The 128156-nt window shown below is 50.8% G+C and overlaps 12 protein-coding genes and 1 long non-coding RNA gene across 27 annotated transcripts in view; 4 read left to right on the top strand and 9 right to left on the bottom strand.

Annotated features, from left to right (window-relative positions):
• Nucleotides 1-7176: 7176 nt before the first annotated feature.
• Nucleotides 7177-16415, bottom strand: ATF6B (activating transcription factor 6 beta). 5 transcript variants are annotated; one of them, XM_047102390.1, is made up of 19 exons: nt 16306-16415; nt 15849-15928; nt 15637-15715; nt 15295-15386; nt 14634-14769; nt 12949-13041; nt 12189-12274; nt 11911-12046; nt 11691-11822; nt 11412-11545; nt 10555-10740; nt 10370-10461; nt 9772-9951; nt 9495-9605; nt 9231-9312; nt 8956-9026; nt 8621-8732; nt 8396-8480; nt 7177-7867 (listed from the first exon to the last, which is right to left on the bottom strand). In XM_047102390.1, exons 1-19 carry the CDS (start codon nt 16409-16411, stop codon nt 7638-7640), a joined length of 2223 nt encoding a protein of 740 aa, XP_046958346.1. In that variant the 5' UTR covers nt 16412-16415; the 3' UTR covers nt 7177-7637. The 5 variants fall into 5 exon arrangements, with proteins under 5 accessions (XP_046958346.1, XP_046958345.1, XP_046958348.1 ...); XM_047102389.1 differs by having other exon boundaries at nt 16297-16403; XM_047102392.1 differs by lacking the exon at nt 12949-13041.
• Nucleotides 16416-16922: 507 nt separating this feature from the next.
• FKBPL (FKBP prolyl isomerase like) lies at nt 16923-18503 on the bottom strand. Its single transcript, XM_047102395.1, has 2 exons — nt 18338-18503; nt 16923-18085 (listed from the first exon to the last, which is right to left on the bottom strand). The coding sequence occupies exon 2, from the start codon at nt 17994-17996 to the stop codon at nt 16947-16949; it is 1050 nt and encodes a 349-aa protein (XP_046958351.1). The 5' UTR covers nt 17997-18085; nt 18338-18503; the 3' UTR covers nt 16923-16946.
• Nucleotides 18504-32689: 14186 nt separating this feature from the next.
• PRRT1 (proline rich transmembrane protein 1) lies at nt 32690-36278 on the bottom strand. Its single transcript, XM_047103192.1, has 4 exons — nt 36159-36278; nt 34720-35258; nt 33909-34094; nt 32690-33766 (listed from the first exon to the last, which is right to left on the bottom strand). The coding sequence occupies exons 1-4, from the start codon at nt 36175-36177 to the stop codon at nt 33590-33592; spliced, it is 921 nt and encodes a 306-aa protein (XP_046959148.1). The 5' UTR covers nt 36178-36278; the 3' UTR covers nt 32690-33589.
• Nucleotides 36279-37421: 1143 nt separating this feature from the next.
• LOC124528022 (uncharacterized) lies at nt 37422-38561 on the bottom strand. The gene is made up of 2 exons (XR_006966056.1): nt 38473-38561; nt 37422-38067 (listed from the first exon to the last, which is right to left on the bottom strand). It is a non-coding gene; the product is annotated as an uncharacterized LOC124528022 (long non-coding RNA).
• PPT2 (palmitoyl-protein thioesterase 2) lies at nt 38061-45086 on the top strand. Of its 2 annotated transcripts, none has more exons than XM_047101342.1 (9): nt 38061-38481; nt 38820-39013; nt 39266-39419; nt 39874-39969; nt 40058-40165; nt 40921-41004; nt 41124-41208; nt 44031-44085; nt 44259-45086. In XM_047101342.1, exons 2-9 carry the CDS (start codon nt 38828-38830, stop codon nt 44400-44402), a joined length of 912 nt encoding a protein of 303 aa, XP_046957298.1. In that variant the 5' UTR covers nt 38061-38481; nt 38820-38827; the 3' UTR covers nt 44403-45086. The 2 variants fall into 2 exon arrangements, with proteins under 2 accessions (XP_046957298.1, XP_046957297.1); XM_047101341.1 differs by lacking the exon at nt 38061-38481 and adding an exon at nt 38588-38680.
• A 94-nt stretch (nt 45087-45180) lies between these two features.
• Nucleotides 45181-48937, top strand: EGFL8 (EGF like domain multiple 8). 4 transcript variants are annotated; one of them, XM_047101337.1, is made up of 8 exons: nt 45181-46101; nt 46595-46721; nt 46933-47055; nt 47158-47267; nt 47366-47461; nt 47569-47739; nt 47813-47892; nt 47975-48937. In XM_047101337.1, exons 2-8 carry the CDS (start codon nt 46621-46623, stop codon nt 48452-48454), a joined length of 1161 nt encoding a protein of 386 aa, XP_046957293.1. In that variant the 5' UTR covers nt 45181-46101; nt 46595-46620; the 3' UTR covers nt 48455-48937. The 4 variants fall into 4 exon arrangements, with proteins under 4 accessions (XP_046957293.1, XP_046957294.1, XP_046957296.1 ...); XM_047101338.1 differs by having other exon boundaries at nt 45181-46143; XM_047101340.1 differs by lacking the exon at nt 45181-46101 and having other exon boundaries at nt 46150-46721; nt 47975-48128; nt 48398-48937.
• Nucleotides 48710-56040, bottom strand: AGPAT1 (1-acylglycerol-3-phosphate O-acyltransferase 1). Of its 2 annotated transcripts, none has more exons than XM_047101335.1 (7): nt 55780-56039; nt 51734-51942; nt 51383-51516; nt 50914-51089; nt 50682-50777; nt 50484-50556; nt 48710-49969 (listed from the first exon to the last, which is right to left on the bottom strand). In XM_047101335.1, the coding sequence occupies exons 2-7, from the start codon at nt 51931-51933 to the stop codon at nt 49785-49787; spliced, it is 864 nt and encodes a 287-aa protein (XP_046957291.1). In that variant the 5' UTR covers nt 51934-51942; nt 55780-56039; the 3' UTR covers nt 48710-49784. The 2 variants fall into 2 exon arrangements, with proteins under 2 accessions (XP_046957291.1, XP_046957292.1); XM_047101336.1 differs by having other exon boundaries at nt 49773-49969; nt 50484-50537; nt 55780-56040.
• A 2685-nt stretch (nt 56041-58725) lies between these two features.
• On the top strand, nt 58726-61144 carry RNF5 (ring finger protein 5). The gene is made up of 6 exons (XM_047102945.1): nt 58726-58964; nt 59883-59901; nt 59997-60109; nt 60220-60274; nt 60350-60467; nt 60574-61144. Exons 1-6 carry the CDS (start codon nt 58825-58827, stop codon nt 60669-60671), a joined length of 543 nt encoding a protein of 180 aa, XP_046958901.1. The 5' UTR covers nt 58726-58824; the 3' UTR covers nt 60672-61144.
• A 179-nt stretch (nt 61145-61323) lies between these two features.
• Nucleotides 61324-65575, bottom strand: AGER (advanced glycosylation end-product specific receptor). 4 transcript variants are annotated; one of them, XM_047102941.1, is made up of 11 exons: nt 64207-64258; nt 63925-64031; nt 63601-63793; nt 63355-63419; nt 63124-63211; nt 62841-63023; nt 62598-62725; nt 62256-62397; nt 61962-61985; nt 61722-61848; nt 61324-61598 (listed from the first exon to the last, which is right to left on the bottom strand). In XM_047102941.1, exons 1-11 carry the CDS (start codon nt 64256-64258, stop codon nt 61496-61498), a joined length of 1212 nt encoding a protein of 403 aa, XP_046958897.1. In that variant the 3' UTR covers nt 61324-61495. The 4 variants fall into 4 exon arrangements, 3 of the variants coding, with proteins under 3 accessions (XP_046958897.1, XP_046958896.1, XP_046958895.1); XM_047102940.1 differs by having other exon boundaries at nt 61324-61623; nt 63925-65575; XM_047102939.1 differs by having other exon boundaries at nt 63925-65575.
• A 106-nt stretch (nt 65576-65681) lies between these two features.
• PBX2 (PBX homeobox 2) lies at nt 65682-72263 on the bottom strand. 2 transcript variants are annotated; one of them, XM_047102943.1, is made up of 9 exons: nt 72182-72263; nt 68680-68753; nt 68195-68442; nt 67907-68097; nt 67609-67744; nt 67340-67493; nt 66857-66945; nt 66664-66750; nt 65682-66537 (listed from the first exon to the last, which is right to left on the bottom strand). In XM_047102943.1, exons 2-9 carry the CDS (start codon nt 68726-68728, stop codon nt 66445-66447), a joined length of 1047 nt encoding a protein of 348 aa, XP_046958899.1. In that variant the 5' UTR covers nt 68729-68753; nt 72182-72263; the 3' UTR covers nt 65682-66444. The 2 variants fall into 2 exon arrangements, with proteins under 2 accessions (XP_046958899.1, XP_046958898.1); XM_047102942.1 differs by lacking the exon at nt 72182-72263 and adding an exon at nt 69690-69925.
• On the bottom strand, nt 70811-72587 carry GPSM3 (G protein signaling modulator 3). Of its 2 annotated transcripts, none has more exons than XM_047102947.1 (4): nt 72500-72587; nt 72182-72290; nt 71786-71985; nt 70811-71562 (listed from the first exon to the last, which is right to left on the bottom strand). In XM_047102947.1, exons 1-4 carry the CDS (start codon nt 72539-72541, stop codon nt 71425-71427), a joined length of 489 nt encoding a protein of 162 aa, XP_046958903.1. In that variant the 5' UTR covers nt 72542-72587; the 3' UTR covers nt 70811-71424. The 2 variants fall into 2 exon arrangements, with proteins under 2 accessions (XP_046958903.1, XP_046958902.1); XM_047102946.1 differs by having other exon boundaries at nt 72182-72342; nt 72500-72586.
• A 1616-nt stretch (nt 72588-74203) lies between these two features.
• On the bottom strand, nt 74204-96510 carry NOTCH4 (notch receptor 4). Its single transcript, XM_047102936.1, has 30 exons — nt 96352-96510; nt 95471-95552; nt 94988-95280; nt 93119-93466; nt 92919-93041; nt 92564-92800; nt 92294-92449; nt 91791-91985; nt 90273-90386; nt 88997-89110; nt 88788-88910; nt 87878-88037; nt 86527-86672; nt 86093-86245; nt 85760-85877; nt 85455-85542; nt 84947-85100; nt 83958-84142; nt 81754-82006; nt 81414-81526; nt 80077-80600; nt 79135-79518; nt 78854-79029; nt 78093-78315; nt 77858-77939; nt 77625-77763; nt 76801-77096; nt 76426-76573; nt 75806-75903; nt 74204-75444 (listed from the first exon to the last, which is right to left on the bottom strand). The coding sequence occupies exons 1-30, from the start codon at nt 96413-96415 to the stop codon at nt 74740-74742; spliced, it is 5994 nt and encodes a 1997-aa protein (XP_046958892.1). The 5' UTR covers nt 96416-96510; the 3' UTR covers nt 74204-74739.
• Nucleotides 96511-126641: 30131 nt separating this feature from the next.
• LOC124529036 (butyrophilin-like protein 1) overlaps nt 126642-128156 on the top strand; it is a 12764-nt gene continuing 11249 nt past the window's right edge. The window contains exon 1 of the mRNA XM_047102938.1: nt 126642-126726. Coding sequence (XP_046958894.1) covers nt 126642-126726 — 85 coding nt within the window. The remainder of the gene's footprint in view (nt 126727-128156) is intronic.

Here is a 128156-nt window from a genome sequence, read left to right as displayed (position 1 = left end):
CCTCATCATCCCCCCCTACTGCTGTGTCTGGGGCGCCTTTCTGCAGTGGGGAGGGGGGACATGGCTTCCCCCTTTTGGCATCCTCCTCACAGTTGGAGGGCTGGCAGAGATGGGGGCATCCTCCCAAGCTGTGACTCAGCTTGCCTGGTATTCATATTGTGGCCAACTTTGACACTTTGCTCATCAGGGACTGTTGGTCCCAAGAGGTGTGAAGAAGGGCCGGCTTCCATGAGGGATGTTCCAGAGTTGGGCGATTTGGGCCCCACCCCCCTGCCTCCCTCTGCCCCTCATGCCACCTGAGTGGTGAAAGTAGAAGGATTCCAGGAGTGTGAGAGGAAGGAGGGAGATGGGGGGTGGATGGTTCCAGATATTGGGTTGAAACCAGAAGGTAAGGAGGTGCCAGGGAGGGGGAATTTGGGGGGATCCAGATGCCCTTTATTCTGGGGAGCTAATGGGCCAGAGGAATGGAAAAAGTAAGAGGATTTCTGGGCCCCCAGTGGGAAAGAGTCAGGGGGCAATGAGAGACAGGAAGGCGGGTTCAGGTCCTGCACTGAGTGACCAGGACTCAGGGGGAAGGAAGTCTGAAGAACTAAGGTGCCGTGTCTCCAAGGGAGTGGAGACAGGGGAGAGAAAGAGGGGAGGGAGCGGGGATGCGGGAAGCGGGTGGGGACTGGAAGCGGACAGCCGGCAGCTGCGGTGTTTCCGACTTGCTTCCCAGTAGTTCCTCCGGGTTCCATTTCCAGTTGTTTCCAAGCCATTAAATTCTTTCCAGGCGAGATAAGGGGCCCGCCCGCCCCACCCAGGGCGTGTCACGTGTAGGGGGCAGGGGGAGGTTTAGACGGACAGAAGCAAGGAGAGCCTGGAAGGGGGACGGAAGGAAGACGGAGCTCCTGTGCCCCTGGAGGCATCTCTTAGTCAGCCCGCCCCGCTGAACCGTGAGTCATGGGTGCAGAGCTCTCAGCCAAGAACAAGTTTTAGGATCCTTTCCGCAAGCTCTGTGCCCTTCCCAGACCTGGGAATCCTGACTTTGCTTCATTTCAGAGTTTCTTAAAGGCTCAAGACCCCCAGACCTCCCTCCCAGATCCTGTAACCCACATGCTGAGAGGCTCCCTCTGGCACCTTCCCGGAGGTCTAGCCTCCGCTGCTCCAACCAGAGCACTTGGGGTCCCAACCAGAGCACTTTACTCCTGAGATCCAGCTGGCCACTGGTTCAGCCTCCAGCCCCTTGTTTCCCCTAGTGAGGGCACCTCCGAGTCCTACCTCATCGATAACCACCTTCACCCTGGTGCCACCACCTGATCCCATCCAAACCCTGCGCGCGCGCGCGCACACGCACACGCGCACACACACACACACACACACACCCTCCACAGGGAGTCTAGTCCCCAGTGCAACGTCTCTTTTCCTCTGTCCCAACAGAAAGTCTCTGCTCTGCGAGGCTCTCCTGAGAGCTCTCCCGTCACACCTTCGCCTGGGGTGTAGGGGTAGGACAGAGACCCCACCGCTCCCAGCTCTTCCCTTGTTCTCCCCAGAGCTCTGCTGCTTACCTGGGCAACAAGCGGCTGCAGTGCCTCTGCACCTGCTCTGTCCCTGACCTTGGGAGGGGAGTTCTCAAGACAGGGCAGAGCTACCGTGTCTTGGCAGCCCTGAGCTCCCTGGAGGTCCCCTTGCTTGTTCCCTGCAGCAGGGGCTCACGGAGCTGCGACCCGACCGTCGATCTCGGCAGCGACAGCAAGAAGGAGGGAGCCTGCAGTGAGCAGGGGGAGGAGAAGGGGAGGACCAGCATGAGGTCAGGGAGGGGAGCGGAGATAGGGCAGGTCCTCCCACCCCTCCAGTCCCTGCCAGGCCTTCCCAACGTCATCGAATGCCACCCCTCCTCCCCTCCCTGTCTGGGATCACCGAGTCTCACAATACCGTCTTGCCTCCTGCATCCCTGGTCCTACCTCCAACACCCTTTCCTTGTCCCATTTTTACTCTTCCTCCCCACCCTAGTTTTTGCCCAACCTGACATCCCCAATCCTTTATGCCATTTCTCCTTCCCCCCCACCATTTCCCCACCTGTTGCTCCTGCTCTCTCACTGGGTTCTCCTCTCTTCCGGCACCCTTCCTCTTGGCCAGCCCCTCTTCCTCCTCCCTCCCTGGCACCTCCTCTCCCACCTCTGCCCTGCTCCCACTTTGCTCCAGCTTGGATCCTGTCCCTCCTGCCTGTTGCCCAGCACCGGTTCTTTCTCTGCTTCCCCACCCCCCCTTCCCCACCCCAGCCACTGCCATTCTTTCCTGGGAGTGTGGGGCAGGGGCAGGGGTGAAGGAAACCCCCCTCGACCCTTTCCTGCCTGGTCCCTTTGCTTCCACCTGCACCTGTCTCTTCCTCTCCTATCTTTTCTGCTGGCCCTGTCCTTACACTGCCTCTCCCATCCGTTCTGGTCAGTCCACCTGTTCTCACCTTGGGATCACTGCCCCCTTTTCATTCGCCTACCTCAGCAAATTCCAGAGAAATGGCAGATGAGGCTTGAGTGCTTGGCTGAGCACCAAGATATATGACTTGGGAAGGAAGTTGGGGTTCAGGAGAGACAGGGAAGAGAAGCTGGAAATTTAGGAGAGAGGCTTAGGGAGCCTTAGCTCCCTTAGCTAGAGGCGGGAGGCAGATATGGGGGGGGGTAATGAATGGGAGGGTGTAGTCAGCAGAAAGCCAAAAGGAGCTGATGTTGTTTGGGTGCTACAGGGGAGCAGGAGCAGAGGTAGGAAGAGTTGGGGGCTCAGGAAAGAAAGCACTTTGACCTCAGGCAGAGACAGGAAGACTGATGCCAGAGGAGAGGGCAGCAGACACTCCCACATAAGGATGGCTCTTTCTCTGGCTCCATATCCCTTTGTGCTCCCTGCCCTTATGATGGATGGGCTGAAAAGAAGACTTTTGTCACAGAAGTATCCAGGGTGAGGCAACCCCACCAGGTTTCACAGGGATTGAGTTCTTGCTACCCCGCTACCAACCTCATCATCAGGGAGTAGCTTGGCCTAGTCACAGGTGATGGGTGAAAGGGACTTGGAGGAGCCTGTATGTGCCCATCTGCCACTTAGGTTGGGGCACAGGTGTCTGCACCCCAGACTGGATCCCCCTGGTTACAGGTGTGTGTTGTTCCTGCATCAGGGCACACTGGCACAGTGTATGGCTGCCACATGCCCAGTTAGCTCCCTGTGGCCGAGGGCAAAGGCTTGCATGGACCCTCGCGTGGGTGTCCCCGTGTGTGTCTGGGTGTGTGTGTGGCTGTTTTTTTCCTGGCTTTGATGGGGAGGATGAAGTCAGCATCTTGGACGGAACTGGGCTCAGCTTCCTTCCTCTGCCTTGGCCCAAAGCCCCCAGAGCCTGGAGTGGGTAATAGCTTCCCTCTGATTGGGAGGGCTGGGGGGAAGCACATGAAAGGGTGAGGAGGGAGAGTCTGAAACAGCATTATTTGGGGAGAACAGACTGCACAGAGGATGAATTTTCTCTCACATCCCCAGATTTTGGTAATTCCGTCTCATGGTTATAGCCATTGTTCTTCCTATGTCTTATTCTTGGTTTTACGATTTACTAAGTATGGCCACCATAAGTATACTTGTCCCACAGAGTGGCCAGGAGCCCCTGGAGATGTGAGAACTCGAAGGATGGCTGTGGGGTGTTCTGGAAGTCCACAACTAGGAACAGATGGGATACGAATCTCAGAGAACAGAATGGGATTGCAAACATTTACAAGGTTACAAGGCATTTGGAGAAGCCACTGTAGGCTTAACAGACATAATTCCAGTTTCTGAGATCATCATTGTCTAAAATTTGATTCACCCCCTGGATTCCAGCTCTTGGAGGAGCTCCCGTCTTACATGTTTGCATTTCATCAGTAAAGCACAGACATTGCATCGCGCAGGTGCCTAATGAATTCTTGTCACTGTTGAGTTATGAAAAGACTGGGTGAGAAGGATGGGGAAAGGGAGTCTGGCAGGAGCCCCAGACCTAATGGTCAGAGCTGGTTGCCTTCACTGAGGTGTTTCAGGTGACGGTAGAAAGATCGGTGCTGCTGACAACTGTCCACATGCTCTGGCTTGTGGTCTCAGAATCCTAGGTCCAGGTGTCTTCAGCTCTGGGCGCCCATCCTTGAAAGAACCTCCATGTCCCGGTCCTGACCTCAGGAGGATATGGGAGAAAAGATACAGACAGGAAGGAAAGGAAAGACCAGGAGAAGGGAGGGAAGAAAAAGAATGAGGGCAATTAAGGGCAAGGACCTGAAGGAGAAGAGAAGGAATGAAGAGAGGCCAGGGGCTGTGATCCAAGGGAGCAGTCCCAGAGAGGGGGAAGAGAGAAAAACAGTTGTACTGGGCTTCCGTTGACAAAACACTTTCCAACACAGTGCAGGCATTTGATCAATCCCTTTGTGGCTGAGGAAATGGAGGGTCACAGACGTTAGGTGACTTGTCCAAGGGACTTTGCTAGTGGCGATAAAGGTGAGCCTCAACCCAGGTTTTCTGATTCCAAAGCATGTATTCTCTCCCCTTCCCCAGGAACAGCTTTGGAAAGATGCAAGGCTTAGGGCAGAAACAAATGAAGGGGCTTCTGGAAGAACTTGTTTGAGAAGGAAGGGTAGAAGATCTGGATTTCTAGAACTTTTTTTCTGCATTCAGTTGCTATGCAGATTTGGTAAGAAACCACCAAGTTTAAGATAGGGGACTCAACATTCCACTACTGAGGGGTGGGACTGGGAGATGGTGAGGAAGGGGAGCTCAGAGAGAAGAGACAGCCTGACATGAGACGGAAGAGAACCACGAGGCTGGGGCTGAAAAGGGGGCCACAGAGCCACAGAAGGAAGGATTTGGACCCATAAAACTTCCTTTGCCTGGAGACGCGGGTGTGGGGAGAAGGGAGGGGGGAGGACATTTCTATCTCGTGACAAAAGAAAGTCACACAATTGTTTTGTTCTCTGCTCTGGGGCGGGTGGGCGCCTGTATTTACCAGAGGGACCGAGGTCGCTGTGGCAACCACACATCTGGGCCCCCGAATCCAGATGTGCTGTATCCAGAAGCCATAGCAGAACGATGAGGCAAGCATTAGGCTCTCTAGTCCTGGCCCCCACAGCTGGGAAGAGGATGGGGGATTGCAGTGGTGAAGGGGGAGGAAGGGGGAGAGGGCTGAAGCGGGGGAGAGGAGAGGAAGTCGCCCCACAGGACAAGGAATGTGGACAGAGGAACAGGAACGGGGAGGGGGTGGCATGAAAAGGGAGGAGTTGAGCACAGGGTCAGCAGCAGGAGGAGGTGAGAAGAACAAGTAAAAAGAAAGGGAAGAGAGAGTGGAACAGGAGGGAGGAAGGGCAAAACACAAAAGGGACAAGAAACAACAAGATGAACATAGACTGAAGAGTCCAAAAGAGAAGGTGAGGGCTCCCAGTGGGACAGAGGGCAAAGAGAGGTGGGAAAGGAAAGGAATTTGGTGCAAAGAGGCAGAGGCAATGGGTCAGGGAGGATAAGAGGAACAAAAGGCCGGATCCTGAGGAAGGAAAGCGGCCCAACAGAAAGACAAAGTGGGCCTGGGACAGGAGGGGCCAACAGGAGGTGCAGGAGTGACAGTGGCCATACACTGAGGTGGCCTGGGATAAGGCTGTGGCTGCAGAGCCACATGGGCCTGGAGGGCGGCAGCCAGAGACTGACCTGCCTTCACCTTCCTGCCTTGCACACCCCTGCTCCATGCCTCTCCTGATCCTTTCCACCACTCCACTCACTGGGCCAATAGTGTCGACTGCCAGTTCACATCAAGGTGCCAGCTGTCCCCTGCCACTCAGCCAGATGCGCTGCAGGCCCCACCTCAGGGCCCCAAGTCTGAGATGCCAACACTCAAGCACTTTCCTGAGCTGGGGTCAGTACAGAGAGAGATGGGACAATGAAACAGTGATGAACCCAGTTGGGATTAAGAGTGGAATAGAGGAGAAAAGGACAGTGTAAATGGAAAGAGAAAGGTGTAAGGAACAAGGGACAGGTGCACCTTCCAGGGACCAGGCACTGTGAATATCTTTTACCCTTACACCAACCCTGAGAAGTAGGTAGGAGTATTCTGCTTTACAGATGAGGAAACTAAGGCCCCAAGTGTTTAAGTTACATATCAAGGGCATCCACTAATGAAAGGTAAAGCAGGGAATCCAACTCAGGTGATCTGTCTCCCAAATCCTTGCTCTTGCACTGGGCCTGGATAAGCCTCGAGGGATGTGGGGACAGGGAAGCCGAGAAGCTAGGGCTGTGCTCCGGAGGGAGGAGAGGCCTAGTTCCTGGGAGCCCTGGTTCCAGGTTGCCATAGTTACTCAGTCTGTTTTCACCCCAAACACAGTAATGGGGAGTGGGGGAGCCTGGCTAGACACGTGAGGTTCACCCCTCCTCCTTCAGGCCTGGGCTTGTGGCCCGGGCGGCCCCTGTCCAGTCATCTGGGCGTTGAGCCCAGGCCCAGCCCACACCCTCTAGCTGACCCAGGACACTCCTGCAGGGCCAGGCCTGAGGCGCTGCTGGACAGGAGCCGCCGATGGGATCCCCCCAGCTTGAGTGAGATTTGGCCCCTCACCCTGTCCTCTTCCCCTTCCTCCTAATTAGAAGCACAGCCTTTCCTGCCAGGTCAGTTCTCATCCTTTTCTTTCACCTGGACTCACAAGTCTCAGTCTCCCCAAGTTTAGGGCTAAGAAGATGCTCTTGAACATCTCCCCTTCCCTCCAAACACTGCCCCCTTCTCCACTGTGGCCCCTCCTTTCTGGCTCACAGCCTTCTGGCCCCAGCTCTGCTGTTTGTTCAAGTTGCTCGTCCTGGAAATCAAGGGAGGGGAGGGAGAACCTGCTAGAATGCAGGAGACCCAGGGACGCTGCTTACCCCAAAGGGCGTGGGGCCCCCTGTCCTTCCTGTTTACTCAGACACATTCCAGGGATCTGTATCCTCAGGGTGTCATGCCAGGAGACATCCCACCCTCATCCCCCCCGCCCCCCGCCGCCCCCACCGCTAGACACAGACATGCCCCAGTGTTGTAGGGGCGGGGACAAGGGAATGACATGAGGTCTGGGATCCCACACCCATCCCACCCCAGAGCCAGCTATGTCTTCAGTGCTTGGTTGTCTGATATACTGTCAGTACAGAAGCCACTTTCCCCCAATTCCCCGTCCTGAGCCAGGAAGGCAGTCACCATTCCTTCAACTCCCTCCAAGTTGTTTATTTAATAATAAAAAAGAAGTTATACATATACATAAACCTGATCTCCCACCACCATCCCTCCTTTACTCCCAGTAACTAGCTCCAAAATGTAAAAATGTCCCTTGTCCCTCCCGGGGACCAAATTCCCACCTCCACCCCCTAAACAGAGAAACAAAAGAATAAAGAGTGTGCAGGAGTCCACCTATCCCAAAACTTAATCTCAAAAGAAGCAGGAATTAGGGGTTCAGAGAAATGAGAGGAGCCCTATATTCCAAAAAGGGGTGAGAAGAGAGGTAAACCCCCTCACCCCCAAATAAGGGCTTAACCCCACACCCTGTCTTTCCTTTACCAATTGCCCCAAGCCCAGGGATCAGAGAACTTAGAAAAAACCCACTTGGTCACCCCCCACCTCCCGTCCCCCACCACCAGCTCTAAGTCAGTGTGAGTTGCACAGGTCAGGGGTGATTGAGGTAGAGGGGCTGGTGGGAGGCCTGGCGTGCCTGGCCGGCTGCAGAAGCTGGCAAGGGGCCACCTGTGGCATTGCCTGGGGTCGAGGATGGCTGTTTTCGGAGCGAGGGAGGCACCGTGGAGGTCTTGATGTGAATCACCCGGGTGTCCATGACCTCACACTCGATCTGCATCATCTCCTCATAGTCTCCTGGAGCCCCCCGGCCTGACAGGGTCTCTGTGAGAAGGAGAGAGTTAAGAAAGAGGAGAAGTGCAGGCAAACAGAGAGGAAAAAAGTAGAGGTGGGCAGGGAGGGAGGGGCAATGGTGAGGAGACGGTCCATAGCAGGAGTTGAATGAGAGGGTAGGGATGGGGTTGGTGCAGGGAGAGGAAAGGGGCAGGAAAAGCAAATGACATCGATGAGTCACAGAGGACACATATGATTGAGGTCACAGAGGAAAGGACAGCAAGAGAACACAGAAAGTGAGAATCTGGCCATTCCCAGCCCACCCCCTCTGCCCATACCTCCTTGAGCACCGTCACCAAGGGATGGCCTGCACCCTCGTCTTCCTCCCATGTCTCCTGCATTCGGTTTTTCTCTCCATCCATTTCCTGCATCTTCTCATCCAGGAGTCTAGTCTCTCTCTGGAATGGCCCACTCCTCTCTCCACTTCCCCCTCAGCTCCTCATGCTGGATCTCCCTATCAGAACCTCCCCATTCCTCGATTTCAGGACCCCTCCCCAGATCTGGCAGGGAGAGAATTACCATTGGGGGCCATGGCAGGCATCACCAGGGACATCTTGGGTCGAGAGGTCTTGTTGTGGCTGATGGCAGGGAGCAGCAAGTGGTCCTGGGAAACAAAGGGGCCGGGCCAGAGGGCTGGAGGAAAAGATGTGGACAGGCTCTCCCCACCTCTACTCTATAGCCTCAGCCTGAAGACAGATTGCTGGAGAGCGCAGGGTGACAGGGATGGGGCAGGGAAGGACTCACCCTTCGGAAGGACACAACATAAAATGTGTCTTCTCGTCGGTCAATTGCATCCAGGAACTCTGGCTGCGAACGGTCTGGGTGGCGATATAGCTGCAGTTGGCCCGCAGAATCCCTAGCCAGGAGGGGAAACAGGATTTGGGAGAAACTAAGCCCCATGCCCAGTCCCCACCGGGGAAGATGGGAGAGGGTAAGAGAAAAAGACACGAGACCCCAGTGGATGAGGGAGGCATAACGCCATTGGTGGCAATGATGACAGACACAGGATAGCTCCTGGGGGTGTAGCTCTTTAGAGTGAAACCTCCCTTAGTAACAGACAAGCACCCTCATAGACTCACCTTTCTGGGGGCCCAGGGGGTTGGGTGGGAACTGCCTTAACTGGAGGCGACTTCTTCCAGAGCTGAGACTTCTGGAAGGAGAAGTATCTAAGGATTTGAAGAGGGTGAAGGGAAAAGGGAAAGAGACGGCCCCTGGAAGCTGATGCCACCTCACACCCACCCCTCCACTTCCCCCAAATGATCCCTCAAACCTCCACAATGAGATGCTCCCTCAAAATCCCCAGGACATTTAGTCTTCCAGTGGCCTTCCTTGAACCAGCCCTAGCCCCTCCTACCTGTTTCTCCTGGGCCCTCTGGGGGATCTTCCGCCGGCCTCTCTGGTGACGCTGGACCCAGCCGCTCAGCTCGTCCGCAAGCCTAGGGAAACAGAGGGGTAACACCTCTGTAAGGAGCCAGAGCTCCCATTTTCCTTGCCTGCGCACAGGAGAGGGAAGAGAGGGCAGGGAGAGCTGGTACTTCAGTACACAGGGATAGCCAGGCCACCTGTGGAGGGGGCCTCAGAGGACAGGGAAGATGCCCCAGCTGGGGATCCCCCACACCTCAGGGACTCGGTTCGGTTGAAATGCCGGCAATCAGAGGAGAGGAAGAGCTGATCCAGGTCTCTCAGCAGCAGCTCCTTGGCACTGCCCCCCGGGAAGGCTGTCAGGTTCCTGGAGTGAGGCAGGGAGGAGGCACTGATTAGAGGCTACCCCACGCCCCTCCCCAACAGAACAGGCAATGATGGCAGGAGAACTCTGGTTCCCCTAGGAAGAAAAAGTAAGTTTTGGAGAGGAGATACACTCAGCATCCCCAAAAGAGAGAGGGCCCTCTCCTTACCTGAAACTTGGCCGGCCTGGGGGGCTGGGCTGGGGCTCCTCAGGGCCCAGGGAGGAACCCTGGAGGGGTTCAACTCCATGAACCGGCTCTTGCGCTGAGAACTCCAGCAAGTGTCTCCGGGGTCGAGGCTCCTCTCCGCTCATCCGAGGAGAGATGGGAGCTGGAGGAGGGTCACTGATGCTGAGGATGAGGAAGGATCGAGTAAGGAATTCCAGCTTGGTCCAGGGGCTGGTTAAGATCATGGGCTCTGCAGAAAGCCTGCCTGGCTTCCAATCTATCCTGCAGAGCGAATCCCTTCATGTGTACAACGGGAATGAGAACCATCGCTACCTAATAAAGCCAGGAAGCACGAGGAGCTCAGCAAGCACTTAAAAGTCACTATCTTTACCATTGTTATTACCACCATCTGCTCCAGGACACACCATTTGAGAGAAATGATGGAAGGAGAAGGGACTGGCTGGATGCCCCGTGGGTGCTGAGGACAGCTGTGCTGCCTGCGTGTAAGTGGAATGAAAGGGCCTGTGCCAAGGCAGGCAGGCAGGCAGCTGTGAGGGTGGGCTCTACCCAGAAGCTTTGGGGGAGGCAGGGAAGGTCTCACCTGACAGGTCCAAAGTTGAAGGCAATGAAAAGAAGGAACACCATGATGCAGACCACCTTCCTGTTTCCAGACCCTAACTTGAGCTCGCTGTTCTAAGGTGAGAGAGAGAGATGAGAGAGGGGGTGAGTCATCCCCAAGGAGTCTGCCTGTATTCCCAGGAGCCTCCCTGGGACGGACCGTCTTACTTCAGCCAGCAGGGCCTCCAGCCGCCGCCGGAGGGCAGCATTCTCCCTGCGGAGCTGCTGGTTGTCGGCCAGCACAGCCTGCAGCCGAGCCTCCAGCCCCTGCAGATACTCCTTCTTCTTCCTCCTGGACTGGCAGGCCGACTCCCGGTTCTTGATCATTCGCTGCTGCCGCTTCAGCAGCTTTGCCTAGGGTACCGGGAGGATCAGAAAAGGAATGACAGAGGGGTGGGAGAGGGGAACTATGCCTCCCAACTTCAGGAACTGATTACCCAATGCTCACACTGGCCACTCTATCCCCTTCCTGACCTCTACCGACACAGCCAGGGACGGGTTATTCCTCTCTGCTAAAACGTTCCACAGAAGGAGCCCTTCTCTCAACCACTCCCTGCTCCTGTCCCTCACAGCTGAGAGAAGTCAGACTGTAGGAAGGACTTCCTCCATCCTGGTTCCTGGTGCAAACTCAGTTCCTTTCCTTGGTGGGTGGGGTCTTCCTTCCTCTCAATTCTTTTTAGGGCCCACACTTTAACTTTGCCATAATTAAAGAACACTTTACCTGGTTTTCCCCTAGGAAACAGCCTCCCTCTTCCAACTACTGCCACAACCATAACACAGTATGGGTCCCCTGCCTTAGATTTACTGACACCAATGCCATTTCTTCATCTTCAGTGTTAGCAAAACTAAGGATCCTAAAATTACAGAGTTGATACTCATATATAAACAGGGATCCACTCTGACCTTCAAGATCATCTATGGCTTTGCTTCCTCACTTTTCGATCCCTCCTCATTCCACAATTCTCTCTTCCATGGCAGACTTCCTCCCCATTACTAGTCTTACTCCTCTCCTCCCCAGTACTTACATCCACTTCAGGTGGGCATGAGTTCCCAGGCATAGGAGCTGGAACAATGCTCTTCCTCTCAGGCCTTGGAGCAGGGGGGGCCGGCCCCTCAGGCTGGACCCGAATAGCACCTTGGATGAGGACAACTGGTGACACTGGGGCAAGTGAGCAGGAGAAGGAGGTGAGAGCTGTTCTTGTGTCCATACCCGTACCTGAGCACCCAAGGGCTGGGAGCCTCAATGGCTGTGAGCTCCCCGAGAAAGTCAATCCAGTCCGGCTCCTTCTCTCCTATTTTAGTACCTGGGGGTGGTTGGACAAGAGGCTGCAAAAGGATGGTGGTGCTAGGAGGCACAGCTCTGGGTGGCATTGGGACAGTGGTTATCACCACAGGTTTGGGCTGCAGCGCTGGCTTCCGGGTGGGCAAGGCTTTGCCTGAAGGAAGGGAAAAGGAAGAAAGGAAGGAATGTCAGGACTAGAGGCCTCTTGCCGGGGATCCCAACATATCAGCTTGCCCCATTACCTAAGGAGCCATCGGAGGATGGGCCCATGCTGATCTGGACACCTCCAAGTGGGGGGCCTAGGACATCCCGCAGGAGACACCCTTGAGGGGATGGTGACTCTGTCTTCACTTCCAGTACCTCCTCTCCTATAAAACCCTGTGTTGGGCATTCCAAAAGATATGTGAGTCAGGAGGGATATCAAGGAGAAGGAGCTGAAGAAGAGAATGCTTTCATACCTCTGAGAGGCAGAAGGAGCTCACTGGAATGTCTGGAGAGAGTAAGAAAGGTTGAAGCTCACCTGGTTGGGGGACTCTGCTGAGAGCAGGGAAGCCTCAGAGTTGATGGAGGAAGATGGAGAGACAGGCTCTAGCTTGGTCTGGACATCTGTGAGGTGTCAGGATAATATAAAATGCTGGGTATCAGATAAACACTGAAGGAGAAGAGGATTAAGATAGGGGATGGAAGACATGGTCCTTCCCCCTTGTACCAAAAACTAAGACTATTCTGGCCCTAGGCATGCAATCCAGAAGGCAGAGAACTATGGGGTTGCTGACCTGCTGGCTCTCTTCCTACCTCTTTGCCCAGAACTTTCCTTTCTCCTTCACTGGCTCCTGAAGCTGTCTCTATGCTGACAGCAGCCAAGTCTGAATTTCTACCCTTGACTGCTCACCTGTGTCCCAATCCTGACTCCCAAGGTGCCTGCTGGTCATTCCTTTCTTGTGCCCCACCACCCACCCAAATTCAAGCTGGCCTTAAATGGGGCTCACAGCTTGTCCCTTCACACAAATTCCTTTTACTCCGTCAGGCTCCCAGGCACCAAATCACAAAGCCTCAGTCACCTCTGAGCCTTCCTGGCCTCTGTTAAATCCATCTGTGAGACTTGCTGGTCACCCCATGTGGGTGAAATAAAAGTCATCTGAGGGCCAGATTCAACCCCAAGGTCAACAGTCTGCCGCTACCTTTGGTCCATACAACTCTTTTGGGTACTTAATTATAGAACTGCCAATATTGCTATTTAAAAATTTCAACTTATGTTTATGAATAAGTAATATACTCACAAAACTCCAAAGGACCAAAAGGTAATTCAGTGAAGTGGATCTCCTTCCCTTTCTTGTCTACCAGCCACCTGGATCCCTCCTCAGAGATGATCACTATTTGATTATTAACCACGTGTTATGACACTCATGAGACTCTCCAAAAGCAAAGATTTGTTTTATGCTTCCTGTCTATCAAACTGATGGGTAAAGCACAGGCCCTCAGAAGATAACCTAAATACAAGGGGAGAATCGACTCCTTTGCAAAGTCCTCAACAGTCAAGGTTTATATCCTTATCTTGTTGGCGAATGTGATCTGTTTCTCTCTCCAAATCCATTTTCTATACTAATCTGCCCCGCCCTGAGGCTGGGGAGGAAAACAGAATGGACTGCATCACTGGGCTCCCTTGCCAAAGACAGGCAGTGCCAGGAAACCCTGAAGGCGCTTTGTAATCCACAACAGTGAATTCAGCACATTCCCTGGCCTGGGGGCTCGTGCTCTTGCAATACCTATCTGCCCTAGCATGAAACTCTGGCATCAAATCCTACACAGGAAGTCACTGCAATTCTTCCATTCTATGTCATTCTTTCTGCCTCTTTTCAGAATCCAAATATCTTTCTTGAGGAACTGTATCCAGTCCTGCCTCTCCATGATCCATTCTCTCTACTCTGTCACCAGAGTCAGCTTCCTAATCACACTGTTCTCCTGCTCGATTCTTCAGTCTCCCAACTGCCCATAGGATAAAAGCTAAGAGTCCCTTAGCACGGTTCTCACTTGGCCTGCAGCCTCTGCAACTTTCTTGCCATTTCCCACTCCCTCCTCACATCCACTCTGAGGAGATACAAGCTCCCTAGATACACACACACACACACACACACACACACACACACACACGTGTGCGCACATGCCACAGTCCCCACATTCATCTTGTGCCTAATTTCTATGTGTCCTTCAAACTCAGTTCAGGAAATGCTTCCTCCAGGAGCACATCACTGATCCAGCCCCAATAGGGTGAGCTGCCCCTCTTATGAGTTTTCATGGCACCTTGTGATGTCTATCCTGGAGTTCCCACACCTGCAGCAACTGGTATCTGTCTTTCCCCTCCCTCCACACTACAAGATTCTTGGGTCAACATGATGCTCACATCTTCTTCATCTTGCATTCCCAGCACCCCGTCCAGTATGTGGCATGGAGTAGGTGCTCTATAAATGTTTACTGTGTAAACACCTAAGAGTAAATAAACTTAGTAACACTTAGTGAAATAGTGCAAGTAATGTTAACTGTAGGATCTAGGAGTTGAGTATATGGAATTTCAACTTTTCTGTATGTTTGAAAAATTTTTATAATAAAACTTCAGGGGTGGGAAATAAAAAAATATGCCCTAAAGTACTGTCCATAAGTTTTTTAAAAATGCAAAGCAACGGGGCCGGGGCAGGGGGGACATGTGCCTGGGTGACTTAGTCAGTTAAACGTCTGACATCAGCCAGGTCATGATCTCAGGGTACCTGAGTTTGAGCCCCACATGGCATCAGGCTCTTCCGGCTCTCCTCTATCAGCACAGAGTCTGATTCAGATCCTCTGTCCCCACTTTCTCTGCCCCTCCCCTGCTTGCTTTCTCTCTCTCTCTCTCTCCTGCTGCCTTGGTAAAGCCCCTCTCCCATCTACCCTGCCTTGGTAAAGCCTGGGGGTGGTAGCAGGCTGTTATTACCTGAGGGGTCATCAGAGGTGGGACCCACATTGATCTGGACCGTTTCAAATGGGGATGTTGGATCATCTCCTAGGAGGCAGAGTGGGGGTGCCAAGGACTCTGTCTTCACAACCAGCACCTCCCCTACAGCAGGGACCTGGGTGAGAGTTGGGTGAAGTGGTGGGGGGTCAGAAAAAATAAAACAAGGAAGGTGTTGAGAGCAAGAGTAAGAACAAAAGTTTTTACTAATTTTTGACTAGCTTTTACTCATTACTAATTATTTGACATTCTGGTTTTACTGAGTATCTCCTTAAGCTGTCTCTGGCCCCTCGTTTTCTCTATATTATTCCTGGAAGGGTTGATGAAGTCTCATGATTTCGAATATTGCCTTAGAATGGACAACTGGGGCAAGAGCAATTTCAGAATTCTCAGCAGTTAACAACTCTCTTCTTCCTGGCCCCACCATGGCTGCCACATATCTCTATTTATTAAAATGACTCCATCTTCACTTACAGACAACCACAGAGGAGACATGGAAAATGAGGATATTAAAGAAATCCAAAGGCACCACCACTACTCCATGACCCATAGCACACAAAACATTTTCTCAGCACCTATGCATGAAGGGACTGGAACACCATCCCTGCCACAAACAGCAGAAGGAAGGAGATGGTTCTCTCACCTGGCTAGAGGGCTCTGTGGAAAGACGCGATGATTCAGAGCTGAGGGAGGAAGAGGAGCAGGGGGAGGACGGCTCAGACTTCACCTGAAGATCTGGAAGAAAGGGGTTGGGGAATAACCAGGAAGCAGAGCCTGAAGAGTCCAAAACGTGCCCAAAGCCTTGGAGGTGAGGATCCCCTCACCTGGGGCAAAGGGGAACGAACACATAAGGGGCTGAAGGAAAGAGGAGTGCACAGGCACTTATGAAGAGGAGGTGTGAGGATATAGGGGAGTGTGTAGTTCCTGGAAAACAGTGGAAAGAGAGGGTTTTGTAAGGATGCAGGAATCACAAGGGATATCTTACCTGGAAAGATAGGCAGGGGGTCCCAGGGTGGCTCAGGAGGGCTGACATCCATCCCCACGTCCAAGGAACTGCTGCCAAACTGAATAAAGAAGGACATTAGACGGCAAGAATGGGAAGGCAACGGCTTCATGAGCTCTGGCTTGGGGCTGAGTCCTTGTTCCGGGGCGACTCCCGACCCCCAAAGGTTAGAGACAAGGCTAGAGAAGCAGTACCGGGACATCCTGCTCTGGGCAACGGAAGAGCTGCGTCTGCTCCTCCGCGACATCATCTAAGCCAGTATACAAGGTGCTGTCTGCAAGAGATGAAGAGCATCAGGGGGTCGTCCGGTGGCCCAGCCTACAGATCTACACACAGCCCTGGGCCCATCCCTCATTGGCTCGGCTCGGCCAGACCTACCGCCCGCCCACTTGAAACGTGATACAGCCAAAGAACTTCAGCTCCTCCTTCCCCCACCCCGGAACAACTCGATGTTTCTGCAGGGAGCAGAGGTCTTTCCCAACTCCCGCATCCCCCCAAATGCACAACGAGCCCCCCTGCTCCGCCCTCTTTCGGGTGATGGATTCCGTATTTGCCCAGCCTTCCTCTATGGACCTCCGCTTCCTCCCTGCGTGCCTCAAAAGCATAGTATGCCACAGCCCTCCTCCCTCCCCCAGGCCTCACTCCGCAGACCCCAGTCCTCCGGGCTCAGCAAGTTATCGGTGAAAAAACGTGTTGGGTCCGCAATCTCGCTGAGCAGCATCAGTTCCGCCATCTTTCCCTCCCGCCCCCCAGCCATGAGACGGTCCCCAAGACCCGCCTCTCCCCATCATCAACTAATCAGTTGACTCTTAAAAAAAGGGGGCGGTGTCCCGGAAGCTCTACCAACCAGTAAGAGACCTGGGTGCTGAATACTTGAGATGGCTGGATAGGGCGGGCCAATGGGAGCACGGCAGAAGGACAGCACTCCCGCTGAACCGGGCTGTATAGTTTGCGCATGCGCCGGGCGGGACCCAACGAGAAAGCCTGGGAAATGTAGTTCCCGGGATTTAAAGGCCCGCCATCTCCCCCAATCCTAAATTCAGAAGTTTATGTATCGTCCATTTATCCTCGGATATGAATAAGCCCCCCCAAAATGTAGCACAGGTGATCATATGGCTTTTAATGGTAAAAGAGGGAGGGAGGCGCACTGAGTCCACTGTTATCTCCCCTAAGAAAGCAAAAGCTAGGAATGAATGGGATATGGCTGAAACCCTCCCTCTTGGTCCCCTCAAAATCTCACGGCATAAACCACAATTCACAGGTTCCTGTCTCTTTTAAGATTTAACTTTTAATCAGCCAAACATCTTGCGCAGACCCTGAGCCAGCCCTGCATCTTGTTTCTTCCCCTGAATGATCACCTTTCCCAGCTCTTCCTGGGCTGCCCGGTTTTTGGGGTCTACCGCCAGCACCTTCCTGAGGTCAGCAGTTGCTTTTTCAAGGTTCCCAAGGGCAGCCTGGGCAACCCCCCTTCGGTACAAGGCCTTTAAATGGCCAGGTTCCCGCTCCAGCACTCGGTCACAGCTCTGGGCTGCCAACTGAGGCTGCCCTAGCAGCAACTGACAGGCAGCCAGATTGGCATGAAGAACAGTTCGTTCTGGAGGGCCGGGTGGGGGTAAAGTCAGCAGCAGCCGAAGAGCCCGTCCATAGCATCTGGCAGCCGCTTCAGGGTTCCCAGCTCGAAATAATTCTGTGCCCCTTGCACGTTCTTCCCTGGCCAAGGCCTCCTTCTCACTGGCCTCCAGCTCCCAGGAGTCCCTGCCCTGAGTGAAGGAGGCCAGTGTGAGCCTGAAAGGAGGTCCAGAGTGTTCAGAGAGCTGAAGCTCTGCCTCCTCACCTTGACACATGGACTCCAAGCATTTCTCTATGAGTTCCCCCCAAGTCCCCTCCCTCCATGGGCCTAACCCCATAGTTAGCTCGGTCCATCCCTCTGGCAGGCCTGACCCAAAAGGAAACCCAAACGCCAGTACCCGGCAGCAGGAGCCCAGCTTGGGTTTGTCCAAGCCATGGCCACGGATTATGATCTTTTTAACAAAGCTCCCATCCGGACAGTACCAGAGATCAGAAGCTTGAAGGGGCTCTGGCATCTCACTGGTTGATCCACGAGACTTAGCAGAGTTTCCTTGAAGTCCAGCGGCCAGTTTTTCAGTTCCTTGAGAATTCTCTAGAATTTGGCTGGCTTGATTTGGGCTCACTCTCAGCTCAAGGATTTCAGTAGGAGGGTCTGGGGACTGCTGCTTGATCTGGGTAGTTGAATCAAGGTTCTCCTGGGGGTTCTTTTCCCATTGTTGTTGCGGTTGAGAGGTGTCCTTCTCTCCCACTGGATTGACTGGTGGCATCTCCATTTGGCTGCCTGGTCCCTTCCACCGTGGGTGAATCCACCGTGGGTGAACAGTTTTGGTCAGAAAGGGGTGGATCAGTTTCAGGTCAGCACCTAAAAAGAACACCAAAACAATGCTAATGGCAGAATTCTTACTTAGACGTCCTTTTTGTCCTCCCCTGTCCTGGGACCCAGGCCCCCAGTCCTCAGTCTTTTTTTTTTTCTTCCTCCAAAAATCCCTGTCGGACTAGAGCCTCCGGCCCACCCAAAACTAATCCAGAACTAATGCAGAACTATAAATTCCACAAATCCCTGCGGTTCAGGTAGCCGCCCCAACTACGGACACCCGATCGAGTCAAAAAGTACCTGGGCAGCCGAAACGCCTAGCCTGGTGGCAATATCCGGACCATTGGGATCACCTCTCCTTCCGAAGCTAAGTGCTTCCTGAGTACTGGCCTCAGAGTCTTGCTCCACGGGGAGAAGACGGCCGTGGGCCAGGGGCATCTGGAGACAATAACAGCTAACCCTGAGCCCGCGAGGCTGCGAATCTAATCAAATTCCTGTCAACCAATCCGGCGGAGGGAGAGACCTGGTTAGCCCGCCTTTTGGACGTGACATCATTCCCCCCGCCCCCCCCCCACCCCCCCCCCCCCCCCCACCCGCAACCGGGAAGCTGTAGGCCTTAGCAACCGAACCTGGCCGAATCAAACCGAGCTAGCGAGGTCCGACTGGTCAGGTCATTGAGACTAAAAGTCTGGAGAAGTCCTGAAATGGGAGACTGGGGCTCAGGAGGGAGAGCGGGGGAATGACGGAGCTAGCGGTGACTGATGGCGGTAGCAATCTTTTTAGGTGAAGACCCCAGGCCCACCCGTGCCCTATGTTCAGGGCTCCCAGCCAGAGCCATCCAACCTACTCCTTAACCCATTCAGTCCAGGGTGCTGCAAGAGAAACCCCCAGGCCTCTTTTTCCTCATTTGCCCCTATGTCCTGGGATAGGGATTCCCTGGGATCACCTGAAGCTTCTTACCTGTTCCCTCATACTCATCACTGCCTTTCAAGTCTTCTTCCTGAAGAAATCTTAGTCCTTTTCAAACTTTGATGTGCATACATATCATTTGGGGAAACTTAAATCTCAGGTTTGGATTTAGGAAGTCTGGGTTGGGCCCTACATTCTGCATTTTTCTTTTTCTTTTTTTAAATTTACATCCAAGTTAGTTAGCATATTGTACAATAATGGTTTCAGGAGTAGATTCCAGTGATTCATCCCTTATGTATAACACCCAGTGCTCATCCCAACAAGGGTCTTCTTTAATGCCCCTTACCCGTTTAGCCCATCACCTCACCCACAACTCCTCCAGCAACCCTCAGTTTGTTCTCTATATTTAAGAGTCTCTTATGTTTGGGGTGCCTGGGTGGCTCAGTCAGTTAAGCATCTGACTTTGGCTTAGGTCATGATCTCATGGTTTGTGAGTTCGAGCCCCGTGTCAGGCTCTGTGCTGACAGCCCAGAGCTTGGAACCTGCTTTGGATTCTGTGTCTCCCTCTATCTCTGTCCCTCCACTGCTTGCACTCTGTCTTGCTGTCTCTCAAAAATAAATAAAAACATTAAAAAAAATTGTTTGTTTTTAATTTTTTTTTCAACGTTTATTTATTATTTTTGGGACAGAGAGAGACAGAGCATGAACGGGGGAGGGGCAGAGAGAGAGGGAGACACAGAAACTGAAACAGGCTCCAGGCTCTGAGCCATCAGCCCAGAGCCTGACGCGGGGCTCGAACTCACGGACTGCGAGATCGTGACCTGGCTGAAGTCGGACGCTTAACCGACTGCGCCACCCAGGCGCCCCTAAAAAAATTTTTTTAAGTCTCTTATGTTTTGTCCCCCTCCCTGTTTTTATATTATTTTTGCTTCCCTTCCCTTATGTTCATCTGTTTTGTATCTTAAAGTCTTCATATGAGTGAAGTCATATATTTGTCTTTCTCTGACTAATTTCGCTTAGCATTATACCCTCAAGTTCCATCCACGTTGTTGCAAATGGCAAGATTTCATCCTTTTTGATTGCCGAGTAATACTCCATTGTATATGTATACCACATCTTCTTTATCCCTTCATCTGTCCATGGACATTTGGGCTCTTCCCATACTTTAGCTACTGTCGGTAGCGCTGCTATAAACATTGGGGTGCATGTGCCCCTTTGAAACAGCACATCTGTGTCCCTTGGATAAATACCTAGTAGTGCAATTGCTGGGTTGTAGGGTAGTTCTATTTTTAATTTTTTGAGGAACCTCCATACTGTTTTCCAGAGTGGATTCACCAGTTTGCACCAGCAGTGCAAAAAAAGATCCTCTTTCTCTGCATCCTCACCAATATCTGTTGTTGCTTGAGTTAATTTTAGCTATTCTGACTGGTGTGAGGTGGTATCTCATTGTGGTTTTGATTTGTATTTCCCTGATGATGAGTGATGTTGAACATTTTTTCACGTGTCTGTTTAGCCATTTGGATGTCTTCTTTGGAAAAGTGTCTATTCATGTCTTTTGCCCATTTATTCACTGGGTTATTTGTTTTTTGGGTGTTCAGTTTGATAAGTTCTTTATATATTTTGGATACTAACCCTTTATTTGATAAGTCATTTGCAAATATCTTCTCCCCTTCTGCTGGTTGCCTTTTAGTTTTGCTGATTGTTTCCTTCACTGTGCAGAAGATTTTTATGTTGATGAGGTCCCAATAGTTCATTTTTGCTTTTGTTTCCCTTGCCTCCAGAGACATGTCAAGTAAGAAGTTGCTGTGGCCGAGGTCAAAGAGGTTTTTGCCTGCTTTCTCCTCTAGGATTTTGATAGCTTCCTGTCTTAACGTTTAGGGCTTTCATCCATTTTGAGCTTATTTTTGTGTATGGTGTAAGAAAGTGGTCCAGGTTCATTTTTCCGCATGTTGCTGTCCAGTTTTCCCAACATCATTTGCTGAAGAGACTGTCTTTATTCCACTGGATATTCTTTCCTGCTTTGTCAAAGATTAGTTGGTCATATGTTTATTGGTCCATTTCTGGGTTTTCTATTCTGTTCCATTGATCTAAGTGTCTGTTTTTGTGCCAGTCTTGATGTTTACATACTGTCTTGATGATTACAGCTTTTTAATACATCTTGAAGCCCAGGATTGTGATGCCTTCTGCTTTGGTTTTCTTTTTCAGGATGGCTTTGGCTATTTGGGGTCTTTTCTGGTGCCATACAAATTTTAGGATTGTTTGTTCTAGTTCTGTGAAGAGTGATGATGTTATTTTGATAGGGTTTTTAATTTTTTTTAATGTTTATTTATTTTTGAGAGAGACAGAGACAGAGCATGAGCAGGGAAGGGCAACGAGAGAGGGAGACAGAATCTGAAGCAGGCTTCAGGATCTGAGCTGTCAGCACAGAGCCTGACGCAGGCCTGAACCCACGACCTGAGCCGAAGTCGGTCACTTAACCAACTGAGCCACCCAGGCACCCCTACATTCTGCATTTCCAACAAGCTCTTGAATGGTGATGCTGCTGGTCCATGAACCACACTTTGAATGATATGATTCAAGAATAACCTCATCCCATTCTCCACCCTTGCTCTGTGCCCCTTCAGTTGGTCCTGTATTTTGTATATATAACTAGCATAACCTGTTCCATTGGGCGTGTCACTGGATGGAAAACTGGTCCTCTTCCTCCTCCTAATAAAAGAAGTAGGTCCCACACAAAAGTGTGATTCAGCCTTGCTTGACCAGCTCCCAACACTGGCTGGGCCACCACAGCTCTTCAGAGAAGGAGAATCCCATTCTCAGTACTTCACTTTGGCTCCTTCTTCACTTTACTCTCTAACAACCTACCATTGTGTCCCAGACTACAAAGACCATGCCAGGACAGCCAGGAGGGGAGGTAGTTTCCTCATTAGGCACAGAATTGTGTCAGAACAGTCCTCTCCATTTTGTGTTGAGACTCAGGTCATTAACCTAGACTTTTTCTCAAGTTTTACTTCTGGGTTCTGGGTCAGAATAACCTTAGTCCACTGCTATCTTTTCCCCTATGGCTAAATAGTCTGATTCTTGTAATCCCAGGCTCCCTTGTAAGCCCAGGCTCCTATTGAAAATTAATCCACATTTTCTCCCTCTCTCCTTCCCCCTTTCCATTTCTAGGGTTTTTTGAAAAGGCAGGAAGTCTAGAATGAGTCGCAAAAGTTTATTTACACCCTAATCCATGGACAAAGTTTGCTAATTTGTGTTGTATGCCTTAACTGAGAGGGCCACTCTGATGACCCTTCAAAGATCAGCTTCTCTCAGTGAAAAGAAACTGTATTCTGCTACAAATGTATTGCTTTGTAATGTTCTCTTATTGTTTTGTGTGTGTATGTTTCAGTTCTAACAGACTCGAGAGGGCAGAGGCCTTGTCTCTATATTTTTGTGTTTCTCCTTCCTTCCTTCCTTCCTTCCTTCCTTCCTTCCTTCCTTCCTTCCTTCCTTCCTCCTTCAACAAATGCTTATTGAGCACAAGCTATGTTCCAGGCAGCATGCTAGGAATTGAGGGTACATAGATGAATGAGATAGACACAGTCTCTGCTCTCATGGAACTTCTAGTCCGTCAAGAAAATAGTAATTACAGTAGCACGGAGAAGTGTGAGATGCTATGAGAGTGGATGAAGGATTAGGAGATATTCCTTAGGGATGAGACATTCTTACTGCCATTCAAAGAATGAGTTAGAACTACCTCTCAGTTCTATAGAACCCATATTGAAAACCACTGAATTAAGTGGTCGACTTTGTCTCTTCAGGTGATCCCCTGTCACCATTGTGACTATAAAAACAAATACAAGCATAGGCACATAAACTCCTAAAGAAAGTAATCCAAATCATCCAAAATGAAAATATTTTTGTGTATTTTTAAATTTTTATTTATTTTTTATTAAAAATTTTTTAATGTTTATTTTTTGAGAGAGAGAGACAGAGGGTGAGCAGGGGAAGGGCAGAGAGAGAGGGAGACACAGAATCCAAAGCAGGAGCTGTCAGCACAGAGCCAGACATGGGGCTCAAACCTACAAACTGTGAGATCATGACCTGAGCCAAAGTGGGACACTTAACTGACTGAGCCACCCAGGTGTCCCGAAAATATTTTTTTTAAATAAATAAAATTTGAATTTCATCAAAATGAAAACACATTTAAATTTTATGTAAGAAGACTCGGAATTCTCAGAGGAGGAATCCATGGATCTTTAGGTTTCCCCGGTCTCAGCTTGAGAAACAGAGGAGTAGGAAGGGACAAAGGTGTGAAGACTCAGAAATGGGGAAAAGCATAGGTTCTTCCCCAAAGTGTTGCTGCATGAATGTTAACTGACTCACTGCTTGCTCTCTCCTGGTTCCCTGCCCCTTGAGCCTCATCATGCGGGGGCTCCGCTCTCTAGGGATAGTCACTAAGGAATGGGGAGGAAGTGGGGAAACACGCTAGGAGGATTATATCCCCAGGCCTGACTAGAGAACATGGAACATGGGATCTGAGTCTGAGGAGGACACAAAGAGGATGACAAGTGAAAATTTGCTTACCTGTTGGGGTAGAGGCTTGGACTGAAGAGTGAGGAAGGAACACTGTTTCTCATCTTTCTCTTTCCCCTAAAGATTTGAGAATGAACTGGAAGAAGAGCAGCCTTGAGGGAAAGAGATGAAAAGGAACTTTCTTCTCCAAGTGACTAGATTCAATCCCAACCTCCCACTACAAGTGTCTCCTGCTCTCCCTCTTCTTTTGGTGTTTCAGGGACTAACCTCACAGCACCAAATTGTATGGGTGCTTTGGAACATGACTTACCTTGTGTCTAAGACATTTCTCCTGTCTCAGGTGAAAGGGATGGGAGGGAGTAGCACACAGGAACCTCTGGAAAGGAAATGAGATCATAGGAGACTCTGTGTTAAGAAAGTCAGAGAGACATCTTGGGAGAATGGAAGGACTTGGGGTGGGGGTGGGGTCACTGCTTTTGCAATCTGTGATTATAGACAATAGACCCTATTCTGGAATAATTCTTCCTTCATCCAAGTCATTATAAAGGACATTTAATGCCTTGTTGAAGATCATTCTGAGGGAAATCTCCACATATGACAAGTTTGTGAGGATTTACCTGTAAATAATTGTTTTTAAACCCCACCTGGTGTCATTTCTGTCCTGTCTTTCTTCTTTCTTCTTTCTTTTTTCTGAGTCATCTCTTTTCAAGGTAACTCAGAGTATCTGGCCATATTCTGGTGCTCTCCTTGCCCTATCTTATAAGGGCATTTGTGTGTGTGTGTGTGTGTGTGTGTGTGTGTTTTAATTGAAGAATAGTTGACACACAATGTTACATTAGTTTCAGGTGTACAATGTAATGACTGGACAAGTCTATATGCTATGCCACGCTCAACCACAAGTGTAGAGCCCGTTTGTCACTATACAGTATTATCGTAATAGCATTCCCTGTGTTGAATTTATTGACCGTATTCCCTATGTTGAACTTTTAATCCCTGTGACTTATTCATTCCACAACTAGGAGCCTGTATTCCCTGTTCTTCATACACTTTGCCCATCTCCTTGCCTTCCTCCCCTCTGGCAGCCATCAGTTTGTCCTCTGTATTTATGGGTCTGTTTCTGCTCCACGGGGGCGTTGTTTTGCCGTCATCAAAGGTCTAACCTGATGGCAGAAGCTGAGAGAAGAGGTTCAGGAACTGGTGCAAGATAATTTGTGAGCTGGTGGTTGTTCCTTGTTGTCTCCATACACACAAAGCATATGGCACCTGCCCTCTAAATGGGTGAAGTAAGATTCTTATTCATTCAATAATCTTTACTGAGTACTCAGAACTTGTCAATGGCACACAGAGAGAAATATAGAGAGATCCCCACCAGCAGTCTAATAGGGTAAGGTCATAGTTAACAAAAGCTCCAGAGGCAAGCATACAACTGATAAGTGGCAGGGAGGTTATTTCCAACTGGGGGGTGATCTGAAAAGGAGTCCAGAGGGTTGAGTCATGGAGGATGGACATGATTTTGACCTGCAGAGATTGCAGGAGTTTGTTTATTGCAGGTGAAGGAAGCAATACAAGTCAGGAGAGATAAGGAAATGAAAGCCACTTTACATCCAGTGTTATTCATCTCTGGCTTGTCAATCTCAGCTTTCTCAGAGATCTCAATATCCCATGCAGGCTGCCCTGTCACCAGGCATCAAGCTGGTTGGAATTTTTTATACCCTCACATTCCCCTGCATTCCATACTCACCACATGGCACCATATGCTGCAGTTACTCTCTGCGATTTATCATCAGCACGAAAGACAAAAATTCTAGCTTTCCAAAGGCTAAATAAATTTCCCCTTCTGTTTAGCTTTGGTGGTTTCTGTGGTTTTAGTTCTGCTGGGATTTATGTCAAAATTGTTCCTCCCTCCTCTGCTCCCAAAGCATTTTAGGGTTGTATTATAAGCAGGGTTTTCAGGCAGGATGAAGCAGTGAAAGGCAGACTTTTCCACAGTGAAATGTTTAATGATAAGAGCTGCTCTTTACCGAATCTTGGCCATGCATTACGACCACAATACCAGGCACAGGGCTGTTTTTTATTTATTTTTTAATGTTTATTTATTTTTGAGAGAGAGAGAGAGAGCATGGGAGGGGCAGAGAGAGAGGGGGAGAGAAGGATCTGAAGCAGGCTCCTTGCTGACAACGGTGAGCCCATTATGGAGCTCGAACTTATAAACCATGAGATCATGACCTGAGCTGAAGTAGGACACTTAATCGACTGAGGCCCCTTGTGTTGTTTTTAATCATGATGAGGAGAAGCTTCCTTGTAGAGGTGATATTTGTGCAAAGACATGAATGAGCAAGGGAGCAGGCATGCAGATAACTGGAGGAAGAGTGTCCAGGAAGACAAAAACAGGAGTGCAAAGGCCCTAGGCAGAAAGGAATTGGATTTTTATGTTAAATTCCTAGCGGCTCAGAGACCAGCAAGGAGGCCAGAGTGGGTGAAGCAGAGTAAACAAGGCAAAGGGTGGGAGGGGATGAAGTCAAGGAGGTGGGGAAGAAACAAGGTCTGGTAGGCTTCATAGGCCAACATATTTGGATCTTATTCTAAGTGTATATATGGTAGCCACCAGAAGGTTTGAGCAAGGTGAGTGATAGCATCTGGTAATTTACAAGATCACTCTGGTGCTCGCTTGGGCAAGATGTATAATAAAAGATCACTTTGATTTCTTTTTTTTTTAATTTTTTCTTTTTTAACGTTTATTTATTTTTGAGACAGAGAGAGGCAGAGCATGAACAGGGGAGGGGCAGAGAGAGAGGGAGACACAGAATCTGAAACAGGCTCCAGGCTCCGAGCTGTCAGCACAGAGCCCGACGCAGGGCTTGAACTCACGGTCCGTGAGATCATGACCTGAGCCGAAGTCGAACCTTAACTGACCGAGCCACCCAGGTGCCCCAAGATCACTTTGATTTCTGCATGGAGAATGGACTGTATCAGTCAAAAATGGAAGCAGAAAATCCAGTTAAGGGGTTAGTCAAGGGACAATGGTAGCTGTGGGAGCTTGGATTAGGCAGAGGATCAAGGGAAGGGTCCTGAAGCCCTCTAATATGTAGGTGTCTGGAAGAGGAGTAGGAGCTGTCAATGAAGACAAAAGGAGCAGCAAATAAGGAATTAGGGAATACAATACTTTTTTTTAGTTGGATCCAGAAAGAGTATTAAAGTGAAGAAAGCATTTCAAAGAGGAAGAAGTGTTCGACTGTGTCACATATTGCTGATGGTCTAGTTCAGCATTTCTCAATCTTGACACAGGTATATTACAAAGTAATTTAATGAACATCATGCAGCTTAAGAAATAAAATCTCCCTGGGGCACCTGGGTGGCTCAGTTGGTTGAGAGTCCGACTTCGGCTCAGGTCATGATCTCATGGTCTGTGAGTTCGAGTCCTGCGTCGAGCCTCAGCAGGCCTGGAGCCTGCTTCAGATTCTGTGTCTCCCTCTCTCTCTGTCCCTCCCCTGCTCATGCTCTGTCTCTCTCTGTCTCAAAAATAAATAAAAACATTAAAAAAGATTTTGAGAAATAAAATCTCCCTGCCATTGTTAAAGTTCCCTGTGTGTCCCTCTCCAATTGAATTTCCTCTCCTGCCAAGGAGTATCTACTATTCTGAATGTTGTGCTTTCACTGCATAGGTAAATAGAAAATGAGAGGTTTTTTTTTTTCCTTCTCAAACGTGAGCTGTATTATTACAGCATCTTTGTATGATGATGGGAATGTTTCAGTAAAGAGGGGGAAACTGATTATGTAGGAGAGGTAGGAGATAATTTTAAGAGTCTCATTTCTGAAAGGTGGGAAGGGACAGGACCCCAATGTACAGATGGGGTGGCGACTGGGAGCAGGTCAGCTTCTCTGCAGTAACAAGAAGGCAATAAATACAGCTGAAAACCAAATGAACTAGTAGATTTGAGGGTGGAACCAGGGGGAAGTTGTCTTCTGAAATTTTCTGTTTTCTCACTGAATAGGAAGGAAGGTTGCCATCTTGTGAAATTGCAGTCTCAGACTTGGGGGATGTGAACAGCTTGGGGCAATGTGAGCTTGCAGGCCATACTGAGGGCTGATAGGAAGTGAGACCAGTCAATATGACTGTGTATTTTCCCCCAGACATATTCAGCTGTTGGTGGCAGGTGCGGAGCAGGCAGAATTGGATTTAACCAGGACTAAAATGTGTCTGAATGAGAGGGGCCAGGAATAAAAGGGCAAGGGCTGAGAGGTGATGACAGTATTGAACCATGAGATCTATACTGGGTAATGAGGGAAGCGAAAAATTGAGGGGAACAAATATGAAAGAAGAGTGAGAGAGTCAAAGGATGGAAGGTCTGGGTGGGATTGAAGAACTTTTGGAATGAGGTACTGAATGGAAGAAGGGGTGACATGCAAAGACTGAACAGATTTGGGAGGGGTGGCAGTTATTGATGGTAACCCAGCTGGAGGTAGGACACAGAGAGAAGAGTGGCTAAGGAGTGGGGGAAAACCTTGGTGGAAGTGATGAAGCCCAGGAATTGATCAGGGTGCTGGATGGTTATTTACAGGGCTATTCAAGCCCCCCCCCCAAAGTAATGAAATGACAGACGTGGTGGTAAAGAGGAAGGAAGGCAGTAACCTATGTACTGAATCTTCAATGAACGAGGGGGAATGATGACCCAGAATCAAATGATTGGGGGAATCAGACCTCCCAAGTAGATGTTAGAAGGGTCCAGAGCCTCTCCTAGAGGATGGGATCTCTGTCTGTAGTGGTGCAAGAATCAAGAGCACCACACAGGGAAGGAATTCAGGTAAACTGGGAGGGAAATCAAATTGGAATACACTTCAGGGAGGAATCTGGGTGAAGAGATCTGGAGGAAGCCATTGTCATTCATTTCTTCCTCTGCCTAATTCTTTTTCATTCAATTGAGTTCAAAGAGTGGTACAAGAGGTTTTATCTGATGAGGATCTGAAAACCAGAGCTAAACCAAATTTGGCTCCTGCCTTCTAGTAGCTCACAAAGTGAGATGTTTACATCAAGACCTCAGGTGGGGGGTCCCTGGGTGGCTCAGTGGGTTAAGCCTCTGGCTCTTGGGTTCGGCTCAGGTCATGATCTCACAGTTCTGGGGTTCGAGCCCCGTGTTGGACTAGCACCTGCACAGCCTGCTTGGAATTCTCTCTTCCTGCCCTCACCCCCAATAAGTAAATAAACTTTCATTTATTTTTGTAAAGATTTTTAAAAGGTTTATTTATTTATTTTGAGAGAGAGCGCGCGCGCATGAGCAGGGGAGGAGCAGAGAGAGAGCAGGACAGAGGATCTGAAATGGGCTCTGCACTGACAGCAGTGAGCCTGATGTGGGGCTCCAACTCACAAACCATGAGATCATGACCTGAGTCGAAGTCAGATGCTTAACTGACTGAACCACCCAGGTGCCCCTAAGTAAGTAAACGTTAAAAAAAAAAAAACACCCAAAACAGAAACAAACAAAAACAACAACATCTCAGGTGGGAAGACATGGGAAAATGCAGATAAAGTGAACAATGTGTAGGTTTTAGATCTGCATACCTTTCTCTTAAAGAAAGTTGCTCTAGGGGCGCCTGGGTGGCTCAGTCGGTTAAGCGTCCGACTTCGGCTCAGGTCATGATCTCGCGGTTCGTGAGTTCAAGCCCCGCGTCAGGCTCTGTGCTGACAGCTCAGAGCCTGGAGCCTGTTTCAGTTTCTGTGTCTCCCTCTCTCTCTGACCCTCCCCCATTCATGCTCTGTCTCTCTCCGTCTCAAAAATAAATAAACGTTAAAAAAAAAAATTAAAAAAAAAAAAAAAAGAAAGTTGCTCTAGTTGAAGCCATAGGCTCTCCCTCCTCCTCTCTTTGTGGTCCCTAAACTTCCTCTAAGCCTATGGTTTGCAATCTTGGCTGCCCTTTGGAATTACCTGGGGATGTCTAAAAAAATATTGATGCCTGAGTCTCACCCTTAGAGACTGTGATTTAATTGGTTCAGGATGTGACCTGGGCTTTGGGATTTTTAAAAGCTCCCAGATGACTCTAATGTATAGCCAGGGGTGAGAATCATTGCTCCAAGGAATGCCTGGAGCTCTGTTTAGAAGTGATTGCTTTAGTCAAATCCATAGGAGAGAAATTCCTTCCTGCTTGAGTTGGGGTGAATTGATCTGAGCCATAAAGGATAGGTAAATTTTGGCCAAGTGGAGACGCAAATGTGAAGGGAGAACATCGTGAGCTCAAGCTTAGATGTGGTCTGAAACACATGACAAGCAGCAAACAATTTGGTTTGCAAGAGACAGAGTTTAGAGAAAGAGGTCTGAGATTTGAGAACAGCTGGGCAAAAACCTGGGGGTGGAATGATGAGTAATGCAGTTTGGTCGGAGATTAGGATGAAGAGAGAAAGCTGGATGGTTTTAAATTATGGAAGGGAGTGAAGGCCAGATTACAATTTTATAAATAATTGAGTAAGCAATAGGGAATCTTGAAGGAATTTTGAGAAGTGGAGTTATAAAAAAAAGCATGTTTAGGGAGGGTAACCTGACAGCAGTGTTGAGGGAGACTTGGAGCTGCGAGAGGTAGGAGAGGTAGGAAGTAGGGAGATCATTTAGAGGAGCTGTTGCAGCAATCCCAGATGAGGTCATTATTCAGACAAGCACTGGGGAAAAGTTACAGATTCAAAAGATATTGTGATGATAAAATTGATTTAGCTTGACAGCACACCAAAAAGTAAAGGCAGGAGAAAGATGGAGGGAACATTAAGTTTTCAGATAAGAGTGATGGGGAAAATGATGCCATTAAGAGAGACAGGGAAGCAGGTTTTCAGTAGCATCTCATCATTTTGGTTTGGAACATGCTGAGTTTAGAGGACAAGCAGTATGGTCCATGTGGCCGTATTCCACAGGCACTGGAAGAATGCCTGCATATACATATATAGGTTGGAGAATGTCTCTGACAACTCAGACTGCTGTAACAAAATACCACAAACTGTGAATGGCTTATAAACAACAGGAGTTATTTCTCACAGTTCTGGAGGCCGGGAAGTTTAAGATCCAGGTGGTGGCAGATTTGGTGTAAGGTGAGAGCCCCCTCTGGTACATGGAATGCTGTCTTCTCACTGTGTCCTCATGTGGTGGAGCTCTCTGGGGTCTCTTTTTATAAGGGCACTAATCTTTTTTTTTTAACATTTATTTTTGAGAGAGAGAGACAGAGTGTGAGTGGGGGAGGGGCAGAGAGAGAGGGAGACACAGAATCTGAAGCAGGCTCCAGGCTCCAAGCTGTCAGCACAGAGCCTGATGTGGGGCTCAAACTCATGAACCATGAAATCATGACCTGAGCTGAAGTCGGATGCTCAACCAACTGAGCCACCCAGGCATCCCAAGGGCATTAATCTTATTCATGAGGGTCTGTCCTCATGACTAATCACTTCCCAAAGGCCCCACCATCACGCTGAGGATTAAATTTCAACTGATCTAATTAATTTGAGGAGAACACGAACATTTGGTCCATGGCAGAAAAACATTTAGTTAGAAATTATCTCTGAATTTGGAGTGGATGGGAAAGTCTCAGAAAAGGGTAAAATCTAGAGATAGACACTTAGGGGAAGGGAGGGAAAAAAAAGAGGGGGGGCATGATTTGAAGTATGTACAGAGGTGGGGAGGGGGGAGATAACATGTCCGTGAACTAGGTGAGTGGAGAATCTAGGGACAAGGGACAAACATGGGAGGGTTCAGAAAGGCACTGCATATATACTGTGCAAATGCCATTGATTTTGGTTCCTAGTAATTTCTGGTAACTTTGGTTCTTGGTAACTTCTGGTATTTGAGAGAGCAGTTTCAGTAGAGGAGGGAGTGGAAATATGTTTTAAAGGGTTAAGAAATAGTGGGTATGAAAAAAAGAGAGACACAGACACATCTCTGACAATACTTATATAAGGGAGGGGGGAATGAGTAGGTGGTGAGGAAGTGGAAGCTGCAAATGTGAATTCTTTTTTCAAGATCTTTGGTGAACAAAACACATTAAATCTGAAACGTCCAAAGGGGAACCCATGATTTCCATAGTCCATCTCATCCTTCTCCCATGTCTCCTATCTCGGTGCATGGTTTTCCTTCAGATTCTCAACTCCATGAGGTCGGTGTTCACATCTATTGTCTGGGTAGATGTCTTGCCAGCATCCTGCATGGCGTCTGCATGTTGTATGAATGCACAAATTCAGCATAGAACCCTATCCTGCAGGTGTACAGATGGATATCAAGTCCACTGCTTATGCACCCCTATACCAGAGGCCTCCTGGTTGACCTCAGGGTACCAGTGGGCAACTAGCCCTAGCTGGACTTGAGAGCCTAGTGACCTCTTCTCTGGGGCTCTGCTGTGGTCTGAATATTTGTGCTCCCCACCAAATTCATACGTTGAAATCCTAATGCACAATTTGATGGTATTAGGAGGTGGGGGTCTTTGGGAGGTGCTTAAGGTCATGAAGGTGGAACTCTCATGAATGGGATGCTTTTGTAAAAAAGACCCTGTAGGGCTCCCTTGCCCCTGCCACCATGTAAGGATACAATGAGAGGTCTGTAACTCAGAAGAGGGCCCTCACCCAACTATACTGGCAGCCTGCTGTCAGACTTCCAGCCTTCAGAACTGTGAAAAATAAATTTCTGTTACTTATAAGTCACCGAGTCAATAGCATTTTTGTTCTAGCAGCCTGTGTGGACTGCGATGGCCTCCCATAGCACTCTGCTCCCTTTGCCTTCCCCATGCAGGTACAACATACCATGCAGGGCTCTAATCCAAGTTGTTTACCACCCTCCAGCCTGAAGGCAGGAACAGCTGTAAGCAGTTGGCATCTTTTCCCTGTCACCCTATTAGAATAGTCTGTCCTTTTCTCCCGATTTCCTGGAGTTCTGGGATAGATACTTGGGTCTACTTGTAAATTCCCTCTCTTCAAAGCCCTAAGCCCAGTCTAATAGAAAGTGAAAAATGTGTGCTGGGGGAAAGAAATCCCCACCAAGAATGGACCCCATACCAGATTTCCCTGGTAGGATTCCTAAGGAGCCTCCCCTCCCCCCTCCCATGGTTGTGTCTGTCTCTGTGGTGTCTTGGGAATCTGTCTCCTCCCATATTTGTCTCTGTCAGTTTTCTTTTATCTTTCTTTCCCTCGGAAGGGAAGCTAAGAGGAGGTAAAAGAGGGAACCAAAGGAGGAGGGTCTTTGTAAGGCGGCAGTCTTCGGAATTGCGGGTGATAAATCCACTTAGTCTCTTTAATATTCTTTCAGAAATTCACACACACACTCACGCACAAATCAGAACAAGGTAGGGACTGCCGAGGGGAGCGGGGAACGGGGCTGGCTCCTCCTGACGTTGGGAGGTCCTACCCTGGGTTACCTTCTGCCCGGCCGCCCACTGATTGGAATAGGTGGAAGGGAATATTTACAGAGAACGGGGACGTTCGTCATCCCGGGGTGAAAGGTCCTAAACTGGGAACCTCCGAAATCTCATTCCAAAATTACCAAAAGTAGAGGTTCTGGGATTAGCAAGAAAATAGTAAGAGACCTGGGTGGAGAAGACAAAACTGTACCACCAAAAATGAGAGAGCGTGGGGGCGTGACTACCTCGGGGCTAGGTCCCCGCGCCAGGAGAAGGGGAGGAGTGTGTCAGTCCGGGGGCGAGGCCTAGCGCCACAACCCAATCACCGGACGCAATCACCTCGCGGGGAAGGAAAAGAAGGCGGAGCCTGCCGCCCTGGAGGCGGGGTTTTGACAGAGCCAGGGCGGAGCCTATAGAGGAGGCGGGGCTTTGGGGACCGGTCTCCCAGCTGCGAGCGGAGACCCAAGGAGCTCCGCTGGGGTCGCTGCATTTAGAGGCGGCGGGGTACTGGAGTGACTGAGGGCCCGGCATTTGGCAGGGATCCCGGAAAATGGCATCCCTGGGGGGGGGTGTGGGTTTTTTCGGGGTTCCTGAGGAACTGGATTCGGAGCGTGCCCGCAAGGCGAGAGGTTCCGTGGAGGCAGAGTTTAGGATGTATCGAAATTCGGTGGCCCCAGAGGCAGGTGTGCGGGGCACCCACTGGATCCGCTGCGTGGCTGCAGAACGCGCTTGGGAGGTTGAGGGGCGCGGGGCGGGGCCAGGCCGGGTGCGTCCTTACGGATCCCAGTAGTTCTCATGGTGCTGAGCGGCAATGATGATGACTACGGTGAGGATGGTACAGAGCACCATGGCTGCGATGCCCACCGCTAGGGAGATGAAGGAGAAGTTCCGGGCCTCGCGGGAAGCGATCTCGGCAGACACCATGTCTCCGCGGGCCAAGGCCGTGCGCACCTGCGGGAGACGGGCGGAAGAAAGCTGATCAGAGCTGCTGCTCCCTCTGAGATGCTTCCCAGAACATTCGGCACTCCCTTGGAATAAGAAAAACCGGGTGAGGGCTCCCTTCCCAGATGCCCGCCCTCTCCCCCACTTCCACCTGCACTGCCTTGAAGATGGCGATGATGCCCGTAGGCCAGAAGCAACAGATGGTGGTCAGCACCGCGATGGGCATGTAGTCGTGCGGCGGGCGCCTCGGCTCTAGCAGGGCCAGCCCTGGGGCCTGGGGCGGCGGGGGGAGCGTGGAGGTTACTCCCGTCCCCCCCGGGGTCCCGCCTGTATAGGGCTGTGTAGAGAAGGTTGGGGGGAGAGAATGTCATTCCCATCGTCTCTGAGCCCACCAACATTCTGTGTCTGGCACGATGGTTTTTAAAGCACAATTCTTGCACGTTGCTTCTCAGAGAAACTTATCATCCACGACCCTTCCAGGACACCCATAAATTCCACTAGGTTCTTCTCTCTTCACTGCTGTCATTAACCCTATATTCTTGGTGATCTCCACACTCCCTCTCCCAAGGTATGGCCGCACCAGGGGTGCCCTGGCCTCACTTCAGACCTCGTTTCTTCTCTCCAAATATCTGCCTGGCCTTCCCTATTCAGTCAGTTCCAGGTTTACTCTCCCTCATCCTCCTCCATGGTTCCCAGGTTTCGTTTCTTCTCCCCCTCTCTCCAGGCTGTTTCCTTCTTTCAAACCTCCTCTGGACTTCTAGGCTCCCTTCCCCTTCTCTGACCCCAAATGACAACCAGACCCTTCAACCCCCCGACCCCCATTCCCAAGCCTTTCCTAGTCCCTCCTGTCTCTAGGCCTTGTCCTAGGAACGCCACCTGGTCCCAGGCCCTGTTTCTCTATCTCACTAGCCCCCTGTGTGTCCCCACCCCTTCCTCCCAGGCCCCATCCGCCCTGTACTCACCGTGCCCACTGGGTAGACCGGCACGTAGGCAGTGCAAGGCTGCAGCTGTAAGGGGTAGCCGGGGGCTACATAGCCCCCCAGTGGCAGCGTGCCTACCGCCCCCGTGTGCGTGGGCACTACGAAGCCCGGAGCCTGGGCCGTATGGGAGGGCGCCGGCGGGGGTGGGGCGGCGGCGGCCGGCGGCGGCGGGGGCAGTGGGCCCTCGAAGCGAGTCTCCTGCAGGTAAGGGTCGGGTGGCATGCGGGGCAAGGTAGCGCAGCCGGGTGGGGGCGCCCCGGCGGCCGGGCCAGGTGGAGCGTGGTGTGGCGGTCGCGGCAGGGTGGCGGAGGATGAGGGACCGCGCTGACCAGTGGCCACGGAAGAAGCCAGGCCGCCTGCCCCCAAGCGCGGGAGGGTGGCGGTCCCGGACTGGTGGTAGTGGTGGTGGTGGTGATGGTGAGAGGAAGGGGCTGCCTGTGGGGGTGGGGCAGGGGGCTCGGCCGGGGGTTGGGGGGCATTATAGGGTGGTGGAGAGGTGTGAGGGACTGAGTCTGAGAGGCCTGGGGGCAGTGAGCACAGGAGAGGGTATGGGGAGAGAGGCAAGACAGGCAGAGAAGAGATAAGGGGGTAGGGGGAGACACAGGGCCAGGGATGGAGAAAGATAATGGGAGAGACAGAGGAGATGGGTGAGAAGCCATCTCTTGGTCTTAGGGGCAGGAAAGGGGTTGTATCTAAGCCATCTGCCCACCCCCCTTGTTTCTTTCAATCTAGTTTTGAAGTGGAAACCCTCCTCTGCTCATCTCCCCCTTCAGCAACGGTGCCCACAGCTTTCGCCTGCACACCCAAGCTATGGCTGCCTTGGGCTTGCCCATCTGAGCTAGTCCTGTGTGTGCACGTGTGTAGACATGCAACACTGTGTTAACATGTGCTCAATTCAACAGTTGTATAAACACATGAAGGATGACATATTCCACTCTGTCTTCTTGCACTGGGGATGGGTGCCCTAGCCTCTCTGGGAATCTCAGCACCTCATTTAGGGCAGATGAACAAGGGTCTTCTGGATTCTACTCCCCTGACAACCTCTATCTCATCATGTTTTTATTATTTCCCCACTGAATGTCTCCATGTGAGCCAGTGTCATCTGTCCATCTGTCACTCCCAATGATGCTATCCCTGCAGTACCTGGCTGATGCTAAGCCACTCTTGTACTTCCTTCACCCTTTCAACCTGTCCCCTTTCCATGTTGTTGGCAAGGGGACAAGGCTGAGATTGGAAGGAGAGGAAGGAGGGGAATACAGAAAGAGAAAGGGATGGGGGGGTTGAGAGCTGGACCGAAATGAAATGAAATAGAATCGCCCCCCCCCCCCAACGGAGGGGTGAGGGAGGGGGTTGGGGCCAAGGATGGGGGGAGAGTCTGGAGATGGTGGAAAGGGCAGGAGGTTTTGTTGTTGTTTTTTTACCTGACTTTTCCGATGACATGCCTGTGGTGTCGCTGGGACAGGGTGTCTGCAGCGGGAGTCGGGGTCCCTGGCTGGCGTCGGAGTCTTGGTGTGCGGATTGCGCAGCCGGTGGCGGCAGCACAGAGATGGAGAGATGAAGACAGCGGCGGGGGGCGGAGGGAGAGCCGGGAAGGGGGGGGAGCTTAAAGGGGCCGAGGAGAGGGAGGGGGAGAGTTTCCGAGGTACCCTCACTAGGTCTCTCCTCCTCTCACCCCGGCATTCAGGCCCCCAGTTTGGGCTCCCTTGGAGTTGTCATGGAAACAGGGAGGCGAGCAAGACCAGGCAAGGCGGGTGGGACTAAGGGAAGGAGGGAGTGGGGGGGGGGAGGGGGGAGAACTCTCTAGAGTCTTCCCCTCCAAGACTGGCTACAGTGATTATACTGTGGGAGGAAGTGAGCAGGTGCTCGGTGGATTCAGTACCCCAGTCCCCACCGGATCTGGTTCACCCTAGTCAGATGTTCCCCTCCTCAGCTTCCCTCAGAGTCCCTGCAAGTTCTCAGGACCTTCTCCCCAATGCTTGGCCTTAGCTGCCCCCACTTTAAGAAAGATAACTGCGTGAGAGAGAACTGCAGAGTTGAGACCCGCGATGACCTGAAAGAGTTCCCAGGGTTATGGTCTGGGTGAATTGCAGGTAAAATGGGGGGCTTGGGTCTAGAGTATTTCCAGGGGAGTTGGACCTACGGTTGGGGGGGTGGGGGTGGGAGAAGGACAGAGAGTAAGTTTGGGGGATAATATATGCTCTTTCCCCACTTGATTATCGGGCTTCTTAGAGTTCCTGGGCCCCTCAGTGTTCAGATCCATTTTTTAAAATCCCACCCATCCACCCACCACCTCTGCCAAGACGCAACGCCACCTCCTGAGTCGACGGGAGTGCGAGGTTCAGGGCACAGCAGTAATTGCAGTCTTTTATTTGTTCATTGTATCTTGGGGGCACGTATATGGGGAGGGGAGGTGAAGACAGGCCGTCTACCGAGACTTACAGGAGTTGGGCTTTTTGCAAAAACGCAGTCGGGGACCCTCCCCTACCTCCACCTTCAGATTAGTACTGCCCAACCCCCACCCGAGGCAGTCGCCCTCCCGGGCTATGTCCTCGCCCTCGCGTCCAAGTGGAGCCTACAGAGCTCCAGACATTTAGGTCACGGCCCCAAGCTGGTTGTTCCAGTTTCCAAGGCGTTTGCCTGAACCCCCGACCCCCCACTGCCACCCCATCCTCACACTACACAACTCGGGGCACAGATCGGTTTTATTGAGAGACTTTAGACCGGCAAAGACCTTGTGAACAGGAGGGATTCAGACAAGCTTCGAAATCCTTTTCTCAACGGAAGCGTCTTTCAATGCTAAGCAAAAGCCCACCTAGGTATCGGGTAGGGATCAAGGCGGAGTTGCGGGACGTCTGGAGCTCGGAAGTCTGGAAGGGGTTCGAAGGTCTGCGTCGGGAGCCGCACACAGGAACTCCCGGCTAAGGGCCGATTGCGGGGGTCTCTCAAGTTGAAAGACTGGTGGAAACCACGCACGCGTGAGTCAGCGCTGCCCCAGGGGCCCTCCGCCCCTTGGAGGTGGGTCGTGTACCAGGAGTGGAGTAGAGTAGGCCAGGAGAAACTGGGCCAGGCTGCACTTTTAGCTCGAGGGGCCTCGAGGACTCTTCGCGTCTCTGGAGACAAGGGCACTACACGCACTTCATAATGAAGAGTTGTAAGACGCTGACCTGGGGCCTGCCGGCAGGCGGGTGGGGATGGGGAGGGGTCCGCTTGGGCTGGCTTCAGCCCTGATCCGGTGGCCTGAGACGAAATGCGGAGGACTGCCTTTCCGCAGCGCCCTCCCACCTCCCGCGGAGGCAGGGGAACTTCACGTTCCGCAGCGGAGCCGGACGCCTGAATTGGGAAATGGGGCGAATCGAGACCAGGAATTCGGACCCTGGTGTCGCTGGTGCCTGGCAGGGCCAGAACTGGCCTTCTCATGATTCCCAGGATTTGTTTGATGCTTCTTCCTCTCCCCACCAGTCTAAAATGGATCGCTCTGTCTTTTTCCTCCCCCCGCTCGCGGAGTGCAGTGGAATGTTCCATTGCCCCTCCAGTCCTGGGCCTGCGTTACAGGGGACGCGGGCACTGTTGCCAGGGAAAGCCCCGGACGTGACGGCGAAGCGCGACCCCTAGCAGCCTCCCCTCTCCCATCCGTCATTCCCCTGCGCGAGCTCTCTTCACACCCTTCCCCTCCCCCCACCTTGCGGGTTCCAGTCTAGGGAGAAGTAAACAGCTGGCGGAGCCAGGCTCACGGACCTAGGCCAGGTGGGAGCTTGCATTCTCCAGAAGCCTGCGCTGCTGCTCGGGGGTCTTTCTTGCAAAACCCAGGGTCGTGCATGGCTGGGATGATGCACTAAGAAGATCCTCGGCCTAGGGACCGAGTCCCCGTAGAGTTGGGGGCGGGGCTTCGGGTGCGCGTCCGTGCGTCAATGTGTAGGGGTGTGTGTTTCCCCACAACCTTGAAGTAAGTTAAAAGTAGGCTGTTTTGTGACCTGAACCTAGTGTGAGCACGGGCGGGGAGGGGGATCTTGATGCCAGGCGTCTGCTTCGAGGGGAGGGTGTGTTGTCATCTCTCTCACAGGCCCTCATCGCCCCCTTCTCAGGCGGGAGCATGCTGGGGCTCAGGGGGCTGCGGCTGCCCCCGGCGGGGATCCTGCTCCTGTTGCCGTTCCTGCCGCTGCTGCTGCTGCCCGCAGCCCCCGCGCCCCATCGCGCTCCCTACAAGCCGGTCATCGTGGTGCACGGGCTCTTTGACAGCTCGTACAGCTTCCGCCACCTGCTGGAATATATCAACGAGGTCTGGTAGGGGACACCCTGTTGTGGGGCGTTGGAGGCGTCTGTAGTGGCTGGGGAAAGAGAATGGGGAACCGAAAGTTGCCATTCTGGGCCTGCTCAGTTCCTGGAGGAGCTGGTGCTGGCGTTGGGAGATCGGGGGATGAGATCCCTGGTTCTAGCAGGGCACAATTAGGCATGTGGACACTGCCCAGGGGGGCGGTGTGGAGGGGCTCCACAGTCCATCCCCTGTTGCAGCACTGCCCCCTTCCCACAGACACACCCCGGGACTGTGGTGACAGTGCTCGATCTCTTCGATGGGAGAGAGAGCTTGCGACCCCTGTGGGAACAGGTGCAAGGGTTCGGAGAGGCTGTGGCCCCCATCATGGCAAAGGCCCCTCAAGGGGTGCATCTCATCTGCTACTCGCAGGGTAGGCGCCCTCCCCCTCCCAACTCCTAAGCCCTCTCTGAGGCTTGATCTTTATCTGAGGGACACATTCTAGTGTCCCCTTTTCTGAACCACATTCTTCCAGCCCTGGTACCTGAGCCCTACTTTTCTGACTTCCTTCAGCACTTGGGTCTTAGCTCTGTGTCCTGAGTGGGAGGGAGGCTCCCTGCACTGCTGTCCCCATGGATAATGGTTCTTGGAAATAAGGGATAATGGGGAAGTAAAAAACACCCTACAGTTAGAGTCAGAAGACCCAGAATCTAATCTGGCTCTGTCACTTACATGATGTATATAGCCTTTTGCCACAGGGTGTGCCTGTTTTCTCTGGGCCTCAGTCTCCTTATGTACATTGTGGTGGGTGGAGGGGGGTGCCTAGTGGAGAGGCTGTTGGCCTGGCTGTCCCTGAGTCCCTGTCCAATGTGATGTTCTGCCTCCAGGGGGCCTGGTGTGCCGAGCACTGCTCTCTGTCATGGATGAGCACAATGTGGATTCTTTCATCTCTCTCTCCTCTCCACAAATGGGACAGTATGGAGGTGAGCGGGGATCGTAAGGTCAAAGGGGGCCCCGAGTTTTGAGGACACAAAGGTTTGGGGCCACTTGATACTGCTGTTCTCTTGCCAGATACAGACTATTTGAAGTGGCTCTTCCCTACCTCCATGAGGTCTAACCTCTATCGGATCTGCTATAGCCCCTGGGGCCAGGAATTCTCCATCTGCAACTACTGGCACGGTGAGTAGGGGATGCCAAACGGGACTCCATGAGAGGGCACCCTGGAGGGTAGGGCCGGCTGCTCCCACCTGTACCATAACCAACAGCAGTGATGATGAAGATAACTTCATGTAATGAGCACTTACTGTGTGAACAGTCGCTGTTCAGAATGCTTTATGTGTGTTACCTTATCACCTCAGAGTATAGTCTGGTGCAGAGATCACAAGCCAGATAGTACATATTTTTGGTTTTGCAGGCCATATGGTCTCTGTCGCAAATACAATTCTGCCACAGTAGTTTGAAAGCAACCATACACCATATGTAAATGCATGTATCTGTGTTCCAAAAAACTTTATTTATACAGGTAAGCAGTGGGCTGGGTTTGGCCCATGGTCCATAGTTTGCAAACACCTAGTGTAGTTTTTAAGACCATGGATGCTGGGTCCAGACTACTTGTGTTTGAAGCTTGACCCTGTCGGGTGACTGTGGACAAGTTACTTAACCTTACTGTGGCTGTTTTCCTTATCTGTAAAATAATAATCTAGTATCTACCCTATAGGTGGTTGTGAAGATTGAATAAATTAACAAATGTAATGTACTTTGAATAGTATCTGACATAGTAAGTGCTGGACAAAGGTGTTTGGTATCGTGTTTACAATTATTATTATTGTTGATACTATTCACCTTACCTGCTATTGTAGTCTCCTGGTCGTTTTTTCAGACTCTGATCTTGCTTCTTTTCCCTGCTTCTCCTTCTAACTGCTGTTTGTACCTAGACCCCCACCATGATGACTTGTATCTCAACGCCAGCAGCTTTCTGGCCCTGATCAATGGGGAAAGAGATCATCCCAATGCCACTGGTGAGACTCCAGGCTCCTGCCTGGGTCCCGTTTTCTGCTTCTCCAACCCCCTGTGTTTCCCTCTCCAACCTGGCCTGACCCCTGTGACTGACTCAGGCTCTTTTCTTCCCACCCTTCAGCATGGAGGAAGAACTTTCTTCGTGTGGGCCGCCTGGTGCTGATTGGGGGCCCTGATGATGGTGTTATTACCCCCTGGCAGTCCAGGTAATATGGGACTGTGTGGCCCAAAGATTGGCTAAGGATACCCCTTAGCCCCCAACAATTAATCTCCTGCCTGAAACTGGCCTGTACCTCCCACTGGTCAGCTAATGCTCCCATCCTCCATATATCCTGTCACTCAACAACAAAACCTGGGAGTCATTCCTCAATGCCTTGTATCTAGCCCATCAGACTCTACTTCCCCTCCATCCCTAAACCCCTGCTTTGTAAAAACTTTTAACTTTGAAATAATTACAGATTCATAGGAAGTTGCAAAGATAGTTTAGAGAGGTCCTACATAGGTATCTTTTGCCCGGTTCCCCCAGTGATTGCATCCTATGTAACTACAGCACAGTATCAAAACCAGGAAATCGTCATTGGTAGGATGTGTGTGTATAATTCCATGCCACGTTTCCTTCCACCTCTTTTATATACCTGGACTTTTGTAATAGCCTCCAGCCTTATCTCCTCCATCCGATTCCTCAGGAAAATCTATGGCTCCATTGTGCTATGTGTGGGCCTTTGCTGCAATTCATCATGAGTGATCTGAAATGTCACCTAAGCTCCTTTAGTCATTCAACAAATATTTATTGAGCACTGTATATATGCCCAGGCCCTGTTCTGGGCCATTGGGATGCAGCGGTAAATGAAAGAGAAGTCCCCACTCTTACGTAGTTTAATGTCTAGTGTGGGAGACAGAAAAATAGATGCAAATATGTATGTCAGGTGGTGATGAGACAGGCAGGGGAAGGGATTAGAGGGTGACTGGACCCTATGTCAGATAGTGGCCAGATAAGTCCTGGAAGACTTGTCATGGGAGTCGAAACTTAAGGAAGTGAGGGAAGGAGCTGTGCAACAATCTGGGGGGGAAAAACGACTCAGGGAAAAGGAGTGGCACCTACAGAGGTCCTGGGGCTGGTGTGAGGAATAGGGTCGCCAGTGTGGCTAGAGCCCAGGGAGCTGGGAAGAGGGTGGGAGAGGAGATGAAAGAGGTAGCAGGGAGCCAGTAATATTGACCCTTTGTAGGGCAAAGTAAGGCCCTTGTTTTTTATTTTTGTTTTTTCCTAAAATATACAGAACATAAAATTTACCATTTTAAGTGTGCAGTGCAGCGGCAATGAAGCACATTGGCATTCTTGTGTAACCATCACCACCATCCATATTCAGAACTTTTTTTTTCTTCCCAAACTGAAACTCCATAGCCATTAAACAAGAACTCCCCATCCCTGCCTCCCCCCAGCTCCTGGCAACCATGGCCCTTGATTTTTTAATCTGAGTGAGATGAAAAAGGCATTGGAGGGTTTTAAGTGAAGGAGTCATGTTCCTTATAATAGCAAGGGTTGGGATTTATTCTATCTCATTTTACATCTATGACCCTCTGAAGATTGTAATAGCTCACAGTTATATAGTACCTTTTATGTCCCAAGGCACAATTCTAAGTACTTTTCAAATAAATCTCCTTTAATCCTCCTTTGACATGTAAGGAGAGAGGGTTCATGGTAATTACTATTATCCTCGTTTAACATGTAAGGAAACTTAGGTGCAAGGAACTTAAATAACTTGTCTCCATTCATAGAGTTAGTAACTGGTGAAGTCAGGCTATCTAACTTAACCAGGGTGTTTCACTTCCTCTCTGAAAAGGAAGTATTCTTAAATAGGACAAAGAGGATAAGTAATATGCTCAACCACATACATTTGGGAGTGTGTGGCAGAGCTGGAGTTCACATCCCGGTCTGTGTGCCCCTACTGCTCTCCTATACCTGATGAAATCCAGCCCCTCCATGTGGTCTTCAGGCCCCCAACCCAGCTCCCCCATGGGCCCAGCTGGGCCTCACCTCTCTACCTTTGCTCCTGCCCTTCTGTTTGCTGGGGGATCAGCCTTCCCTAGTGGAGAGTACCTCACTGGGAAGGCTTTGTTGGTGCTCTAAAACCAGCGGGGTGGTCTTTTTTTGTTCCCATTGTCCCTTGGACTTAGCACTATTAACGTTTGTTGTTCATGGTCAGTGCCCACTCACTGCCCATGCCAATTAAATATTACTTTTCAAAATTTTAAGACCTTTTTATTTTGAAATAACTTCATACTTAATAAGTTGCTTAAGTATTACAAAACAATTGTGTGTACTCTTCACCTAGATTTTCTAAAGGTTACCATTTTGCCATGTTTATGTCCTCATTCTTTCTTCCCTCTAAATATGTATACGGGGGTATAGGTGTGTTTGTGAACCATTTGAGAGTAGGTTGTAGACATGATGTCTCTTTACTCCTAAAACTTCAGTGTGTCAGTGTCTGTTTTGTGTATACAGGACTTCTCTTTACATATCCACAATATAATTATCAAAGTCAGGAAGTTAACATCAATAAGATACTCTATAGACCTTATTCAAATATTTTCCAGTTGTCCTCATAGGGGAAAAAAAAATGCGGTGCAAGATCTAACCTGGGATCATGTGTTGCATTTACTTGTCCGTGTCTCTTTAGTCTCTCTCTCTCTCTCTTTTTTTTTCCCCCTGGGATATTTCCTCTGTCTTCGTCCATTACATTGATATTTTTGAACTATTTTGTAGAATGTCCCTCAGTTTGGGTTTGTTGGCTGTTTCCTCATGATTAGATTCAGGTTTGCATTTTTGATGGGACTCTGTAGAAGCAACGCTGTAGCCTCTGTGTCACCTTGTGAGGTACATGATATCCACTTGAATATTGTGAGTGTCTTCCTTGCTGCCTATCTCCCAACAGGCCATGAGTTCCTGAGGTCCCTCCCCTAGCCTACCTTGATTTTCTCCCGCTCTCCTGATAACCTCCTCCCCTACCCGCCCTCAATCTCTTTGTAGCTTCTTTGGTTTCTATGATGCAAATGAGACGGTCTTGGAGATGGAGGAGCAACTGGTGAGCCCCCTGGGATAACTTCCCCTTTCTTCTGGCACAGCCCCACCTCAGTCTGTAGCCCTCCCTGCCACTGACCCCTTGAGCTGAAGGGTTCACCCTGTGGGGAGGGGACCTGGGACACCAGGAGGAGCTCACTTTGTTTCTCCTTTTATGACTCTTTGCCCACCTTGAAGGTTTATCTGCGGGATTCTTTTGGGTTGAAGACTCTCTTGGCTCGGGGAGCCATAGTGAGGTGTCCGATGGCTGGGATCTCCCATACGGCCTGGCACTCCAACCGTACCCTTTATGAGACCTGCATTGAACCTTGGCTCTCCTGAGGATGTCCTCAGGGATCCCTCAGGAACTTCCCAGCCCAGAGACCAAGCGGTGGCCTTGGAAAGCAGATGTCAGCTCCGGTGTGCCTGCAACCACCCCATTGCTCCCACACTGCCCCCACCAACCAGGGCTCCCAGGACTCCCTTCCTGTGCTCCTCTGTAGATGACAAATCCTGGTCTCCCCCCCACCTCATGTTTGGGGTTTGCTCCATGCTCTCTCACTCTCCCGAGGCCGAGGCCGAGGCCGAGGTCGGGAAGAGAGAAACCAGGTTTTTATCTCGTGGCTGCTCCTGCTGCTGTGGCTGCTCTGTCTCTGGCTGTATAGGAGAACCCAGCCCCTGCCCACTACAGGGGTCTCCTTCTAGGCCACTCAGGACATTTTTAGCTCCTGTTCTCCCCATGTTCCCTTTTCCCTTTTTCTCAGCCCTCCCAACTCCCAGGAAGGACTACCCATGAGAGTGGGGTTCTGAGGCTCCCCTATGGGGACAGTTCCGTTCTTGAAATGTCAGTGTTGGGGAATATCTATGGCCTGTGAGGCCCATCTCAGGTTTGGGGATCCCCCAGTCCCTCTGTTCAGTGTTGGGGTACCCCCTGGGAGCCTAGTGTCTTTGAGGCCCCAGCCCCTTTTAGCTACCATTGAATGGGTGTTAACCCTGTATTTATGGAAATAAAAGTCCATTTCCTCAGTGTGGTTTGGCTCCTTTCCAGGTGAGGGGGACCTGGCTCCCCAAGGAGGGTGGGGATGGAGAGCCTGAGGTCTGGGTGCCCGGATGCCTGGTGTGGGGTGGGACCCCCTTGGTGTTTCCGCTCTCTAAATGCCCATTCTGTGTGGGTTCCTGATTCTCTGTGGGTTCTTTCCTGCAGAGGACAATTCTCTTCCTGTTCCAGCCTAAGCCTGGGGGGCTGAGCCCAGGGCTTCAGTGGTTTGTGCCCTAGCCTCATGGGTGGAATGCGTCTGCCACCCCCAGGCTAGACGAGGGGGCTAAGGGTCAGGGTGGGCATTTGTTGCACCCCTTTTCGACCTTTGTAGGCCTGAGTTGGGTGAGGGGCTGGACAATGAGCCTCCTCTTCCTTAAAAGAAGGAATTTTGGTGGAGACAATAGGGCCCTGTCTGCTCTGGTATGGGGGGTGGTGGCTGACTCAACTCTGCCCCCCACCCCCAGGCCCTAACAAATGTCATCATCAAATGGGGGCAATTTCCCCTTAGTGCCATGGGCTTCCCACCCACCCCCCTTGTCCCTTTGTGACGATTTGCCCTCCTTTCTTTCCTCATTGAATCTTGCCTCTTCTCCCATGACCTGACCCTGCTTTTCTCTGCCAGCTCTCTCTCCCTGTTCCTCAGTTCTCCCCGAGTCTGTGTTGGGTTGAGGGTTGTGTCAAGAGCCAGGGGTACTGGTGGGGTTACAGAGCTGGTAGCCTCTGCTGATCTGGGGAGTCCAGAAATAAGGGGGTTCGAAGAGTTTGGAATTTACTTCTAGGGGGCCCTTTGCTGGGGTGGTGGTGAAGGTAGTGGGACTTAGACCCCATGGAGCTGATCAAGCAGGAGCTGTGAAGGAGGCTTGTGGGAGGGGGCAGGGATGGGAGGATTCTGTCTGGCCCAGCCCCTCCTCTCCTTTCCAGCCTGCCCAACCCGCCCACCAGTCTGAGCTGCTGTTGCTGAGGCTGGTCTGCTGGAAGTCTCCGGGAGAGAGGGAAAGACAGGTGGGGAGACAGTGTCAACGGGGAATGAGCCTTAGCGTGAGTGTGAGTTGGGGAGTGTGGTAGGAGTGAGGGTGTGGGTATGTGGGGTAGTAGGAATGTGTTTAAGGTGCAGTTTCCAGGTGCATGGGTTTGTGTGCAGGGTGTGAGGGGGTGTAATGGTGAATATCTGAGACTTTGAAGGTAGAAAAATTAAGATAGAAGAGGGTTTGTTACAGATAGGAAGGTTATGGGCAGAGTGTGTGTGTAGAGAAGATGGAGGGAGTGTGTTGGGGTGTGCAATTGCATGATGTATGCTTGGACCATGCTGTGCTGGATGAAGGGGTCGTGTTAAATGTACATGCAGGTGTAGACAATCCTGGTGGCTAGTGCAAATGTGTACAAGTGAACGTACTAACTCCCTTAGAGGGCACTAGCACACTGCTTTTGGAGGGGCTGGAGCTGGAAAAGTTATGGGAGAGGGGAATGGCCTCCATTAACCTCTTCTTGCCTGCAGCCTGCAGTTTGGAGTCAAGGAGAATCATGGGGTCCAGGGATGAACCGTGCAGTCTCTTAGGCGGACTCTCATTCCTCCTGCTACTGATGTCAGTCCAGGGGGCCAAGGGTGGATCCCTCAAAGAGAGGTGATGACAGGGGGGCGGGTCCAGGGGTGAGGTCTTCAGAAAACTTGCTGGGGGTGGGGCGTCAACAGGTGACAAAACCATGAAGTTTAGAATGGGGGTGAGGTGGTCACCTCCAGGGAGGGCAGGCCCTCAGTGGAGACTTAAGGGAAATGGGACTCCTGACCGCTCCCAGGTCACTGAATGTGTCTTACCTTCTCTGGCATGGGTGCAGCCAGGGGGTCTGCTCCAGGCAGATGCTCGTGGTCCCCCTCCATTACAACGAGTCCTACAGCCAACCAGTGTATAAGCCCTACCTGACCGTGTGTGATGGAAGACGCATCTGCAGCACCTACAGGTGAGGGATAGGGAGGCTGGACTCTGGAGTCTTTCAAGAAGAAATTCAAGAACCCAGACCAAAACCCATAAAGCAATGTTCAGAGCCGGGTCTATGTTCCAGGACCACATACCGTGTGGCGTGGAGGGAGGTGAGGAGGGAGGTGCCGCAGACCCACGTTGTGTGCTGCCAGGGCTGGAAGAAGCGGCATCCAGGGGCCCTCACCTGTGATGGTGAGACTGGGTCTTCCCAGGCCTGGGGTCAGGGTGCCCCGCAGGGCTGGGGAGGCAGGCAGTGGGTCTGGTTTTGAACCACCCTTCTGTGCCCACAGCCATTTGTGCCAAGCCGTGTCAGAACCGAGGCGTCTGCGTTAGGCCAGAGCAGTGCGAGTGCGCCCCAGGCTGGGGTGGGAAGCACTGTCATGTGGGTGAGTCAGCTCACCCTGCACCCCCATACAGTGGCACCAGGACCTCATACCTTTGGGGTACCAGCTCGCCCCCACCCTTCAGCCCCCATCTTCTCTCCCATAACTAGACGTGGATGAATGTAGGACTGGTGTTGCCCTCTGCTCGCACCGTTGCCTCAATACCGCAGGCAGCTTCACTTGTGGCTGTCCTCAAGGCCTGGTGCTGGGTCTGGACAGGCGCACCTGCACAGAGGGTGCCCCGGAGCCCCCAACTGGTGCCAACATCCTCAGTGTGGCAGGTGAGTGGGAGCATGGGTGGCAATGAGGGCCTGCACTCAACTGGGCAGTGGGTCATGCCCTCTTTTGTCCCAGTTCGGGAAGCAGAACAAGAGGAGCATGCCCTGAGACAGGAGATTTGGGAGCTTCAAGGGCGCCTGGAGCGGCTGGAGCAGGTGAATGTTGGTGCCTGGGTCCAACCCCTCTTGGCAGGGTGTGCTCCACCCCCAACACTCTGAAGCGTCTCTTCCTTTGTAGTGGGCAGGTCAGGCCGGGGCCTGGGTCCGAGCCATGCTGCCCATGCCACCTGAAGAGCTACAGCCGGAACAGGTGGCAGAGCTATGGGGCCGTGGCGACAGGATCGAGTCTCTCAGCGACCAAGTGCTGCTGCTGGAGGAGAGGCTAGGTGCCTGTAAGTCCTCATGCCCTTCTCTGCTTGAATCCCCATCCCCATTAGCTGCCCCCAGCTCTCCCGGACACCCTTCCCTGGTTCACTTTTCTCTTTTCCCCAAACCCTTCCCCAACACTCAGTCTCCGCATACTGTCCTCAGATACCCATATTTCACCCCTTCTTCTGGTACCCTGTCCCCAGTCCACTTATTGCTGGGTGAGAGTGTCTCCAGTGCCCTGGCAGCCCCAGAAGTCCACAGCCAATGTGTCTGCCTCCTTGTCATTCACCAGGCTCCTGTGAGGACAACAGCCTGGGCCCAGGCCTCAATCTCAATCGGCGGCCAATAAGGAACCCCTCCAGAGCCCCTGCCCCCTAATTTATACAGAAACTGGCCCCACTAATCCTCTGGGATTGGCCAGCTGGGGAAGCGAAGATAAGGTTATCTGCCACTAAGGAGCAATGAGTGACGGAAACTTACGAGAGCTGAAGGAAGGGGGAAAGATGGGTGCCTTGGGCCCACCCCTGAGTCTTCTGGCTGGGGGAGGTGGCCTAGGCGAGAACCACTTCAATGCCTTAACAAATGCAGCCAGAAAGTGCCCAGATCTCTCTCTCTCTCTCTCAATCTTTATTCTCGGGTTTCTTGCTGTTATCCAGATAATTAATAAAAACCACACAAAACTGGGTCCCACCCTCTCTTTTTGCTCCCAGCCCACCTTCCCAGTTGTGGGCACAGGTCTGGGGTGGGAGGCAGGAGTGGCTAATGCCACAGGGAGGAAATGAAAACTGGCTCAGAGAGGGGAAGCCTCAAAAGAAAGAGAAATAAATTAAAAGCCCTCCCATCCCCTCCAGCCAGGGTTCAGTTCCTTTCCCCAACTTCCCAGGGAGCAGAAGTGAGTGCAGCACCTAATGTCTGCCTCTTCCCCTTGTGTCTGGTTAGAATGGTACAGCCGGGCTGCAGGGGACTGGGTTGGGGCCAGGACCACTGAAGAACTGTACCACAGGGATGGGGGGAAGCAGAAATGTGGAGACCAAACTGGCATCTAGGAGTATGCTCACCCCTGGGCACCTGGGTATGGGCAGGATGAAACCTCTGAGTGAGAAGAGTCCAGCCTCCACTGATAGGAGGCTCCATGGGAGGGAGGGTGAGGGTGCTGAGGAGTGTTCCCAGGATAAGCCAGGAATGTTCCAGGCATTGCTTCCAGCCACAGTGTGAGGAGTCCTCACAAACGGATAAGTCCACTGAATCCATGGACTTGTGGTAGGGTATTGTTCCATAGAATGGATGAGTCCACTGGCCAATGTGGGGTGGAGAGGGAGAGAAGATCACAAAAGAAGAGGGTCCCCTGGGGAAAGGATGGTGTGTTCCCACCCTTGTGTAGGTGAGCCACTGGAGATGAGGGGGAGGCAACCGTCCCAAAGACAAGATGGCACAGGAGGTGGGTGGGGGTCAGAGTGGAGACTGCACCGAGGCAAGAGAGTCCATGGGGGGAACTGGGAAGGGGCAAGGAGCGGTGCTATATCCACACTCACTTCAGAAATTGAAGATTCCAAAGAGGAGAACAGTGGGGAGAGGAGAACAGTGGGGAGAGGAGAAACAAGGAAGTGGGCTTGGCCCTGCTTCAGGGCCCACTGGGTTGGTAGGTGTGGGAGGAACATGGGGGTAGATGGGAAGGGAGCTCAGAGCCGGGCGTCGCCCACCCCTCCAGGCTTCTTCAGACAGTCACCACCGCCCCGGCCATCAGTGGAGATTTCCCGGAAAACGGTGAGCATGGAGTGCCGGACTCTGTCAGCCAGAGCTGGGACGTCATCTGGTGTCAGCCCTTCTGTGGGCACTGGGGGCAGCACCCGTACCTGACATCGCCCTGGGAGGGGGTGAGCACCATCATGGGCTGTCTACCTAGGCCTTTGCTCACAGGCAGGGCCCAGTTCCTGAGCTCTCCTGTTACTCCCTCCCCAACCTTTCAGTTCTCTTCCCCCTACCCTGGACAATTGCCCCTCTGCTTGCCAGCTGCTATCTGTTTTAAGGCCCTCTTGCACAAAGCCTTCCCAGTCCGGACACCTCCTTAGCACCCTTCCAGCCCCCATCATCTAGGATTAACTTTCACTGCCAAGTGTTATTACAGCTTTGCACACACAGGTCTTATCTTTCCCTCTGGGCAGTAATGGCCCCTGTTGGAGGGATCAAGTGTTACCCATGTAGCAGGGTATGGTGGGCGCTTAATAAATATTTATTAGTTGATGTGGGGTCAGTGGATGATCCTTTGGACATCTCAGTTCTGACACTGACCAATCCTCCTGTCTCATGGGGATGTCTACCCTCTCTCTCCCATGGCCTTTCTAGCCACCCCCAGCCCCAGATCTACTCAGAGCCCTCACCCGAAGTGAAGCGACGCTCCTTCTTGCAATAGAAGTCTTGATAGGAGGACATGACTATGGGGACAATGGGAACCTGGGGAAAGGGAAAAGCAAACAGCCCACAGTTCCCTTCCAAGGCCCCCATGACAAACCTCTGCCAAGAAAGAAAAGAATGGTGGAAGCTGGGGGCTCAGTAGCAGAGGGGGAAATAGTAATTACCTGGGCCTGTACTGCAAGGTGGAAGGCGCCACGTTTGAAGGGCAGCATGGAGCCATTGTGGTTTCTCGTGCCCTCTGGAAAAACCCAGACCCGCACCTGAGGAAGACAGAGGTCAAGAAGACATACACAGAGGGGTCCGAAAACGGTCATGAGGCTGTAATGGACCTTTGAGGGCTGCTGGCCCTGCTCTACTCCCCAGTGTTGCCACCCCCCTTTGCCACAGGGGACTCACGTCCTGGGTGAGCAGGGTCTGGGCAACTTCAGACATGACACTGATGGCATCCCCAGTGCGCTTCCGGTCGATGAAGATGACTCCTGCCAGCCAGCAGGCCAGTCCAGCAGAGCCAGCCCACAGCAGCTCACGCTTGGCAATGGGCACACAGCGGCCTGGCAGTACCTCCATCATCCCTAAGGCAAAGGTCGGGGGTGGGAGTGAAGATCAGGGTAGAGGTAAAGTGTCATGGGAAACAGGCCATCCCCCACATTCTTAAGGACGGAGATGGGGGAGAGGGGGCGGGAAGCCCTGAGGAGGATGGGGTGATTAAGTACATATTAGCCTACTTATGAGGGTAAGAAGGACTGGGGGAAAGGGAAAGGGAGCAATGTCCAGACGAAGGGGAGTTGCGGACCCCTAGCGGAAGAGATTCTGGGGAAAGGGGAAGGGCATAACTGGGGGAGGTATGCCCTACAAGGGGTCTCACCAAGCAGGTCGAGTGAGCTCTGGTGGTTGGAGACCACGACGTAGGGCTGTGAGGGAGGGAAGTGGTGGGCCCCACGCACCTCCACTCGGATCCCATACAGGTATTTGATGTGGAGCAGCATCAGACGCAAGATCCTGTGGGGTCACGGCAAGGGGTTCCAGCAGGACCCACTGATGTCCATCAGCACGCTTCACCCGCCTCCCGCCACTGCCTTTCTGGGCATCTGCAGTTCTCTCTCCTTCCTTGTCCCTGGGCCCTCTCCATCTTCCTTACACATCCCACAACCTCCCCGCCCACTGCTCACTTCGGACTCTTAGGTTCTCTCATCACCCAAAACCCCTTGGCCCTCACTTCATGTTCTCAACGTTGCGTCCTCGCACAGCACACACAGGGATGGCGAGCACCGCCAGGAAGAGGATCCAGCCATTGTAGAAGGCCATCTTGAAGAAGTATTTGGCACTGGGGCTGCAGAACCACAGGGTGGGCAGCAGGAAGAGCAGCAGCAGGAAGAGCAGCAGCAGCACAGGCCATATCCCCGGCCACAACTCCATTCTGGCCACCTGCAGGGGACAGGCAAGAGACAGTGGGCCTCGTTCCCGGAGGGGAATGGGACGGGCAAGGCACAGAAGGCACGGTTTGGGGAGCTAGGAGGACAAGGGCCAGAGACACAGGATGGGGTCAGGGCTCCCATCAAAACCTGCCCAGACAGCCTCTCTAGGATGGGGGCGGTGGGAACAGGAGCTCGGGACTGCTCACCCAGCCCTCTCTCAGAAGCCTCCAGAAATATTCACAAAGACAAGAGACATGACACATGAACACCCACAACTCACAGACATGTGATAATAGGACAACAATAACAAACACTTGTAGCTGGTAAGGGTCTTAGGATGGTCTATACCTGTCTAATACAGTAGCCACCAGCCACATATGGCTACCGAGCACTGGAAATGTGGCCTAGTTTGAACTGAATTGTGCTGGAAGTGTAAAATATGTATCAGATTTCAGACTTTGAATGAAAAACAGAATGCTAAATATCCCATTAATAATCTTTTGTATTGATTACATTTTGAAATCAACCTTTCTGGATACTGAATTCAATAGAATATATTATTAAAATTAATTCCACCTTGTTACTTTTTACGTTTTGATGTATCTTCCAGAAAATTAAAAATTACACCGTGGCTTTTATTATATATCTGTTGGATTAGGGTTGATCTATAGACTATGTTAACCTTAAATATGAACCACATAATTTACATTTTTCGGAGATAGGCCCAGAGATGTTAAAGAACTTACCTGTGGTGATATGGCTCCTAAGAGGCACTTCCTAGTTGAAACCTAAGTGGCTTGTGTTCCTAACCACAGTTATGCTGCGGCCAGTATGTATGCACACAGGTGGACACACAGCAGACAGCAAATACAGTGAAAGGCACAAAACACCCACAGACATTCTCAAGGGCAGACTGGCAAGAATAAAGGCTCTGTCACTAACAAAAATACAAACACACAGTCATACGAAGACTGACCCAGTGACACATACATGCAAACTTACAATCACACCCAGTAACAGATAAAGGAAAGTAAATGCATAACTAGAAAAATCCCTCTCCACCAAGGTGTCCAACCTCCCTCCCCTTCCTGTTTCCAGATAAACCCATGGACATACCAGGAGTTGCTGCCTCTATCAATCCTGCCTCCGCAGGCAGGCAAACAAACCCTTACTCCTCCTTCTTTCCCTTCCAGGGACACCGGAGGCGATCTGGTCAGGCAGGTATATAATATGTTAAGGCCTGACCAAATGAAAGAAAGAGGGGAGACAGTAAAAGCGACTCACACCATCTGCCCTGGGAGAGGAAAGAGTTGAGGAGGAAGAGGTGCAGGCACACAGAACCTGCCTTTTAGGTTCTTCCTCCTTCCTCCACTCTGTCCTACTGCTGGGGGCAGGGTCACAAGTCACAAAAAGGTGTTCAGGCAAATACCTGTCACTTTCAGCAAGGCTACAGTCACTGTCTTCTAATGACAGGAAGGACTGTGTTCAAAGGTAAAGGCCATTGCCAACCAGTGAAGGTTCAGAAGCAATAGAGGAAACAGGAGACTCTGCCAACTCTAAAGCTGTAGGCCTTGATTTGCTCTATCCCACTGCCCTTGTAAGTCTGGACCAGCATTTCTCTCCCCTGGACTATTTGCGACAGGTTCCTAACTCTGCTCCTCCAATTCATCATCCACATGGCAACCACAGAGATTTTTCTGTAACACAAATCTGAGCATTTCTCCATCTTCTAAAAGGCCCTTTCGACAAGTTGACTTCTGCTTACATCTTTGGCCACATGCCCACAAGAGTCCTTTTTGCTCCAAATTGATTTACTTCAGTTCTTCAGACACACCATGATCTTTCATGCTTCTGTGCTGTGAACAGGCTGGTCCCTTTGGCTGGAATGCCCTTCTGCCTTTCACTTGCCTGACCCAGCTCAGCGTCACACTTTGGAAGTCTTCTTGAACCCCTCCTGGCCTGAGTTTTCATTACACTTTTATCTTGATCATTGGTTCTCAAAGTGTAGAAATACATATTCTTGGACCTCACCCCAGATGTCCTGAATCAAATTCTGGGCCTTAGGCCCAAGAATAGGTATTTTAACTCCCCCAAGTGAGGGACAGCCCTCCAAGTGAGTCTGATGTGTACATCAGTTTGAGAACCACTGATCTTGACACCACAGTGTAAGTAACTGCTCATTTTTGTTTCCTTCCCCAGTCTGTAAGCAGCCTGAGGGCAGGAACTCTGTCATTTCCCCAATACCCAGGACAGAAGGAGGAGACAGTGCTCAATAAACATGCTGAACAGATTATAAGGCTGTATACACAGCCTGTCATAATTAATGACAGAGCCAATCATGAATCAGATAGCTACACTCTTGAGGACTATTAACTATGAAAAGAAAAGTCATCAATAAAGCAATGAACACAACAAAAAGCCTAACGGTAACCTACTGTGAATATACACATACACTATATGGTCACACTGAGGGAGGCAACAACAATCAAGATGGTACATCCCATCTCACACAAAAGAGAAACATACAGAATGGGGATTAACATGCCACCAGGGAAAGATGCTGCTGTCATCAAATACATGCCAACAGTGCAAAAAGAGTGAGGGACAGATAATGTGCACAGCAGGGTTGACCTGAGGCATGCATTGAGCTCCATGAACACAGACTGTACACAGCCACGAGAGAGATAATGTATGTGAAAAGACATAGACCAGGAAGGTCAGCAAGGTAAGGCATATGGGAATGGTTCTCTGGGGACATGGAGGCCCAGTTACCTTTCTCTCTAGTACGTGACATTAAGTGACCCTCTCCGGAGCAGAAATGTCAGAAGATTTATAAGCACTGTGAAGTGCCATATGGATTAATGGGCATATGACTCACAAAATATACTGTCAATAAAATTATTAAATAAATAGAATGTGTAACCAGAAGCACACATGCTGCGGTCATGTCACATCAGCGTATCATGCGAAGGAGCATGCGTATGTGCGGTGTAAACCGTGACTGGGAAAACATGCAGCAAACAGGCCAATCCGATCACATCATGAGTGTGCACTAGTGAACTAAACCACAGGATACCACACATGAAGACTTGCATACGACAGGATCATGGACATAACATACGAACCAAAACAAGGAAGGTATAACCTTTACACGCAAAAAGTAAACACGCAAAAGCATAAAATGTGCAAGAAACATGAAACCACATAATAGATGCAATATATAAAAACTCACACATTTGAACAATGTCAAGACTGGACATGAGATATGGACATAAGATATGAGAATGGGCAATTCTGATGGAAAATAACACATCATCTCTCCACAGTCCATGGATAGCATAGGGAGAAGCTAGCCGCACATAAGCCATTAAACATGTCAAAGGCACACAGATTCAGTGTAGAAAACATGGCCCCCCCACAAAGCATCTGTGTGTCAGTAAGGATCTAGCCCAGTGTGGATGGCCACTGAGAAAGGTCCTGTGCCTAGATGGAAACAGAGGTGTCTGAGGGCATTCCTAGGAAGCAAATTCTGCTGGGGGAAGGAGGGCAATAAACCGCCTTCTCCCGGCCACAACCCCCCAAGAGTCATGTGGGGCCAAAGGGCAGGAAAAGGAATTGGGGAAGGTGTCGGGAATTCCCTCTTCAGGGCCCTGTCCACACCCCCATCCCAAATTCGAGGGGTCTCCGCCGTGTCTCTTCCATCCTTCCTCCCTCTCAGGGCCCCTCTCCTTTCCCCAGCAACCCTCTCCCCAGTCCGCCTCCCAGACCCAATCTCTCCCCCATCCCCTCCTCCAAGTCCCTCTCGGCACCCTCCTCCCGCCTCCTCCCATCCCATTCCCGCCCCCACCTCAGTGGGGTGGGGGGCCCGGGGGGCTGGCCCCCTCCCCAGCCAGGCTGCGGCAGCGGTGGTGGCGGGTGGCTGTCTCTGCCTCGGTCGGGGTGTCGGTGCCAAGGGGGCGACAGGATTTGGGGGTGTCCTAGCCCCGGCCGATGGAGGGGAGGTGAGAGTGGGAGGCTGGGCCCATTGCGGTAGGAATGGTGGGGGGGGTTGTCCCCCCAGCTCCCTCCCTCCCTCCCTTCCTGCTGTCTCTCTGAGGGCTGGGGCTGCTGTTGCCGCTATCCCCCCACCCCTCCCCAACGCCTGCCGGTTTCCGGGGCTGGCCAGGAAGTAGAGGGTGGTGATGGGCGGCCTGTTTTGCCAATCGACTCCCAGGGACCCACGCATCTTTTCGCCGCATCCACCAGTGGGCTCTTGGTAGCTCCGCCCCGCGAGCGCTCCGCTGGGCTCTGCCTCCGCCTCTGGCCTTCTGTGGCTCCAGCTGCATCCTTTTTTTCCTCCAATTCCCTTTCAGCACACACGGCTTGTGTGTCCCTTGGTGCTGTATTGCTTCCTTTGCCCATTCCTTCTTCATCAGGTCTCCTCTTCCTGGAAATTTCACTGGGTTTCTTCCTTTCTCCTTAACTCCCTTATCCGCTGTTTATTCCCTCCAACTCTTCCCCAAAAACCTCTTTCCTGTCCCCCATTCATTTCCAGGTAGTTTCAAGCACCTACTAAATGCCAAGCACTGAGTTCTTCACCTGTCTTCTCTCAAGGGCCCCATCTCACCTCACCTGGCCCTCCAGCTCTCTACCGGTTCTCTTTGACCTTTGCTCTCCCCACCCCTTCCCGCATTAGCTCCCAGCATCCCGGCTCCCTCTTCCAGACGCCTCTCTGGTCTTTAAAGAGAAGGGATACTTACTTTCAGGCCCTCTCCCTGCCCCTGTCCTCCCATGCTCTTTATTTAACCTCAGTACTTTTTCTTTTCTAGTTCCTTCCTATCCGTCTCCCTAGTCACTGAGGCGGTGTGAGACAGCCTCCCTCCCCAATACAGAGTCTGGGTGCATCTTTTCTTCCAATGAAAACTGGGTATCAGGGTTGCTTTAAAAAAAAAAATGAGAAAGAATGCTAGATTACTCTGGGATGAGCATGCCTCCTTAATTTTGTAGCCATGTATCTGTTCCCTCTCCAGTCCTCGATCTCCTCTTTCCCATACTTCCACATCCCTTTACCAGGATCATCCATCACTCCTCTCCTTGTTTCCACCTCTCTGTAACTTTTTTCCTGAACCTTGACAGGCCTCCGGTACTTTAACCTCCCCCGCCCTCCTCTAGGGAACTCCCAGCTTCTCACCATGCCTCACTTGAGTCACGTGGGACCTTTTATCTGGGTGTTGCTGTACTGCCCTCAGCCTGTGTCTGTCCCCGCTGCCAGACACACCTTCGCCCTGCTTGAATTTACTCTCCCTGAGGTAGAGGATGCAAAGAACACTGGGAGTGGGAAGGCTGTTACCTAGTTCTGCTCCTTGGGCCACAGTGAGGGTCACTGACTGTAGAAAAGACCCAAACTCGTACAATATGCCCAAGCTCTGAAGCACCTTGCCCAAGTGCCAGGGGTCCAACCCTGGAGGAAGACCCCAGTTCTGCGGAACACATTATAGGACGGAAGGGGCGGGCCTAACCTCATTCCGCCTCGGGTCGCCCGAAAAGGGGCGTGCCTTGCCCCCTCGGTACCCACTCACAAAGAGGGTTTAAAACCTGCTTTTAAATTTTTTTTTTCAACGTTTATTTATTTTTGGGACAGAAAGAGACAGAGCATGAACGGGGGAGGGGCAGAGAGAGAGGCAGACACAGAATCGGAAACAGGCTCCAGGCTCTGAGCCATCAGCCCAGAGCCTGACGCGGGGCTCGAACTCACGGACCGCGAGATCGTGACCTGGCTGAAGTCGGACGCTTAACCGACTGCGCCACCCAGGCGCCCCTAAAACCTGCTTTTAAGGTTTAAAACGGGAGTCGAAGTTAACTCTGTCATACTGTGTCACATTAAAAAGGTGTGGGCCTTTAGTTCTGTTCTGCAAATCACCTAAGGAGGAGCGGGCTGAGTCCTCCAGCCGAGGGAGATGGGCTAACACCAGCTCCGCAAATATGTGTTCGCACAATCCAAACGTCGAGCTGATCCCAGTTCTGCTCCCTTCTTCACTAAAAGGGAGGGGCGAAGCCAAGCTCTGCTCTCTACGTCACCGAAGGAGGCCGGAGCCATTTTGAACCCTGAGACCCTAGTACTTGCTCTCTTGCCGAGCTCTTCGCCGTCTCTTCCGATCTCGGCCAATCAGAGGTGAAAGAAACGGCCCAATCAGCCTGGAGAGACCACAGCCGGAGGCCCCGGATGAGGCCGACCCAAAGTCTTTGAACCTCAAACCCCGCCAATCGTAGAGCAGTCACCATGGCGACAAGCTAGAGGTGAAGGGGTGGGACCAGAGAAGGCTTAACCTTCACAGGATTGGCCCACCTCTTCCCGCCGCCTGCAGCTCATGCGCACTTTCCTTAACCACCATTTTCCATCGAGTTCCAGCCAATCAAGGGCTTTGGAGCCCTAAGCTCCAAAGTCCAATAGGAATCCGGACATTCTTTGAAAGGGGAAGTGAAGGAAAGAAAGGGGACTTGTAGTAGGCGAGGCCTGTGTAGTCCCGAACCAATTGCTTATGGCCTTTGCTTATGATTGGCAGTTACTCAGACGAATAAAGCTCCCCCGGGTCGGGCGACCGGACGTATCGAGTTGTTACCAATCCCGTCGCATTGCATACTGACTGAGACTGTATCAGCCAATAATCATTGTGCAAGGGCGGGACTGCGCAAACCTCACCCCTACCTTTGGACCAATCCTTTCTTTTGAACTGTGTGATTGGCGGGCACTCAGGCCAATAGTGCCTAGAAAACTTTGAAGCCCGCCCAAAGATCGTGGGCCGGAGGCGGTTTCTTGTTGGGGCGTGTGTGTGTGTGTGTGTGTGTGTGTGTGTGTGTGTGTGTGTGTGTTTGAGGGGATTAAGGGGTACGTAAAGGCGAAACAGAACAGTCCATGGCGGCAGCGGAGGAGGAGGACGGGGGCCCCGAAGGGCCAAACCGCGAGCGGGGCGGGGCGGGCGCGACCTTCGAATGTAATATATGTCTGGAGACTGCTCGCGAAGCTGTGGTCAGTGTGTGTGGCCACCTGTACTGGTGAGAATCCGGGAGTGGGAGAAAAGTGGGGCTCACCTCCATACTAGGGAGGCTGGGGGCGGGGTGGCATACAATCATACAGATAATAGAGGTCACGTCCCCATAGGTGAGGCCCGAGAAGGGGACTCAATGTCTCTTTGAGTATGTGTGGGCAAGAGAGTCACGTCTGTACAGAGGAGACCCATAGAACGGAGAGTCATTGGAACTAGGAGCTGAGAGGTATGGTGTGTTAAGAAGAAGTGGGGCCGGACCGGGGGTAGGGCAGGGACAGCACATCTGTACAGGCGAGACCCGAGCTACCTTACCCCGGAAAGTGAGGGGTCTTAGCTGTACAGGTTAGACTCAAAGGTTAGGGGTGGCACACGTTGCTTGAGTAGGTTGAGACCTAGGGATGTGGAATCCCATTCAGATGAGATATTGGTAAGCAGTGGTATGACAACCTGAGGACAAGGGCACTGAAGGAGCAACCCTGAGAAGTTAAAGGTTTGTGGAAATAGGGACTTTATTGAGCCTAGAAGAGAGGAAAAGGAGTAGTGGGAGAAGGTGCTAGTAAAAGGGGGTCTGGTTTGGGAGTGATAAGGCCAAGGACAGGGCTGGGACTGAAAGAGGAGATCTGGAAAGCTGTGGTTGAAAAGAACTGGAAACTAAGTCGAAAGGCAGAGAAGGGAGGAGATGGGTGTGTGTGTGCCTTTGTGTGTTTGGGGAGAGGAAAAGGTTGAGCATGTTGAGGATGGATATAGCTTTAGATGTTGTAAGATCAGAGAAGAAGGAAGGCCAGATTGGCATGGTAGAGGTTGCAGAAAATGGGAAAAGAAGCAGGTAGTACCTGGGAGAGGGGGTGAGATGGGACTCTATGAGGTTGGATCCTTGTCTCTTTTCTGTAGCTGGTTTGACCTTCTTTTTTTCCCCCCCATCCAGTTGGCCCTGTCTTCATCAGGTGCGTACTCAGAGGAGATGAAGAGGGAAATGGGGAGGTCTGAGGAGTTCAAAGACCCTGCTGTGTACTGGAAACCACTTCATTTTCTCCCCCAGTGGCTGGAGACACGGCCAGAGCGGCAAGAATGCCCAGTGTGTAAAGCTGGGATCAGCAGAGAAAAGGTTGTCCCTCTTTATGGTCGAGGGAGCCAGAAGCCCCAGGACCCCAGGTGAGAGAGAGGGCCTGGTGCTGAGGGAAGACGGAAGGCTTCTGCCCTGGCAGTGGGGTGTAGAAGGGGAGAGAACACTTCTTCTTGCTAGTCCCTCTCCTATTCCTCAGATTGAAAACTCCACCCCGCCCCCAGGGCCAGCGACCAGCTCCGGAGAGCAGAGGGGTGAGTCTTGTCTGATTGTGTTCTTTCCTTGCAAAGACCTGCCCTGTTCCCCTCTGACTTTCTCCACCTTCCTAGGGATTCCAGTCATTTGGTGATACCGGGGGCTTTCACTTCTCATTTGGTGTTGGTGCTTTTCCCTTTGGCTTTTTCACCACCGTCTTCAACACCCATGACCCATTGCGTCGGGGTACAGGTAAGAGCCTTCCCTCAGCTCCTAGCAGGGAGCCCTCTGAACCCCCTCAGTGCCCTTCCCAACGTAGGAGTGGATGCTTCTTCCACAGCTTTCCTCTCTCCTACAGGTGTGGATCTGGGACAGGGTCACTCGGCCTCCAGCTGGCAGGACTCCCTGTTCCTGTTTCTTGCCATCTTCTTCTTTTTCTGGCTGCTCAGTATTTGAGTTTTGTCTCCTTCCTACCCACCTCCGGCCAGAGGAGAATCAGTATTGGGGGTCCTTGCTGACCCTTCCTGACTCCTGGCCCCTCCTCCCCAACCACTCCATTTGTACTGGCTGAGGCCAACCCTGGCCACTTTCTAGGAGGGTGCGGGGAGGAGGAGTGACAGAATATGGAAGAACCTTCTGCTCTGAACTCACTGAGTAGCATCATAACTCCCAGCTCTGGGACGGGAGGACAGACAGAAGAGAATGTCTGTTTCTTCTCTCTACTGATCCTTTGCTTCCCCCCACATTTCTTGATTTGGTGTTGAAAGATGGGCAAGTCTCCCTCTGATTCTCCCCTACTTTCCCCTTGTTGATTTAACTTAATTTTTCTCTCCCCAGTGTCTATTATGGGTTCTGACTTAAGTGCTTCCTTCCCCTCACTACCTCCTTTATTATAAATTGAATAAACAAGGTGAGATGTATTGATGGAAGCTCTGCCCACCTTTGTCCTTACCTCCTTCCTTCCAGAACAGGAGCAGCTTCTCTCTAACTTGAGTAAATATCTGCGTGGTGTGGGGAAGCATGAGGGTGAGCCTCTCTCCTTCAAGGCTTTCAAGGGTTCAGGGGTGAGGGCATCTTACACATACACATACACACACACACACACACATGAGCAAATAGGGCAAGGTGTTTACTTCTCACTGTTGGGAGGCTCTGGTTGTGGAAGCACGTTTGGTGAGGTGGGTACAGTTACACAGGAAAGAACTAGCGTGGGGCCAGAACAGAGCAGGGGTGGGGGGAAAGAAAATGGAGGTGATGGATGGAGTCTGGCTGTGCATCCCTCAAGGCCCTGCTGCACTGCCCTCAGCTGCCTCAGGCTCCTCTGACTGATTCAGCTCTTCGCGCTCCTCCTCCTCCTCCTCCTCCTGGTTTTCTGGGGCCTTCCTGAGGAGGAAGATGGGGGAGAATACTGCACATGGTTCCCAGCACTCCATCATTGCTCCCCCTTACCTCCCTTCTTGCTGCCTGGAAGTCTCAAGTCTGAGGTCTGTGGCTTTCTCCACTTACCTCTCCTCTCCTTGGCGTCGCTGTCTTTGCCATATGATGGCCCCAATGAGCAGGGCAGCTATCCCCAGGCCTCCCAGGATCCCCAGGGCTAGGGCTACAGTTCCCAGCCCCTGCCCTTCCAAAGAACCTGTAGAGAGATGCAGAGAAGTGAGGGCCTGGCCCCTCCCACTCACCATTCCTTTCTTGTCAACCATCCCCCCGACCATCCCCCAGTCACTTTGGCCTTTGGGAAAGCCTCACCTGCAGTTGGCCCCTCCTCTGTTTCTGAAAGACAAAGTCAGAGCAAGTTAGAAGGGAAGGTCTCAATGTGAGAGAAAGTAGGCTATTTAGTGGGAGCCCCAGTGGAGTCTTTCCCTTTCTTCAGTTCAGAGGAGAGAGGGGACAGGCTGTCTTGGTATGGCTTGAGTGGGGCAGAGGAGACCTGGGTATGGGTACATGGAGGGGACAGTGCCAGGATGGAGTAGGGAATTCGAGTCTGCACCATCCTTTAGCCCAGCCCCAGGGTTCCTGGGATTTGGAGAGAGGTCTCCTCACCGATGATGTGGACACTGACAGCACGGCTTTCCTGGGGCCCATGGCTGGGATGGGTGGCTACACAGCTGTAGGTTCCCTGGTCCTGAGGTCTTACCTCAGAGAGGAGCAACACAGGGTTGGGGGTAAGGGGCAGGGGCACGCCCTGTGGGGAGAAGGGGGATAGGAGACTATTACAACGTGTAATACGTTTCCACACGTCCCATACTCCTATCTTTGTCTCCATATCTTCCGATATTCTGTCGTCTTCCCCAGGTCCTTGCCTGCCTCTCTATGAGCCTCCTGTCCTCCTAGTTGCCAGTGATGTGTCTGTCTACTTCCCAGTCCCCTCTCCAGGTCACTCACGTCCTTGATCCAGTGGATTTGAAGGGAGGACTGGGCAGGGGTTTCACAGGTCAGGGTCACGGTACCACCAGGAGCTACTGTTCCACCTTCTGGCTCTACCACCAATTGGACCTCCAGAGGCACAGGCTCTGGGGGTGGGGGCATGAGGTTGAGAGTTATACCTATGTGTGGTCCCTGTGGCCATGGGCTTCACTCTTCCCTCCTTGAGGGCCAAAATTTCAGGCCCTCCCCACCTCCACTCACCCCAGACGCTGAGCTGGATGGGGGCCGTGTGTAGGGCTCGGCGCCGGGGAAGGCCAGGACTGAAGCTACAGGAGAAAGTGGGATGGGGAGCTCCTCCCCGGGCTGGGGTCACCATCAGTTCTGACTGGAGTGTGAAAAGCCCTGTTTCAGGGTGTCTCCTGGTCTCTTCCTGCACGGACACTCCTATGGCGGGGAGGAGAAGGGAGGACAAGGCAAGACCTCCCAGGGTGGATATGGGAGGGGTCAGAAAGAAGGCAGCAGGAGGGGGAACTTTGGGACTTACCTTTGCCATCAGGTATGAGGGGTTTCCCATCCAAGTGCCAGTTAAGAGTTCCGGCAGGGTAGCCCCCCTTGGACAAACATGTCCCCACCTGGGGAGAGAGTAACCATCATCTTTGAAAATAAGAGACTACACACACATGCGCATACAAACGCATACACCTACACGGACACGGCTTACACCCCCTTCCTCTTCTCAGGACTGCTTTCTACTTCTCCCCTTTTCTTCCACTACCTTATTGGGGACACCAGCCATGAGTTCAGAGGCAGGATCCACGATTTCTGGCTTCCCAGGAATCTCTGAAGGAGGGAAAATTTCAATCAGAGGCTGCAGCTCTGAAGACTCTCATACCCCAGGTGCGGGAACTGGGGCATCTGAAGTCACAGGTTCTCACACACCAGGGCCAAGGAGTCAAGGGCTGGGGTTGAAGACTTTTCCTTAGATGAAAGGTGGGCCATGGAGAAGGCCCTGAACTCTTACGGTAGACTCGGACTTGGTAGGTTGACCTCGTCTCCTTTCCATTCCTGCTTTTTGCCCGGCACCGGAAAGTCCCCTCATCCTGGATCCCTACTGCCGGCAGGAGGAGGGAGCCATTGGGGAGCACTCGAGCTACACTATCCCAGGGGCCTCCCTGGGGAGACAGGACCTTCCAAGCTTCTGTTCGGCCTGTGTTCTGGGGACAGAGGAGAGGGGCCTGAGCAAGGCAGGTCCTTTGGGAAAGGACTCCTGAGGCAGGGAGGTGGGGATACAAATCATCACTGGTCTCTCTGGAAGTGGGGAAGCTGTGACAGGAGCCCTGCTTACCAGTTTCCATTCCAACTGCTGGGGTGGTTTCTTGGGGGCCCCCCTACAGTTCAGCACCAGTGGCTTCCCAATCCGGGCTGTGACGTTTCGGTCGCCTACTACTGCCCCTGGGAGACAGTACAATGGTGGAAGGGTAGGAGGGAAATGGGGGCTAATAAAACTAGGACAAGGTGGGTGAGGGAGCTTGAAGAGCAGTGCCCAGGTTCCAGGAAAGTTCTGGGCAGATTTGGGGAGGACAGAGTGCTTTCTGCAGGGAGGATTGGTGTGAGGGGAGTGGCTCACCCCACAGACTGAAGACCAGCACCCAGGCTCCAGCTGCTGCCCCTGCTGCCATCCTGCTTCCTTCCCAGGCTCCTTGCTCTGTCTGCCCCTCACTGCTGTGGCCACCGCCCTAGGTGGGGCTTGCACCTTCTCCCCTACCCCCATCTTCCCGTCCTGTCCCGTCACAGGGAATGCTAGGAATTCATGCTTCTTGGACAAGAGTACTTCAGATACTAGGAGAAAGTTATCACCCCACCCTTAGGCACTGCCAATCTCTGGGCCCAGCCATATCCATGGGGGTGGGGAGTGTACCTCCTAGGGTCTCTTCTCACTCAGGACCCCCAACCCATCCCGTCAGTCCACGGAGGGCTTGCCTGGTAGACAACTGGAGACCACTGAGGGCTTGCCTGGTAAGACAATGGGAGCTCCATATGGCTTAGGCAAGGTTGCTAGGCAACAGGGTTCAGGCCAGGCTTTTTCCCTTGAGGAGGGGGTGAGGGTGAACCCTGGGGCCTGGGTGGTGAGGGCAAGGCTGGGGGAACTTGGGAAAAACACCTGTTTGGGGCTTTATGAGAAAAAGATTTTTTTTTTCTGGGGTTTTTCATGTTTTTGAAAATAATTCTCAACTAAACCCAGGGAAAAAAGAAAATTCTTTATTTAAAACTGTGTGTGTGTGTGTGTGTGTGTGTGTGTGTGTGTGTTTTCTTTTTTCCTGTGAAACTACAAGTTTACAAGTGAGGAGAGAACTGCCCCCAGCCCGTGCCTCCCACCCACCACCCATCACCCATCTAACCTGCTCCCCTTCAGTCCTGCCTGGATCTTTGACAGAAGAGGTTCCCCACTAGGACAGTCTCGTAAAATCCTGAGGATGTTTGAGGGGTTCAGATGGTAAGAGTTCTGGCCAAGGATGGGACATTGGTGATTTTACTTTCCCACATACCTGGCTTTTTGCAACCTCCCTCCTCTCTCTCCCCACCCTCCTGATTTTGGACTGAGAATAAAAGATGCCACATTTCTGGGGAAATGGAGGGAGATAACATAACACAAGCACCCAACCCACATTAACATATTTGGCAATAAGCCCCTCCCCATTCTTCCCCCTCCAATCTGCAAATAGTAGTTAAAAAAAAAAAAAAAGATTTAAAGACGTGTCACTCACAGGGAAAGGTGGCATTTCCTCAAAGTTACTGAGTCCAGCCCTGCCCAAGGATTGAGGGAAGTGGGGGGTGGGGACAGGTCAGCAGAGCAAGCCCCTGACTATCTCCACAGCAAATGCAGCAAAGAGCTGCCTGCATAAGCAAAGAACATCCAACTAAGTGATTTTAGGGGTGCAGGCTTGGTGCCCTGCTAAATGTACTTTCTGGTGGACAGGACTGGAGCCAGCTGGGCCTCTTTACAAGTTCTACTTGTTCCCCTTTCTCTTATCATGACCCCTTTGGCTATCACCCCTAACATGGGAAAGCAAGAAATTAAAAAAAAAAAAAAAAAAGTCAATATATTTATAAAAACATCTACTTCCCCAAACTAAAAATTAAGAACCAATAACAGCAACAAAAATTTTTCAAAATACAGATGGATCCCAGGGTTTTGTTTCTTTCCTTAACAAAACAAAACAACAACAAAAATTCAACCCCAAAGCCCAGTCAACAATTCCCTAAAGTAGCAGAAACTCCCTCCGAGGTAGATATCTGAGTCAGACACTCTAGTCCACCGAGCGATTCTATTGGTTTAAGATGAGCTGCGTATGAGGTAATAAAGCCATCTGGAGGGGCAGGGGGTGGGGAGGCACAGGGTTCATGGCCCATGTCCTCTGTCCAGAAGGTGTGTCCCCAGTTTTGGCATCTCTGGTTGGGCAGGGCTGGCTTCTCCACAGATCCCAGAGCAGATAAGTGGGGTGGGGGAGCCCAGAGAAAAGAGAGAAATGGAATATAGTACGGGGTGGAGGGGGATGGAAAGCCAGCAGAGGGAAAGGGATCTGAACAATAGGATTCTGGGTTTTGTGACAGAAAGGAAGAGAAAGGCTGAAAAAAAAGTTAAAAAAAGGGAGACAGACCCCACTCTCCCCTTAGGGGAGCCCATTCTCCCTGCCACGTAGTCAGCACCCCCAGCACTGAGAGAGTCTGGTTGGGGAAGGGATGACCCCATTTGCCCTTCTCTGTCTTGTGCTTCTCCTGTGTCTGGGGTTTGTCCTCTGGATGCCTGTGTCCTCTTCAAGAGTCGCCTTGTGAGCCCCCACCCCTGTGGCCCTGAGGGGCAAGATCAGTTGGAAGTGTCAGAGTGAACGCTCCCTGGTCCCTCTGTCGGGGACGTCACTGAGGATGGGGTTACAGCCTCCTGCCAGCCACCGTTTGCCTGAAAAAAGAGAGAGACGGTTGGGGCAGGGCTCTGGGAAGTCTAGTGTGGGGACAACACTGCCAGCGAAAAGGCCCTCTTGTCCTGGTGAGAGTTGGACAAAGAGAGCTTCACGTATCCACTCACCCTCATTTCCCGAGGGCTGTACATCTGGCCTCCCCCAAGGTTATCCCCGTAGCCCCCTGGCCCCATTGAGTGTCGGAGTGATTCCACCTGCAAGCAACAAAGAAGGATATGACACAGTGACGAGTCTTATACCTTGAAGAGAGGGAAACCGAGTTTGGGAAAGCCCTACTCAAGGGGAGATGGGCCACCTGACCTGGGAAGCAGAGTAGGAATCTCCGTTGAGCCCGGGCATCCCCAGAAACATGTCTCCGGATCCTGAGAGATTGAAAGAGCCGCCAGAGCCTTGGTGGGGGGAGAGTAGAGAAGGGATTAGAGAAGAGTGTAACACAGCCTTTGACGGCAGACAGGATTCTCACCACAGCTCTGGTTTCCAAAAAGCCCTATGAACTAGTTCTGGGGGTGCACCGCTATACGCAAATTATCCATAAGACAACACTGCAACACTCAGAAGGAGCAGGCAGTTTTTGAGCCTCCCCCCTCCGTCCCTGGCCACTTGCTGGAAGATAGAAGTAACTTCGCTGGAGTGGCCTCTGTCCCCTGACATCTCCATCCCATCTCAGCTAGGTCCTTCTCACCCCCAAAGGCCCCCTCTCAGCTGTGATCCTGCCTAGATAGGAAGTGGGAACAAAAGCAGGAAGCGTGCAAGACAGCCAGCCAGGATGGCAGTGGGGTCCACCTGCAGACGAAGGGGGTGTCGGGGAGCTGGTGCGGCTGTGGCCCCCCTGGGTGACTGACACGGCGGTCTTGACAGCATAGATGTTTGCCTCCTCTTGGAACTTTCCAATATTTTTCTTATACCGAATCCGCTTGTTGCCAAACCAGTTGGAGACCTGTGGGGTGTTGAGCAGAAAGCAGGGTCAGGTAGAGAACTTTATGTTAAGTCCCTCAGTCAGTAGAATCAGAGAGCTTTTGACCTGAAAACTCCTCCCCAAGCCTCCCCAATACCTGAGAGACCGTGATTCCGCACTTCTTGGCAAGCTCCTCCTTAGCCTCCTCACTAGGATATGGGTTACTCAGATGCGAGTAGAAATACTCATTGAGGACCTCAGTGGCCTGTTTGCTGAAGTTGCGGCGTTTTCGTCTACAGAAGAGGGAGAAAGGTGGTGAGGAGGCCGGCTGTTCGGGCAGGGCCTCCATCTTGCCTAACTCTGGAGAATGCCACTGCTATAGGGTGGCCCAGGGGCTTGGAGAAGAATGGGAAGGAGCCCAGGGTTGGGGGCTGGCCTGGGCCTCTGAGCCCCACCTGGCATCCAAGAAGCGGGAACGCAGGATCATGACAGCCTCACAGGTGCTCTGCTTGAGCTGCATCTGGATGGCGCTGAACTTCCGATGGATGATGCTCACCATGCGCTCCATCTCCTTGGGTGCCACAGGCCGTGTGCGGCTCTGTTCCCTCAGCAGGTTCATGACGTGGGTTGTGAACTCGTTACACGCCTATAGTGGGAGCCAGTGGGTTGTGAGGAGGGGCCTTTGGCCCTGGGATTCCCCTCAGGAGCCTCTCCTTTCACCCACTCCAGCCTTGTCTCCTCACCTGCTCATATTTCTCCAGCTCCGAGTGGTAGATGTGGCGGATCTGAGCAAGTTTGCTGCGATAGTCCGAGTGTTCGATGGAGTTGTCAGGGGACACGCCGCCCCCGGAGGCTGCTGCGGCCGCAGCTGCTGCCGCTGAGCCCCCTCCTTTCTCAGGCCCAGCCACACCCTCTGCCAGAAGCATGTTGTCCAGGCGCATCAGCTGTGGGTCCACCGGCTCCTCCTCTTGGGAGCTTCGAATGCTAAGGCCTAGCATACAGGCCAATGAACTTAGGGACCCAGGGAACCCACAGCCAGCTCTCAGCCCTCCTAGTGTCTGCCTGGAGACCCAAGTTTCCAGGTTTTGGTTCCCTCCCTAGTTCCCCTTAGCAACTTGTCTAACCCCTACTGTTCTCAGGGCCCCAGGGTATCAAACTCTGAGCCTGAGTCCTATAAAGAACAGGATTCTGTCCCCAGAAGGGAGAAATCAGAGGGGGTCCCACATACCGGTTTTCTCCTTGATTTCACACAGGACACTAAAGAGAGCAGGCTTCATGCGGTGGCAGTTGAGGGCGTGTTTCCTTGGGAGGAAGGGGAGAGAAGAGTTGAGGAGATATAGAAACAGAGGAGGGATCGAGTGAGGGAGACCATGAGGGTGAGAGGGGAGCCTCCGAACCAGCAGGGAGGTACAAAGTGGGGGTGGGGGCAGAATGGAGTTGGGGGGGTTCTTGGGAAGAGATCAGCTCCCTGAGTGTGGAAATGTGGGGAAGCTGCTTGGCTTAAGGAAGATGGAGGGAAGATGCAGGCAGCAAGATAAAGGCACTGTGGGCATGCACGGGGGCTGTGGAAATGGGTCTACAGGGGTAGAGAAGGAGAGTTTGGGGGTGACTGCTGACATGAGGGTGACTAGGTAGACTGCAGAGGAAAAGAGATGCAGACTGCAAGAAGAGTCAGAGTTTGAGGTGCCAGAGAGGGGTTGGAGGAGTTGAATATAGATGTGTGTGGAGGGTCCTGGGACTGAACAAGGCAGGAGGCTCTGATGTTCCTAGTGTCCCGCTGAACAGGGGCCAAGGGTGGGGGAGGACCCTTGAAGGCTGGGCCGTGGTGGAGAGGAGCGGTAGGAGCTTTGGGAAGGGCTGTGGAGGTCCCCAGGCCTGGAGAGTATGGGGGTGGGCTGGGAGGAGAGTTAAGACAGCATAGCAGTTTCTTAGTCTGAGAGCCAGAACAGGGCTCTGGAGATGGAACATGTTCGAGGGAGTATGGGGGTCAGTGGGGAGTTTGGGGGGGGGGTGAGGCCACCCTGGGTTCCCCTCTTTGAAGGTTTCAGGGCCTGGGGGTGAAGGGAGGTTCGTGAAGGAGGGCTTATCTTGGAGCTCCCAGGAGTAAGGAGAGAAGAGAGCTTTAGGATCCTGGAGCCGATCCTGGAGTAGGGGGTGGGGGCGACTCCCAGAAGATTCAGAGCTTGTGAATGGGGTTTCTGCTGGGTCTGTGTGGGGTCCCGGGGTGGGGGCACTCACTTGGCCTGGGCCTCATCCAGGCTCTGGTCGGTGATGGTCATTATCTGCTGCAGAATGTCCCCGATGTCTTGCTTCCCTCGGCCTCCCGGGACCCCCCCGCTACCCCCACCGGGGTCTCCGCCACCGGGAGGCTCGCCAGGGCCCCCAGGCTCCCCACCCACCAATCCCAGGCCCCCCCGGCCCCCACCTGGAGGGGGCGGCCCCAGCAGCCGCTCGTCCATAGTTGGGGGGGGGCCCTGAGGCCCCCTCCCTGCTCCGCCCCTCCCCCCGCCTGGTTACTTCCCCCCCCCACAAACTCGGTGGGGCCGCTGCTCCCTCCGCCCCAACCCCCGCCCGTCTCCCCCCTCCCGGCTCTCCCGGAGGTTCACCCCGGCCCTGAAGGGAGACCTGGGGTACCGGCTGGGCCCCCCACAGGAGACCCCGGCCCCCGGCGGCGGAGAAAATGGAGCCGGAGAGAGAGAGGAGGCCCAAGCGGGGGTGTGTGAGAGAGAGAGAGAGAGAGAGAGAGAGAGGGAGGAGGGAGAAGGGGGGAGCGAGGGAGGGAGGCGGGGGGGAGGGGAGCGGGAGAGGAAGAGGAGGGGAGAAGAGAGGAGGAACAGGGAGGAGCTGGGGGCGGAGAAAGACACATAGAAACAGAGGAACTAGCATCGAGTGGAGGAGGGGAGAGGGAAGAGGGGACAAGGGGAGGAGACTAGACCTTGTTTGGGGGGGGGGATATGCTTAGGCCAGGGGGCTGGACTTCGGTGGCCTCGGAAGGGCGGGGTGGGGGTGGGGAGGCGTATTGGGGCTCAGGGGCCGCAACTTGGGTTCTGAATTAGGGAATCTAGGTGTTGTGGACTCCGGCCCCTAGAATCCCTGGGTTCACAGACAGCTCAGTTCATATTTCTTCTCCTAATGACTCCCCTCCCTGTTCTACTTAATTAAAACCAGGAGAGGGGGGGCTGGGGGGGTATAATTAGGGAGGTCTCCAACCGCTGCTTAATGAGCCAGTAATTAACCAGCCAGGGAGGGGAGCTGGCCTCTCGCCAAAGTAGGGAAAGAGGCGGCCTCTTGGCCTCACCTTCCTATCCCCCCCTCGGCCCCCCCCCCGCCTCGCAGCCCCAAACACCAGTCTTTGTCAGTCCAGAGGAGAATTACATTTATTCATACAACCAAAACATCGGACTCGGAGCAGCAGTGGGGAGGGAGGGTGGGCAGTGCTAAGTGTCCACAGCCTGTAGGCCCCTCAGTCCTGGGGTGGGAGTGCTGGTGGTGGGGTGGGCGAATGGTCTTACCTTTTTGTAATGCCCTCTCTCCCTTTCTTCTTACTGGGAAGGAGGGTGGAACTGTCTCTCAGGCCCTAACTTTGGGAGATTTGCCTTCTCTTGGGAGATGGAGGGCTGAGCCCTCAGATCCTGCCTAGTGGCTAGACTACTGGGGGTATCCCCACAGCTCAGGACCAAGACTTCCAGCCACTCCTTGGGATCAGGGGAGGGGGTGGGGTGTTCCTCAGAGGCTGGGATCTTCTCACTGCTTCAAGCTCCCATGTACTGGGGGAGGGAGTTAAATGACCATCCTACCCTATTCCCAGGACTTTCACCTCCTCTGTTCCTTGGGAAGGTGGATGAGGATGATGGATATTGAGATTTCTCCTGGGTCTTCCAGTCTCTGGTGCCCCTGCCAAGCAGGGGTTGAGGGCATGCTGCCCAGCTTTGAGCCCCAGGAGTGTGGAGGGGCTGGTGGAGGGGCTCATGTCTCAGCAGGTATGTGTGGGGGGCCGGGACCTTTGCTCCTCCATTCGACCTCCACCCTGAACTCTCAGCAGCAATTCCAGGAGCTCCTGTCCCCCTGGGGGTAGGGGAGGCTCTGACCGCTGGGCTTCCATCCGCTGGCACTAGAGGAGTGGAGGGAAGGGAGTGTTGGTGAGATTTTAAGAGGGGCAGGCCTTGCAAGGAGCCAAGGCTGGCGAGAGGGGTATGTAGGATACCTGTGATGGGGATGGAGGGACCGGGGCCTGGCCAGGGGGTAGATGGTGGGGAGGAGGGGTAGGGCCCAAAAGAGAACAAAGGCCAAGAGACCAGAAAGCCTGGGTCTTGCCTTCTGGGGAGGTGTCTCACCTGGTGACTGAGGATAGTGCTGTAGAGCTGTTCTCTGTCCTCAAGAGGCCGAAGTGGGGCTGGGGCTATGCTTGGGGGGTTCTGGGGGATGTGGAAGGTGGCTCTTTGCTCCTCTAGGCGGCGGGACTGGGCCTCAGCCACCAAATCCAGAAGGAGCTCAGTCTGCAGGGAGAGCAGGGAGGCCGAGCGGGGCCCCAGGGCTGGGGAGAGGAGGGGTAGGGCTCAGAGACCCAGAGAAGTTGGCAGACAGGAGGGGTGGTGGTGCTAGATGACTTGGAGTGAGAGCTGAGGGGGTGCAATGAGGAATCAGGAGGAGGTGGGGAGAGGGCCTTGGTAATGGGATCAGGAAGGATGTGGGCACCAAGGTGAGGGAGCTCCCTGGGCGAGTGAGGGTACCTGTGTGGTGGGTCCCTGGAGGAGGAGGGGACGGAGGAGCAGATCGCCAAGGCCGAGTGGTGGTGTTCACAGGGGGCCAGCCATGCTCATCCTGATGGGTGCCCTGATGCTGGGAGACATCCGGTCCAATCAAGTGGGGGTGTGGTGGGCAGGGGGCTAGGCTGACAGCCCATTTCCTCTTTCTGTGTCTCTGTTCCTGCCTCAGTTTGCCCAAGCCCTTCCAAGTCCCCCGAGTCCCCTTTCACTGCGTCCCTGCCCCACATCCTCTTACCTCCCTCTCTCCCAGTGTCAGCCTCCCCAGCCCAGTGCGCAGCTCACCTGGTCACCATTCTCTTCTTCCTGGGGTCTCTCGGCCTCCATCCCCTGGAGGGGAGAAATTGATGGGGGTGGGGTAGCTGGGATTTGGGAGGAGGGCTGGAACCCTAGGTTCCTGAGGGGAGTGGGGGCTGGAAGGGGTGGGGGTGAGCCAGGGGCTGGATGCCTGGGTACTGAGCAGGAAGCTGGGTTCCTGGTCAGCCCCCCCACGGGCCCCGCCCATCCCTGTCAACTTCCTCCAGTTCTCTTTTCCCACCCAAACTACTTGCTCGACCTCTCTCGCCCCAGGGGAGCACAGAGACTGGGAAAAGCGTCTCCAGCTGCAGTAGTGGAGGGGGTTTATCATAGAGAATGACTCTTGGCCTTCACATCTCCAGAGGTTCAGTAGTCCCTCAACCCTAGGCTCTGTTCTTTCCACTCCCCTCCTCCCCTTCAGCTCTTTCTGTCAACACAGGAACTAGCTACACAGGAAGTGGTTTTACTCCTCAGAACCCCCCCCCCGCCCACTCCCCCAGGTCCCCTTCCTAAGAGGACCCTGATGTAGGCTTTGTCCCTCTTCTGTGTCCCAGCTTCCCACAGACTTATGGGGACTTGGAGGGGCATGGTTCCAGTGGGAAGCAAAGTACTCAGACCCAGGGATGTTGGGCCCTCAAACATGTACATATACCCCTAGCAGTGGCTCCAACACACAATAAGTATTCAATAAATATGTGTTGGATAGTTATCCCTACCCTCTAGGTGCTTATAGTCTATATTCAGGGGACAAGATATGTACCAAATATGAGACAAGGGGCAGGGGAAACTTTCCTCTGGTTATGAATGAAGGGTATAGAAATGGAAAAGGGAGATGACCTTCTCCCTGGCTTGGTCTCAATACTGGTCAGGCGCGCTGGCACCAGGGTGGGAACAGGATAGAGATATTTGGAACCTCTAAATGGCAACCTGCCATATGATGAAGTTTACAGGTGAGTGACTTGGAGCATGAAGTCAACTCTAGTGATCAAGAGATCTAGTTCTACCACTTAATGCCTTGCAATCTTGGGCAAATAAAATCTCTGTGCCTCAGTTTCTCAAAGAGTAAAATGGAGCTTTAATAGCGCCTACCTTATAGAATTGATGTGAGGATTAAGTGCGATAATTTGGCATATAGTGAATGCTCAATAAATGGTAGTTACTATTAGCTTTCAAAATGCCTCATGCCTCCATGTCTCAGGCCCATCACCATTAAAGAGGTGTAACCGTGTTTCTGAAAGGTGTATGTTTGAGATGCTCTCTCCATCTGCCTTAACTTGAGGCCTTAGGAATCTCCTAAGTGCTCATAACTAAATGCCCTTTGAAGAGGATAAAGGGTATACATAGTTATGTGTGGTTTCTCCCTGGGCTACTAGAGACTCTTACTTTCAGGTGATACTCTAAAATAACAACAGTATTCCGCAAATCGTATTCTCGCTCTTGAACTGTACTCAAAGCCTCCATCCAAAGAGATGACTTTTTTTTTTTTTTTTTTTTCCTACGTAGGCTTCACACCCAGCGCAGGGCTCTGAACTCCTGACCCTGTGATCGAGTCAGACGCTTAACCGACTGAACCACCCAGGTGGCCCCTAAAGGGATGCCTTTGTTCTTAGAGCACAAAATTCTGAAGACTCTTTGCAGCCATTCCCATGAGTGGAATTTTTTCCCATTCCACTCAACTCTTCCAAAAACAGGTTAACACTTCAAATAAGCTTTATTATGGGATGACAGATTTGAGGTTCTTAAATAGATAGTGGTGGCGAGAAGAATGACGCTTCATCCCTGGGATGGTTTGTTGAGGAGGGAAGTGGGTAAAGTGCAAGGAGTCATCAGCTGGAGTGGCCCTTGGCTCACACACTTCAGCACCTACACAGTGCCTGGCACATAGTAGGTACTCTGTAAATATTTGTCAGCTATTTGTAGATGACAGAGGTTTCCTTTGGATACCGTATACAGGAAAGAACTTACATCCTTTACGTTTGTAGTAATTGGTTCCACTCCACCCTTCTGTAGCTCCTCACCCTTATTTTCTGGGAGAAGGGCTGGGCCCTCTTCATTCAGGGCTGCAGCTTCTCCACGTGTAAGACGAGGAGGAGTGGGCATAGTCATTTTGGGAGGGACACAATACTCTTGACTCCTCACTTTTGGGGATCCAGAATCTTAAAATCTGGAGTGTTTCCAGGCTGTCCTTTAATGGGTGCTCATTTTTAGAATCCCTCTCATGTAGCGTCCTATTTTTGACCCTCGCCTCCCGCGTTTAAAGTTGTTACTTGGTGGGTTGGAGGATCCCAGGCGACTTGAGGGGATCCCCGCTCCGGGGACGGCGTAAGGCAAGGAGGCGGGATTGGAGTGTTGGAGCCGCAGGCTCTCAGGGTCACCCAATCGCAGGGCCAATCGTCGGCTGAGGCCCCACCCCCGCCCCCGGAAGCGGCCCCGGATCTTCCTGGCACTACAGCAGGGTTGGGCCGAGGCCCGCGCATGCCTGGAGAAAACCTACGGCCTCCGGGGGACAGGCCGCCTCCTGCTCCTTTCGATGGGCTCTGGCAATGCGAATAGGCTCCACCCCCACGCGCGGCCCATTCTAATGACAAAGTCTGGGTTTGCAGACATGCTCCGCCCCCACGCGGACCAGCCCCAGCTGACAGCGTCCGGTTGCGCGGCAGAGCCCCGCCCCGACGCGGGGGCAAGCTTCCCGACGCGGTACGCGAGCGCGGGAAGGCTTCCGCCCCGCGGCCGGGCGTGGCTTTGTGACGCGCTTCCAGTGACCCCGCCCCCTCCAGTAGCGTCAGCAGATCCCAGTGGTTACGCTGGCGAGCGATGTCTCCGGGCGCTAGCCCGGCGTGGTCCCGCAGTCCTCGGGCCGCTCCTAGTCCCAGCAGCAGTTGAGCTACTTCCACCGCCCCTTCTCGGGCCGCCAGGAACAGCGGCGTCTGCTCCTGTACCGCAAGAAACCGCCAGAGGGCGAGATCAGGGAGGGCCACGCCCACAGGGCTGGCCCTTCCGGACTCCACTCTCTTGACGACTGGCCCCTCCCCATTCAGGTTGCGTGGCATTTCCGCTATTTCTGCCTCTCTCACGCTCGTTTTCTTTTCTTTCTTAATTTCTCTCTTTCTTTTTCTTTCTTTCTTTCTTTCTTTCTTTCTTTCTTTCTTTCTTTCTTTCTTTCTTTCTTTCTTTCTTTCTTTCCTTTCTTTCTCTTTCTTTCTTTCTTTCTCTTTCTTTCTTTCTTTCCTGTCTCTTCCTTTTTCTTTCTTTTCTTTTTCTTTTTTTTTGTAGGGAGCCCGCTCTCGGTCTAACCCTGCCGTCCTGGGCATCTTTATCGGCTCCGGCCTGGAGAAGGGAGCGGGCGGCCCGGGCGTTGTTCACGGCGGCGGCCCAGTGCAGCGCGGTTTTTCCTAGGGGACGACATGGGAGGTTGTTACCCAGAGGCTGGGGACCAGACGCCTGGGTTCCTGTTTCCCACGGATTCTGGTTTAGAGGGAAGGACTTACTCGGGCTGGCTGGGTTACTTCAAAGGCGGAAGTGTTGCCTGGGTGACCGCCGGTTGGCCGGAAGCCTTGCTTCTAGTAACGTCACCGGCGCGCGGGAGGGACAATGGGGCATTGTTCTGGGCACGGTGGGACCGGGAGACCTCCCCCCACGAGACCCTTCCCCCTTCTCACAGACACTTCTTCCCCAGCCTATTTTCCAGTGGATTAGGGCAGTGTGTGTATGTTGTTCAGGATGAAAGGGGAAGACGACGTTTTATACTGACACCACACCGCAGGTTTACCACCCTGACAGCTAGGTGGGATGGAATCCCCCAGCCTCCAGTTGGTCCTTCAGCTGCTGCTTTTTTTTTTTTTTTTTTGCCTCTTACTCACACCCCATCTGTGCAACTTCTCCATAGCACAACTCCAACCTCTCCGGATTCATACCCCATTTATCTCTGGCCCCCACATCTGCTTGGGCTGCAATCAGTTCTTCAACCAGGTCCTCCACCGCCAGCCTAGCGGCCAGCATCAGGGCTGTGGTCCCGTCCTCTGTCCGTGCATCCACTGCAGTCTGTCTGCTGCGGAGCAGGAGCTGGGGGGCCAAAGAGGGGCAGTGATCCCTGGTATGTTCTGGACTGCTAGCTCAGGTCCCTCACACTCTTAACCACCCCCAAACCCATATTCGGTTATCTGTTGTTTTTCCTTTCAGATCCCCAATCTCATCACCTTCCTCTCTGCCAAACCCTAGGGGATGCTTTTGCCCAGGTTTACTTATGAGTTTGCCCCCTGTTCCCTTTAGCGATCCCAGTGTGCACTGACCTGGCAAACCTCCCGAGCGTCAGCAGCCACAGCGGTGTGAAGAGGGGTGCGCCCTGCTCGGTCTGGCTGGTTGGGGTTGGCTCCAGCCTCAAGGAGACGGCGGGCAGCGGTTGGCCGGGAGAATCGGGCAGCCAGGTGCAGGGGTGTCTCCCCAGTACCCACAGTGTGAGCCTGGGGACAGGCCCCTCCACCCAACAGAGGTTCCCAGGGTTCAGGGCTTCCCAACCATGACCCCTGGGAGGTCCTGGACTCCACTCCCCCACAGCAAACTGCTGACATCAGGGCTGTCACCCCATCTGTGGGTGAGAGACATGAGGGATGGGAGACAAGTCAATCAAAAGGACGTAACTGGGGTAGGAGAAGAACTTGGAGGTTAATGGAGAATCATAGCCTCAAGTGTCAGGAAGCCCAGCTCTGGCTCTTGATTTTATGTGGCTTTAGTCAAATGACTTTTCTACTTTTCTCTGTGCTTCAGTTTCCTCATCTGTAAAAGGAGCCAGTAGGCATAATTCTTTAACATTCTAGGGCAGTGGTTCTCAAACTTGAGTCTTGATCAAACTTACCTGGAGGGCTGGTTAAAACACAGATTTCCCAATATCTTGAATTTCTGAGTCAATACCTCTGGAGTGGAGCCTGAGAATTTGTATTTCTAACAATTTCCCTGGTGAAACTGAATCTTCTGTCTGGGGACCACACTTTGAGAACCACAATTCTAAGGCACTAACTCTAAGGTTAGTTTTTTCAGCTCGAATATCAAAAGGCTTTCTGATTCTAGAAGAGTCAAAGGGAGTTTTCCTTTTCTTGATCTGGGTTGTCTTACATACCAGGCCCACGGGTATCCACGTCAGGGACATCCATCTCAGATTCCTGGGGAGGAGTCAGCATGGCTGCCTGGGGGAGCTCCTGACAGTCACCCCTCAGAGGACAGAGCTGGCACTTGGAGGGTGAGGCCATTTCCTCAGCCTTGGGGATCAGAACAAGGATCAGTGAAGGAAAGTTGACTTGTCCCTTTAACTCCACCATCACCTCAGGACCATTTCTGTCCCAGTGGTTTCACCTGGCCCACCTCTTCGCCTTCTTTGGTGCCTGAGCACATCACAACTCCATCCTCATCAACTTCTGCCTCTGGCTTCAGTGTCCTGGAAGGGGGTGTGTGGGTAGGGGACCTTCAGGGTCCCCAGGATTTCCAGCAGCCTTCCTTCCCCCCTCCCCTTCCTCTGTCATCAACTTCTGATCATCAGTCTCCACAGGAAAGAGTCTTTCCCAGAGCCTGGGTTCATCCTCACTCTTACTTGAGGCCGATGCTATCTTCACCCAGGGGAGGCCGGCGTCTGCGGGGAGTGGGCTGAGTTCGAGGCCTTCGAATGAACCCAGGGGGCAGCCAGAGGGCCCCATGCTCACGGCGCCGCCGCCGCCGGATGAGCTGAAGGACGAGAAGAGCCCCAAGGGCTAGGAGGAGCACCCCAGCCACTGGTGAGCACAGCACAGGCCAGGGAAGCTGGTTGGTTGGTGGTGCTGGTGGGAGAGACACAGTCACAAAAAGAGACCATTTCTGGTGAGGCTGAGTACTACTGTGAGACCTTCGGGCAAGTGCAGTAACTTCTTTTTGTTTCAGTTTCCCCATCTGTAAAGTGGGAACAATAATTGTACCTGCCTCGTGGCATTGTTGCAAGGATTAAATGAGTTAATGTTATAAAGCGCTTAGAGCAAGGTCTGGCACCTCATAAGTGCTATAGGAGTTCTTTCATGTACTGTGAGCTGTTTGGCAGAGGGATGATTGGACTTAGTAGACAGGATAGACCAGAACCCAAGGTTTGTGGGAGGTCTATGGTAAAAGTTAGGATAAAGTACTTCGGGAAATAAGGGAGGAGACTGGAGAGCAAATGGGTCATGAGGAGATCCAATTAGAGAATGAGAGGTTCATGAGGGTAAAGTCTCCACACAGAACATTTGGGGTCCCTGCAATCCCATGTCATTTGGCCTCCATTGCTCGTTGCTGGCATGAAAGGGGGTCTGGGAGCAAAGTCAGCGGAAATGACAGGGGGTCACCTACCAGTGCCAGCACGAGGATGGGCAGCCAGCAGCGGTCCTGGCAGTAGGTGCTCCAGGGCCCCCACTGCAGCCATTGCAGCAAGGAAGCGGAGCAGGAGCCCAGGGTCCCAGGGACAGCGGGATGCAGGGTGGTCAGGGCCACAGCGGGACAAATCCACACCCATCACTACCACAAACCTGTGGGGGAGGCGCCTTAGAGTCCTGTGTGTTGCTTGCTGGCTCCCTTCCCTCCACCCATTAAAACACTAGTGTCTGCGCCATCCTCCTGCCCGGCCTTCTTACCCAGTGCTGAGAGAGTCTGTCTCCTTGCCCCCAGGCTGTGTTTGAGGGGCTGCTCTCTCCTGATGAGAGGGATCCAGGGTTCCTACTAGCTCCTCTTCGGCCTGGGCCCCAGGATAGGGGTACACCATGTCCTTGCCATCACTGTCCTTCCTTACCCAGAGCCCCACTCTCAGAGTCAGGGATAGCACCCGGGCCAGGGCAAGCAGCTGCTGGTCCAGGGCTGGGGGACTCAGCACCACCAGCAGGGCCAGGGAGGGCCCCCATTCTGAATCTCCATCTTTGGGCCTGCAGTCACCCCCATCCCAGCCACATTCTGCAGTGTTGCAGCCTTTCTCGCAGTGCTCGTTGTGGAAGTGATCACGGCAGTACTGGTCATAGGCTGGACTGCGGGGTGAGGAGAGAGGGACTCAGGATCCCCAAAGAAACTTGACCCCCTTCTTCATTCCAGAGAGATGCCTGATATTCCACTGCCTCTAGGGCACAGGTTGCTAAGTGGGTACAGCTCCAGAGCAATGGGCTTAGTCAGGCCCTGGGTGGTAGGTAGTTGAGACACTCTAATGTCTATGACACCCTTGTTTCCTAAGACTGTCCCTTCTCCCTACCCTCCCAAGCTCTCCTGTCTCCCTGAAGGAGAGTCCAAAGACCTTTTCCCTCAGGGGTGCTGGTTGTTAGGGGAGATACTCCATGGCAACAGGTCTTAGAGAGGCTTGAGGCCAGAGCTCTCACAACTCTTAGGAGCCCAGACAGAGGCAGTGCCCTCCTTCCTGGTCCCCATGTTAAATATTGATGCTGCCCTATTCCCCTGGGCTGGAGCCTAGTGTCTTCCACCCCTACTTGGCAATGGTCATCAAGGGTGGAAACTGCCTGGAGCCTGAGGCTGTGGTCACACTGTAACTTAGAGGCCTCCCCACCCCCAACCTGAAGTCAGGGTTTTAGGCTCACGTGCAGGCTGGAGGAGTCTCACAGTCGTAGCCATCAAACAGACACTCTGCAGAGTCACACTGTGGGTGGCACTGCCCATCCCGGAAGAGAAGCCAACACTGGGAGTGGGAAGGACAGCCCTTCCAGGGGTCCGGGACCCCCAGGGAGCAGTCTCCCCCATCCCAATTTCCTCCAGGGCCGCTGCAGCCAGCATCACAGGCCCCATCTCCACCTCTGCCCTCACATCCCTTTGCTCCAGGCCTCTGACACCGGGGCCCTGGAGAGCTGGGAGGGCAGGAGCATCGGAAGGCTGGGGACCCCAGCCCAGGGATCTCTGAGCAACTGCCATTGTGTAGGCATGGAGAAGGAGGGCCACAGCCATGAGGAGCAGGTGGGGTCAGGCAGTCAGGGCCCCCGTAGCCATTGAGGCAGGCACAGCGGGGTGGGAAGCCAGGCTTGGGGGAGGGCAGACACAGGCCACCGTGGTGGCAGTGGTGGTGGCCACAGGAGGGGGCTCTGTGGTTGCAGGTGGGGCCCTCAAAACCCTGTGGAGAGGAGAGAGATGTTGGGGAAGGGCCTCGTATTATTCTTCCCACTCCCCCCCAAGCAAACTCTCAGGTTAAGATAACACAGATGGCCCTAGAATCTCATATCTGGAAGGGGCCTCAGAGAACATCAGGTTTATATCAAGTCATTTTATAGATGTTGAAACCATGGCCCATGGTTTTTTCACATAATGACATATTACACAGTGAAAACGGACGAACCACCGCTGTGTGCAACAACCTGGAAGACTAAACACTTAATAGAGTGGTATTAAATGAATATTATCTTAGTCCTTGGACATAGGGTGATAAACTCTCTTTCTCTGGAAGGGGAAGATGATAGAGGAAGATATAAGTACATGTGAGTCATCGTTACTGTTGTAATTCTTAGGTTAGGTTCCTGGGTATTATGTTGTAAGAATAATAAAAAGAAGGCCATGCACAAACCAATGATGATAGTGTATCATGAACAAAGGCTTATGATTAACCTGATTTCATGCATCTGAGGTCCACGCGTGCGCGCGCGCGCGCGCACACACGTAAAAGAACTTACTCAAGGTCACCCAGCTTGACTCTGGGGCTTTACCTTAGGCAGTGCCAATGATTTCTGAAAATCCATTCATGCTAACACCTGATCCTGCCTGCCCCCTTGAACTGCTTCTGAGAGCCACTCATCGCCATTAACATGGGCTGGTTCTCATCACTAATTCCCACTCCAGTGCTCCCTAGACTCCCCTCTAGGATCCCACTCAGGCATTCTCACCTGGCACCAGTGTTGGGGGAAACAGAGAAGACTGCTTTGTGGTTACTTACCTGGAGGCAGTGGCAGGTGAAACCCAGGGGTGGTCCTGCTGTTGTCTCACAAGACCCTCCGTTGGAGCAGGGCTGGCTCTGGCAAGGGTCTGTCTCCACTTCACACCACTGGCCTGTGGAGGGTGGGGTTAGACGTCATACGCTACTTCAGTCATTGCCCCCTTCCTAGCTCATTACTGGGAATTGACCCAGTACTACCTGCACAGGAAGGGATCCTGGGGCATATTCCCTGGGGTGGGGAGGCAGGGGGATGGACATGATGACTAGGCTGCCTTGTGGGTGGGGGTTGTCAACTCAGCTGTGCCACAGAGATGCCTACACACACCCTCCCAGGCCTCACCCGTGTATCCAGGCAGACATTGGCAGTAGAAGGCATTGGCCAGAGAGTGGCAGGCTGCAGTGCCTGGGGGGTGGCAGGGCTGGTCCAGACACTCATCTACGTCCCCTTCACAGCGCAGCCCCACAAAACCTGGAGGGCAGGTGCAGTAGAAGCCCCCAGGTTTGGGGGTGCAGGTCCCATGGTTGTGACAGGGCTGGGATTGACAAGCGTTGGATTCCTTTGAGCAGTTCTGTCCATTGTAGCCTGGGGCACACTGCCGGCAAAGAGGGTCAGACAGGGAACCAATAATCCAGCCCATCTCAACAGTACAGGGGAGCCAGCTCAAGACAGTCTGCCCAATCCCTTCCCTACCTTCCAGTTCAGAGTATCACTCAACTGATCATCCATCACAGCCCTGCGTAGCTTCACCCTTGTATCTCAACTCCATGCTGTACCCTTGTTCAATAGTGGGCAATTTAACCACTCCAGCAGTCCCAAACCATCTTATGATACAATGCTATTAAACATAGTTCTGTTTTTGGTAAGACCCCCCTCCCTCAATCACACGCCTGACAGCCAGGCTCTGCCATGCTTTCTTAATTAATTTGTAAGTGTTTATTGAATGCCTGCTTTGTGCCAGGCACTGTTGTAGGCACTAGGAACATGAAGAAAATTAGAACTCATCCCTGCTTCCATGACGTTCTCAGTAAACCAGAGACAGCTAGCATTTATTGCATGATTTCCATACATAAGCTCATAAAACCCTCCCAACAAACTTGTATGTGAATTATCTCATTTGATTCTCACTTTACAGAAAAGGCAAATGATTCCTGGAAAGACTGCATGACTCGGCTAGCAGGTGGCAGAGCTGGGATTCAGTGCAAGTCTGTGACTTCATAACCAGTACCCTTAGCCATTTTCCAATTGTTTACCTTTCTGCTAGTGGGAGAAGGGTCATTGATGAGGTCTGTACCATGTGCTGAGTTCTTGCAAGAGGAAGGAGAGCATGTAAGAATGCAGTACCAGGCTTCAGAAAGGTGGAGCAAAAGAGAATTACAGAGAGTGTGAGGAGTGGCTGGAGGGCTGGGAGAAGCGGGTGAGGGTGTATCTTGGAGATATCGGAGGGAAGGAGTCTCAGGAAAGGGGAGGTAAAGCTGAGTGTTGGGTGAAGGGGTGTTTGCTACTAATTAGTACACTGCTGTTGTGTGTTTGAAAATGGTCATAATAAAAAGTTAAAGAATACAATTAAAAAGTTAAAGAGGATGGTTGGGGGATTTGCATCACACCTTTTATCCAAAGTCAGCCTTCTGAGTACAGGCATCAGGCTGCTTGGACTTGAATCCCAGCTTTGCCTCTTCTGCTCAGTGATCTGAACCACCAGGGAGAGGCCCACACCCAGTCTGGAGAGAAGTTAGGGACATTTCCCTGAGGAAGGCACCTCTTGAGCACCGTCCAGTGGAAGTGGGTGGGGAAGGACACTGGAGAGCCAGTATAAGGGGTGTGTAGGGAAGCCAACAGCAGCTGGAGCAGAGAGTAGGAGGGCGGGGATGTGGGGACATGAGACCTAAGAAGCAGGCAAGGCTGGGTCACGCTGGCCTTAGATTTCACTATCAAAGAGCCACAATGGGGGCCTGGGTGGCTCAGTCAGTTGGGCGTCCAACTTAGGGTCAGGTCATGATCTCACGGTCTGTGAGTTCGAGCCCCGTGTCAGGCTCTGTGCTAACAACTCAGAGCCTGGAGCCTGCTTTGGATTCTGTGTCTCCCTCGCTCTCTGCCCCTCCCCCGCTCATGCTCTGTCTCTCTCTGTCAAAAATAAACATTAAAAAATTTTTTTTTTCGTTTTAAAAAGAGGTGGGCAGCCACTAAGGGTTTTAAGCAGGGGAGTGACAGGTCAGCTTAACGTTTTCAACAGAGCACCCTGGTAGTGGAATAAAGGTTGAGCCTATAGGTGGACAAGTGGGGAGGCAGGGACAATAGGAGGGTGCTCCATGTGTGGAGGAGGGTGGAAGGCAGCAAAGGCCTAGACTGAGGCAGTGGGACAAAGGGTGAAGGAGGAAGGACAGAATTGAGAAAGATTTAGGAGGCAAAATGGCATGTCTTGGTGGTCGGTTGGGTATGTGGGTAAAGGAAAGGGAAATGAATACATCACTACACGCCCCCTCAACTGCTTTTCCCACATCCACCCATGCTTGTCTCCCCTACTGCTGTCCTCTAGACCGGCTTACCTGGCAGAGATACCCAGTGGGCTGGGCCATGCACGTGGCCCCATGTTGGCAGGGCCTGGACTCACATGGGTTCACCCTGTCCTGACATACGCTGCCTTGGAATCCAGGGGGGCAGTGGCAGAAATAGGAGGAGCCACTGTCGATGCAGAGACCTCCATTCTGGCACAGGGAAGAAACTTCTGTGCCTGAGAAGAAAGGCAAACAGGGATAGATAAAGCCAAGTTAGGTTCTCAGGGGCCCCAGACACAGAGCAAAGAGGCTCATGGGGATCACTGACATTCCTGGGGTGGGTGGAGGCCACTTGGAGCCTGAGGAGTCAATAAATTCTGGTGCTGAAGAGGTTAAGACATCAAGATCCCCCTCCTGCCTGTTCTGCCAGAATGGAGAGAGATACCTCTTGTGAAACTTATTAGAGCATTATAAGCAACTGTATTCTTGGCTTAAAACAAGTCTCAAGGAAGAAAGAACTCAGCGGAAACTTTAGGTGCTTAAGTCTGTCCCCTGAATTGGCATCCTGTGATGTTCTCTCACTGTAATTCCCATCCCCTAACCCCCCAGTAGTCTCTTTCCTGAGTTCTGCTTATATTAAACCTCATTTGAATGAGGCGGTGGGTATTCTTTCACAAGGGGGTTGGCATAACATGAAAATGATTGGGAGCAGCAGTTGAGTGAAGTTGGGTTAAGTGTGATCCATTCTAGCTGAGTTATGATGATGGTGACAGAGTTGAGTTGCTTCACATGGAGTTATGTCTCAGTGGTTGTGATAAACTGGAGTCTTGTTGTCTGGGTTGGTTGGTGTTGCTTGTGTTGCTTTGAGCATGGTGATAGGAGGGCTGAGCTATAGAATCAGCAGTAGTGGTTGGTCTGTTATTTTGACTCTTAGTTCGTTGTTTTGGTCAAAGGTTGTATGTGGATGCCCTTAGGGATCGGGTAGAGAGGGACACCCTTTCTCTCTTCATCTGTTCCCCAGTTGGTCCTTGGGTTAGTACCTTGGCTCAAAGCGGCCTTCTGGCAGGAGGACAGCGGAAGGTTGCAGAGAGGCCCGGTCCATCCCTGGAGGCACAGGCACTGGAAGGAAGGCCCAGTCTGGAGGCAGTGGGAATTGTGTGGACAGGGCTTCTGGGCACAGATGTCCACCAGAGTCTGAGGTTTAGGAGAGAGCATGGGGCAAGACTGAGTGTCATGTGTTCAGGCCCAGAGATGGTCTTCTGCCAGCTGCTCAAAATCCTTACCTGTCAAGCTCTCTCCTGAATGGTCTGGGGCCAGGTGATAGCCTCCCTCCCCCACCCCCACATCCCAGAACAGTTCCTGGGATCAGAAATCCTTTCCTCATTTCTACTCCATGCAAACTTCAAGCTAGAGCTCAACTCCCAGATTCCACACCCCCTTTCATGTGGTTACCTTCCCAAGCTCCCTGCTCTTCTAGTCCCTGAGACCCTCCCACTAGAGCCCTTCAGCCACCGCCCTCCTCAGCACACTTGGCTCAGCACCCCTCACCTGGCAGCTGTCTCCTGTGTAGCCAGGGGGGCAGAGGCAGTGGGGACCCTGAGGGCCATCTTGGCAGGTTGCCCTGTTCCTACAGGGGCTGGACAGGACAGAGACAAGGCATGGTGGGAGGCAGTCCCGGCAACCAAAGGGGAGGGAGTGTGTGACGCGGTGATGAGATAGGAAACCAGAAAGGGAGTCATAGTGAAAGGATGTGGGATGTGGAATTCAAGGCAGCCTGGAGCCCCAGAGGAGATGGACAGGAAGGGTGGGAAGGCTGAGGGGCCCCTTCCCTTCCTCTAGGGGTCTTTGCTCACTTGTCTGCACAGCTAGGACGGGTCCTTCCCTCACAGCGTGGGCCTTGGAAGCCCGCAGCACAGAGGCAGGAGGAGGTGCCAGGCCTGTTCACACAGGTAGCCCCATTGAGGCACGGGGCTGGAGAGAGGAGGCTGTGAGGGGTTGGGTTCCTGACCCATACCTGGCCTGTGACCTTAGTCACACCCCGCACAGGACATACACGCACTGCCTGCTGCCCCCATCAAAACTGCAGCTCGTGGTGGCCAGTGGATTTTTATCAGACGGCACCAACACCCCCTGACCAGTTCCTCCATCCACCTGTGGCCCAGCCCCAGAACATGGTAGGTACTCACCAGAGGCACAGTGGTCAGTGCTTGTCTGGCAGCGGGGCCCAGTGTGGCTCCGAGGGCAGGTGCAGGAATAGCCCCCAGGGCTGGGGCTACAGGAGCCACCGTTGAGACAGGGCCCTGAGTGACAAGCCGTTAGCTCCTCGCTGCAGGTGGGGCCTGAGGGAAATGAGTGGGGTCTGAGAAAGGGCATCCTCTTCTCTCTGTCTTCCTCCACTTATCTCCCCTTCCTTTTCCTCATCCCCATCCCTTTTGTCTTCCATCCAACCTCTTTTCTTTTCTTACCACCTCCTGCATATCGCCTGTGGTCCCTGCAGCACATGCCCAGTTCTCCTTGGTGGTGACCAAGACCCAGAGGCCTAGGACACATGCCTCTACTGGTCTTGCTCTTGGTTAGAGGTGGCCAGCCCAGAATGTCTGTGGTTTGGGAAGGGTCTCACCTGTGTAGCCTGTGGGGCAGGTACAGTTGTAGCCCGAGGGCTGGGGGTGGCAGGTCCCCCCATGCGCACAGGGTGTCGAGATGCAGCCCCCTAGCTCTGCTTCACATTCTGGTCCTGTCCATCCCACATCACACACACATGAGGATCTGGTCATAACGAGAAAAAGAAGGGTGTTTTTCTTCTTCTGGAGATTTTTTCTTCTCCCCTCCCCACTCCTCATCATTGGTTAGACCCCTATGACTTTTTTTTTTCTTTTTCATGTTCATTTTTGAGAGAGAGAGAGAGAGAGAGAGAGAAAGAGAGAGACAGGGTGTGAGTGGGGGAGGGGCAGAGAGAGAGGAAGACACAGAATTTGAGGCTGGCTCCAGGCTCTGAGCTGTCAGCCGTGAGATCACAACTTGAGCCGAAGTCAGATGCTTAACTGACTGAGCCATCCAGGCACCTCTTCTGTTTTTAAGTAGGCTTCACGCCCATTCCGGAGTCCAATCCAGCCTGGAGCCCAACGTGGGACCTGAACTCACCAACCTGAGATCACATCCTGAGCTGAGGTCAAGAGTTGGACATTGAACCAACTGAGCCATCCAGCCCTCTGATCTCTTCTTTTTTTTGGCCCTGAGACTCTGGTCCCCTTCTTCAGTGGCTCTGTTCTCAGCATTGTCCCCCTTCCATACCTGCCTCTTGCTTGTTTTCTCCAACTATATGTATGAATATGTATATACATTTCTTCTATAATTTGTTTATTATCTGTCTTTCCTCATTAGAATGAGAGCTCCATGAGAACAGACACTTTGTCTCTTTCGTTTTGTGCTATTCCTCCAGTGCCTGGAAAAGGATCCACACATAGTAGATGTTCAATAATTGTCTAATGTATGATTTTTTTTCAAATTTTTTAATTTTTTATTTTTGAGAGAGAGAGAGACAGAATGAGAGTGGGAGAAGGGCAGAGAGAGAGAGGGAGACACAGGATCTGAAGCAGGCTCCAGGCTCCGAGCTGTCAGCACAGCTTGGACGCGGGGCCTGAACTCATGAACTGTGAGATCGTGACCTGAGCCGAAGTCGGACGCTCCACCGACTGAACCACCCAGGTACCCCTCTAATGTATGATTAATTGGCCCTGCGATTTCATGTTTTTCTTCCTGTTCTGACCCTCTAGCCCTCCGTTTCTCCTGTTATTTATGAACTCTCCCCTCACGGGATAGCACTCACTAGTGGATCCCTCACCTTGGCTTTGACCTCTGAACTTGGCCATTTCCTTCTTCTTCCCTATTGGTCATTTCTTGCAGACTCACCCCTCCCTGGTTGTCTCCCCCTGGCCTAGCTGAGGAGGACCCAGAGGACAGTGGAAGGTTACCTCTGGCAGTGTCCGTGGTGGCAGGTGCAGTTGTCCTCAACGGGGGCACAGCCAGGGCTTCCGTCAGGGCAGAGGCAGTGGGCCTTGTCTTCCTGATCTTGGCATTTTTGCTTGGGCTGGCACAGGTTGGGGGCACACAGGGGAACCTCACAGAGATGACCTGGGGTGGGGAGATGGGTCACAGGGAAAACAGAGTCCCTCTATGTCCTTGATGGGGCCAAAGCCACTTTTTACATATGACTTGCTCACTCCCCACGAGCCTGTCCTTCAGTGGCTCCCTGTTGCCTCAGGATACTGTCTAACTTCCTCAGAATGGCACACAGGGTCCTGCATGGCATCATTTCGCAATGCAGTTACCTGCAGCTAAAACATGTAATCATTCTGTCTTGACAAACTCCTACTCATTCTTCCAGACTCAGCTCAGCCATTACCTCCTCATGAAGCCTTCTCATCTCTAGTCTGGTTGGCTGGTCCTTTGTGCTTTTATAGAATCCTGTGCAGTCTCTCTCAGAGCACCTGTGGCTGTAACCAACAGGAGACTTCTTGGTCTCTGTGCACTAGATTTAAAGCCACTTGAGGAGAACAGGTCTCTTACCAGCTTGTGTCTGTGTCTGGCTGTGCATAGTGGGCACTTAATACATTCTAAATAAGGAAATGAATGGCTTCCTCTTGAACCCCATCCTGTTTCTGAGCCCTAATCACACCATTCATGTTGGGCCCAGTGTGGGCCCTGTAAATAACACCTGCTGTCAGCCTCAGGTTGTGCAGGTTTTGCATTGAATAATTTGAAGGGATTCCATTCTCATTCTCTTTTTACAGTCCAACCCTTGAATATCCAGCAATGACCTCTGCTCCACCCCTAATGGACTCAACTATCCTGCCAGTCCTTTCTAACACCTCCCCTGCTTACCTGTGAAGCCAGAGGGGCAGAGGCAAAAGAAGGCTCCTGGGAGATCCAGGCAGCTTGCTCCAGTGGGGCATGGGCCACTCAGACACTCATCCACCTCGGCCTGACAGCGAGGGCCTTCAAAGCCTATGGCACAGCAGGAGGGTCAGGGACCTGCAGGGGAGTCTGCACTTGGCCCCACTCTTCCCTCCAGTGTTTGAGCACTGGTCTACCTGGAAGACACTCGCAATGGAATGATCCAGGCTGGTCCTGGCACTGCCCACCGTTGGCACAGGGAGAGCTTCCACACTCATTGATGTCCTCCTCACACCGGGAGCCAGTGAATCCTGGGGGGCAAGGAGTAAGTGGGGAGAGATGGTAAAGGTTATCTTTCGTTTCCTTTTTTTCCTTTCGTTTCCTTTCATTTCCTCTCCTCTCCTCTCCTCTCCTCTCCTCTCCTCTCCTCTCCTCTCCTCTCCTCTCCTCACCTTTCCTTCTTTTTCTTTCTTTTGTGACTTTGGATTCATCAGGGAGTTTGTTACAAATATTTGTGACTGAGATGTACAGGTATGATTTCATGGATTCAAACAAGAAATTTAGAGTTAATGCCGATATTTAACCTTCTATTTACACAGACAGAAATAACATTGCTATGAATTGCAGTGAAGAGAATCTTGTTTCAAATGGCTTGGTTTGGAGGTTCATCTGCATGTATCATTATATAATGAAGGTACCAATCTGGGGGCTGCTCAAAGAGTGATTCGAATTTCAGAACATAACAGCATATCTTCGTAACTTCATTCTTTATATAAAGAAGGTATAACTGGCTGTGTGTATGAATGGTGAAAATACTATGTATCAAAAGCATAAATGCAAGTCGTGGCCCCTCCCCTCACCAGGAAAAGTGAATCTGGGGGGCTTCCCAGAGAAGACACCTGGGGCAGGTGGAGGTGACAAGAGGATGATGTTCAGCACCTGCCAGTTGTGTGACTTTGGGCAAGTTACTCAAGCTCTCTAGGCTGCAGTGTCCTCTTCTGTAAAAGGGGAATAATAGAACCTACCTTATGGTGTCATTGAAAGGATTAAATGAGGTAATGCCTGAAAAGTACACAGCCAAGTGCCTGGCCTGGAGCAAATATTCAAGAAACATCTGTTATCGTCACAGCAGGGAACAGAGGGATCGAGAATGGTGGAGAAGGAAGGCCGGGGGCAGTTTTCCCTGCATCCAGGGTGAGCAGTGCCAAGACCAGCCTGGGATCCCCACAAGTGGACTCTGGAGGAGGGCCAGAAAGGACGATTTGGGTAATTTGGCAGGACAGAGATAAAGGTGGATGAGTACGCGAGGAAGGTTTGGGATGTAACAGAAGAGAGTTGGGGGAGCAGAGGAGTTGGGAGAAATGGGAGCCTCGTTGGCCAAGCCAGGGTGAACTTCAAAAGGTTTGGGATTGCCGGGCCTGCACTGTGGTTCAGGGGGCTGGGCTGAAGGACTGGAGTGGAATCTGTACTCACCAGGCAGGCAGACACACAGGAAGCCGTTGAGGAGGTCCTGGCAGTCAGCCTGGTTCAGGCAAGGAGCAGAGGCACACTCGTCTGTCTCCACCTCACAGAGCTGCCCTTCTAAGCCTGGGACATGGAGATGTGGTGCAGGCTGAGCCCTGCCCGGGCTGCTCACCCCTTCTGCCCAGGAGGACCAGGGTTCTAGAACCCTCCCTGGGTGCTGTCTGCCTGAAGGTTGGGGCGATGAGCCTGCGGTCCTGCTGCTCTGCTGTGTGTGGCTCTGCCCCCTTTAAATGTGAAAGCTCAGGGAGCAGGGCACCTGCTGGGACCCGAGGGGGCAGCAAGGAAGTACCTTTGGGTGCCATTCTCTGTGCCCAGATGGCAGGCTCACTGGGCTGGGCTAATGAGCCTGGAGGTCCTCAAGGTCAAATGAAACAAATGGGCATCTGCTTGGAGGTGAGTCATGCCTCTTGTTCTACCCCAGCAGGCTTCTGTGCCAGGGAGACCAGGAGTCCCCAAGGGGGGTATTTGAAGGGCATTTGGGTAGCTTGTTGGTCACATATTTGTCCTGTATCTTTGGGCTTGTCCTGGTATCCGTAGTCTCACCCTGAACTGAAGCTGGATCAGCCTCTAGACCTCGGCTGCCTCCCACTTCTTGCCTGGGGATTCTGCTTCTGAAGTTCCTTGGTATCTATGACCTTGTCCCTTGGAGGACTGCATGGTTTTCTCAGCTTTTTTCCTTGGATGCTGCTCAGTTTAGGAAGGCTGTTTGGTGTAGTGGTTAAATCTACTGAAGCCTTGGGTTTGAATCCTGGCCATGCCACTTACTGGCTGGACAACTCACTTAATCTCTCTGTGTCTGTTTCTTGTAAAATGGGCACAGTAACAATACTGACCTTAGAGGGTTATTGCCAAGATGACAAAATGCATGTAAGATGTTCAGGTGGTACTTGGCAGAAAGTAAGCTATTATTTTTTTGGTTTCATTCAGCTTCCTGATATCGGGTTGGTCACTATACCCCTGGGGAGACCTGTCTCCCTTAAAAGTAACTTGGAGGTAGGTGCAGCCTTGTGGCACTTTTTTTTTTTTTTTTCTATTGTACCAAATTCAAGCATACAGGCCCTTTGGGATTTTAAGGATTTACTCAGTCTCTACAGGGGAGAGTTTCTGTGATTAGGAGGAACATTCTGAGTTGGCCTGAGCCGAGGCTGCTGTTGTTCTGCTCTTCCTTGATGGGCCTCTGTGTACAGTGGACCAGGCTGCGCACTTTACAATGACCATGAAGTGAATGCTCTCCTCTCACCCCCAGAGTTGAGCAGTGTACAACCTCAGTACCATCTGTGGCTGCCCTTCTCCTAGAGGCCATGGGTTTCCCAGAGTGTTCATCTTGGGTGGGGAGATGAGAAAGAGGTATTCTTTGATAGCTGATCCCAACTGGCCTGGGGCTATGTATGTTCTGGAGGGGTCATGCCTAGTGGGTTCAGGATTAGTCCCCTGTGTCCTCTACTCAGGGCCCCATCCATCTAGTACCTGGTGGGCAGAGGCAGTGGAAGGTGGCAAGCAGGTCCAGGCAGGTGCTGCCTAGATGGCAGGGCTGGGACAGGCACTCATTGTGATCAGCCTCGCAGCGGGAGCCCGTGTAGCCAGGGGGACAGAGGCAGTCAAAGGAGCCAGGGGTGTTGAGGCAAGAGCCGCCGTGTTCACAGGGACTGGGGCCTTGCTGGGCTAGGAGGAGAGGGGTCAGAAGTTCACAGGGGCCCAGGGCAGAAGGGCAAGGAGGCCAGACTGCCAGGGAAGGCACGAGGGCCTGCTTGTGGCAGAATGAACACATCGGAGAAAGGGCTGGTGTCTTTAACACAGACGAGGACTAAGTGGGGCCCGGAGGGCTAAGCACTGGTGAGAAGACCGTGTAGGGAAGAATTGCCAAATCGGGACAAAATTGGGAAAAAAGAGATGATTGTATTTTTAATTTGAAAAACAATTTGCAGAGGCTGTTTGGGACTCAGAGAGGATCTGATGTGGGGGTGCCTTACCCATCTGACACTCGTCCAGGTCCTGGTGGCAGGTGGGCCCCGAGTAGCCAGGCTGACACAGGCAGAGTGGAGAGCCTGTCAGGGGATTGGTGCTGCACTGGGCTTCCCCGTGGCATGGCTGGCTCAGGCACATGTCCTCCATGTGGCACAGGAGTCCTGGAGGGCAGGATGGGCATGAGGCTCTGGGGCCGCTTGAGGATCCCAGCTGCCCCCCTTATGCTTCTGTCACTTGCCATCCTCACGGCCACCTCCCCGAGCCCTCTGTCACACCTGTGCGGCCAGGTGGGCAAAGGCAGGAGAAGGAGCCCACACGATCGATGCAGGTGGCTCCCGGGGCACAGGTGGCAGCAACACAGTCGTCTAGGTTCTCTTCACAGCCTGTGCCTCCCCAGCCGCTCACACACACACAATGGAAGCTGCCAGCTGAGTTCTGGCAGGTGCCCCCATTTTGGCAGCGAGGGGGACCCTGAGCCTCACATTCATCCACATCTTCGGAGCAATCCCAGCCTGTGGGGGACGGGATGGGAAGGGGACAAAGGCTGGAGTTGGGAGCCCTGTGAGGAGGGGAGGCTAGGGGCTGATCATATGGGCCACGGGTGCCATGGACTTGGCTTAAACGACTCACCTGTCCAGGCCCCTGGGCAGAGGCACGTGTAGGTGCTCAGCCCATCCAGGCAAGTGCCCCCGTTCTGACACTGGTGCCCAGCACAGTCATCTGGATTCACCTCACAGCTCGGGCCTCTGAAACCTGACAGGGTCATGGGATTAGCGAAGGGAAGGGGACCTCCCTGCCCCGAGAGAGGGGTGGCAGAGGTGAGGACGCACCTTGGGGGCAGAGGCAGAGGTGGAGGGTGGAGTCTCTCCCTGGAACCAGCTGACAGGTGCCCCCATTGGGACAGCCCGAAGGGGGGCAGGGTCCTGGCTGGAGCTCACAGCGTGGACCCTCCTGCCCAGTGGGGCAGTGACACCAGAAAGATCCCAAGGTGTTATGGCAGGAAGTGCCTTTGGGGCAGGGCCCTGGGTCCAGGAAACACTCATTGATATCATGTTCGCAGGCATGACCCTCGAAGCCAGGTGGGCAGCGGCACTGGATCTGGGGGTATGTGGCCAGACACACCCCTCCATTGACGCAGGGATTGGCTGAGCAGAAGTCCCGAAGCTGGCACTGCTCACCTGAGGCAGAGGACAGAGGGCGCTGTTCAATCCCCGCCCCCCGCTCCACTGGGAGAATCCAGCTCTCACTCCGGAGTATCTGTGTCTGATTTTCATGTTGCCTTCTCTTTGTTCCCATACGCTTTTTGCCCTGCTCCACCACCCCTTGCCTCAGTTTTGGCATTCTGGAAAATGGGAGCTGTCGTTGTTGGTGGGAGTATTGCAGGCTGGCCCTGCTGAGCAGACCTGAGACACAGTGTCCTTCCAAATTTGGTGGCCTTTCCTTGGTGGGGAGGAGAAAAGCAGCTGGCCTCCAGACTCGGCACCTTGCTGTGCCACCACCGCTGTGTGCCCTCAGGTGTGTCTGGCCTCTCTTGTCTGGATTTCCTAATCTTTAGGTGGGTACAGTGTTGCAGATAATGATAAGGAGACAGACGTCTCACATGTTCCCCCCAGTGGCAACAGCGGTGGTGGCGGCTGGCACTGGGCTAAGTGACCACCTCCTGAACATCACTCCCTTTCCTCCTCTCGACAACGTTATGAAGTGTGGACATCAGCTGGCAACTGAGGATGCAGAGAGCTTAACTACCTGATGCAAGGGCGCGCGTCTCATCGGTGGCAGAGCTGGCACTGGACACGTGGGCCGCTGCTCTGAAGCACAAGGCCTGGCAAGTTGCCATTGACAGTCCTCCTTGTTGTCACACCACGAGAGGCTGGCCTCCCACCCCCAAATCCTCAGAATTACCCAGGCACTCAAAATATCTCCATGCCTGGGCCCACCCCAGGCCCACTAAAGCAGCCTTTCTGGGACGTGGGCACCAGTATGTTGCAGGCTTTCCAGGTGATTGCTGTGCCTTGCCACGTTTGAGAAGCCTTGCTCTTCTAGTCCACCCCTCACAGATCACTTTCCTCCCCGTGTGGTCTTCACTGCCCTGTCCAGTCCCCTCCCTCCTGGTAGATCAGAGGAGCCTTCCTCTCCAGGGGCTCTCACCTCTGTCCCATACCCCTGACTGCTTCCCCGGGCTAGGACGCCCTGCCCACCAGGGGTCCCACACCCTCGCCCCCGGGTTGCACCCCTCTTCCTTGCCTTGATACCCGTTCCTCTCTCTGGGTCAGATCCCTTCCACCCCCATTACACCTCCCACCACCACAGTCTTTCCAGGTGCTGTTATGGGCTCCTACTTGGAAGAATAAAGGCCAGATGCCCATTATGCAGAATCTAGGAGGTTCCCCTCTCCCTGCCTTGTGCTAGGCATTAACCCTCTAGTTACTGGGTCGAGGGGCCAGGCTGGGGCACTATGGGGGCTATGGCAGTAGCCATTTACTAACGGGTTGGAAAACACTTCAACGTTTTAACCATTGGTACAGCCATGCTGGTGAATGTGTCTCGGGTCAATGGTCAGCCAGAGGGCTTGTTGATTCTCACAGCCTCTGTCCTCAAAGGGGCTGGCTGTTTTGCAGACTCCAGTTCCATCTTTCCCACCCCACTTCCCGGTCCAGTGTTCCTGCCTGTCCCCTCCTCCCCACCACTGCAGTGCTCACCTGTCCATCCAGGCAGACAGGAACATCGTGGGCGGCCTGAGGCCTGGATGTGGCAGCGGCCCATTTTGGAACAGAAGGAAGAACAGGGGTCCTTGAGTTGGGCCTGGCACCTCTGGCCAGTGAAGCCAGAGGGGCAGGTGCAGGAGAAGCTGGGGGCCAAGGGAGAGGGAAGGCTGGGGGAGCCTGGGAGGGTGGGAAGCAGAGCTTGGCAGCTGCCCCCATTCTGGCAGAGCTGGCCATCCTGGCAGGGGTCAGGAAACTGGCATGTCTCACCCAGGAAGCCAGGGGCACACCTGAGCAAGGGAGGAGAGTGGAAACTTAAGTCACTGGGTCCTCTTTGCCTTCTCTCCCACCTCCCTTCCTTTGCCTTCATTTGTTTCCCTTTAGTGCCTTTACCTCCTCCCTTTGTCCTTCCTTCCCAGTCCCTCCTCCTCCCCAGCTCTCCCTCCCCGTTTCTGGTCTCCCACTCCCAGGAGAACTCACTGGCAGCTCCCTTGTCCCTGAGATAGGCTCAGGCAGGTGCCTCCGTTGGCACAGGGTTCTGGGAAGTCCCCACACCGAAGCACTAGGGATGGAGATGAGGAAGGCATAGGAGTGGGGAGCGCTGTGCTCCCAGATTTCTCTGGGTGCTTTGCTGCCTGCAGCAGCCCCACACGTGCTCTCAGCCACCACCACTTCTGCACTTGCCTGATCCCTAGGGGAGTGGTGTTCTTGCCCTGGCATCGCCCAGCCCCCATCCCAGGCCTGGGGATCCTCTCAGCTCCTAATCCCCACCCCTTTTCCTGTTTATTATCCAGCCTTCCAAGTCCAGCCTCAGGCTCCATCCCTTGGAATGGAGACAACAGGGCTCAGGAGGGGGGCCCAGGGGACTCCTGGAAGGTGAATGGCTGAGGCATTGAAGGGATTTCCTCCCGGAAGGGCCCAGCATTGAGCCATCCGGGGGGTGGGGACAGCTGGACCGGGAAAGGGACTTGGTCAGCCCTTGACCTTCCCATGTCTCCATCTCCTGCTTTTTCCTCATCGCCTTCCCTAGCAGGTGGCCAGTCTTTTTCCCTCTTTACCTCCTAAATGTGATTGCAAGAGCCTGCTGTCTGCCAGCACTAAGGCCAACTGGGTTCTCTCTGAGGCGGGCACCCTCCCACCCATTCCCCAGACAGTCACCGCCCCTGGCACAGGCCCCAAAGCCTTGGTTTGTGCAGCTGCAGCAGCAGAGTCTTCTCTCCCTGTGTTTGGGGGGTGATGGTGGTGAGATTCTCTTCCACCCGGTGTCCTGTCAAAGCATGGGGCTTGGCCCTCCGCCCCCAACCCATCAACACCCTCTTAAGGAGGATGGGTCCTGTCACCTCTCCTACCCCATGCCTCACCTCTGGTCTTGACGACTGAGTGACACAGCAGCAGCAGCAGCAGCAGCAGTGAAGGGGGCTGCATTCCAGGGCACCGCCCCACACCCAGATCCTCTGCCTCCTCAGGCAAGGACCCTCAGAGCCCTCAACCGAGGCAGGAGCCACCTCCTCTGCTCCCAAGGCCCCTTCCTCCTCCTCTGCCCACTGCAAGCCTCACGTCTGAGCTGTTTCCTGAGTCACACAATGTCCTGGACACCCTAGTGATGGGAGGGGGAGGAGTGGAACAACATTGAGGGGGATGAGGGAGGGGCCTTCTGTCCCTGACAACCCCTGGGGAGAGGGGGAGTGGGATGGTGTGGCAGGTGAACAGGACGGGAGCACCCGGCGGGGGGGGGGGGTGTTCTGGGTTCAGTCCCAGCCCTTCTGTTGTTGTGTGGTCTCCCCTTTGTAGAGATGAGAATGACAAGGTGGCTTACCCTTGCCCTGGGAGGGTCAGGGCCTGGAACAGAGGTGTGGGGTGCTGAGGCATCTTCTATTCCAGGTTAGTATCCGTGCTTCTTGGACACTCTGCAACTTTCTATAAATCGAAACCACTAACCTTGGCAGTGGGAATGCAGGGCACTCCTAGCCATTACCTTGGCCCTTGCTGGGGACTTAGTTTTCTCCTCTGGGGGAATGGGCAAGTTACTGGGCTGGTTCTGGGGGAAATCTTGGCCTTCCTTTGTTGGGAAACGTATAAAACCAATATCAATGATAAATGGACGTTGTCGGTACTGAAATGTGCAGTCTGGATTATCCAGCGCAAACTCTATATTTAGGTAGGTTCCCTTCCCTTTCTCTACCACAGAGATCTCTGAGATGTACGGAATGTCAGTTTCTGAGTTCAGAACTGGAGTAAATAAAACGACAAAAGAGAATTCATTTCCCTGACTCATCCTACCTTTTTCGAGTCAACCCAGGACAGCTCCAGGGTCAGTCACACACTGAGTTTCCTTAGTAGCACAGAGAGCTGAGAGTCGGGTGGCTGGAGGTGTTATCAATAGCCATGCACAGCCCCAGCACTGTGGTACCCAAAGCTGCAGGCTGGTGTGCCCGGAGTACCTTCCCTTTTTAAAACTCTTTTTTATTAGCATAAGAGACTCTTAAAAACTGAGAACAAACTGAGGGTTGATGGGTGTGGGCGGTGGGAGGGAGGGAAGGGTAGGTGATGGGCATTGAAGAGGGCATCTTTTGGGATGAGCACTGGGTGTTGTATGGAAACCAATTTGACAATAAATTTCGTATAAAAAAATAAAACTCTTATTTGGAAATAATTTAAAGCTCACAGCAAAGGGGCAAGAATATAATTCCAGGATACTCTTCACTCAGATTCACCAACTGGCATCATGACCACATCTGCTTTATCATTATTTCTCTAAATACACAGTATTTTTTTCTGAACCACTTGAGAGTAAGTTGTACACAAGATATTCCTTTACTTATAAAAACACGGGTATGAATGTCTTAAGAACAAGAACATGTTTTATATAACTACAGTACAACTATCAAAATTGGGAAACTTAAGTTGATACAATAGTATTATCTAATCTACTGTCCATGTTCCAAATCTGCCAATTGCCCCATAATGTCCTTCATACTGAATTTTTTTTCTTGGTCCAGGATCATGCCTTGCACTTAATCATCACGTCTTTTCTGTATCCTTTAATATGGATACAATTGCTTAGACGAACTTTGCCTTTTATTATATTAACAGGTTTGAAGAATACAGGTCAGCTATTTTGTAGGTTGTTTCTAAATTTAGGTATGTCTGATGTTTCTTCAGTTTACTCATTTTGGGCCAGGAATACCACCAACGTGAGGCTATAGCCTTCTCAACGCAGCACACCAGAAGAACCATGGGCTAACATCATTCTTAATGGTTGACAAGTATCCCACTGCTTGATGAACCCTCGTTCATTGAATCGAGTTTCCCATTGTGGGGGCATTTAGTTGGATCTCAATCCTTAAAATTACGGTAAGGCATGCTGCAGTAAATATTCTTGAACATACATATTTGCATGGTTGCCTAAGTGATTCCATAGGCCGAATTCCTAGAAGTGAAACCACTGAGTCAAAGCGTCAAAGGATAAGCTTATTTGGAAAGGTTTTCGTATCTAAGTGTTGCCGAGTCATTCTCCAGAAAGCAGCACAGGACCGCACCTGGGCCGAAGTGTCTGTGCATGTCCTTATTCTCGCCGACCCTGCTGATCAGAATCGGAATACCTACCACTTTGACAGGTGAAATGGTGTCTCTTATTGTTTTCAGTTGTGCTTGTTGGAGAGCTGACATTATTTTCATCTATTTAGTGGCTATTCTTGTTTCTTCTTCGTGAGTTTCCTGTGTGTGTTTCTGTCCCGTTGTCCTGTTTATGTCATTGCCACTTTCCCATCATCTTTGTTAGTTGGTGGCAGCTCTGAGGATGGAGTCTTGGGCAGAAGAAACCTAGTGTGAAAAGTCTCTCCTTTTGCTACCTTCTGGTTTGTTGACTGGTGGACGGGGTGAGATTTGATGTTTGTGAGAAGGGAAAGGAAAATAAGAAGGGACACTACGCTTCTCACGGAACTATGAAGACCTGAGTGGAAAAAATGAAACTCTCCATTTCTTCCATATTCTTGACCCCACATTTTTTGTGTGTGTGTGTGAAAAAGGAGGCTAGTGCACTAGGCTTCAGCTTGAGACAATGAAAGGATAACAGAGACAGAAAGGGAGTGTTGGGTCGAAGGGGGACGTGGGGTGTGATAGGGCAGAAGCTGAGTTTAAAGACAGTGTCAGTGGGATGTATGGGTGGCTCAGTTAGTTAAGTGTCCAAATCTTGATTTCAGTTCAGGTCATGATCTCGTGGTTCATGAGCCCAAGTACTGTGTCAGGCTCTGCACTGGTGGATAGAAGCCTGCTTGGGATTCTCTGTCTCCTTCTCTCTCTGCCCCTCCCCTGCTCTCTCTCTCTCTCTCTCTCTCTCGCTCTCTCTCTCTCTCACACACACACAATAATAAGTAAACATAAAAAAAAAGTTGGGGCACCTGGGTGGCTCAGTAAGTTGAGCACCCGATTTCGGCTCAGGTCATGATCTTGTGGTTCGTGAGTTCGAGCCGTGAGTCGGGCTCTGTGCTTACAGCTCGGAGCCTGGAGCCTTCTTCGGGTTCTGTGTCTCCCGCTCTCTCTGCCTCTCCCCCACTTGCACTCTGTCTGTCATTCTCTCTCAAAAATAAATAAACATTAAAAAAGAAGACATTGTCAAGAAAGTGCACAGCCCACTTCTTGCCTTATCCCTGCCTAAGGAAGACAGCATGCACGTGTTCAGGTGTTATGAGCTGTGCTTGGGTCACAGACACTCTCCCTGGCCTTTAGGATCTTACCGTCCAAAGGAGTATTGATGCTTTCCTAAGAGCTTGTTTCTCTGTCCCAGGAGACACAGAAAGTTCTTTCTGGTGTAAAGTGACCTCATTCCTTACAACATCCCATCAAATAGAGGTTTGTTTTACTCAACTGACTCTTCTTATATTGTATATCCCCTGAGGAGGATAAACTTGTCAATCATTCACACTTTAGTCCTGGGGACTTTTGACCTTAAGATAGGATCCATCTCTGAGCTGGGCCTTGATAATGTGCCCAAACACAGAGAAGATGCTCACGGTAGATGTAGAAATGCACAACAGTTGGCCCACCCTGAGAGATTACTTGTGATTATATAGTTCAGGAGACTTGGAGCCTCTCTTATTCCCTCAGACCTCCCTTCCCTGCTGGTGACTTCTCGTCTCCTCAACTTTGTACCACTGTGGTGTCCATGGTGCAATCTCTGGGCCTCTTCTATTTTTCATCTGTCCCTGAGTGATCCCATCCAGTCTCATGTCTTTGCCAGATTTAAATATCACCTAGGAAGACTACCTTTGTGTTGATGACTCCCAAATTAGTGTTTCTAGATCAGACTACTCTCTTAAACTCTTAATGTATACTTCCAGGGTCTCATGAGTACTTCAGACTGGGCATGTCCAGAACTGATGCGATCTTCCTCTCCAAACCTTCTCCTTCCTCTCAATGGACTTGGCCTTTGCCTATTCTTTTAGTTGTTCAGGCCCAGATCCTTGGAGACATTGCTGACTCCTCTCTCTCATACTGTATACCCAATCTGTCTTAAATCCTACTGGCCTACATTCACAATCTTTCCAGAATCTGACCACTTCTCATCTCTTCTCATCCCCACTGGTAGCACCCTAGTCCAAACCACCATCATCTCTTGCATCTCCTAACTTGCCTCCTTGCTGTTGTCATTTCTCCTTTGGCTATTTGTCTATACAGTAGTCACAGTGAATCTGCTAAAATATGAGTCAGACCATGTCGCTCCTATGCCCAAAACTCTCCAATCACTTCTGCATTCACTGATAGTAAAGCCAAATTTCTTAAAGGGCGGGCAAGGCCCTACATATTGGCTCCTTTCCTCTCCTGCCTTGTGTACCTCTCTGACCTCATCTCCTATTACTCCTCCCCTCCACTGTGCCACACTGGCCTCCTAACTGTTCTGTAAACAGGCACATTCACACCTGAGGACCTTTGTACTTGTTCTTCCCACTCCCTGGACTGCTTTTTCCCCCCAGCTACCCATATGGCTTGCTCCCTCAACTCAAAAAACTTTCATAAAATTCACAGGGAATATGAAGGACTCAGAATAGCCAAAACAATAGATTTATATTTCCCAATTTCAAAAGTTACGACAAAGCTTTGGTAATCAAGGCAGTGTGGTATGGACATAAGTTTAGACATGAAGCTCAATGCGATAGAATTGATCTATGGTCAATTGATTTTCAACAAAGGTGCCGAGACAGTTCAGAGGGAGGAAGAAAAGTGTTTTCAACAAATGGTAGTGGGGGGCACCTGGGTGGCTTGGTCAGTTAAGCACCAGACTCTTGATTTTGGCTCAGGTCATGATCTCATAGTTATGAGATCAAGTCGTGCATCGAGCGCTGAATGGGGAGCCTGCTTGGAATTCTCTCTGACTCTGTCTCTCTGTCTCTGTCTCTCTCTGCCCCTCTGTCCTACTCACTCTTTGTCGTAAAATAAATATGTTAACATTAAAAAAAACCCACAACCAAATAGGGGCGCCTGGGTGGCTCAGTCAGTTAAGTGTCCGACTTCGGCTCAGGTCATAATCTCTCACTTCGTGAGTTCAAGCCCCACATCAGGCCCTGTGCTTACAGCTCAGAGCCTGGGGCCTGCTTCACATTCTGTGTCTACCTCTCTCTCTGCCCCTCCCCCGCTCTTGCTCTGTCTCTCTCACTCTCAAAAATGAAAAAATGTTAAAAAAATTTAAAAACAAACAAACAAAGAAACACCAAATAGTACTGGGACGATTGGTTCTCTACGTACAAAGAATGAGTTTGGACACTTACCTCACAAAATACACAAAATTTAACTCAAAATCAATCATAGACCTAAACATAATAGCTAAAGTATAAAAAGGTTAAAAGAAACCCTAAGAGTGAATATCATGATTTTGGATTGGACAATGGGCTTAACATGTGATACCGATGCATAAGCAACAAAATAAAATTTTGATAAATTGGACTTTATCAAAATTACAAATTTTTGTGCTCTGAAAGGAGCCTTAAGAAAATGAAAAGACAAGCAACAGAATGAGAGCAAATATTTGCAAATCATATATCAGATAGGGGACTTGTATCCAGAATATATGAAAAATTCATAAGTCAATCATGAGACTCAGAAATGGGCAAAATATTTGAATAGCCTTTTCCCCCATGAAGATGTACCAATGGCTAATAAACACATGGAAATATGCTCTTTGGGATTCACTTAGCTTCTTTTTTTTTTTTTTTCCTTTTTCTCCCCCAGGTAAAAATTGAGACATTTATTTATTTATTTATTTATTTATTGCTTTTTATTTATTTTTATTAATTTAATTTAATTAATTTAATTTTTTAACGTTTATTTTTGAGACAGAGAGAGACAGAGCATGAACAGGGGAGGGGCAGAGAGAGAGGGAGACACAGAATCTGAAACGGGCTCCACTCTCTGAGCTGTCAGCACACAGCCCTACGCGGGGCTCAAACTCACAGATTGTTAGATCATGACCTGAGGCGAATCGGACACAACCGACTGAGCCACCCAGGCACTCCGATTTTTTATTTTTTAAAATTTACATCCAAATTAGTTAGCATATAGTGCCACAATGAGTTCAGGAGTAGATTCCTTAGTGCCCCTTACCCATTTAGTCCATCCCCCCTCCCACCGCCCCTCCTGTAACCCTCAGTTGGTTCTCCATAGAGTCTCTTCTGTTTTGTCCCCCTCCCTGTTTTTATGTTATTTTTGTTTCCCTTCCCTTATGTTCATCTGTTTTGTCTCTTAAAGTCCTCATATGAGTGAAGTCATATGGTTTTTGTCTTTCTCTGACTGATTAATTTCACTTAGCATAATACCCTCCAGTTCCATCCAGGTAGTTGCACATGGCAAGATTTCATTGCTTTTGATTGCCAAGTAATACTCCATTGTATATATATATATCACATCTTCTTTATCCATTCTTCCATTGATTGCTTTGGCTATTCAGGGTCTTTTCTGGTTCCATACAAATTTTAGGATTATTTGTTCTAGCTCTGTGAAGAATGCCGGTGTTACTTTGATTGCGTTGAATATGTAGATTGCTTTGGGTAGTATCGACATTTTAACAATATTTGTTCTTCCTATCCAGGAGCATGGAATCTTTTTCCATTTTTTTGTGTCTTCTTCAATTTCTTTCATCAGCTTTCTATAGTTTTCAGTGTATAGATTTTTTCACCTCTTTGGCTAGATTTATTCCTAGGTATTTTATGGTTTTTTGTGCAACTGTAAATGGGATCAAGTCCTTGATTTCTCTTTCTGCCGCTTCATTGTTGGTGTATAGGAATGCAACCGATTTCTGTGCATTGATTTTATATCCTGCCACTTTGCTGAATTCATGAATCAATTCTAGCAGTGTTTTGATGGGATCTTTTGGGTTTTCCATATAGAGTATCAAGTCATCTGCGAAAAGTGGAAGTTTGACCTCCTCCTGGCCAACTTGGATGCCTTTTACTTCTTTGTGTTTTCTGATTGCAGAGGCTAAGACTTCCAATACTATGTTGAGTATCAGTGGCGAGAGTGGACATCCCTGTCTTGTTCCTGACCTTAGGGGGAAAGCTCTCAGTTTTTCCCCATTGAGGATGATATTAGCGTTGGGTTGTTCCTATATGGCCTGTATGATCTCAAGGTATGCTCCTTCCATCCCTGCTTTCTTGAGGGTTTTTATCAAGAAGGGATGCTGTATCTTGTCAAATGCTTTCTCTGCATCTCTTGAGAGGATCATATGATTCTTGTCCTTTCTTTTATTGATGTGATGAATCAATTGTTTGTGGATATCGAACCAGCCCTGCATCCCAGATATAAATCGCTCTTGGTCGTGGTGAATAATTTTTTTAATGTATTGTTGGATCTGGTTGGCTAATATCTTGTTGAGGATTTGTGCATCCGTGTTCATCAGGGAAACTGGTCTATAGCTCTCCTTTTTAGTGGGGTCTCTGTCTGGTTTTGGAATCAAGGTAATGTTGGCTTCATAGAAAGAGTTTGGAAGTTTTCCTTCCATTTCTATTTTTTGGAACAGTGTTAAGAGAATAGGTGTTCACTCTTCCTTAAATGTTTGGTAGAATTCCCTTGAAAAGCCATCTGGTCCTGGACTCTTCTTTTTTGAGAGACTTTGATTACTAATTCGATTTCCCTACTGGTTATGGGTCTGTTCAAATTTCCTATTTCTTCCTGTTTCAGTTTTGGTAGTGTGTATGTTTCTAGGAATTTGTCCATTTCTTCCAGATTGCCCATTTTATTGGCATATAATTGCTCATAATATTCTCTTATTATTGTTTTTATTTCTTCTGTGTTGGTTGTGATCTCTCCTCTTCCATTCTTGATTTTATTTATTTGGGTCCTTTCCTTTTTCTTTTTGATCAAACTGGCTAGTGGTTTATCGATTTTGTTAATTGTTTCAAAGAACCTGCTTCTGGTTTCATTGATCTGTTCTACTGTTTTCTTGGTTTTGATAGCATTAATTTCTGCTCTAATCTTTATTAGTTCCTGTCTTCTGCTGTTTTGGTGTTTTAGTTGCTGTTCCTTTTCTAGCTCTTTATGTTGTAAGGCTAGGTTGTGTATCGGAGATCTCTCTTCCTTCTTTAGGAAGGCTTGGATTGCTATATACTTTCCTCTTATCATTGCCTTTGCTGCATCCCAGAGGTTTTGGTTGTGGTGTTCTCATTTTCATGGCTTCCATGTACTTTTTAATGTCCTCTTTAACTGCTAGGTTAGCCCATTCATTCTTTAGTAGGATGTTTTTCAGTCTCCAAGTATCTGTTACCTTTCCAAACTTTTTCTTGTGGTTGACTTTGAGTTTCATAGTGTTGTGGTCTGAAAATATGCACGGTATGATCTCGATCTTTTTGTACTTACTTAGGGCTGATTTGTGTTCCAGTATATGGTCTGTTGTGGAGAACGTTCCATGTGCACTGGAGGAGAATGTATATTCTGCTGCTTTAGGATGAAATGTTCTGAAGTTATCTGTTAAGTCCGTCTGGTCCAGTGTGTCCTTCAAAGCCATTGTTTTCTTGTTGATTTTCTGATTAGATGATCTGCCCATTGCTGTAAGTAGGGTGTTGACGTCCCCTACTATTATGGTATTGTTATTAATGAGTTTCTTTATGTTTGTGATTGATTGATTTATATATTTGGGTGCCGCCACATTTGGAGCATAATGGAGCATAAATGTTTACTATTGTTAGGTCCTTGTGGTGGATAGACCCCTTAATTATGATATAATGCCCTTCTTCATCTCTTGTTACAGTCTTTATTTTGAAGTCTAAATTGTCTGAGATAAGTATGGTTACTCCGGCTTTCTTTTGTCGACCATTAGCATGGTAGATGGTTCTCCGTCCCCTCACTTTCAATCTGAAGGTGTCTTTTGGTCTAAAGTGGGTCTCTTGTAAGCAGCATATAGATGGATCTTGTTTTCTTATCCATTCTGTTACCCAATGTCTTTTGATTGGAGCTTTGAGTCCATTGACGTTTAGAGTGAGTACTGAAAGATATGAATTTATTGCCATTATGTTTCTTGTAGAGTTGGAGTTTCTGGTAGTGTTCTCAGGTCTTTTCTAGTCTTTGTTGGTTTTTGTCTTTTTATTTTTTTGGCTTTTCTCCCTTACAGAGTCCCCCTTAAAATTTCTTGCAGGACGGGTTCAGTGGCATGAACTCCTTTAATTTTTGTTTGTCTGAGGAACTTTTTATCTCTCCTTGTATTTTGAATGACAGCCTTGCTGGATAAAGAATTCTTGGCTGCATATTTTTCTGATTCAGCACACTGAATATATCCTGCCACTCCTTTCTGGCCTGCCAAGTTTCTGTGGATAGGTCTGCTGCACACCCGATCTGTCTTCCCTTGTAGGTTGAAGACTGTTTTTCCCTTGCTGCTTTCATGATTCTCTCCTTGTCTGAGTATTTTGTGAGTTTGACTATGATATGCCTTGTTGATGGTTGGTTTCTGGTGCATCTAATGGGAGTCCTCTGTGCTTCCTGGATTTTGATGTCTGTGTCTCCCCCCAGGTTAGGAAATTTTTCCGCTATGATTTGCTGACATAACCCTTCTACCCCTGTTTCTCTCTCTTCCTCTTCTGGGACCCCTATGATTCTGATGTTGTTCCTTTTTAATGAGTCACTGATTTCTCTAATTCTTAAATTGTGCTCTTTTACCTCAGCCTCCTTCTTTTTTTCTGCTTCATTTTCTCTATAAGTTTGTCATCTATATCACTGATTCTCTGCTGTGCCTCATCCATCCTTGCCGCTGAACATCCATTTGAGATTGCAGTTCAGTGATAGCATTTTTTAGTTCATTCTGACTAGCTTTTACTTCTTTTATCTCTGCAGAAAAGGATTCTAATCTATTTTTGACCCTAGCTGGTTTTCTTATTATCATGATTGTAAATTCTGGTTCCGACATCTTGTTTGTATCTGTGTTAGTTAAGTCCCTGGCTGTTGTCACTTCCTGTTCTTTCTTTTTGTGTGAATTCCTTCATTTCATCATCTTGAAGGGAGAAAAGGAATTAATGAGGGAAAAAAATTTTTTTTAATTAAAATTAAAAAAAATTAAAATTAAGGAACTAAAAACAGCACACACACACAAAAAGTCAAATAAATAATGCTAGATCTAAGCTGTGTTGTGGTCTGGGTGTTGAAAGGGGCATGATAGATTAGAGAAAAAAGGGAAAGAAAAAAAAAGAAATCATTTGAAAATTTGAGACCCGATAGGAAGATGGCGGCATAGGAGGACGCTGGGCTCACCGCGTGTCCTGACGCTGATTACTTAGATTCCACCTACACCTGCCTAACTAACCCCGAAAACCACCAGAAGACTAGCAGAGCGGTGTCTCCAGAGCCAAGCGCAGACGAGAGGCCCACGGAAGAGGGTAGGAAGGGCGGAGAGGTGGTGCGCGCTGCATGGACTGGTGGAAGGGAGCTGGGGTGGAGGGGCAGCCTGCCTGCCAGAGCCCCTGAGTCTGGCTTGCAAAAGCAGAGGGGCCGGGACGGAGTGTGTTCCGACAGCAAGCGCGACTTAGCATCTGGGAGTTCATAAGTTAACAGCTCTGCTCGGAAAGCGGGAAGGCTGGAGGACAAAGGGAGGGAGATTTGCTAAGCCCTGGGACGACAGAGCTCAGTTTGGCAGGGAACAAAGGCGCTCGCCAGTGCTATCTCCCTCGCCCATCCCCCAGCCAAAATCCCAAAGGGAACCAGTTCCTGCCAGGGAACTTGCTCGCTCCGTGCAAACACCCAACGCTGTGCTTCTGCGGAGCCACCCCTCCGGCAGCGGGTCTGACTCCCTCCCGCTGCCACAGGGCCCCTCCTGAAGTGGATCACCTAAGGAGAAGCGAGCTAAGCCTGCCCCTCCTGCCCCCGTGCACCTTGCCTACCCACCCCAGCTAATACGCCAGATCCCCAGCATCACAAGCCTGGCAGTGTGCAAGTAGCCCAGATGGGCCACGCCACCCCACAGTGAATCCCGCCCCTAGGAGAGGGGAAGAGAAGGCACACACCAGTCTGACTGTGGCCCCAGCGGTGGGGTGGGGGCAGACATCAGGGCTGACTGTGGCTCTGCCCACCAACTCCAGTTATACACCACAGCACAGGGGAAGTGCCCTGCAGGTCCGCACCACTCCAGGGACTATCCAAAATGACCAAACGGAAGAATTCCCCTCAGAAGAATCTCCAGCAAATAACAACAGCTAATGAACTGATCAAAAAGGATTTAAATAATATAACAGAAAGTGAATTTAGAATAATAGTCATAAAATTAATCGCTGGGCTTGGAAACAGTATAGAGGATAGCAGAGAATCTCTTGCTACAGAGATCAAGGGACTAAGAAACAGTCAGGAGGAGCTGAATAAATGCTTTAAATGAAATGCAAAACAAAATGGAAATGACGAAGGCTCGGATTGAAGAGGCATAGGAGAGAATAGGTGAACTAGAAGATAAAGTTATGGAAAAAGAGGAAGCTGAGAAAAAGAGAGATAAAAAAAATCCAGGAGTATGAGGGGAAAATTAGAGAACTAAGTGATACGCTGAAAAGAAATAATATATGCATAATTGGTATCCCAGAGGAGGAAGAGAGAGGGAAAGGTGCTGAAGGGGTACTTGAAGAAATAATAGCTGAGAACTTCCCTGAACTGGGGAAGGAAAAAGGCATTGAAATCCAAGAGGCACAGAGAACTCCCTTCAGACATAACTTGAATCGATCTTCTGAATGACATATCATAGTGAAACTGGCAAAATACAAGGATAAAGAGAAAATTCTGAAAGCAGCAAGGGATAAACGTGCCCTCACATATAAAGGGAGACCTATAAGACTCGTGACTGATCTCTCTTTTGAAACTTGGCAGGCCAGAAAGGATTGGCACGAGATCTACAATGTGCTGAACAGAAAAAATATGCAGCCAAGAATCCTTTATCCAGCAAGTCTGTCATTTAGAATAGAAGGAGAGATAAATGTCTTCCCAAACAAACAAAAACTGAAAGAATTTGTCACCACTAAACCAGCCCTACAAGAGATCCTGAGGGGGATCCTGTGAGACAAAGTACCAGAGACATCGCTACAAGCATAAATCATACAGACATCACAATGACTCTAAACCCGTATCTTTCTATAATAACACTGAAGGTAAATGGATTACATGTGCCAACGAAAAGACATAGGGTATCAGAATGGATAAAAAAACAAGACCCATCTATTTGCTGTCTACAAGAGACTCATTTTAGATCTGAGGACACCTTTAGATTGAGAGTGAGGGGATGGAGAACTATTTATCATGCTACTGGAAGCCAAAAGAAAGCTGGAGTAGCCATACTTCTATCAGACAAACTAGACTTTAAATTAAAGGCTGTAACAAGAGATGAAGAAGGGCATTATATAATAATTACAGGGTCTATCCACCAGGAAGAGCTAACAATTATAAAAGTCTATGTGCCGAATACCGGAGCCCCCAAATATATAAAACAATTACTCATAAACATAAGCAACCTTATTGATAAGAATGTGGTAATTGCAGGGGACTTTAACACTCCACTTACAGAAATGGATAGATCATCTAGACACATGGTCAATAAAGAAACAAGGGCCCTGAATGCTACATTGGATCAGATGGACTTGACAGATATATTTAGAACTCTGCATCCCAAAGCAACAGAATACACTTTCTTCTCGAGTGCACATGGAACATTCTCCAAGATAGATCATATACTGGGTCACAAAACAGCCCTTCATAAGTTTACAAGAATTGAAATCATACCATGCATACTTTCAGACCACAATGCTATGAAGCTTGAAATCAACCACAGAAAAAGTCTGGAAAACCTCCAAAAGCATGGAGGTTAAAGAACACCCTACTAAAGAATGAGTGGGTCAACCAGCCAATTAGAGAAGAAATTAAAAAATATATGGAAACAAACGAAAATGAAAATACATCAATCCAAATGCTTTGGGATGCAGCGAAGGCAGTCCTGAGAGGAAAATACATTGCAATCCAGGCCATCTAAGAAACAAGAAAAATCCCAAATACAAAATCTAACAGCACACCTAAAGGAACTAGAAGCAGAACAGCAAAGGCAGCCTAAACCCAGCAGAAGAAGAGAAATAACAAAGATCAGAGCAGAAATAAACAATATAGAATGTAAAAGAACTGTAGAGCAGATCAACGAAACCAAGAGTTGGTTTTTTGAAAAAATAAATAAAATTGACAAACCTCTAGCCAGGCTTCTCAAAAAGAAAAGGAAGACGACCCAAATAGATAAAATCATGAATGAAAATGGAATTATTACAACCAATCCCTCAGAGATACAAACAATTATCAGGGAATACTATGAAAAATTATATGCCAACAAATTGGACAACCTGGAAGAAACGGACAAATTCCTGAACACCCACACTCTTCCAAAATTCAATCAGTAGGAAATAGAAAGCTTGAACAGACCCATAACCAGCGAAGAAATTGAATTGGTTATCAAAAATCTCCCAACAAATAAGAGTCCAGGACCAGATGGCTTCCCAGGGGAGTTCTACCAGACGTTTAAAGCAGAGATAATACGTATCCTTCTCAAGCCATTCCAAGAAATAGAAAGGGAAGGAAAACTTCCAGACTCATTCTATGAAGCCAGTATGACTTTGATTCCTTAACCAGACAGAGACCCAGTAAAAAAAAGAGAACTACAGGCCAATATCCCTGATGAATATGGATGCAAAAATTCTCAATAAGATACTAGCAAATCGAATTCAACAGCATATAAAAAGAATTATTCACCATGATCAAGTGGGATTCATTCCTGGGATGCAGGGCTGGTTCAACATTCGCAAATCAATCAACGTGATACATCACATTAATAAAAGAAAAGAGAAGAACGATATGATCCTGTCAATCGATGCAGAAAAGGCCTTTGACAAAATCCAGCACCCTTTTTTTTTTTTTTTTAATTTTTTTTTTCAACGTTTATTTATTTTTGGGACAGAGAGAGACAGAGCATGAACGGGGGAGGGGCAGAGAGAGAGGGAGACACAGAATGGGAAACAGGCTCCAGGCTCTGAGCCATCAGCCCAGAGCCTGACGCGGGGCTCGAACTCACGGACCGCGAGATCGTGACCTGGCTGAAGTCGGACGCTTAACCGACTGCGCCACCCAGGCGCCCCCCAGCACCCTTTCTTAATAAAAACCCTTGAGAAAGTCAGGGTAGAAGGAACATACTTAAACATCATAAAAGCCATTTATGAAAAGCCCACAGCTAACATCATCCTCAATGGGGAAAAACTGAGAGCTTTTTCCCTGAGATCAGGAACACGACAGGGATGCCCACTCTCACCGCTGTTGTTTAACATAGTGTTGGAAGTTCTAGCATCAGCAATCAGGCAACCAAAGGAAATCAAAGGCATCAAAATTGGCAAAGATGAAGTCAAGCTTTCGCTTTTTGCAGATGACACGATACTATACATGGAAAATCGGATAGACTCCACCAAAAGTCTGCTAGAACTGATACATGAATTCAGCAAAGTTGCAGGATACAAAATCAATGTACAGAAATCAGTTGCATTCTTATACACTAACAATGAAGCAACAGAAAGACAAATAAAGAAACTGATCCCATTCACAATTGCACCAAGAAGCATAAAATACCTAGGGATAAATCTAACCAAAGATGTAAAAGATCTGTATGCTGAAAACTATAGAAAGCTTATGAAGGTAATTGAAGAAGATATAAAGAAATTGAAAGACATTCCCTGCTCATGGATTGGAAGAATAAATATTGTCAAAATGTCAATACTACCCAAAGCTATCTACACATTCAATGCAATCCCAATCAAAATTGCACCAGCATTCTTCTTGAAACTAGAACAAGCAATCCTAAAATTCATATGGAACCACAAAAGGCCCCGAATAGCCAAAGGAATTTTGAAGAAGAAGACCAAAGCAGGAGGCATCACAATTCCAGACTTTAGCCTCTACTACAAAGCTGTCATCATCAAGACAGCATGGTATTGGCACAAAAACAGACACATAGACCAATGGAATAGAATAGAAACCCCAGAACGAGACCCACAAACGTATGGCCAACTCATCTTTGACAAAGCAGGAAAGAACATCCAATGGAAAAAAGACAGTCTCTTTAACAAATGGTGCTGGGAGAACTGGACAGCAACATGCAGAAGGTTGAAACTAGACCACTTTCTGACACCATTCACAAAAATAAACTCAAAATGGATAAAGGACCTGAATGTGAGACAGGAAACCATCAAAACCCTAGAGGAGAAAGCAGGAAAAGACCTCTCTGACCTCAGCCGTAGCAATCTCTTACTTGACACATCCCCAAAGGCAAGGGAATTAAAAGCAAAAATGAATTACTGGGACCTTATGTAGACAAAATCTTCTGCACAGCAAAGGAAACAACCAACAAAACTAAAAGGCAACCAACGGAATGGGAAAAGATATTTGCAAATGGCATATTGGACAAAGGGCTAGTATCTAAAATCTATAAAGAGCTCACCAAACTCCACACCCGAAAAACAAATAACCCAGTGAAGAAACGGGCAGAAAACATGAATAGACACTTCTCTAAAGAAGACATCCGGGTGGCCAACAGGCACATGAAAAGATGCTCAATGTCGCTCCTCATCAGGGAAATACAAATCAAAACCACACTCAGATAGCACCTCACGCCAGTCAGAGTGGCCAAAATGAACAAATCAGGAGACTATAGATGCTGGAGAGGATGTGGAGAAACGGGAACCCTCTTGCACTGTTGGTGGGAATGCAAATTGGTGCAGCCACTCTGGAAAGCAGTGTGGAGGTTCCTCAGAAAATTAAAAATAGACCTACCCTATGACCCAGCAATAGCACTGCTAGGAATTTATCCAAGGGATACAGGAGTACTGATGCATAGGGGCACTTGTACCCCAATGTTTATAGCAGCACTCTCAACAATAGCCAAATTATGGAAAGAGCCTAAATGTCCATCAACTGATGAATGGATAAAGAAATTGTGATTTGTATACACAATGGAGTACTACATGGCAATGAGAAAGAACGAAATATGGCCCTTTGTAGCAACGTGGATGGAACTGGAGAGTGTGATGCTAAGTGAAATAAGCCATACAGAGAAAGACAGATACAATATGGTTTCACTCCTATGTGGATCCTGAGAAACTTAACAGAAACCCATGGAGGAGGGGAAGGAAAAAAAAAAGAGATTAGAGTGGGAGAGAGCCAAAGCATAAGAGACTCTTAAAAACTGAGAACAAACTGAGGGTTGATGGGGGGTGGGAGGGAGGGGAGGGTGGGTGGTAGGTATTGAGGAGGGCACCTTTTGGGATGAGCACTGGGTGTTGTATGGAAACCAATTTGACAATAAATTTCATATATTGAAAAAAAATAAATTAAAAAAAAGAAAATTTGAAAACATGAATACACTGAAAGAGAATAAAATGAAATGATGGAAGTAAAATAGAATTGGAAAAAATTTACACAAAAGTAAAAAATATAGTAGAAAAAAATTAAAAATACTTTTAATAAAAATTGAAAATAAAAATAAATTTTTTCTCTTTGTGCATTCAAGAAAAAGAAAAGAAACGAAAAGAGTAAAAATAAAAAGGAAAAAGGAAGAAAATTGAACAGATGGACCAGCGAACAGACTGAAATATGATTGAAATTAGTTCGTTTTCCCCTCGAAGTCAAACTATGAAGTGCTTTATAGTCTGTAAACTAAGCAGGCAGAGAGACTTGTGTTCCTGAAGAGTGAAGTTGGCCCAGTTGGGTGGGGCTTAACGTAATGGCCTTGTTCTCCACTAGATGGCGCTGCTTCGCTTCCTGGGGTGGATTGTTGTGGCGCTTGTAGGGGTGTATGTGGATGCGCCAGAGTGGTGAAAGTGGTGTCACCCAGCTATCCAGTCTCTAGTATCGGAACCCTGTTTTCCCTGATCAGCAATCACTCACCCATCCTTTGGCTTTGGCTTCTGTCCACTCCCCAATTTTACACTGTCCATGACCAAGGCCCAGGCAGCACCTCCCTCCTGAGTTTCATCTCAGATGCAACTGTGTTTCCTGACCCCTTAATTCTGAGGGCCTGTTTCTTTGACCCATTCTGTCCCTCTGTGGGAGGGTCTCACAGAGCAAAGGACAGGTGCCGGCTGCACCCAGAAACGTTCGTGGGACTGTGCTGCTGCCAATGCCAAGGGCCTAGGGCTGGGTGCCAGCCTGCTCCAGAAAGAGTTCACACGATTGTGTAGTAGCACTGTGTCAGGGATTATGGCAACTCACAACATGCATCTGGCACCAGGCTTCACCCCCAACAACTTGTTCCAGCACCAGTGAATATGATTGTTTTCCTGTATCCACTGGGGCCTTTGCCTTAGGGGGGGACCACACAGCTTCTACCAGATGTCCTCCCAGCAGGGGAACCTCCTCTCCCGTGTGGCCTGAAGATCCCCGGACTTCACTCTGCTCCTGGGGATTCACCCCACCAGAGCACCACCAGGTATCGGGCTGTGGAGTTTCAGACTCTGTGTTCCTCTGTGTTATAGAGTTTTAATGGAATTTAAACCCTCTCCTTTCACCTTTCTCCCTTTGTAGTTTAATCCCTGTGACTGTTTCCACTTTTCCCCTTTCTCTCCAGCTGGTTTGGGGGGGTGCTTTTCCCATATTCTCCCCTGCCCCCCTGTCTCCATCCTTTCTCTGCACGCAAAAACAGCTCCTTGCCCTCCGTGGCTTCTGTCTCCCCCAGTTCACCTCTCCGTGCCATGTACCTGCTGAATTTTGTGGTTCAGGTTATGCAGATTGTTGTGTTAATCCTCAGATCAGTTTTCTAGGTATGCAGGATGGTTTAGTGTGGATCTGGATGTATCTCATGGACGCAAGACACAAAAAAACCTTCCACGCTGTTCTGCCATCTTGGCTCCCTGCCATTTGCTTTTGAGGATAGGAAGTATACCATGTTTGTTTTCTTGTGGGTGTGATTTTCAGAGGGAAAGGCAGCATTGCAGAAGAGGGAGGGTTGCAGGAGGAATGTCCTTGAATAGGTGGGAGGGGCTGGGTTTCAGTGACCAAGTGGAGGAGTTGGTTATCAGTTGAAAGTGGAGGGGAGGGAGGGTGTGTAATTAAGAAGAAAATGTGAAATAATTGCCTTGAAAGTTTGTGAGTGAGTAAACAGGAAAATTCTGTGTCCTTTTATCGACGAGCTTGAAGTTTGTGATTATAAATATTCCATAGGCATGTTTGAGTATTTTTATCCAATCACTTAGCTGCTTGTATTTAGACATGGAGTAGGTGGGAAGTTGGATTTAGGCAAAGCTGGATTTTTCCAGGGTGGTATGATGGAGAGAATGCGGAAAATGGGAGTTGAGTGTGCAAGGTAGTTATAACAATGGGTCTGGAAATCTAAGTGGGATATTGTTAAAATCGGGCAGAAGCGGTTGGAAGTCTGGGAAGAGGACAAATTATGGGGGTGGGGCGGAAGAGTGACTTGCAAAAACAGGAGGTGTTGAGCACAGTGTGGGATACTTAAAATTTTTCAGTATTTCCTAAATGACCTCCTTCCAGGTTCAGAGAAGCTTTTCCATTTCCTAGATCCTGGGATCTTGTGAATCAGGCTAATTGCCTTTCTTATAGGGACTGCTCTCAGTTCTTATAGGAAGAACTGCTCTCTGTTCTTATAGGGACATGCATCTCTCAGCTGCCCTGGCCCTCTCCCCACAGATGACCAGTATGTGGTTCTTGGTTCTTGGATATTCTGGAGAATTTATTACATCGAGTGACTGCTCTGTGCTCATGGAAGGTATAGATAGGGCCCTTGGGGCTTCTGGACAGTGGCTCTGAAGCTGACCCTGAAGATGCTGACATCCTTTCATGATGTGAGAGCCCAGAGTAGTACCTTCTGGAAATTCTGACCTGGGAGGAGGGGTGGGCTGGGGAAATGGTTGCCTCTCTAGGTCTGGGATCCAGAAGGGGCTGAAAGCGGCTCCTGACATAGCACAAAGTGTGTTCTTCCTAAGTCAGTGAACTGTGCCTGTCCCTTTTCCTCAGCACACTACTGGCCCTGGGCACTCAGACCTTGGCCGGGGAGGTTGGGGCTAGTGTGGGTCAGTCAGTAGGTGCTGGATTAGGAGCATGGGAGGTGCACAGGGAGGTACATGGGTACTTGACCAGTCAGATACTGTCCTAGAAGACCCTAAACTGGAGCTGCTGGGTGGTGTAACATTACGGGTTATCCCTTTGGCGGAAAGATTGGCAATTAAACCCGTAAAATGGATCAACATTTTTACTGGACACACATGATCATAGACTGATTCAGAAAATTCTCCATTTTAAAATTACAAACTATTGCATAAGCAGACAAAAGTTAAAGATAGCACAAAGACTTATTTATTCTTTTCCTGAAGAGAAACAGTCTTGTACTGGGGCCTAGTATGAGGAACAAATTTATTTAAATATTAAGGAAATTTAAGTCCACAAGTTGATAAGTATTAAAACAATTGGCAGGATAAGTACGAGAAGCAAAACTACTACTTGACCTCTAGTAAATGTCTCTACGTCCTAAGCCCCAGGGACCCAAAGCGTTTGTGAATCTGTGTGTTTTCTCCTTTTTTTTCTACCTCTTTTGCCAAAGTTTACTGAATTCTTGGTGAAGAGAGAGGACTGTTGGATGTGTTTTCAGTGGAAGGGTAGTACTTTCTCAGTGGTAGGAGGAAGAAGCCCTTAGGCAGTGGCTGGGAGTGGGGTGGTGGAAGGTCTGGAGTGGGCAGGGGACGTGGCTGGGGTGGGGGGGGTGGGAGAGTTGAGGTTAGATGGGGAGAGGTGGAGTTGGGGAGGTAATGGGGGTGGGGTGTGACTGGGTGGGGGCAGCAGGCTGGGGCTTTAGGACTTGTCCTGGGGGGAACTGTTTAGAGGGCAGACTCAGTGAGGATGCAGAGGGTCCCAAGATGCATGATGTGGAGGCAGGGAGGTCATCGTGCAGCGAACGCAGCCAGAGGTGGTGAGATTGGCAGCTAGCTACCTGCGTGGGCTGCTCTGGTCTACTCACAACCCACCCTCCCTGGGTGTTTGGAACAAGAAGTAAAGTCTCTGGTCCATGGCCCATGTTGATGGAAAGGCTGGGAGTGGCTCTCCTGGGTCCTGGGCCCCAGGCTGGCACAGTCACGGGGCAAGAGCTGCCCAGCATGGTACCTTCCTCATGGGTTTTCTGGGCCTGACCCAGCTTTAGGTGTTGGGAGGATCTGTCTGCACTAAAGGATCTTTGACCCTCCACTGCCCTCCAGAGGTTCCCAAACTGTGTGGGAGACCCGGACAGTTATAAGTAAAACTGTGGATGTGAAGGGAGGTGGTATGAACATCCCCTGTGGAAGCTCAGAGAGAAGCCAGCTGTTCTCCATGCCCACAGCTCTGACCATCATCAAATGGTCCTGTAGCCACACAAGGATGTTTCCAGCCCAGAACTTTTCTTTTTTTAATAATGCTTATTTATTTTTTGAGAGAGAGAGAGAGAGAGAGAGAGAGAGAGCATGAGCAGGGGATGGGCAGAGAGAGAGGGAGACACAGAATCAAAGCAGGCTCCAGGCTCTGAGCTGTCAGCACAGAGCCCGATGCAGGCTTTGAACTCACAAACTGCAAGATCATGACCTTAGTCAAAGTCGGATGCTCAACTGACTGAGCCACCCAGGCGCTCCAGAACTTTTCTTGGGCTTAAGAGCTACATGTTCAACTGTGTCTTCCACTCCCCACCAAGATGTCTAACAAAAAAGTCAACAGAAACACATCTAACCACAAACTCTTGATTCCCTTCCCCGAAATGGAGCGCTCTAGGCTGGATGTGGGCAGAGGCACTGTGGATTCTGCCCTTCTGGGCACAGGAGCTCCTTGGGTGCAGTTGAGGCCTGAAGACTCTCCCCTTCTGTGACCTCTGGGACTTGGGAAAAGGGGAGGCCCTTAGGAAGCTTCTGGAAGACTTTTCACCCCCATACCCCCAAAGCATATCCTTTGGTGCATGTGACCTGTCACATGCTCCCTGGGGAGAAGGCCTCCTTGAAGTGTGGGTGCTGGGCTTCTGCCCACTGAGGGTGTCCAACTCTTGTCTGTGGAAAGGGGGAGGAGCAGGCTGACCCCTGTCTCCCAGCAGGTGCCGGTGTGTCCTGTGCCCTGCAGACCTCTTCAGAAGCCAGTGGCCAGGCTTGGCACTCTGGAAGAGGGGCAGTGTACATGTGCTGGGTGCAGGTCTAGGGCATGACAGGACTCTTACCCTGCAATGGGGGAAGGCCCAGGGCCAGGGAAGGCCAGGTTGCCTCAGGGAGAGGCAGCCAGCCACAATCATTGGGAGCCACTCCCTCTGCCCATCTGTATTTTTAGCCAAGGAGAAGGTATCACTTTAGAGGTAGAGAAGATAGAGTGGGAAATGGTGAGCAAGGTCAGTGGATAACTCGAACCCAAGGGTTTGAACTAGAAGTTTCCAGGGCTCCTTTGGGTCTCCTATCTGACACCTGATGGCAGTGAGTAATTTGAGGAGGGACTGAGAAGAACTGAGTGGCAGGGAAGACTTGGAGGGGCCGGTCAAAGGAAATTGAGGATGGTTGTTGCCCACAGAAGCTAGTCTGTGTGGGTGAGGGTGGTGCACGAGAATAGGGCTGGTGAGTGCAGGAAGGCAAGGCGGGAGAGGGGGAGCTGGGATCATGGGCTTAAGACACTGGGCTTCCCAGAGCAGACAGGTGTGACAGGAGAGTCCTGAGGGGATGGAGAGACATCTGCAGAGTAAATCTGGGGCATGGGGAACAGCCTCAGAGCTCAATGGAGTGAGAGATTTGGGGAGAGGAGGTGGTTCTGGAATAGCCTGAGGCTGGTCCCACTCAGCTACTGTGCTTGGCCTCCTGGCCAGCTGTCATTGTATAGGCCCGTGAGAGCCTTGTATTTTGACAATCCTTCTTTTCTGTGTCCTTATGTTTCCTTTTGCATTTCCTATGCAAAGTTCTCTAAAAATGAATCTCTACCTTTTGAGTGTGAACTAAAAGGATGCAGGGGGTGATGCTTCCTGGCCTCTGTGGTGGTGATGGTGGCAGAAGTGGATGGGGGCTGTCCCTGGGGGAGGCTCCTGGGGGTAAACCTACATAGAACCTAGTCCTCAGGTCTTTTTCAACACCTGCTGGGAGGCTCCCCACCGTTCCTAGTCTGGGCTATGACTTTGGGCCTGGAGACATCAAGAATTGTGTTTTGTCCACTCCAGAGCTGCCTGGCAGGCCTCCCTACCTCTCCCACCTCTATATGCACCCAGATTCCCCACTCACTGGGCTTGCCACTGGTGTCCTTATCTTTGTTGGGGGGAGGGTTGTCATCTGGCAGAAGCAGTAGTTGGATCACTTGGGAAGGTGCTTGTGACAGAGATGGATCAGGTGGGGGTTCTCATGTTAACCTCTTCCCCTGGGTCCCTTTGTCCTTTGTTGTGTTACTCCCTGTCTGCCCCCTCTTCCTTGTCTTTTCTCACCTTTCCCTGCCTCACTCTGTAACTGGGGACACTGACTCCCTGGATTGATCACAGGGAGCGAGGGCTTAGGGACTTGCTGGTGGCTTCTCACCGGGTACAGCCAATGGGAGGCACTAGAGGGAGGCTTTGGTGGAGGGAGAGTAGGTGGGGTATTCTCCCTCCCTCCTTGCCAGTATCTGGGCTCCTCTTCCCTGTCCCTTTAAGGCTGGGAGGGGGAATAAAGGCTCTCAGGTGCCTCAGAAGCCCCTGCTGTTCCCTTGTCCCACCCATCCCCAGATAAATTACTTCTTTACAACGTTGCAATTGAACCATCTTAATGGAATTCTGCTTCCTTCTGGGGCCCTCCACCTCTCTTCTCTCACACTCTGGCCTCAGGTGGGCTGGCTAAGAACTGAGTTTCCATGTGGTGGGAGACACTCTCTCCTCACTCAGCGCTGTGCTTTTTCTCACCACAAACTGTAAGGCAGAATCTTCAGCTTCCTTTCCATCGCTCACCCTCTTGGGATTCAGTCTTTAACTGCCTCCCTCTACCTTGAATCTCTGGTTCCAACTCTGAGTCAGTGTCTCCTCAGCAAGGAAGCTGTCTTCTCAGAGGTGTCACACTTGGACTAGCCACTTCCAGCTTTGTTCCAGGGAATTTGGAGTTTCTCAAGGGGAGTCAACATTGCAAACCTAGGGCACTTCTCCAGCAAGTCTGCCCAGGGCCTCCCTTAGGTGTATCGTATCTTTAGTGTATCTGAGGGTCCACGCTTCTTGCTCACATTGCCTTGCGGTTTCTCTGCTTTGCCATGTGTCATATTAAGTGGCCAGGTTGTGAGAATGTCTGGGGCAAGAGACTTTCTTTGTCTCCCCCAGATGCTTGAAGCCAGCTGTCAATAGATGCGCACTGAACAAGTGAGTGTAGAGATTGTGTCCTATGAGCTTTCACTAGGGGCACAGTGAGGGGTGAAAGGGGAGGGGGCAGGTGGAGAAAACAGCTTTTGGTTTGGGGGAAATGGCAGAGCCAAGGCCTGGCAGTGTGGACCTTTTGGAAAGACAGGATGCAGTGATGTGTGTGTGTGTATGTATGGGGGTGTCTGTGAAGGGGGATCCTCACCCTACCAGGCTTTAGAGGAACAGTGAGAATGGGGAGCCAAACCAATGTGTGGAGACTTGGTTGGACAGAGATGCTGACATCTGTCCCAGCACTTTCCTGTGGGAACTCAGTTTTGTTCTTTAAAAATGAATAATATTTAATTACAATAAATACATAAAATACAAATAATAAATAAAATGAATAAGCTAACTTCAGTAAGTTGATAAGTATCAGTTAAGGCCTACCACCCCAGGATAACTATGTGGTGTCCTTTCCTGTCCTAACTACCCCTCAGTGCCCCAGAACCCTCTACCCCCGATGAGGACATCGGCCTTCTGCCACCGCGGATCCGTTTTGCCTTCCGTTTTGCCTGTTCTCTAATTTCATCTATCAGGAGTCCTGTAGCCTGCGGTCTTTTGTGCCTGGATTCCTGTGCTCCCATCCACATTTATAAGATTGTATCTGTCCCTCTGTCCTCCCGCAGGGAAGCGCTCCTTCGGTGCTGCGCGTGCGGGCCACAAGGGGGCAGCAGAGCCTGATGGAATCTGGGAGACTTGGTAGGGTCTCCAGGGTTGCTCTCCCCTCACAGCACCCTCTGTCTGGTTGCCTCCCAGGCAGCTGCTGCAGCATAGTCCTCCTGCTTCCGTCTCTGAGACCTGCTGCTTTAGAGAGGATTTCTGGGCCCAGGGCCTCCAATCTGGTGCCCTGTGTTTAGGGCTCACCTGAGTTTTGGGGTGGACCTGCCTCAAGTAGGGTTTGGCCCTGGGCAGGTCCCCGTGTCCCCGTGTATTCTTCAGCTTCTGTCTCTCAGCTTTAAAGTGAGGAAAGACTCTCCTCTGAGGATTAGAGTAAGTCATTTATTGAAAAAAGTACATAATGACCAGAGTGAAATAGCACTAGATAAATGGTGGGCCTGAGTATTTGGTGAAAGTCAGTAGTGAGGTGGGGCCTGGCCTCAGAGCTTCAGCCTACAGCTCAGCCTGTGGAGGCAAGTCTCCCTGACATGGAGGAACAGGGTGTTGGGCATGCTGGGGACTGTTAGAATCAGCCTCTCAAGCTTGGCCAGGGCCCCTCCTGACTTTTCTGCCTCAGGCCTCTCTCTGATTCTTTCGAGGTCAGAGGCTAAAGTGCCAGATCTCCAGGCCCTTTTCCCATAACTTGGCACTCACCCTCCTACAAGGACTTAACTGTTTCAGCCTTGACTGTGGATGGGCCTGATCTACATGGGATTGGGAGAGTGAGTAAATGCTTCCCAGGTTATGACTGGGTCACCTATATGTGGGCGGTACTTGTATTCACTCACTGCAAGACATTCACTGTCATCTCAGTGACTAGTGAATGTACTTGAGACACTGTGGGCATACCTGTGTCCCATTCAGGTGTCTTGTCCCCAGATATATCAGGGCTGAATGCAAGGTGGGGCTTGCACCTTCTCTTTTCCCTTTCCTTTCCTCCCTGCTTGCCCTTCCCTCCCTCCGTCATTCTGTTCTCCCTTTTCCTCTCCCTCCTTCACTTCTTTCTTCTTGCTCTTTCCATTCTTTTTTTCCCCTGTTCTTTCCATTCTTACACCATTTTTCTCTTGGCTTTCTTTCAATTCCTTATTTATCTTTTGCTAATTGATGGCGTAATAAAATTTATTAAAATTTCTATAAGAATGTCTTTCTCCCTGGTCTCAGTCCTTTGCCTTTATATAGCTCAGAGGGGTGGGAGTGATGCCTCTTCGTGTCCCCAGGAATCTCAGACTTTGGAAGCAAAGGGACTTCCCCATTCAGAGGGTGCCGGGGTAGGTGCCCTGGCCAGTTGGGCTTTGCCGTCAACCTGTGAGAGGCCTGGGCATGAGTAAGGGTCTAAGGAATTTTCTGAGGCATCTTTGGTTGGATAGTTCAGATATGGGAAGACAGCCTCCATTAGGAAGGGCTGTGCTCACCAGAGGGGCAGGTGTGCAGACTCAGGGGATACTGATCATCCCCACTGAGCCCTTGGTCTTGTCCTCAGCAGACTCCCAGGGCAGAACTCAGCCCACCAGCAGGGTCATGCTGGTTAGAAAAGGAAGGAACATTCTGAAGTCTACACGGAAACTATCGCCTTATGTGTGTGTACGCGCATGTGTGTATGTGTGTGTGTGTGCTTCCTGTTATTTTTCAGTTTTTCCAGATACCAAACAAGCAGGAAACACTTGTATAAACTTTTTTCCTGCAGTGGAGATAACCCAGTGAACCTTCACCTTCACAGCGTGAAATAAATTAAGATTCACCACATTGCAGATTTTTAAAGATGAGGTTTAATCCTTTCCACCAAATGTCACATTTTAAAATTACACTTCTTTTTATATTAGCCGTTGATTTAGGGCTTCAGTATTTATCTGAAAAGTGTTTCAAAAGTACTTGAAACAACTAAAGATAAGAGGCATTACACGGCTGTTAAAGGAGAAAGTATAATATTAACACACTAGCATCGGGATCACTTATATTGAGCAAGAAGAATCATTCATGGCCAGTGGACAGTATTTGTTGACGAACAGCTGGAACATGAGTCTGAGAGCTGGGGGAGGACGGTGAAGTTTGCTGTGTGGTGTCTTTCCTGCAGTGTCCCCAGGTGTCCTTCCAGTGTCCTTCAGGAACATCTTCCATGTGCTTTGTCATTCCTTCCTCTCCCCTTCCTCCCATCCTGGGATCGAAGGACTGGCCTTCAACGGAGATAAGCTTTCTGGCCATATCATCCTGGTCCGTTGCCGAGTTCAAGGTCCTCTTCCTGCTCCTCTTTCACCCAGAGCTGTGTGGAGCTAGGGGCTGGGCTGGGCTCGTGGACTGGGTCATGTGGGGCAGTAAGGAGGGGTGCACCTTGCAGGTCTAGCCTTCCCTCCTCTAGGAAGTTCCTGGATTAAAGGTTAATAGAGGGCAGGTCTCATGTCGTCCTTCATCTCTGTGTGCATGTGTGAAAATGAAGTGTCATAAATACAACTTGTGAAGCCCAATTCCTGGCACTTAGTAGGAACTCAGTCAAATTCTTCCCACAGTCTTTTCATCAAATTCCCCTAATGTCTCTTAGGCCTTGAGGAGTCTCCCCATTGGGCAGGGATTGGTGGTGGCATGGATGGGGGGGTGGACCTGGCAGCTGATATTGGCCCTTATCTCATTTGTTATTTTTCTTTCTTTTTTTTGAAAAAATATTGACTTTTTAAAAAGTTTATTTATTTTTGAGAGAGAGTGAGTGTGTGCACCCACGTGAGTGGGCGAAGGTCAAAAAGAGAGGGAGAGAAAGAATCCCAAGCAGGCTCCTCTCTCAGCACAGAGCCCGACAAGGGACTTGATCCCACAAACTGTGAGATCGTGACCTGAGCCAAAATCAAGAGTCAAATACTTAATGGACTGAGTCACCCAGCCTCCCCTCATTTGTTATTTTTCCGTTAAGGTACATTTTCCCAATAGTTCCAAGTAAGTGGATATTGGCAGAATAGACCTTTGCGGATGACAACCTGGGATGTGTTCAGATATATCCAGAGGTCTTGGATTTGTGCAGAGTTTTAATATCTCAGATGAGACATCTAGGCAGAAAACTATCAAGCCCATGCACCATGAGCCAGTCAGGCCTTGTTTCATGAAAACAAATCCAGTGAATTATTCAGAACAATCAAGAGTGAATGCAGGCTGGGTGAGGCTTTGCTGGGTGTGTGGTTGCAAAACTCTGAGAGATTTGGTTTCATCTCCTGTAGAATGAAGATAAATGACAACAACCTGGCAGAAATGTGACCAAGGAAGCTGTAGCCCAAGCTAGTGTCTTAACACCAGTCACTTGACTCATGAACACCCGAGCACTGGGCAGGCTTGAGGGAGTAAGCAAAGGTGGTTGAATCTGAGTTTCTAGCCTGGGATGTTTCGGTGAAGCATATATATTTGGGGCAGGAAGAAAAAAGGAGCAGGAAAGATGGTGGGGTTGTACCACCGAGGGGCTGGGCTGACTTGTTTAGGTCAGAGTTAACCGTCTTTGTGTTTCTCAGTGGAATGAAATGGTTTCCAAATTTGGACAAGGCTGAGTAGCCAATGGGCTGCTGCAGTGAGTCCTCTGCAAATGAGCTCAAGCAAAGTTTATTGTTTACTGTGTCCTGGGCACGTGAGCAGGGCACACAGTGCCTCCCTTTGTGGATGCCACAGACATTCCACAGAAGAACCAATGTCAGAGCTGTGCTGGAGGACAGGGTGCCGGTAAAACTCCAAGAATTACGTGTATGGGGCACGTATGGGGATGAGCAGGTGGGCGAGGGTTCCTCTGAGGAAGGTCACATTAGGCAAGAATGAGACGTTAAGGAGTTTGGGGGATGAGAAAGAGAGAGAGAGAATGAGAGAGCAAGATGATACAATGACTTGTGAGAAGGCCCGAGGCTTCGGAACGGAGGAACTCACTGGAGGAACTAACTCAGGCCAGTGAGGGACAACTGGCAGAGTGATGGAAAGAGGTCAGAGAGGAAGCTGTGCCCTGGGAATCACAGACAAGAGGTTTATAGGGGGATCCCTTGAACAGATAAGGCAGGTCTGACTTGAGAGGATCATGACCTTGGAAGGAAAATGAACTTGAGGAGGTCAGGCTGGAGGTGGGCAGGGGACACTCATGGGGAAGCAGGGACACCCTGCTTGGGCCAGGAGAGAAATGGGGGTGGCCAGGAACTAGGTACTGGCCACGGATATGGATTTGAGAAAAGTCTTGAACATTTCTGGTGCATGGGAGGTAGACTGGGTGGGAACATGGACTGTGTAGTGGAATGACCCTCCAGTTTCTGGCAGATGTAACTGAGTGAACCAAGGTGTCCTGCTGAGATGGGAACATACAGGTAGGGAGGGGCTGGAGGAAGCTCCAGTGCTCCAGGGTTTTCCTTCAGAGACCATAACATCCATCTTTCCTAGAGCACACTGCAGCCTGGCAGGGAGGGGACTGAATGGTGTATCCAGGCCATGCATACTTGTAAAATACTAACAAGCCACAGGGTGCTGTCCATTCAGCCTGGGCAGGGCCAGAGTCCTGGAACTGGTCCTGGAAGCTCCTGATGCCCACTAGTAACCTCTCTGTTGCCACACCTATGTGGTCTCCGGGTGAAGAAAAGCAAAGCAGCTACACCAGGGGCTTTGCAAAGACTCTTGCCTGATGGTGTTCACCAACTGTCATGAGTAGTCTCCGTAGTGAACAGCCATGCATAGGGCTAGGTATTAGTCTTGGCTGTGCCATACACACTCTCTGCTTATGGTTTAGAAGTTAGCCAACCTGGAGAGTAGCAGTTGTTCATCAAACTATTGCTGAGTCTGTACCTCTGTGTGACTCCCTGCAGGGTGGGTCAGTGGACCTGGACCTGCCCTGTTTCTGTGGCTCTGATCACATTGCTTCCTTACTGATAACTGGGGTGCACCATCCAGAGGGCAGGGCAGAGTCTGCTGGGATTGTTTTTTGTAAGCTTTCACTTTGAAATGGTGCAGGAGTCAGAGAAGGGTGGATTCTCCTGTTTGGGAGTGCTTAGTGGGGGCCCAGGACCCTGTTTTGGCTCAGACCCCTGTAACCTGTTCAGGTTCTGCTTCCCACTCATCTGGGAACCACCTGCCTCTCAGGCAAGAAGACCCCATGACACCCAACGTTGGATTTGGAAGCAGGGTTTGGGGCTCAGAGCAGCTAACTGCAAGTGCAATCTCTGAGAGCAGATTTGGGGTCTGCTGAGATCTCACACTACTGAGTTAGAGACATTCCAGAAGTCTCAGCTTTCTAAGCAGGTAAGTTGGGTCTGAAGATGCTTTTGGCCAATAAAAGGAAAGGTGGGAGCAGCTGGCTTTGAGGAAGTGGCTGAGATTGTGGTGAGTGTGTTGGTGCTGGGTAATAATGAGGATCTGAGAAGACCCAGGACAAATACAGTGATGCCTACACTTCATTCGCTTATTGACATTTGTGTAGCACTACATCCTTGTATCTTGGGGTGATATCCCGTTACTATCCGCATTTGACATTGAGGAAGCTGGGGCAGAAAAGGTCAAGAAACTAGCCTAAGGTGGTTGCCTAGAGAGTGGCTGAATCTGGAGAAGTCAGTAGTCACCCCCAGCATCTGTTCTTCTCAGTACTATTTGCTGCCGGACCCCCACTCCACCCAGCAGTAGGTGGTTTGAAGCCCTTTTTTGTCTGACCAGGACAAATTTTATCGTTTCTGTGCTCTGTCTCTCCTGGGATCATCTTATTTTTTTTTTTTTAAGTAGACTTCACAAGCTGTGCCAACGTGGGGCTTGAACTCATGACTTGAGATCAAGACCTGAGTTGGAATTAAGAGTCAGATATTTAACCGACTAAGCTACCCGGGAAGCCCCCTCCTGGATTCCTTTCCCTTGGGGCAGAAAGTCCTCAGAGATATAGAGGATGAGGGTCAACTTTTCATGGGGAATTCATGGAGCCCTCTGTTGGGATAAGGCCAGTTGCTTTGTCCTGAGCAGCCTTTGTCCTGGGGCCCCCAGCCCCATCAGCATAATGACTAGTAGCAAAAACTCTTCTTGTTCTGGGGATTATTATCAGCCTTGAGCCCTTCTGTCTGTTCTGAGGCCCAGAGCTGTGGGCTGGCCCTCCTCATCTCTGTAGGTGTTCTCCTGCCTCCTGCCCTGTGTCTCCCCAGCCCTGAGGAAATGGAGGATTGCCGCAGAGGCTCTTTGCTCTCCCGTCTCACCTCCCTGCTTCTCTTCTTCCAGTTGCCTGCTGGGGGTTCTGCAGGTAAGTGTGTCCCCATCCCCCTTCCTGCATCTCCCTTGGGTGGGCGAGAGCCTCTGGGAGCCCTGCTGTGTCTCCATCAGGACAGATGGTTATTGGTGGAGGCCCTGGCTGTAGGAAAGGTCTGGTGGTCCCCCAACCACTAGGTATAATTAAATATTTAAGAAGAGTCCCAGAACCAAATGCAACATGGTGCAGCCACTCTAGAAGACAGTATGGAGGTCCCTCAAAACATTAACAATAAAACCACCCTACAACTCAGCAATTGCACTACTAAGTATTTATCCAAAGGAAACCAATGTACTGATTAAAAGGGGCACACACACCCCAATGTTTATAACAGCACTATCAACAATAGCCAAAGTATTGGAAACAGCCCAAATGTCCATTGACTGATTAATAGATAAATAAGAAACAGTATAGATGTACAATGGAATACTACTCGGTGAGCAAAAAGAATGAAATCTTGCCATTTGCAACAATGTGGATGGAACTTGAGGGTGTTATGCTAAGCGAGATGAGTCTGAGAGAGACAAATACCATATGATTTCACTCATCTGTAGAATTTAAGAAACAAAACAGCAGAGGGGAAGGAAAAGTAAGGTAAAAACAGAGAGGGAGGAAAACCATTAGAGACTCAAATACAGAGAACAAACTGAGGACTGCTAGAGGAGAGGTGGGTAGGGGATGGGCTAAATGTGTGATGGGCATTAAGGAGGGCACTTGTCGGGATGAGCACTGGGTGTCATATGCAAGTGATGAATCACTGGGTCCTACTCTTGAAACCAATCCTACACTGTATGTTAACTAATTTGAATGTAAATAAAATAAATTAAAAAAAAAGGAAGAGTCCCAGGGCCATAAAATGAGGGAAGGGGACCAAGACAGTTGTCCAATGAGGAGTTTATGTCTTACAAAGTAAAAAAATGTGAATTTCACTATGAAAAGTGTGAAAATAAATTTCTTTTATTTTTTGTTTGCTGGCTCTATTGGTATCTAAGTAGTTATTCGGTTATTAATTCATTACATTCCATAAATATTTACAGGGTATGAAGTTTGTGTAAGGTGTTGCTCTATGTACAAACCAGAGGCCCTGTCTCCACAGAGCTTACATTCTGGCAGGAGACAGCGAGTACTAACTACCTCAACTCCATGGAATCTATGTCTGTTAGAGGAGTGGACAGTATGGGAGAAGGAAGTAGAGCAGGGTGGGCAGTCAGCGGTGCAGGAGGGTGTGTGGGCGGGCAGCAGTGCTCCATACGGTGGTCGGTGTAGGCAGTGAGATGGGAATGAGGATGTGGAGTACCATCCTGTCCGGATCCCCAAGGAAAGAGGGTTTCCAGAGTGGGGAGCAGCCGGAGCAAAGCAGGCAGTGTGCCTGAGTGTTGAAGGAGCAGAGGAGGCACGTGTTGGGTGGAACAGAGTGAGCAAGA

Source organism: Lynx rufus, unplaced genomic scaffold (assembly GCF_022079265.1).
Source record: "Lynx rufus isolate CCGP_SWC_20201006 ecotype Redwood Valley unplaced genomic scaffold, mLynRuf1.p SCAF_6, whole genome shotgun sequence".
NCBI lineage: Eukaryota > Metazoa > Chordata > Mammalia > Carnivora > Felidae > Lynx > Lynx rufus.
Note: the sequence above shows the minus strand (reverse complement) of the source record. Positions and strands in the feature narration are given on the sequence as shown.

What these genes read in the sequence shown, in the direction of transcription:
- ATF6B (XM_047102390.1), bottom strand. Translation starts at nt 16,411, where the DNA reads ATGGCTGGGGGGCGGGAGGGAAAGATGGCGGAACTGATGCTGCTCAGC. An exon ending in GCTGAGCCCGGAGGACTGGG is followed by an intron (nt 15,929 to 16,305) that starts GTCTGCGGAGTG and finishes CATCTCTTGCAG; the next exon opens with ACAGCACCTTGTATACTGGC. An exon ending in TCTTGTCCAACCACCCCCAG is followed by an intron (nt 11,546 to 11,690) that starts GTACTAAAATAG and finishes CACTTGCCCCAG; the next exon opens with TGTCACCAGTTGTCCTCATC.
- FKBPL (XM_047102395.1), bottom strand. Translation starts at nt 17,996, where the DNA reads ATGGAGATGCCACCAGTCAATCCAGTGGGAGAGAAGGACACCTCTCAA.
- PRRT1 (XM_047103192.1), bottom strand. An exon ending in CGGTCTACCCAGTGGGCACG is followed by an intron (nt 34,095 to 34,719) that starts GTGAGTACAGGG and finishes TTCTCTACACAG; the next exon opens with CCCTATACAGGCGGGACCCC. An exon ending in CCATCTTCAAGGCAGTGCAG is followed by an intron (nt 33,767 to 33,908) that starts GTGGAAGTGGGG and finishes CGTCTCCCGCAG; the next exon opens with GTGCGCACGGCCTTGGCCCG.
- PPT2 (XM_047101342.1), top strand. Translation starts at nt 38,828, where the DNA reads ATGCTGGGGCTCAGGGGGCTGCGGCTGCCCCCGGCGGGGATCCTGCTC. An exon ending in CATCTGCAACTACTGGCACG is followed by an intron (nt 40,166 to 40,920) that starts GTGAGTAGGGGA and finishes GTTTGTACCTAG; the next exon opens with ACCCCCACCATGATGACTTG. An exon ending in ATTACCCCCTGGCAGTCCAG is followed by an intron (nt 41,209 to 44,030) that starts GTAATATGGGAC and finishes ATCTCTTTGTAG; the next exon opens with CTTCTTTGGTTTCTATGATG.
- EGFL8 (XM_047101337.1), top strand. Translation starts at nt 46,621, where the DNA reads ATGGGGTCCAGGGATGAACCGTGCAGTCTCTTAGGCGGACTCTCATTC. An exon ending in GGTGGATCCCTCAAAGAGAG is followed by an intron (nt 46,722 to 46,932) that starts GTGATGACAGGG and finishes GCATGGGTGCAG; the next exon opens with CCAGGGGGTCTGCTCCAGGC. An exon ending in CAACATCCTCAGTGTGGCAG is followed by an intron (nt 47,740 to 47,812) that starts GTGAGTGGGAGC and finishes CTTTTGTCCCAG; the next exon opens with TTCGGGAAGCAGAACAAGAG.
- AGPAT1 (XM_047101335.1), bottom strand. Translation starts at nt 51,933, where the DNA reads ATGGAGTTGTGGCCGGGGATATGGCCTGTGCTGCTGCTGCTCTTCCTG. An exon ending in CGCAACGTTGAGAACATGAA is followed by an intron (nt 51,517 to 51,733) that starts GTGAGGGCCAAG and finishes GTGACCCCACAG; the next exon opens with GATCTTGCGTCTGATGCTGC. An exon ending in GAGCTCACTCGACCTGCTTG is followed by an intron (nt 51,090 to 51,382) that starts GTGAGACCCCTT and finishes CCTTTGCCTTAG; the next exon opens with GGATGATGGAGGTACTGCCA.
- RNF5 (XM_047102945.1), top strand. Translation starts at nt 58,825, where the DNA reads ATGGCGGCAGCGGAGGAGGAGGACGGGGGCCCCGAAGGGCCAAACCGC. An exon ending in CAGAAGCCCCAGGACCCCAG is followed by an intron (nt 60,110 to 60,219) that starts GTGAGAGAGAGG and finishes CCTATTCCTCAG; the next exon opens with ATTGAAAACTCCACCCCGCC. An exon ending in CAGCTCCGGAGAGCAGAGGG is followed by an intron (nt 60,275 to 60,349) that starts GTGAGTCTTGTC and finishes CCACCTTCCTAG; the next exon opens with GGATTCCAGTCATTTGGTGA.
- AGER (XM_047102939.1), bottom strand. Translation starts at nt 64,350, where the DNA reads ATGGGGGTAGGGGAGAAGGTGCAAGCCCCACCTAGGGCGGTGGCCACA. An exon ending in AGCAGTTGGAATGGAAACTG is followed by an intron (nt 63,794 to 63,924) that starts GTAAGCAGGGCT and finishes CTCTGTCCCCAG; the next exon opens with AACACAGGCCGAACAGAAGC. An exon ending in TGGCTGGTGTCCCCAATAAG is followed by an intron (nt 63,212 to 63,354) that starts GTAGTGGAAGAA and finishes CTCTCTCCCCAG; the next exon opens with GTGGGGACATGTTTGTCCAA.
- PBX2 (XM_047102942.1), bottom strand. Translation starts at nt 69,910, where the DNA reads ATGGACGAGCGGCTGCTGGGGCCGCCCCCTCCAGGTGGGGGCCGGGGG. An exon ending in GCGGAATCACGGTCTCTCAG is followed by an intron (nt 67,494 to 67,608) that starts GTATTGGGGAGG and finishes AACACCCCACAG; the next exon opens with GTCTCCAACTGGTTTGGCAA. An exon ending in ATTCCTACTCTGCTTCCCAG is followed by an intron (nt 66,751 to 66,856) that starts GTCAGGTGGCCC and finishes TGTTGCTTGCAG; the next exon opens with GTGGAATCACTCCGACACTC.
- GPSM3 (XM_047102946.1), bottom strand. An exon ending in TCCAGGGACCCACCACACAG is followed by an intron (nt 71,986 to 72,181) that starts GTACCCTCACTC and finishes TCCTCTCCCCAG; the next exon opens with CCCTGGGGCCCCGCTCGGCC. An exon ending in GCACTATCCTCAGTCACCAG is followed by an intron (nt 71,563 to 71,785) that starts GTGAGACACCTC and finishes CCACTCCTCTAG; the next exon opens with TGCCAGCGGATGGAAGCCCA.
- NOTCH4 (XM_047102936.1), bottom strand. Translation starts at nt 96,415, where the DNA reads ATGCAGCCCCCTTCACTGCTGCTGCTGCTGCTGCTGCTGTGTCACTCA. An exon ending in ACAGACTCTCTCAGCACTGG is followed by an intron (nt 79,030 to 79,134) that starts GTAAGAAGGCCG and finishes CCTCCCCCACAG; the next exon opens with GTTTGTGGTAGTGATGGGTG. An exon ending in ACGCTCGGGAGGTTTGCCAG is followed by an intron (nt 76,574 to 76,800) that starts GTCAGTGCACAC and finishes TTGGCCCCCCAG; the next exon opens with CTCCTGCTCCGCAGCAGACA.